This window comes from Nesoenas mayeri, assembly GCF_963082525.1.
Source record: "Nesoenas mayeri genome assembly, chromosome: 13".
NCBI classification, from domain to species: domain Eukaryota; kingdom Metazoa; phylum Chordata; class Aves; order Columbiformes; family Columbidae; genus Nesoenas; species Nesoenas mayeri.
Genome location: NC_137550.1, coordinates 12,055,850 through 12,200,028, shown reverse-complemented (window position 1 = coordinate 12,200,028; position 144,179 = coordinate 12,055,850). Strand labels below are relative to the sequence as shown.

General features: G+C 42.8%; 3 protein-coding genes across 5 annotated transcripts; 1 reads left to right on the top strand and 2 right to left on the bottom strand.

The window, feature by feature from the left end:
- Positions 1-38,913: 38,913 nt before the first annotated feature.
- On the bottom strand, positions 38,914-76,093 carry ABCB7 (ATP binding cassette subfamily B member 7). Its single transcript, XM_080352502.1, has 16 exons — positions 75,919-76,093; positions 69,247-69,324; positions 67,515-67,601; positions 61,555-61,674; positions 53,819-53,951; positions 53,123-53,391; positions 51,829-51,917; positions 51,659-51,746; positions 50,520-50,694; positions 48,932-49,089; positions 48,255-48,418; positions 47,957-48,086; positions 47,295-47,466; positions 44,316-44,419; positions 42,692-42,799; positions 38,914-39,966 (listed from the first exon to the last, which is right to left on the bottom strand). Exons 1-16 carry the CDS (start codon positions 76,084-76,086, stop codon positions 39,748-39,750), a joined length of 2,262 nt encoding a protein of 753 aa, XP_080208628.1. The 5' UTR covers positions 76,087-76,093; the 3' UTR covers positions 38,914-39,747.
- A 5,235-nt stretch (positions 76,094-81,328) lies between these two features.
- Positions 81,329-94,709, top strand: UPRT (uracil phosphoribosyltransferase homolog). Of its 3 annotated transcripts, none has more exons than XM_080352447.1 (7): positions 81,329-81,617; positions 86,487-86,529; positions 89,529-89,598; positions 91,715-91,777; positions 92,520-92,681; positions 93,447-93,545; positions 94,415-94,709. In XM_080352447.1, exons 1-7 carry the CDS (start codon positions 81,337-81,339, stop codon positions 94,519-94,521), a joined length of 825 nt encoding a protein of 274 aa, XP_080208573.1. In that variant the 5' UTR covers positions 81,329-81,336; the 3' UTR covers positions 94,522-94,709. The 3 variants fall into 3 exon arrangements, with proteins under 3 accessions (XP_080208573.1, XP_080208575.1, XP_080208574.1); XM_080352449.1 differs by lacking the exon at positions 86,487-86,529 and adding an exon at positions 83,075-83,194 and having other exon boundaries at positions 81,565-81,617; XM_080352448.1 differs by lacking the exon at positions 81,329-81,617 and adding an exon at positions 83,072-83,194.
- A 7,646-nt stretch (positions 94,710-102,355) lies between these two features.
- ZDHHC15 (zDHHC palmitoyltransferase 15) lies at positions 102,356-123,011 on the bottom strand (the record flags this gene model as incomplete). The annotated part of the gene is made up of 11 exons (XM_080352800.1): positions 102,356-102,368; positions 103,445-103,527; positions 109,663-109,772; positions 111,140-111,266; positions 112,377-112,509; positions 113,384-113,504; positions 114,509-114,541; positions 115,134-115,203; positions 116,025-116,145; positions 117,260-117,354; positions 122,894-123,011. The coding sequence occupies 10 exons, from the start codon at positions 123,009-123,011 to the stop codon at positions 103,484-103,486; spliced, it is 972 nt and encodes a 323-aa protein (XP_080208926.1). The 3' UTR covers positions 102,356-102,368; positions 103,445-103,483.
- Positions 123,012-144,179: the final 21,168 nt, after the last annotated feature.

Here is a 144,179-nt window from a genome sequence, read left to right as displayed (position 1 = left end):
TCAAATACAGTCTATTCTTGGGTGACGGATACCCCTGTAACCAAACTGCACTGCTTGCTGCACCTAGAAGGCAGTGGAGGAGGAGCCACCCTTCATCACAATACCTACCATGATACTTGCATAGAAAGTCAGCTACAGAAAAGATAACTGACATCTGAGCTACAAAAAAATAATCACCATGTCTCCTTAATGTCTCACATTGTTACCCCGCAGAGCTGGTATTTTTAAGCAGGAGAAACGAAGAGTCACCCACCCCTTGGAGCACTGCTGGAGATAAGAGGGGGGTGAAGAAGGGAACTGGCTCCAGCAGGGCTCTCCCAGCTTTGCCAGCACATCTACAATTGAGGTCTGGATGACCATGAGCCAGCACTGGGCCCTTGTGGCCAGGAAGGCCAATGGTACCTGGGGTGGATTAGAAGGGGGTGGTCAGTAGGTCAGAGAGGTTCTCCTGCCCCTCTGCTCTGCCCTGGGGAGACCACACCTGGAATATTGTGTTCAATTGTGGCCCCTCAGTTCCAGCAGGACAGGGAACTGCTGGAGAGAGTCCAGCGCAGCCACCAAGATGCTGAAGGGAGTGAAGCATTTCCCGTGTGAGGAAACACTGAGGGAGCTGGGGCTCTGGAGCTGGACAAGAGGACACTGAGGGGTTACCTCATTAATATTTACAGATATCTAAAGGGTGAGTGTCAGGAGGATGGAGCCAGGCTCTTCTCAGTGACAACCAATGATAGGACAAGGGACAATGGGTACATACTGGAACACAGGAGGTTCCACTTAAATATGAGAAGAAACTTGTTCATGGTGAGGGTGGCAGAGCCTGGCCCAGGCTGCCCAGGGAGGTTGTGGAGTCTCCTTCTGTGCAGACATTCCAACCCGCCTGGACACCTTCCTGTGTAACCTCATCTGGGTGTTCCTGCTCCATGGGGGGATTGCACTGGATGAGCTTTCCAGGGACCTTCCAGTCCCTGACATTCTGTGAGGTCTCTGAAGTTTCTGTAATATATACTGTTTACACACACACCTGCAGAAAACTCACCGGTAAGAGCTCATCTCCACAATTACTAATTGAGGTAGGTGGAAACTAGAGACCAGAGCGAGGTTTCATCAGCTTAGCTCAGTCAAAGGTGTTCTCAGTAAAGCCATCGCACCTTCCACGTGCCACGTGCCACCATGCTCTGCAAAGCAGCTGCCACGGGAGAGAGGGAGCACTTTGTGGTTTGGCACTTGCACTTTGTTCTCTGTCTGCACACGGATAAAACATCCACTTGTGGGAATTAGTAAAAGTCTACATTTTAACTCAGAACCTGTGCTTTAAATTTTGACTTAGTAAAAGCCAAATGTAGAACCTCTTAGATAAGAAACAAGTACAACCGCTAGGAACAACAGCTTAAAAAAAACAAAAAGAAAACAAATGACAATTTATTAGATGATCTAATTACACTATTTAATACCCTGCATGTGCATTTCCCAGTCACGGGATTGCTGATCTCTCCCCACGTGTGCAGCCAGCCTGCCCACGGGTGTCCTGCCACCCACCGCCCACCCGAGGAAGCTGAACGATTTCGAAGGAGCTGAACTATGGATTTTGTGAAATAACAAAAGTCAAGATAGAAGAAATCTTTTCAAAGAAATGTTTTAGTGTGCAGTGTAGCTTTCCCTGCCAGCTGTTGGTCATTCCTGTAAGTGTACACTGCAGACAAATCACACAAATAATGTGTATTCCTACCCTGCACTCATCCTCAATTTCTGCATTTCTTCTGACACTATACATTTCCTTTGTATTTATAAAGTAGGGTTGAAATGGAAAGAAAATCAAAATATTACACTATAAAGTACCAACTTTACTAATTTAAGATGGACTAATAATGAGGTGGAAACATTCATTTTATTCCTCTCAAAATACAGAGCATAAGTGAGTTCAACTTAATATTAAATTCTGTCACTGGCTTGTCATCTGCCTGCCCTTTTTCCCCAGAATTACAAGATGGTCAACCACGTACTGTGGAGCTTTAAATAAGCCAAGCTCGCTTCCAAAAGTGCTGTTCTGGTTTCATCAGGCCGTACTTCACCAGCAGTCACTCCTGCGATAGCTCCAGACCCACCAAGACCTTCCATTCCAGTCTGAAGGACCCAGACTCCTCAAGATGGGCGGATGCTCATATTCCTGAATCATCTGTCTGAAAAATGCTGATTTTAATGGTATTATTTACTACTAACAAAGCTATAATCCATAGAATCATGAGTTGATGGGTGTCTTTTCTGCAGAAATGTTTATCTGACAATAATTATGTGAACCACAGGTCTATGGAGCAGGGAAACCTGGTCACCAGTTTATACTGAACTCCTATCAAGCGGCAGGCAAATCTCCTCCCCTTCATTTACCTTTATGTGTTATTTTACTAATGTGACTTAAACTATGGTCATCTTGTATGGATTTATCTAAAATCCCTTTCCATTGGGTACCCACAAAACTGTCTCTATAACCTCACTGTTCTCTTAATTATGACTTATTTAAGTTTATACCAGTTACTCTAATCCTGCGAAAAAAAAGCCTGGAAAACTTAAACTGAACATCCTCAGTCTCTGTTCAATTCCAATAAGAAGCCTGTTTTCCATCCTTGCAAAACAGAAACTAATATTGGATATTTCTGGATATCTAAGGCTATTGTGTTCTCTAGGTAAAGTAAAAACCAATTAAATCCAGGGGTTTCAAAGGACACCCAGAACTGAATGGGAGATTTTGTTAACCTTGAATGAAAATCCTGAATAGGGGCACTGGAAACACAGAAATAACAGAATAAGAAATCATGTATCTAGCAAACTTGGAAAACAAAGTTACCTTTGTTAAAATGAACCTGTTGCATCATTGTTACACCAAGCCACAGCTGGGCATACAAACACCACAACACCTCCAGCTTTTTTATTCTTTGTAACCAAAGCCCTGCCCAAAAACAACCAACTCAGAAGGAATCTGCATGAACTACCAAAACTCAAATCTTTTTGTTCCACACAACTTATTCTGGGCACAGCAAATAAAAATCTGTACCAAAAACAATGGTGACCAATATGGATACTTTATCCCGCCCCCTAATGTGTGTGAATTCAAGACCGCCTATTAAACAGAATTACCCCAACCAGTCAAATGCTTTTTTTGGACCATGAATAAGACAAAGTCTTGTTCCTGTTGCTTCACCAAAATCAATCCAGTTCTGTGGACCTAAAGATCACATGAAGGCGACTCTCACATAATCGAGGCTGATGGACACTTGTGTTTTCACTCACAGATCTCACACTATTACTTTAGTACCTACTGTAATACATTTAAAAGATACACAGGACCACAGGCATCTGGATTTGCTTTTTGATATATTTACTAGCAAGCTGACAGTTTTGATGCATGCTTTGCAGAGGCATATTTTTTAAATTACAGGAATTACACCCTGTTCTTACTTAAAAGTTTCTAAAATATTTGGCTAGACATACCGAATTCCAGACTTCACGCTGCTTGATAGACCTTGACAACAAGGTTGCCTTTTATGCATCACCCTGTAATGCAATAAATTCTGCTCCAAACTTCTTCACCTGTGCACAAGATGGGTTATGTTGCAATACAGAAAATCCGACATGAAAATTAAAAATTAATTTATTACATTTACTTTTTAAAAAATTAGTTAGAGCACCACTGTTTTCTGACCTGGAAAATGCACTTCCTGTGGGAGACTCAATAATCCTATTCCAGTTTATTAAAAGGTAATTTACATTAGGAATAACTATGAAGTACAACTATACAAGCAGCACATAGATCTAAGGCCAGAAACAAAGGTATAAGAGCTCATAGCCACAGTCCTCCAATTTCAAACTGGAAATGCAGTTAATAGAAAGCTGAGATTCTAACCTGAAGTTAATATTCTACCTTGAACAACGGTGCGGGAAGCTTGGAAGGTATAACCTGAGCATCTAATAACCAGAAAACAAACAGAAGAACCTAACATTTCTCACTAAAAAATGCAACATGGTTTTTAAGGGCTTGTGTTTTTGAATTCACATGGAGATTTGCTCCTTACAGAAAACTCTCTTCTTTTTTTTTAAGCTAACATCGTTTGCCAACCTTCCTTTTCATTGTTTAGCATCATAATTCTCCCCCTTTCATTTACCCGCTCTCTGCCGACAGTACTTGTGAAAATCCTCTGAATTCTTACCCTCCTCCTCCCTTTCCACCCCTCGCCACAGAGACATTTCTTCTTAACATACGAACATATGAATCAACCCAACGATTTGGCTCCTTCCCATCAGAGAACCTCACCAGCATCCAGAATACATTTCAGAATGCATTTGTAATTTGTGACTCCCACTCGGCGCTTCCCTCATTCACTCTCCCCGGCAGACGGACAGGTGCCCACACCTGGGACCGCGATCTGACACACGCAGAGCTGCCAATACCCACTCCACACGCTGTCCGCAGATGCTACAGCTTACTGGTGCACGCTCTGTTCTTGGGAAAGAAACCCAATGGTTTCAATAGAACACAGTCTCTCCTCTGCAGGACACAGCTCTCTGCGTATATCTGCTAACAGCATCTTAGTATTTCTCCACCCCCTCCCCATGTTTCTCCTTTTAGTCAAGCTCTCCAGCATTTGTTCTGGGATCTAATTAAGGTCCCTTATCACCATGGCAAGAGGGGAGCAAGGTCTAACAAAATAGCATTAATGAACTGATTGTTTTCACTGGGCACATACAGAGTTATAATCCCCAAGACTGGCACATATCTACATTTGGGAGGAAAAAAAAAATATCTAAAGAAGTCTGTGTTATTTACATTTTTACAAGAGTTTAACTAGAAGTCCATGTAAAACTGGCATAATCTGAGAGCACCTTAGAGCTTATTTTCAGTGGGATATTTACTCCGATTAGGACAGGCAGCTTCATTTTGTTTTCTCTTCTGAGCATATGCAGAAGTCTTGTGCCTACGACCCAATTCTTCTACAAAGAGATGAGCTTCCCGTAAACTTCATTAGTTAGATGCCATTTTACAGGTAATTCAGAACCCCTGGCCACCTTTCTGGGTTATTAAATCTATTAACATCCCAGGATATTGTTATGTAAGTACTGCTCATCCCCGTTATGCAGCGCAATTGGAAGAGAGCTGTTAGAACCAGGTTTGCCTTGTTTCATCTCATTCTCCATGTGAACTCAGATTGCAGGAGCAAGATAACCTTCAGGGGATGCGGCTTTTGATGCTGAAAAGACAGGTACAGCAGAATGGAAAACATCCACAAGGGGAAAGTAACACAGGCATTTGAGGCGAGTGTTGTAAGGGAGAAGGTATGGTGTTTTCTTGCCCCACAAGAGTAAATTATTCACTCCTCCCAATATTTATCTCCTTGTTGTCTCCCTTCATCTTCAATCCAACTTCCAGTCACATCCAAGGGTTCCAATACCATCTACACTCAACCTAGATCAACACTCAGAAGGATCCCCTCCAAGAAATGTCTAGTTTAAACGCTATAGAAAGTGTTCTTCTTATCTCTACCCCCTTAGGTTCAACTGGCTCCCCAGATGCTTTTTGAAGAAACTGCTAAAGGAGGTCATTTTTTGACAAGCAATCAGTCCTGGCCAACAGTAATCTGCAGAAAGATCTCTCCACCTTTTACTGAAATAGAAATCTTCAAAAGGATATCGTGAACTTTTTAATTAAGCATGATAGCTTCTCTATGTCATACAAAAGGAAAGAAAGTTTCACAGGCCAATCTTTGAAAGGTTGCCTTATTTTTTCAGCACTTAAAGAGTATGCAATTTGAAACACGGAGGGTCTGTTCCACTTGAGATAGTCTAACAGTTGGCTGGTCCAAAAAGGCTTCAACTGCAGTTGCATGGGAGCTATTTGTCCTCAAAGAACATGCCTGCGGTCACCACCTTGTGTCAGTACTGGAGACAAGGGCAGGATTTCTGTCTCAAGATCTCACCTCCCATCTCCAGGTCCATCCTCCTGTACTCCTGTGAGCCTCAGCTTTCTCTAAAGAGGCAGCTCACGTTGTAAAAACTGCAAGGATCCCTCCCGGTCTAAACACCTTCTTTAAATAGATGCGATGGAGTAAATATGTGTCAATGCATCCACGATGCACAGACATTGCTGGGTCGGGAAAGCAGCAACCATGAAGTTTCCTCAGCATAAGGCTTTTTGCTTCCTATTCACATTTTGTGTAATAACACACAGACTGAAAATCTGACTCTCAAATACAGGATAAAATATGTTTTACAAAAAAGGTATATCCGCTGAAAGAGCCTAAGGATACTGCATACAGGCAACATAAAAAACTTGAGGAGTAAACTCCAGCAGAAGACTAAACATTTTTGCTAAGAGAAATAGAAAAGTGTTTTTAAAGCAGTAGTTGTAATAATGATGAGCACTGGGAGACTTCTTCAACTCACTTTTCAAACCTTAGCTAGTTTTCACAACACTCCTGGGAAGCCAACACATCCATATGAATAATCCCATTGAAAAGTGGGGTGAGCAGGACAGAAAAGCGATGGCCCTGATGTCCAGAGAGGAGTCGGCCTTGTGCTTGGGCTGCACTTCAGTGTGTTGGCTCATGTGCTCAGACCACTAAGTGATACCTCCTGTGCATTTTAATGGTAAACCTACTTCCTTTTTCAACTGTTCTACTACCATAACTCATTTTGGAAAATAAAAGCTAACGCCAGAGAGAGAGAGAGAGACCGTAACTTAAGCCCGCCGCTTCAGCACATGGGTTAAAATCCCATCTACTTGTTAAATACCCGCCTGGCCAGCTCAGCCGGCTTGGCCATCTTCCCTTCTAGACAATGAAGTATCTTCTAGTGTAAATGAGTTGTTCTGCTCAGAAGAGCATTAAACAATGCAAATAACGCTCGTCATATGTTGTTTGTTCTCTCATCCTCTCTGCAGGAGAGAAGCACGTGCAACGGTTGTGATGTTCTTTAATAAATATGTGTTTGCAGTCAGTGTGGCACAACAAGAATAAAACGTATGACTGATAAGAATACAAATACAAGCATACATGTTGCTACATGTTTATGTTAGATGGAAAAGGCAAAGAAACACCCTTTATGTCCCAAATCAGCATTTGTTTCGTAGCTGCCCTTTGTTCCGATGGTCACGGTCCTACTGTCCTGAGCAAGCACTTGTTCCAAGACAGAGCTTTTTTCAACAGAGCGGATTAAGACTAGAAAGTTTCACTGTGCCAAGGAAGCGATGCTGCCAGTTACAGTCTTGATCTTGAAGACTGGTTAGGTCTTTTAGCTACCATATGTACAAGGCACTCGCTTCCCTGAAGATAAAGACATTGAACTCCATTTGAAATGAGGCAAGAGGCTGTCAAAAAATAAATAAATAAAGATAAAACCTCGGCCAGGTTGCAGTGGGGCACAGCACGGCGGGGTGCACCCCATCTTTCCCACCCCAGTCCTGCCCGAACACCGAGGACTTCATGACCTGGTGCTACCACACTGTGGTTGTATGGCCTCAAAAACTGATCTGAGGTCACTGTTCAGCACCAAGTGACATTCCCAACGCCCAGCAACAGCAGAAATCACTCGGATGCGCTGAACTGCTCGGCATCGCTTCCTGAGCACCGAGTGCTCCTCAGCTACGGACCAAACAGACCAGGAGGGCACAGGCCTCACCGCACGCAAAATGCTTCCAGGGCTTTCCTACCCCATCACCAACGCCTACGTGTGCAGCTTGGTTTGAGTTCAAATCTCGGAGGCTGACTCTAATAATGTTTCTTGTAGGAGAGCGTTCAACCTAATTTTACTTCAGGCACAACCGTAATACAACTACTTATTACAACACATAATTGGTGGCTAACTTTCCAAAATAAAAACAGCCATGAAATTCAGAATAAGGCTATTCATCTACAAAACAGTGATCTTTTTTGGCTCAAGCTCTACCTGAATGTAAACCCACTTACGCTGACAAATGCCGCACAATTGCAACTCTGGCCTATTGACTTTGTTTAGCCACTGTGATTCAAATTCCAGCAGTCCTATGCTTACAGAGACACCCTACTACACACATACATTCAAAAAGAAATATAATATATAGATGTAGTAAACAGATTTGTAAGAAGTGTCGCTTATGCTTGTCAACCGTGCTGATGAATAATGCTCTTAACATGGATCAGATCGCCCACCAACTCCGATCAGAGCCTTCCCATGTCCAAAAGCCACGTGCTGCTCCAATTAATTGCTCAAAACTAATTGTCAGATGTAATTTTCAGTCAGCAGTTTCTTCTTCCTTCCTCCTCCTTAATATATTCCTTTCGCACGCACTCCCCACAGCACCTGACTTGCTCAGCAATCTTTCCTGCCTTCCTTACACACTCATGCATTATGTCTTAGACCTAATCTCTCCTCACAGCTTTTGAGCAGAGCTCTTCCAGGCAGCTGACATTTAAATAAGCTCTGTATTGACTTTTCTCCACTGTACCTCTAGTCCTCCTTGTTCTCCTTATGTTCATATTCCGATTCAACTTCTGTGCAGCTCCTTCTGAGGGTAATGGAAGCGGAGCTCAACTAATAATCAAATAAATACCTTTAGCCTGCAATCCCTCAGCTGCAAAGCCCAGGAGGAGATTCCCCTCTCTCCACATGCATATTCACTATTTTGGATAAACTTAAAAAGGCAGAAAAAGGTTTTTCCCAAATCTGAGACATGTTTCAGACAACACTAAGCCTGTGAACTTTCCTTTAACTCATATTAAACCGATACAACTTTTAATTAAAAAAGTAATTTTGAAAATTGCTTGTGCGGTGCGTAAGGTGATGTTCAGACAGCATCACTGATCCCTTGAGTTCTGCAGCCTTGAGTTTAATAAACTGAATTTTCAAAAGTAAACACAGCTTGCATCAGCATGAACCTTCTATTTTAGACTAATATTTTTCATGCATTTCTTTTTTAGCCAGAAGTGGATACTTTGGAAGCACCACACACTAAATGTTGCACAGGTGGCACTGGAAAGGGAGAAAATTCCCAGGTGCTGGAGGAACTCTGTCCACCTGGCAGAGAAGAAAACACCAGGCACAAGGACCACCATCAAATTTACACCTGAGCCCGTGCTGCACAGCAGCTCCTCTAATACATGTTACTGTATACATCCTGCCATTGTCATTTAGGGTTTATTTTGCCTAATTCATTATTTCCTGTAGCAGGCAAGCCAGCAGCGGGGAAGGGCAAAGGAGAGAAGAAAAGCAAAATCAAAATCAAACCAAAGTATTTTGCCCTAGGCAGAACCAAGTAAAAAACCACTCAGGTTTCCTTCTGTTTGTTTTTATAACTGTTCACCTGTTCTTTTTGCAGGTTCTTTTAAACGAATCATTTGAATTATCTTTAATCCAAGACTTCAAAAAGACACTCAAAGACATTAGGTGTCGTTTCCCTCTTTTCCCTCCTCCTTCCCCCTTATCAGTTTATCACAAACAATTATCTTCTTACTCCGAACATGTATGCAAATGAGGGCTGGGAAGCCAAGATTCTGGGGTTCATGTCATGACTGCACTTCTAACGGGTCATTAATTTCTCTGTGAGCCAGTCAGCTCCTCTATATGGTAGGGACAGGTGAGTTGTGCAGCTTCATCCAGTGTTTATAAAGCAAATACTTTGTGAACCAAGGCACACTGTGCTGATCTGGAGCACCAAGCATTTTGTTATCATACTTAGATAAATATAAATAGAGCATCATCTAAGTGTTCCTGCTCCAGCGCGGGGATTGGACTGGATGATTTTTTGAGGTCCCTTCCAACCCCTGACATTCTGTGATTCTGTGATTTACCATTTTCATCTCCACTTATTCGCATTTCTACTATTTTAAATCTTCTAATATTGTTATAAATGCTAAAAGGAGACGACTTTATGTTCTCACGCCTGTTCCACCAGGAAACAGTAGGCCTGCATGTCATTTTTGATGTATTTCATCTTCCCATCCCTCATCTCTAAGCACCATTGCTGGTTATCCTGCAAAACCTAACTTTGGACAACACCTCATTTTATTGAATATATGCTCAGATTTGGTCTCAGTTCCACAAAGTATTTAAGCTTGTGCCTAAACACTAAGTGTGCAAGTACTCCGCCAAGTTCTGAGTTTGGCTATCTGGTAATACACACAACAAGCTCTAGAAGATACAACACTCATGCTCTATCTGAAGAGCTCCACTCCACAGATCAGCCTTGCAGAGACGCGCCAGCTTCGGCTCTAACAAGCTCTTCACACTTTTTAAAGACTAATAGGCTCCCTATATTCACCTCTAAAGAGTATAAATTCTATTCCTTCTTTTCTCTTTCAAATATGTCAGGCAACATTACAAAATAATAACACCTGTGCCACAGTTATGCAATAAGCAGAATGATAACCGTCAAACTGGACTCTTCGTAAAGAGCAGGTTGAATTGATTAAAAGAATGCAAGAAAAAAAGTTCACCTTTAAACCCTGAGATCAGGAATGTTTTCAGCACAACCTCTCTTCAATGCTTATTCTAAACTCCCTTTTCTGCTGCTCCTCTTCATTGATGCTTCATGGTTATTAATGAGAAATCCGAATATTCATGCTATGAACAGCACAAACGGATCGAATCTGGCTGGAAAAGGCTGAAACATTCAGGAGAAGGATGAAGAATCCCAAAAGTGTTTTTAGTACATGTATACATTTCATTAGAGTATACAAACAGCACTATATATTTTCTTGCATCACTTAGCAAGCCTTCTCTTCTCATAAATATAGGTCAACAGAGCTAAATTCTGTTTTTGCCTCAACTCCCACTTTAAATGCATAAAGAATTAGATTTTTAGGGAGCAGAATGAAAGAAATGGTGTATTTCATGCTATTATATACCCAGCCAAGAATCCCAAAGGGTTTGTTTGGAATTGAAAAACAAAACAAAAACCCTTGGCATTTGTCAGACTAAAACCATTTTTCTCTGGTCTTTGCACAACCATCCTTTCCGCATTTCACTAAATAACATCAAACAAATTCTTTTGACTTCTATTGCCATGCAAAGCACAGAAGTCCTTCAAGGAGAGACGGAGCAGTGTGTGAAAGCATTTGATAGCAAAGGCCTATGAGGAGCACCCTGCAAAACCACTATCGGACCTGGAAACGCACGTTCCAAACCCTCTGCTACCCTTTTGTTGTTTAAACAGCCTATGACACACAAGAAAAATATTCAGTCACGAAGATCAAGTTTAGGAGTGAACGCCATAGGGCATTGCCTTACCCATAAACATATGGGGGGATACTAAAGGTATTAACAAAATAAGAAAAATACTGACTAAACAGTGAGCTACACATCGAACTTTCACCTTGACTCTTCATTTACTGACACTTTTGAATTTAGGTGTGATTTAACATGGTCCCTTCAGCAAATGCCCAGGTCCAAACGAACAGCAGAATATAATATTGTGTATCCTCCTTTTGTTTCAACATCGGCCCAGAGAACACAGGGCGAGAACTCACAGATGATATTGTCAGCTGCAGACTTCATATATGTGATGTTTATTACAGGCTGTAATGAGGAAAATAACCCCGAGGCGTTCACGTGAAGTTTAAGGCACCACGCAATCATTAAGCATTTTGGACTCCACCACGCATAAACTTACTGATCGCAACGCAGGTGAAGACTTTTCCACACTACACTGGACAAACAGCTTCAAAGCACAATGTAAGCAGCATTTTCTTCTTCTCTCCATCACTGACACTGAAATGTCACTCTTTATGTCACTCGGCATCACCACCTATCCCTTCCTAGGGGCCGTTCTCCCTCCGTTCCTGCTCTTGGCACTTCTGTTGGGTAAATCCAAGGCGAAACCTGCACTCAAGCTGCTTGTGTTGCAGAACTTCCCCTGCAGACCACCAGCAGCAGTTGGAAAGTTAATCCAAGATGTTCTGAGTCCATCCTGAACTAACCTTTAAGAAGCCTTAAACTGTTTGCAGTGAGGGAATCCAGTAGACATGCTGGCAGATTGTCCATATAGAGGAAAACATCATAAAAAAGGGAGGAAAGGAGGATACAGTAAAATAACAGCTGAGAGAGGGACAGGGATATCAGGGTTTGTTTAACACATGAATTGGAATCAGTAATTCCATACACCAGTAACCACATAACAGCCAACGCATCAGTCGCAAACTAACTCTGCGTTCAGCTCTGTGTCATAACCAATACTCATCTTACCTCCAGAAACAGAAATGCTTCAGAGGGGGAAAATCAGCACTAAATCCTGTTGATCATTAAGCACCAGGTCTCAAACAACTCTCTGTAGAAGAAGGGAGAACCGTCTTAGCCTGACACTCTGTACAGACATAAGCTACGACCTGAAGGTAAACCCAAAACATAACTTTGCGCTGCCAAATACACCAATAAATTCCAAGACTGAATGATCAAGCCGATCAAAAAAATTCACCCTTTCAAACCAGAGGCTTCTTGGAAATGCAGTGGATTTCCCAGTCTCCCATTCAGGTTCAGAAAAGCCAGCATTTGTAACGGCTGAGAGGAGCACAGGCCCAGCTCAAACCCAGAAAGAAGCACACAAGGAATTAGCAGAAATCAAAGAGAGAAACAGGCGCAATAAACAAATAATAAATAATAAACTGGTTTTACTGCAGTACAAACTCTCCACCAAATGAGAAGGTAAGCAGACAAATAAGACAATTAAGTAAATGAAGGTTACTGGGTTAGGATGAATGATTTTTTCTGCGGGAGGCTCCAGCTGATGGTTTCTCTGCATTTGCCATGCCTGGCTGGGTTAACAACACGTGGCTCCTCTGCCTCAGGTAAACTTGGAGGCACCGTGGGCTAGTCCTGGTCCTAAATTCCAGTATTCGACATTAGCCATGCTGCTTGCATCACAATCTGCTGTATTTCTGCTCAAGGCGGCAAGGTCTGATCAATGTACTTCAAAATTAATACATCACACACACAAAGAATCTAAGACAAGCCACCACATGGACAGGTGATTTTGATATAGTGGATTTCCTTAGATATGGACATAAACCATGGGAAATTATTGTGTGTTGCTCCCTACAGAGCCAGCGGTGTCAGGAAGATACGAGTTTGCTTGTTTGCTTTAATATGAGCTGAAAAATTGTGGTCAGGAGCAGACTTTCCCTTCTGATCTTCCTGAAGACTCTAACTATCCCTCCACATTAAAGGCACAGCTATTGACCAAGTAAACCTGTTCAAGTAAAATAAGCAAAACACTTAAAAAAACCCAACACATCAACTTTTTGTAGCTAAAAGAATCCCCCTCCTCTACAGTTTTCGTCACACAAATGGGAACAGTGACCATCTGAAAAAAGGCAGTTTTCATCTGTACTCTTGAGGTCCAGAGAGGATCAGAAGTACTAATTGCTCCATTCCCTGAAGCAATATGAAATAATACCAAGCATCCATCTGTACGGCCACCAAATACCAGCATGAACCTTAAATTCATATTCAGAGTATTAAAACATCACCTTGCAGGCTCCAGGGAAAAAGTGCTCCTAGCTGGCCAAGCAGACACCAGATTCACTTCGTGCTTGTTAAAATCCCACCCACAACCCTCGTTTCTGTGAAGCAGTTAAGTGTTTCTCTGAAGTTATTCAACAACTGTGAAGGTCACATATTGTCCTACCTGGCCGGTTGCAAACAAGTGCACCTTTCACGTCGCTGTGTGCTTCAGCCTGTTACCAGCCACAATAAAACCATAGTCTGAAGGGAAAAATGGCAGTAAGTGGGTAGCAAGGGGTACACACCTGGTCTGCAGAGCACAGTCAGTGCTTGCAGAGGATCCAGCTGACCCAGTGAGAGACCTGAAAATCGGAGCCAAGGCAATGGATGGGAAAGAACTTTTTTTTTTGATGTATAAAACTTATAGTTTCAGCTAAAACACGAAAAATTAAAAAAAGAGCTTCAGTGGCACTTCTGAAGAATAAAAAAAAAAGGCTTTGGAAGCTTTAGATTTGAAGCTTCACAAGCTTCTTATGAAAAATGCAAGCTTTGAAAAACTTCTGAAGATTTAATATTCTTACTTTGGGCTCTTCTACTGCCAACGGACTAAGGATGCTGTAACTAATAAAACATAATTAATGCCAATAAACAGGCCCTTCATAAGGCTTCAGCTTCTCTTCCCCATCAAAGACTCAAATCATTCATTGGGGCATTGTACAGGAAACAAAATCCATCCACAGAGCTTGTCCATTCTACATTGGGTTCTTCTGTGCTATAACTCACAATTGAAAACCTTCCAGGTGTGAGGAAAGGAACTGGATTTTGTCCTAAGTATGGAGCTCCAAAGGCAACTCTGGAGCACGGCACAGACCTCACCTAGAACGGGACTGAGAATGAGCTGGGAGTTTGTGCGCTAGCCCTGCAGATCTCACGTTGGCAATGAAACCACCAGGCAGCTTCTCAGGAGCGCTCCACGCCGAGGTGGACCCTACAGTCCACCGAGCCACGTCCCGCCACTCCTGAAACTCCGACCACATCCTGCAAGATTCACGAGAGCTGATTTTTCTCATAACCTCCACCTGGGAGTCTGAACGCCCTCAAAAATACAACAGTTTCATAGCACCTTCCCACCGGTTTGGCACACACAGTGACAACGCTTGGGTTTTAGTGCATGGGAAGCTCCTCACCCCAGGAAGGGGAGCTGTAGAAATTGCCTCAACTATTATGCTCCTTTTTAGCAATCGTAACACTCCCCATTCAAACTGACCAAGGTGGAGGAGCACCTAACAGCTTCTGCCAACAGCAGAGAGCACCACAAAGCAGTAATGATGACCTTCGCGACGTGAACCACCAACCCATGCATGAGGAGCCATTCTGTGTAACAGAGGCTCTGCGTAAGCAAGGTGAGAAAGCTGATAGATTGGCAAAAAGCCTAACCAGTGTCCAGAGCAAGCATATAGCCACTGCTGTTCCTGATGGCTTCAGTGACACGCTGAAGACTGACGTTGCAATGCTGTGCAAGGTGATGTCCAGAAGTCTGAGCTCAGCTCTCCCAGACTTTTAAGACAGAGACACTCTTGGTCTCAGGCCTAGGGTTTAACAGCAGCTATTTGCAGAGACAACGATCACAGCGATGATAACAGCAATCCAGAAAGGTGTTAAAACTGATTTGGTAAATGAATCGACTCTAGCCTAAGCAGAAGCAATGCCTTTTGGTCCAGCACCCTATGGTCCTACCCTCGCAAGGGGCAACAGCGGTAAATCTGGACAAGAAGATCCATCAGAATCTTCTAGTGGCACATCCACCCATATTCTGAAGGTACAGCACAAACAAATCAAAACAAAACAAAAGAAATATGGCATCGCTGAAAGGAAACAACTAGGCAGCAGAATTTCCTATCATGGGAAACTATCGAGACAAGAGCTTGGATAAATGAAGCAAATCAGGCACTTTGTAGTAAATCATTAATGTTTATAAATATGTAAAGGGGGAGTGTCAGGAGGATGGAGCCAGGCTCTTCTCGGTGACAACCAGTGACAGGACAAGGGACAATGGGTACATACTGGAACACAGGAGGTTCCACTTAAATATGAGAAGAAACTTGTTCCCAGTGAGAGTGGCAGAGCCTGGCCCAGGCTGCCCAGGGAGGTTGTGGAGTCTCCTTCTCTGCAGACATTCCAACCCGCCTGGACACCTTCCTGTGTAACCTCATCTGGGTGTTCCTGCTCCATGGGGGGATTGCACTGGATGAGCTTTCCAGGGCCCTTCCAACCCCTCACATTCTGGGATTCTGTGAAAGTGTTTCCAGAGCTTTGTTTTAAAACCAAACAAGGCTGCAAATATGAGCTCACAACACTGGGCGTAAATCACCTTCTGAATACTTGGGGGTCAGAAGGAAATTTTGCCAGGGACAACCCCCCCCTCGCCACCCGCTGCCAGCCCTCCCACAGCCACCACCGACCCTCCTGCGACACGGGGCTCTGGGTCACAGCCCCGGGTTATTGGCAGGGCTGACGTGGCAATGCAGACACAGATCCAGCTCATACACATCGCTGTGGGGAGACGGCATAATCATCCAGCTCAGCCCATGCAAAAGCAATATGAGAACACCTTCTGTACACAAGAAATTCTCGAGATTTAAAGTTTTAACACAAGCTAACAAACGCCAAGGATGAAAGAAATCCTGGGATGAAAGATCTCCATGACACCTGCTTTGAATAAAAAGACATTGCTACAAAAATATCAGAGACCTGCTGGTCTAGAGCCTTTGCTACATGTCATTCCCCAGACATCAATTTGCAATAGAAGCACACAAAAGCAGTATTACACAGATTACGTGCTACTCCCCTGAACCGCAAACAAAATCCACCCAGCACCACTGTCCAAAGCCCTACTGAACTAAAGCCACCCTCTCTCGCTGTTCCTAAGACGCCTTTGCTGAGGATAAAGGTTCAACGCTGATTTGCACAACTGACAGCTCCTCCCGCAAACTTTGCTCCAGCTCAGCTTTACCAAACGCTCCCGATTTTTTCTCACGTCCACAGGTACCCGGCGGTACTAACACTCCAGCAGACAGCAGGACAGTTTATCCTCAGTTCCTGTGTCCTTCAGGCAAAACCCACACCCAGACATTTCAACACAACCACCCACCTCCAGCACTTACAACTTTCTATGCAACAATGTAACACGTGGGAATTATTTAATATTTCCTTGTAATGGCACCCAGGAGCCCTCAAATTAAAGGGCTGAGACCCTCCCCAAGCTTCCCACACCACACACAGGTTAGAAATCAGGCAGGTCCCTGTGCTAGAACAGCCCGGAGCCCTGCACAGGTGACACCATGGGCGCGTACGACCAACTCGAAGGAACGAGGGAAGAAATAGGAACCAGCAAAATATGGTTCACTCGGTTTTATGCCACATGGCTCATTTACTCACTGCTGGCAGCTTCCACAAAATCAGGCTCGTCAAGCACCTGACTGGATACAAAGGTAATGATTATAAAGCTAACTCAAGCGAGGCTAAAAGTACACAAAAATCTAGCATAAGAATAAAAAAGTGCAATCCTCTCCCAGGTGAAAATACAGGACTTGGAATGTAACAGGTGGATTATATAAAAATTATTTTGTGTCCAATTCTCAAAATATTGATTTTTAAATTCCCTCACACACCAAAAATTGTCATTACTGAGAAGCAATAGCAATGTTACTGCGTTCAACACGCAAGGCTACCCACCTCTCCCAGGGCCCAACACAAACCCAACTATGGCAGCGTCCACACAGCCCCCACACAAGGACCAGGGTGAGCTGTGCAGCACCCAGGACTCTCCTTCCCGCATTCTGTCCAAGCAAAAGACTATTTCCTAGCGGTGCTTTTTGTTTGTGACAGGGCATAAACTTTACGGGCACGGTTCGCTGTTGTGCCCGGGGAAATCAGCACAGTCGGTTTGTTATTACTCTGTCTGTTACATGAGAAGTGCTGCTGCACCTTGTACCGATGGTTGCATCCTACACCCGGGACGCCAACCGGTGTCAGGCCCCTTTGTTTGGGAACACCTTCTCCCCAAGCCTCACCTGCGTCCTTCTCGGCCCTGCAGGCACAGTTAGGTCTTTTTGTACACTTCTTTTCATAGACAGGAAAAAGATACACACATCATCAATCATAATAACATCCACGAGGCATCACCATCTTAAAAGAGAAGGACACCAAACCACTGCCCTACACAGACATACACTGTCTTACACATACACTGTCACACACAGACATACTCCCTGTCCCTGCACCAGCCACAGAAGTTAAAACCCACTGGCCACAATTTTATTTTAGTTTTTTTTTTTTAAATCTAAAAGAGATTCCTCACCATTCCGAACTCAGTGTTCAAGCGGGCTGCCGGAGCCTTGCCTCCAAAGGGTAACAGCACACACAAAAAAGGAAAAACAAAGCCACAAAAACGCCCCCCTCCCCGCCCCCCAAAGCAAAGCACCAGGTGAGGTGCAGAGGGAAAGGGGGATGAGGCGCATGGCGAAGCCGGCCAGTTGCTCCCCCTTTTCTGCCTCCCTTTTATTTCTGCTGAGTGTAGTAACACTTGAACTGGCTCTCTTTATTTGCGGCCGGATACGCGCTTTCAAAGATACTGTACTACTGTGTAGGCCAAGCAGGGACTCTCTTTCTTCCCTCAGTTAGGGCTTTTGGGAAAATAATTATTCACCAGAACTGCCATCATGAACAGAGAGAGCTAAATCAATGTAGCTTTGTATGGGCCATTGCCACTGCAAAGCAAATACTCCATCAAGACATGGATCAGTGAGAATTTTATCACTCGGAATCCTTATGCACATCTCTGCGTATTTTTAATATCCACCTCATGATCTGGCGTGCCCCCTCCCTCCCCGTGCTCCCGCACCCCGTCCTCCCCACGGATTGCTCTGTGTCGCTGGCAGCTACGGGGCTCGGCAGTAAGATTCACATACTCGGGAGAAACAGCTGAAATATACAGCCAGGTTTATTCTCTCTCAAAAAAAATAAATAAAGCATTGGTGCATGGGAGACTTATTCACTGAACAGGTTGATTTATTTAACAGACTTGACATACATCAAAACCTACTATGGGCTTACATAATTGTTACCCATTTAGCAGGTCTGGCTCTTTTGTCAAGTATTTGTTTTTAAAAAGTGATTCGCTAAAGACTGCTGCCTTATGGACAGTTCACATACCGTACAAAGATGTAGCCTTGCATGGGGTATTAGCTGAAGTGACTTTAAATTGCATCCTACCTGCCTGAGCACTGCCATTATTATTTTAGTTCCTCTGTTCTTCCCTTACCTAAACTGAAAAAAACCCCAACCGACAAGCACGAGCGTGTGTACAGGCTCACAGACGATGCACTTTCCCGCAGACTCTTTGCTGTGGGCACAGTGGTTACCGCATTACCACGCTGCTCCAGCGATAACAGCAGGTACCTCCAACCCTGAGAACACACGCCGCAAGACCAGGATGTCGATGGTTACCCGGAGGTTTCGGAGGCGCTGGCGCGGGGCAGAGGGGACAAGCAAACCGCCCAGCAAGGGGAAAACCTCAGGGAAGGCTGAAGAAACAAAACCCGTTTTGTTTTCACGCAAGAGGCTCATTCAGGCCCTGGCTCGCACAGGCGCATCGCTCCCCTCCGGCCACACGCATCCACCCACGACACCCGGCCACCAATTCCCCAAATATGCACCCACCCTGCGCTCGCTCCGAGCGGGAGGTGAAACGCCGGAGAGCATCGCCCAGGGAAAACGCATCACCTCTGCCTTCATGGCCGGTCCCGCTACAGCTTGTTTGGGTTAATACATCACAAACCGTATTGCTCGCGAGCAGCACAGTTCATTTCGGAGATGAAGATTTCATTATCCACCCCCCGATTTGAGCATCATCCACGCACACACACACACAGGTCACATCTTACACTTAGTAAGCAAAACACATTACCGCTGCCACCGCCGCACGGACGCACCAGCGGCTCAGAAATTAAAGAGACCGGAATAAAAACCGCACGAACCCAATTCTCCGCCGCTCGCTAGACAGATGGTTAATTATATTCACAGCCGCATTTTTCGCTGGGATAGAGTTTCAGACAATGAGCCAGTTTTATTTGATTAGCCAGTTTTCTAGTTTAATACGCGGAATGACAGTTACTTCCATGGTTCGGGCTTTTTTTTTTTTAATAAAAAAATCCCATCCCCCTCTCCTTTATTATTTTTTTGTTCTGGCCGAGGCTGAACTAAGTGCAGCCCCCGCGGCCGCCGCCGCTGTAAATAAACCCCGGCGGGGCGTGGGGGGGCGGCGGGACCGGCCGGGGGGGGACGCGCTCCCCCCGGGGCCCTGCGGGGCGGCGCCCCCGCCCAGCGCGGCACCTGCGCGGGGGGGACGCGGATCCCCGCGCGGGCCGCCCCCCCGGCCCCGCACACACACACACGCACACCGGCCGCCCCGCTCCTTCCGCCGCCACCGCGCAACTTCCCCGCAGGCCTCCGCGCTCCGCACCGCCGCGCAGGCCGGCGCTGCCAGCAGCATCAGCATCCCCCCCCCCCCGCCCCGGCCTCCCCCGCTCGCCTCACGCCGCCTCCCCCGCGGTGTGTGTGGGGGCCCGGGCGGGAAGCGCCGCCGCGGCGGGACTCACCTCAGCGCCGGGCCCGCGGAGGCGGCGGCGGCGCGGGGCCAGCGGGTCCCCCCGCCCGCCAGGCGGTGTCGGTGTCGGCGGCTGCGGCGCTCAGCGCTGCTCCATGCGCCCGGGGCCCCGGCGCGCGCAGGTGGACGCGCCCGCCCCGCGCGCGCCGGCCCCCGCCCCTCCTCCCGCGCGCCGGCCCCCGCCCCTCCCCCGTCGCCGCCGCCGCCGCCGCCGCCGCAGGGCCCGCGGCGGATCCAGCGCTCCCGGATCCAGCGGAGCCAGCGGATCCAGCGCTCCCGGCCCCCGCGCCCGCCGCCGCCCGGCCGGGCCCCCCGCCGCGCGCAGCCCGCCCCGCTGAGGGAGGCAGGGGGGGCGGCTCCCGCCTCGCCCCGCCGCGGCCGCTCCCTCCTCGCCGCCGCCTCCCCCACCCCGGCCGCCCGTGCCCATTCAGGAGGTGCCGGGGAGCGCCGCCGCTGCCATTGTTCCCTCAGCCGCGGGACCGGCGCCCGTTTCCACACACACCCCCCCCCCCCCAACCGGCCCCGCCGCTCGGCGGGAGCGCGCGCCGCCACCGGGCATAAAGGGCGCGCGGCCGCGGCCCCGGAGCCCCGCGAGGCGGAGCGGGGCGGGGCGGCCTCACCTGCCGCTGGGCCCGGGGCAGGTGCCGCCCGCCCCGCCCGGGGAGCGCGGCCTCGGGCCGGGGGATGCCGGCAGCGCGGCCCGGCCCGCACCGGCAGCATCACCGGGGGGCGGGCAGCGCGCCGGCCGTGCGGGGATCGCGGCGCTCCTGGGCAGGGCTGCGGAGGGAAGACGGGCGGAAAGGAAGGCAAGGCCGAGGGCTGCCCGCGCCCCGCTCGGGGCCGGGAGGGAAGGGACGGCCAGGCCGTGCCGCGGGGTTATAACGGGGCTGCGCTGCTGCCGGGTGCCCGAACCCCGGCCCAGAAGGGACACCCGCTCCCGAGCCCTGTCTCAATCCGGTTTAGTTCCCTAAAGCGTAAGAGAGGCCACGAGTGAAAATATTTCTTCCCGGGCAGGGCGATCGGACATCGGAACAGGCTGCCCAGGGCAGTGCCGGAGTCACCAGCCCCGGAGGGGTTTAAAAGACACGGAGATGGGGCTCTTAGGGACATGGGTCGGTGCCAGAGTTCGGGTTTGGTTAGACTCGGTGACCCTGAGGGTCTCTTCCAATCAAAATGATTCTATGGGAAACCAGGTCAGAGGTTGCAACAGCGCTTCCGATTTATTTTCATTATCACATTATTAATAAGTAACAGCTTCTAAATCCACGCTTTAAATTCAGATATCCGTTAAAAGGAAGAGTGTGCCTGCTCTCAAGAGCGCTCAGGACTTGCTGCGATGCCAGGGACATGCCAGACACTGCCTCTGCAGAACAGGAGGGTGAGAGAAGGCAGCAAGACAGGCCTGGATCTACAGAGCCTGCGAGCTTACAAAATACATCCGTTCTCGCAGGACCCCCACAATAGCTTCTAGTATTGCAGCCCTGTTTCTCCGTGACAGCTGCAGCACTGCAATACCCACACATGCACCATGTCCAGAGGAAAGTTTTGTTATTGTGTCCTCTGAATCAACAGAATTGTTCTGCAAACAGAAAGCAAACTAGGCACAAGTATTTTAACTGTAATTGAAGAAATGCAAGAGGAGTATTAGCCTTTCGGTTTAATTAAATTCAGTGTGATATTTAACAGAGGTTCCTGTGCTTAAGTTATCACTTGGTCGTACATGAAATTCTGCTCCCTTTTCATCCTAGACAACACATACAGTCTAAAAAGTTGATAACACCGTGACTAAAATTTTAAAACACTGAGCACTTTAGTCCTTGTTCTCACAGCATCAGAGAGCCCCGTGTATATGCAATAATAAACCAGGAGAGCATACAGCAACATATGCAATGCTCTCTGAATTTGGAACACACTACTCATCAACTTTCAGTACTGCAACATAAGCAACTAATCTCATTTGTTCTTCGTTAGCTGTGGTACCCAGGATATGCCATACATCACACGCAAATAAATGATTCATTCCCACTGCACCAGGACACACAGTTGAAGTGTTACACCCTGATGTAGACACCAAGGCGAGCAATAAGCGATTTGACTGAGGCCACAGAGCGAGTCATCAGCATCGCAGTAGCACCTCCCAGTTCTATCCTCCGTTATGATTTTCCTCTCCAGCATCAACATGTTGCTGTGGAAATCGCACAGTTGCCTCCCTATAGCTTTGCACACAAATGCTGCGTTTTATTTCACCCTCCCCATTACTTTCTTGACAGGAAGAATCAAGTAATATAAATGAGTAATTAATCAGGGTCAGGTTAGACAGCAACAGTACACCTGGCAGCGCTCAGTGAAATAAACATACATTTGGATGGCGTTCATTAACTGCTTTCAAAATTTCAGAAGTGTGTGAGTAGAAGCACCGAGACACCAAGTTTGTCAGGCCTGCCCAGCTCCCCCGATGTCTCCGGAGAGGAGAGGGCAGCATCGGCAGAATGGAATCAGGGACTTGAGACGTAAGCACGGGGAGAGCCGTCGTGGAGATGCAAAGATCGTCCAATTAAATAAGCATGGCACCTGGGTCTAGTTTAGGAGACAACAACACAGGTATTTATTTAAATGCTGTCTCTTAGAGAGAATGCAAACACAAAGCTCAAAGATTATCCTTGTAGCTGTGATACGATGTAACGCCTTTACTTACCCACACACAACTCATTTAAGGTACTTCAGTTACAGAACTACCACAATACTAATCGATCAGCAGCATAAAATTCTGCACAGCATCTCGGGCAATCTTAAAAACTAACAGCCTATGCACTGTGATCTTTTTATGTACTGCCACAAACAGATGTAAAAAGTGCGCTGACATGATGGAAGTGCACTATGCACCTTGGCTGGGTATTAATTTTCCAGACTGTCAAATAAAGAGACTCGCAGGTGCAAGAACAAGGTGCTAAGAAAACTCCCTTTGGCAGGAAGAGATCAACAAAACCCTGCGCGAGGAGCGATAGCGACGGCAGCTCTGCCCCGCCGCACGCCCTCGCTGCTCTCCCGACCTCCCCGCCGCCGTGCAGCTGCAACGCGCATCCTCATCATTCGCTACAACCTGTAAGACGGAGCAGATCAGACATTTACATCTGTCCCATCCTCCCAGCTGTCTTCACACAGCATCCGTGTGCCCAGACACATATCTATGCTGGGAGCCTACGCTTGCTTGTCTGTCTAGGAAGCAAGAGTCAGAGTCTAAAATAGCAGAATCTGGATGATGGCAAAGCCATGGTGGTTTCCAGTTCTCCAGCCGCCTGTTTTCTGATTATTCCTTCTTTTCCGGATGCCTGGGAACCTCACTGAGGCAGACCCAGTAAGGGTTAAATCCTTCATGCACGGCCCTATTTGTTTCTGCCATATGCAGCCCCTCTGCTGAACAGTATTGGAGAGAAAGGTTCACAGGAGGATTCTGGTTTGCCTGTGGCACAACTACAACACAAATGTGATTTTTTCAATGATCTCAAATCCTCCACTCTTGGGTAAGTGTGCAACCTTAAAAACCCAGAGCAAAAGGCAGAAGGATAAGAGGAGACATCACCCTGCTATGCCACCCTGCCACAAAGAGCTGGAAAGGATTTCTTCCCCCACTGTGCTGGGCTTTCAGGACCAACTTCTGAACAAGAGGGTGGCAGAAGAGGAGGCACTCCGTCTGGGTGGGTCTTTGATTCGGGTGGGTGAGGGACTCACCCCATCTCCTCCTCCTTTCCTTCCTTCCCAAGTCCTGATCTGTGACTCAAAGCTGCCTGTGTGCTGTGGGAAATAATGCTGAGCCTGCAAACAGTGACTCATTCTTACTGAGGCTGAAGCAATTCCTATAGAAGGAACAAAGCTGGGATCAGGAACTGCCACATACTGAATTTCTCCTTTCCTGCCTGTCACACCTGGCAAGGCTTAGAGCTCTGTCAAAAAAACATCAAAACCCCACCCCAAACAGCTGTTCATTATGAACCCCACTGGCTGCAGAAAGACTCCCCTCAACACGCATGTGTTTGTGCATCCCCTTCCCAGAGTGCTGTGGAAGAGGAGCTGGAGAAACAGTGCTGCTATTTCATCCGTTCCTTCTCATTGCCCCAACAGGTGATGTTTCAGAAATGCTCAGAAGAAACTTAAGGCTGTTGGTGAACTTTCTGGGCAAGGCAAATTTCCAGTGTGCCTGACAGAGCTACAGAAGGAAAGAAGGTGAGGAGGGTCCCAGGTTAATTTTCCAGTCTTCTGCGTTCCTTGATACGCTACTTGTTCTACTGATCAACTCTCTCCACCCAAAACAAACAAAAAACCCAACAACCCTCCCTTGCAACTCCCTCACAATGCAAAAACCCCTTATTCAAGTCAGGAAGTTCCCATCGGTTACAGCCTCTCAGGCTCCCATGGCCCAATACAACATTAAAACTGTGCTAATAGGCTCCGATCCCCCAAATTAGTCCATATATATTTCTCCATTTATCCCCACCTTTCTCCTAACATTTCAAATTGTAAATCCTTATTTAAATTGTGCATTTGTCTTACCATGTTTCCATGGCCAAACACCTCATTATTGGTGGCTTCTGAGCAGGAGGAAATAAAAGCTTACATTTGTGCTTTGGCCAAGATGAATGCTCTGCGGACAGAAGGCTCTGTGTTCTCTCATTTCCTTGGCAGGACTAACAAGCTTGGCCACTTTAGGGGAGGCTACTGTATTAATGGTGAGGGGGGGAAGAAAAAAAAGAGAGAAAAACAAAACCAACCAGCAACAACAAAAAAGGCTCCAGAATGCTCTGGTGGGATTTGCAGCGAGCCAGGGGACAGGTTAGAACAAAACCTGGAGAAGGCAAAAGGATCAGGATATGTTAAAGTAGAAAGCTGAGAAGTAGGAAAGAGGGACCGATATGCTGAACGACAGCTCCTGAGACATGGAACTACTACATTTATACAGTCCTAAAATTACATTCAGCCCTTTGGAGGCAATGGCAAGGCCGACGTGGCCCCTGGTGAACGTGAGTTGGACACCCCTGGGATGGATGATGACGACTCCCTCTGTTGAAGGCTCCTCCCTTTCCGCCCAGCATTTTGGGGCGTGCAGTGAGCCCCCTGCACCCTGGGCACACCTCACCTACTGCTCAGGTCTTGGTCCAGCACACGCCTGGAAAAAAAACGAGACCTGTTGTGGATGGATTAGAGATTTGATCTGCTCATAGGAGGTACGTGCCGTGACCCAGACGAGGTGGGACACCCCTGCTATGTGCACTAATGACCCGCACAGACACAGCAGAAGCTTCTGGATGTCCTGTAGTCCAATTCTAGCTGCTGCTTTGGCCAAGCTGGCTGCCACCTACAACTCCTGAATGAAGATGGCAGGGTCAAAAGAGCTGGTGAGGATTCTTTGTTAACAGCTGTAAACTCAAATTTTCTTTAGCACTGCCATCTTTCATATTATGCTGTTGTCTCTGTTTGGGCCAGGTTACATGAAAACGGAACAAAGTCCTGTTTATTGCTGAGACAGTTGTTATTTGTAGTGTTCTAAGAAATTATTTCAGTTCTTTAAGAAACATTAAGCTTCTTGTGCCTGGAGGCACCTTGTGATTTATGCTCTTGCTTCCAAGTATAGAATCATAGAATCATTTTGGTTAGAAACGACCTTTAAGATCATCAAGCCCAACCCTTAATGTGGCCCTGCCAAAGCCACACTAAACCATGTCCCTAAGAACCTCATCTCCTTGTCTTTTAAACCCCTCCAGGGCTGGTGACTCCAGCACTGCCCTGGGCAGCCTGTTCCAATGGCAAGTCTTCAAAAATAAATCCAACCTCTGAGAAATAGATATAGGTAAATTCATCTTCCCAGCAAAAGCATTCTCTAAAATGAATGTTCATGAACATGCTTGCTTTCTTTGAACCTAAACATCCTTAAACTGTTTTCCTGGAGCACTGAAAGCTTGACACGTCCTGTGAGGTACCTTGCAATTCACATCAGCCTACAGAATCACTGAGGTTTAGCTCTCACCTCATTTAAGCCCCATCTAATTATGCAACTTAACCACAGCGAGAACAGTTTTGCTGAATATGCAACGGTCTTGATGTGGAGAGACCGAGGGAAAAAGCTATTTTGTTTAGCTCAAGTGTTTCTATGGGCCTTGACCAACATGGAAAAGACAGAGCCCTCTCCGGTATATCTGAAGCCAAACACCTTTTCCTCTGTGTCTTGGATGTGCCACAGCTACCTGAACACAAAGGTATAAATCTTGGAGATTTTCTTACCCATTGTCCTTCAGGGCTGTAGTTCATTAAGTACAAGAAATGCAGTTTCGTTAACATGTGTTAACCAATGACTTTCCTGTTCCCACTGCTGTCTCCAATCGAAGACTCATCTACGGAAAACAAGGGCAGAAGGAACAACAGGCTTTGGCAGCTTTACGATTATACGCCCAAAGCTTTATAACCTCTGTCTTATATTTTTACGTTAAAGTATCACAAGATATTACCATATTTTTCATTATTATTTGTGGCACTAAATACTGCAGCACACAGTGCCAGATGGCTAATATTCAGAATAAAAATAATGCAAGGCCAATCTTAGAAAGACTCAATGAGAATGTAACAGCATGTATTCATCCTACTTTCCCAATGTACATAGTTAAAATATTAGCAGACTTAAAGTCTGATTTTCCAATTTAGAAGAACAGCATATTATAGAATTATATGCATGAATATATGCATAAAGATGTATGTATAAAAAAAATTCTTTCCATTTTATTTGCATGTTTCAAGGGTCTTAACATAATACACGGGCACATCGTCTTTCAGTCTTTAGAAGGTTATTTTCACCAGTAAAGAAAAATCAAATAGTTTCAAAATGCATTAGGAACATAAGCAAAAACCTTTTTCCAGAAACTGTTATTGGTACAAAATACTTTTTTTTAATTTATAAACAGCTTGAGTCCTAAACTTAACCAGATGGAAACGTGCCTACAAAGAGCTGGATCTCATTCAGAAGAGACTGACAGCCAACAGATGAGCCAATTTAGACCATGCTATGCCAAAAATGGTCAATCATGTTATCTTATGTGTGACTCTACTCTGGCAGATGCCAACTCCATCCAAACAATTTCAAGCATCTTTTTGGAAGACAGGATTATTTTACACACACTTAAAAAAATCAAAATAATGCTTGATTTTTCTGGAAACATTCCACTTAATTTCAGCATTTTCACAAGGGACTTTTATTAATTTAAGGATAAATCTTGTATTTTTTTATAGCCTCCTAACAAAATAAATGTTTTCCAGTCCAATAAAGACTGATTAAAAAAATACTTAATTGCGGTTTAGTGATAGTCCCCTATTTATTGAAATATTAATAAAAGGAAAGCTCTACACCTGTGCGAGCCAATTTAGCTTTTTTCTTAAGGCAAAACGATTACTTTCAAAAAACCACAATGAAACACGACAGTAAGTACAGATTAAATGTACCTCCTGCCCTTCATCATCTTCTCCAAAATTAAGATGAAAGTTAAAATTAAAGGACAGGTTTGTGGTGATTATAACCAAGGCTTTAAAATTCATAATCTCACTGTGATTTTTTTGACCTTCCAGAAGACACATTGACAGATATGCTGTTAATTTGGCTCAGACTGCCCCATGACCAGACCTCCCACTCCATCTCCACTGTAACCTATACATTCCCACCCAGGGAATATAGCTCTGGTAATGCTTATTTATTTTTCCCTTCTCGCCCCTATTTTGAGTAAGAATTGTCAAAAATGAGGAAAACATTTCTTCAGTTCTTAGTCCATCCTAATAGCACAGGCCTATTCAGTTCGTTCCCCAATGCACCACATCACCTGGATTTGAGCCCCGTATCTGCTGGCAGCTTGGTCTCTGTTTAAACTCAGTCTGAATTTAAGCTTCACACGAAAGCCCTGGGAGGTCTCAGGTGAGGAGATTTCTCTGTCTGTTAGGCTGAAAGCTGCAGAAACCCGAGTAAACACTTTGATCATCATCTTTCACAGGACACCTTGAAAGGCTACATTTAAAAAGCTGAACCTCTTCAGATCCATTGTTTCCAGGGAGAACAATGCAAGCTTTGCTTCCAAAGCCGAGGGCAGCAGTTCTGCTGTCACCTGTAGTTTGGGTGTCTTCTTGACAACCGCACACAAAGTTGCAATTTCATTTTCCATTTGTATGGAAGTTAATTGCCGCACAGGGCACAAGGGAGCCAGGCAATTATCGACAGGACGCATGGCAAGGTCTCCATTTCCAACCTTTTTATAGCGGCTCTTGTGATGACAGTCCCAAGATTCTGAGATCCACAGACACGAAGCTAGACTGAAATCTAGATTTGGAAAGTTTTACAGATCTTCTTTATAGGATAAATCTATATTTTCAGTTGTGTGATCATTTTCTTATATTGTTCCTGCTTCTCCTGAAAAAAAAAACTGGTGTCAAGACATGTATGACTGGAGAGCCTGACTGCAGATGTTGATGTTGGCTTGAGGCAGCTCTCACAGAAAGGTTTGGTCACGTCGAAACAATTCAGATATGCACTTCCTGGTCATACAATGTGGTTTTCGGCTGACGAAAACACCAGGGTTTAGGTAACCACACCCTGCTCACATCACACTTCTCCCTAACTAGTTTGTAGATTATATTATTGTACCTTGGCAACATATCAGGCTCCACTCTAGAACCACTCTAAGAAGTTTCAGCTTATCCTTACAGAGCCGTAGGATTTTTGACACTTTCATAAACAGATCACCCCATCAAATGGTACAATATGCTGCAGACTGGTCCCCAAAGATCACTGCCCAGTGTGCACTGGGGAGTAGCTTCCAGGTGACTCACTGGTAGGACCAGAGATGCTCTGTCCCAGTCTGCCCCAAGGCTGGGGAGAAGGTGTGGAGCCCTTGGGAAGACCCACAGACTGCTGGAGAAGCTTTTGCAAAGAGTGGAAAGTCAAATTTTATCACCTAGGCAATTTAAGGTTTGTAAATAATTAGTTTGTTTCTTCTGTTTATGGATAGCTACTCAATGGGTGAAGAAACGGCGATCAGCCCCAGCCAGACCGATTGCAGCTGTTCTGCAGTTCTAGGTAAACATCTGGCTGAACAGCAAGAGGTGGCTTAGTGCCAAGAGCTTCCACCCCTGTCATACGATCTATGATTCAAATACTGTGTTGGCAACAGTTGGGTGATTCGGCAAGTACATTTTTTTTCCCCATTATCATGTTCTTTTTCACGCCTATTTTGAAGAGTGGCACTGGCAGAATTTAGTCGGCTACAGAATTTAGTCGCACTACCTGATAAACCGATGTTTTCTTCATGTTCTGTACAGGCATTCCAAGCAGGTTCAGTGACAAGGGCTTCAGGACAGTGTATGTATAAAACAAATAGATGCTGCCTACAAAATATATCACAGAGGAAACTAATCTAGCAAGGAACTTTTTCCTGTAGACAGACAGAGCTCTGAGCTCTTCTGCTTGATTGGTCACACTTACACATCTGGCACATTCAAGGCCTTCTACACTTAGATGACACAGGTGCATCTGTGAGTTTACATCTCTTCCAACACTGCCCATTTCGTTTTAAATTGTCACTGGGTTGCTTTGAACCATAAAGCCATTAGTCTGTGTTCACTCCCCAAGTAAACAGCACTGGGCATGTCAAAGCACTCAACAGCAAGGACTTCATGAGGCTCCTCTCACCTACTCTTCTATTCTTGCAAAGTTCAGAGGCTAACTATTTTCGCTTCATTATCCCCTGCAGTCAGAGGGAAATAATCTGTTGAGTAACTTCTTTTTAATCTGGCTCAAGCGTTAAGAATGTGTCATAGTCAGTTATACAGAAATTCACCAAATGACAACATGGGTCCTTGAAAAGGACTTTTGGCTCCCACTTTGGAACACAACCACTCCATTTCCATGAAATACCACCCGCGTCTCGCTAGTCAATAGGAATAAAAACAAGTGTGTTTAACAGATGTCGCAAACAGTTTCCAGATTGTCACAGCTTTCCAGCATTTTCTAGTTGGTTGTTATTACAAGATTCCTGTAAGTCCCCGGCAAGCGACGCAGCCTCTTACTCTGCTCGTCGTGTTCCGACTGATGACGTGAGCTGTCAGACTGTAAACTCTAAGTTGTCAAATAGCTGTAATTTGCAGATTTAGTAAAAGAGCTTAAAATTCCTCTGAGCAAAGTACTTAAGAGATGCATTCAGTGGAATTTAAGGCCTGTGAAAGTCTGAATGGTTTTTTAGTTAGGACAAGATCTCCCTAGGACAGCTCAAACGTCACAAAAGCAGCTTTGGTCGCCGCTAGACATAAGCTTATATTCCCACTCAACGAATTTCCACAGAGACTTTAATATCTGTGTGTAAAACCAGCCATTTGGAGAATTTGCTTTTCTAGACACTTATTAGAATCACCTGCACATTTATTTGCTAGAACTTGACTGCTTTCCGGTAGACTAAATAACAGCTACAAAGTTTCGGGCCTTAAATTAAAAACAAAAAACTAACAAACAAAAAAACTTCAAAAAATAATCAATAGAAAATACTTTTTGCCAGCTTCTGGAGCTAATCATACACTGAAAAGCAGTTGTTTTGTATCTCCCTTTTGTTTTCACAGGTGTTATTTGCATTTGACTTGCTGTCAATTACTCCTATGCTATTTAGATCAGGTAATCGTTCCAATATTGCAGCCACCTTCAGTTGTTTCCTGGTCCTCATTTTAGTAACGGTGGTCTCTGTGTTTGTATTTAGCACATATATATGTGCAGTGTACAGGGCTTGTTGGTGTGGCATGATGGCTTCATCCATATCAATTAGGAGCTGAGAGTGTTATTCACTTGTGAATCACATGCACGTCTCCTACGAGAAGATGTGAAGTGTTTGGGTGCACACTGCACACAAGGCATGCGTTACAGGCTGCTAAGCAGATAAATATTAACAAATAAATACTTCCCAGGTTGTGGCTGAGAGCTGTTGCATTGGGGAAGTATCGAGCTAAGCCTGACAGAATTACGGTAACTAATGTACAAATCTATGACATAAAATGCTCAAAGGCTTAGAAATCTTTAAGCAACTTACAGCCACCTTTTGGTACAAAATGGCTTTTGACTTAAGAATCTAGTACGTGAAGGAAATTCCAACCAGCAGTTTTGCTGGGAGGTCACAAACAGCAAATGTTTTAATAAGAACCCATCCTCATGTTCCAGTAGTTCGTAGAGGAAACTCTTGTTTAGCAACAGCCGAATCTTGTCCACACTGAGATTCAGGAGGTAAACTCTTCACCCTGGAGTTCTGCATTTGGTGAAGGAAGGTTTCTGTGGTCAGCTGGAGATTTCTAACATCAAATCTTCCAGGGGACTGATAAGAAAGCATGAGGCTAATGGGGACTGGATTCCATTGCCTTCACGTATGACAGCAACACAGCACCCCAACACGCGAGGGGAAAAAGCCCAGCCCTAAGACAGCAGCTGTTCATTTTTCCTCTACTTTATACACAGGAAATATTTTAGGGAGAATTACAGGAGGATTACAGCTCAGATATGGGAAGGGAGGAGGAAGAAGAGGCAACGGAGCAAAGTAAGGTAATGGTTAAGAAGTGATCAGCTTGCAGGCAAAGCTGCAAGGAAAACTCCTGCAAGCAAGGGCTGTTACGGGAGATCAGCACACGAGCTTTGCAGTTACTGGATTGAGTTTAGAAAATCTTCCTTCCCCACTAACCCAAATTCACCTCTCCGAATTTCTCCTCCTCTGACATTTATATTTAAAGATATTGTTAAAAAAAAGTCACTGCATTGTACAACTTAAGGTCATCGATTTATTTTTACCCTAGAAACTCAGGAAACACTGCTTGCTCAAGCAAATGACATTTTCAGTTACGTCCATTATATGAATAGTCACTCTATGGCCTACAAACATCACACACCACTAAACATTAATGGATTCCCTCCACACCCTCAAAGATAAACTCCAGTTATTCCATGATACAATTTTTCAGGTTACTTATCTTTTAAAACTCTAGTCTCAGCTTTCAACAACTCTATAATGTGTCCATGCATGTTATATGTGCATAGAAGTCTGGATTCAACCATTAAAAAGTCTAAAGTCTGACAAAAATCCCTCTCTCTTGCTAATGCTACGGGTATTTGTGACATCTACCATGCAACCTGCGGGAGATCCAGCCAAACACATCAGACATCCATATACTCCATATATCAGCTCCCTGCACTAGTGGTAGTATATTACTCCTTGGCATTTTTGTTGTTTTGCTTAACTTGCTAACGTTTAATAAGCTGTTCCTTAGAGCTTCTAGAAACTATAAGACTGTCATAAGACTTGACCTGCTGCTTGTTTTTTCGGTGAGGTCTTGCAATCCCAGATCCAAACACACAAACCCCCATTCCCAGCACAATCCTTGTACAGGCTTTGAAATGAACCGACGTGAAGCCTGTGCAAGGCACAATTAACAACTCCAGCTTCCAATACTTTTGCCTTGTGCTCTTTCCTCTCCCTTGTATCCTGCCAAATGTCCTCGATGGCGTGAATTACATAGTAAGTAACAGTATCAACAAGCCATGCCACTCGTTACCTTTTCCAAATTCTGCAAATGCTGTTTTTCCCAAAAATCTGTCCCTGGTTTTACTAGTAAATAAGCTCAGTCTTCTATATGTGTTCTTCAAAAGCCAGGAAGTTTTTCAAGCCACTGAAGAAATGAAGATTCGTACACCCCCAGATGAAAGTGCATGAACCCATATTTCTATTTTTTCCAAAGCTGCATAGCCCATTTTATAATTAATGCATCAACAGTACTTGAAACGTTCATTCAAAATTACAGACTGACCTTCACATTCCATTTTCTCTAACTAGCGTAAAATGGAAACTTTTCATCTCTTCATTCTCCATTTTTCTCAATATTTCTTGGTGTATGCACAAGGTCGGTAAAATCTTCAGATGATGCTTGCAGAGCACTTCACAATGTATTCAAAGGACACACCACGAGCTCATGTATCACGTTGCAGCCTGTTTCTTCCTCTCCACAATGGAGGGGAAAAACTTCTCTTCCCTCTCTCCTCTCCATGATAAGGTTCACAGCTTTATAAGACGCATTTTAAGTTAAGGTGACACAAACGCTTTACTTGACAATTTTATAAAGGGCTACAAAGCACTGAAAACTGGAAATGAAATGTGGGGAAGCAGAGATGTTACATTAGTCTTCCAAATTCAGAGATGCCCTAAGACACTAGTCAAAATGCATTTTTCCTTTTTATTTTCCAAATTAATAACCCCACTGCGCACCAATCAACACTTTTCAGCTGAGAGAGATCCTGCACTGAAACACTAAAGCATAGAATTCATAGATTTATGAATTCATAGATTTAACCATGCGTATTTCAGCAGCCCGACTTCCACAAGTGCCCAGTGACTCCTAAGAAAGTTAATCATCATTTACTCTCATGGGACTCACTTTAATTTGGAAGCTACCCTTAGCTAGAACGCGGCTTGCTGCCGTAACGAGGAATATTCATGTAAAGAGGATCTTAACAGGGCTGGCCAAATGTCCACCTACATGAGTGCCCTGTGATCAATACTGTACACCTGGTTTTCAGGCTCTTCTCTTCAGCATCCCCAGGACCATACACGGCAATATTTCCCTTGTATACATCCAACAAGCAGCAATGCTCCCAGCATTTGGTCAGGGCTTTAGCCAGGCCTGGATAGAAAAACATTTCTTACTTTAAGGCTGTGGAAGCGTCTTGGTGGGCAAGAAGAGGGAGCTGGGGGCTGGAACCACCTGCAGACCTTCCTCTGGAGAACTCAGCTCTCAAGGGTCCTGCTGGCTTTCCAGGCTGCATAAAGGGCAGGTCTGTTCCCTGAGTTTAGTCACGACATCTGCAGAAAACTGATCAAAAGTCACATAAACAGGAATTTAAAAGAGATTTTTCAGGGATTAGCCATTTAAGGATTTTCTTAAAAAGAATTCAAATTTATATCCTAAGGTCAAGAAGTAGCTGAATTCTAGAATATCCACACTACAGGATGCTTGGATATCTACAATTTAATTCCCTCACCATCTCAGCAATGACACTGCCATTTCATTAATAAGACGACTATCACAGTAACGCCACATCGTTTTACAACACTTTTTAAGAAATAGAATTATTGTAGGAAAATAATGGTGTCTTCCAAAAACCATGACCAACTCTTCAGCATGCACTCAATCAAGCACCCAGCTGCCATCAAACCTCCCATCCTGTGCACAGGTCGAAACTAAATTTCCAGCAGATGTCAAGACTAAAGGTCAGGAAGACTGTTTAGATGTTCAACTCACCAAAATAAACATAATTGGAGATTTTTCACTGGGAAATAGCAGATAATCGATAGAATACTAGATTGTCACTTCTGCAACCATTGTTAGAACACAGATGGGATGTTAAATGAGCGTGGTAACCTCAAAATTATTCCTAATTTATGTGAAGATTATAAAATGCTGGATTTGTAATTATTGGTTTCCTTGATGCATATATGCAACTCAAATTAGCACTAATAGAAGTTATATGTATACATGAAGACAAAACCCAACATACTCCCACTATAGCTCTTCTCAAATATTAATGCCTTTTATTTTGTCAGTACCATTACAAGACTGAAAGATTCACCCGTTTTGCCCACGGTGTGAGTGCACTTGGAGACCTATCAAAATTACGCGTAAATAAATAAAGTAATTTCCTGTTTTTTCGTTTGATAATAAGAAATTAGTTACACCTGCACAGAACAAGAAATCCAGTCAGTAACTAGACACAGTGTCACGTTGAGGGCTCAAGCAAATTCTTAAAACGCATCTACTTCTATGGTTCAAAAGTTAACATTTACATTTATAAAAATTCAGTATTTTAAAGTAAGAAATAATCAAGCTTTTAACAAGAATTTGCAGTTTCATCAGCATGATGCATGATGTGTTTGCAGCTCCATACACTGAAACAAAGGGGATATAAAAGCTGTGTGGGACCAAATTCAGATGCACTGTATGAACTTACCTTTCCGATGGAGCATCTGGAATTTGGTTGCCTTGTGCTAACACACCCCCCCCAGAATTTGTTACCATCTTCACCATCATCATCGAGCACCGCAAACAATCGTTTTACTGAAAAAGCTGATTCAAACTTCCCTTTGAGTGAAAGAGCCATAGTCCCATAGTTATAAAAATCACTGCTATTCACATTCCATCCCAGTGACTTGACTGTTTCCTCTGGAAATCGCTGCAAAGCTGGAAGAGCCATTTTGACAGGATACCCATTTCTATTCACAAAGATAAATCCTTTATTTAGTAATAGTTATCTACACACAGACGAACAATGGGAATCAGGGGAAGAAGCCTTCCAGCAGAATGTTTACACCACTATCTTGTTATTGTTCCTCTTGAACACCCATCACCTCACTGTACAGTGTATATTTTACATTTCCATTCTGAAAACTTGAATATAATTTAAAGTCTCAGTGTTAAGAGATGTAGGTAACTACTAATCCATGTAACTGCTGCGAGTAAACCTGCGGATCATCTGCCAGTAGCAAGTTACTAATTTCCGTTTGTAAAAAGCAAAACAACCTTCCCACCGACCACTAATGAAGTTTTCGAACTTGTAGGTTAGAACAGCTAAAATTTTGTGTGTTGTGTCTTCAAATCCTGTGCCTGATAAGTTTTTTACACTGGAATTAAATTCTGTAAGTTCATAGTTAAGAGATGACTAAGCACTGTAAGACGCAGCCCATCTTTAATGTCCATTTCTCACAAGCATATTTCCTTTAAAAACAGAGAATGAAAGGGGAAAAAAAAATAAATACCTTTTTCCACTCTAAAACTGCAGATAAAGATTTTGTAATGGTAGATAACTTGAATTTTGAAACAACACCAGCTAAGAGGCCAGACTATGAAAAACTCCTGTTCAGAAAAGTGATGGTCCAGATTGCGGAAGAGTAGAACTACTGAGATTCACAGAGACTTAAAGCGTTCCAAAAGAAATCCGTTTTCTGTAAGAAACTGTAGGGCTTTTTAAAGAGATGCCATATATATTGTCTCAAGAGTCAGCACACGACAAAGTCTCTCCAAAGCCATGGCTCTCCCATTCAGCGTTTCAAACATCTGCCTCAAATGGTGACACTTTGGAGTCATAGTATATAAATAAAAAAGAAAATAATAAAAAAGAAACAAGAGAGCACTGGTTTTAATTTCTAGCAGACAAGAGAATCACCAAGCATTGCTACTGCTTCTCTGCGATACCTGCTCACGTGCAAAACCCAATGTTTGGTGTGTCCTTCTGGGATCTGTTTGCTCGAGCTGCACGAGGCTGGGGCAGGAGGATCCTGCTCCTCATAGCCCTTCAGCTCCGCGGTCACTTGTTCTGCTTTGATAGCAAGTTCTTCCCATTGAACTTGGGATAGCAATGGGGGGAGATAAACCTTTTTTGCTCTCATTAGTATGGAAGCCTTTTTTTAAAATTTTCTCCATTTCATGTGTGTACCTGCTAAATTTCCAATAGTAAAGTAAATTTTTGTAACCTGTAAGAAGTATGGAGAGCATTCCTTCCAATAAAGCCACGGACAAGTCCAGAACGTTTATCCAGCAACTCCATGACACAGAAGTTTTCAGTCACCTCCACTGCAGTTCTTTAGAACAAATATTCTACTGTACGACTGGCCTCTTTTAGGAAATGCCTGTCAAAAGAGTTACCTCCCGTCATTCAATTGGCTTAAAATTGGATGACGCTGCAGCACGATAATTGGCATTTAAAATGATGGCCTTATAGCTATATCAAACCCTTCCTAGATTAAAACAACCATTGATCATTTCTGGTATTTCCCATCTGAAAATAGACTCACAGAGTACTTGCAAATCCATCCCCAGTGATAAAACCCATCAGCTTTGTATAACCACTTGTTCTGACAACTTCCTTTCACAAACACAATAAAACTGGCATTAGAACGGTTTCTGGTTTTAGACATTTAAAAGACAATATGTGTGCTCTGTAGACAATTTCCAGCATGTCTAAGCTCTGCAATATGGAAAACTGTTCATGGAGAAAAACCACTTTTCTTCCAACTTTCAGACCAGTGTTTTTAACACTTGCACCAAAGAAAAGAAAATCTTCAGGACTGAAATGTTGCTCTTTACAGCCTTTGCACACTACCTGCTGCATGCAAGAGTAGAGAAATTATTTGACTCCAAAATCTAGCTTGGGTGGGGTGGGGAGGGATGACACATTGTTTGGGTTTTTCATTAGCGACGACACTGGAAATGGAGATGCCTCACAAAAAGACTTTTTAGTTAACCTTTGCTAACTGTTTCTGGCAGTTCAAATATAACTGTACCTCTATAGTCAACCTCACTGCTGTCAGAGACTAAAAATGGAGACAATTAGTGAAAATAAAAGGAAGACTGTAAGCTAGAAGAATTCTGAACTGCCGCTACATTAACAAGGCTTCACTTTGCTGCTGCACTCCAAGGATGAAAATGAAAGTCCTTGCATTTGATACACTTTTAAACTTATTTTTAACTGGAGATGGATGCCAGGTTGGGTTTTTTGATCTATCATTTTAGTAGAAAATGAGTAACTAGCAGAAAAGATAGCAAGTTACTGCTCCTTATGCGCAGTTGCAGGGAAGGGCCTAACACAAAAAAGAACTCTTGGCAACTAAATCTCCGGAAGAACCAAACTCAGTGCTTTGCTAGTGCCCACCCTGAGAAATCTTGCATCTGATTTACGAATGTAATTATATCAGTGTAATTATACCGGTATAATTCCCCAGGAAAAAAATGTTATTTTTCAACATCCAAAAGAATTTTTTTTCTTTTAAAATTCAACACGAAGAACGATGCCAGAATAACTAGTGAGAAATAGATGCAGTCAATCTCCCTGAAGAGATAAGGCCTGAAATACAATCCTGCTGCGGTGGGTTGGCCCTGGCTGGTCACCAGGTGCCCACCAAAGCTGCTCCATCACTCCCCACCTCAGCTGGATGGGGAGAAAATACAAGATGCTCACGGGCTGAGATAAGGACAGGGAAATCTCTCAGCACTTATCATCATGGGCAAAACAGACTTGACTTGGGGAAATTAATTTATTGCCAGTCAAATCAGAGTAGGGTAATAAGAAATAAAAGCAAATTTTAAACCACCTTTCTCTCCACCCCTCCCTTCTCCCCAGGCTCAACTTCACTCCCAATTTCTTCATCACCTCCCCCTGAGCAGTGCAGGGGTTGGGGAATGGAGATGTGGTTGGTTCATCACGTTGTCTCTGCTGCTCCTTCCTCCTCACACTTTCCCCCTGCTCCAATATGGGTCCTCCATGGGGTCACAAGTCTCCTGCCCTCCTTCTGCACTGACCGTGGTGTCTGCAGAGTTGTTCCTCTCACATATTCTCACTCCTCTCTCAGTAGTTGCTGTTGTGCAGGTTTTTCCCCCCTTCTTAACTATGTTACCCCAGAGGCATTGCCACTGTTGCTGAGGGGCTCAGCCTTGGCCAGCAGTGGGGCCACCTTGGAACCAAGTGCCATTGGCTCTGTTGGACTTGGGGGAAGCTTCTGGCAGCTTCTCAGAAGCCACCTCTGCACCACCCCGTGCTACCAGAGCCTGGCCACACAAACCCAATGCACCTACAGTGTGCTGCAAATCACAAACACCGAGGTTTCTTGACACTGAAGAAGTTTTGACTACTGAAATGAGGTTATTACAGCCACGCTTTCAACGTTATCCAGGTCATTTTCTCATACACTAATGACATAATAGAAATTTATGGAAGTCTTTATTGAATCTTAATTGCTCCCTAAGACCAGGACTGAAATAGAAAAAGTGTCGGCGTTCTGCTTTGGCTGCTACAGCGGATGCTGACGATACAGAATCCTGAACTCAAGTTTTTTTTTCATTTATATGAAACTTCCGATTCTTTATATTGACATACAAAATGTATGTTTTCTGTAAAGTCACACAATATTTGTTCAACTACAAGACTTCTGACAGCTCTTAAAAATACTGATAGTTTTCTTTTCGAATAATACCAATACATTTCCTGATACTCCAGTATGAAAGGTGTTTTTCAAGGGCAAGATGGCTAATTCTAATGTTTTGTTGAGGCTTTTCTTCTTCTTTACAAGGATGAACATTTTAAACCAGAACACCACTGCATAATTTAAATTGCATCTTCCTTGCAGATGAGTTCAAATTAGCCCAATTACAATTAAAACATGACATATTTATCAACCATTAATGATGAGAAATAATGTAAGCCAGGGACAAATCTGTCTACAATTTAATAATCCACCTCAAGCAACTACCAGGAGAATTTACCAGTGCCTAAAAATTGCCATAAATTACACTCTTAGTTGAGAAGTTTAAAGTTCCTGAAAAAGCTCAGCTCTTGCAGATGCCACTGAATATTAGAGATTTCTAAAGATGTAAAAATAGAACTCCTTTGGTTGAAATTAAGTCCCTCTGAGAAACTGTAAAACCCAAAAACTGCAAAACGCAGGAAGTTTTTGAACACTGACTTAGAAAGAAGGGCTGGGCTTGATTGTAATATTGTGCATCTTTAACCTGTTATAGAAGATCATCCAGGCTCATACTTAGCATGAACAGTTCCCACAGCCTTTCACACTATTGCTAATTTCTTCTTCAAGTTTCTTCCTTTCCTCCTCTTTGGACATTCGATTATTTCTCTCTTCCCAGTTTTGGTGGTTGTGACTATTTAGTACTTTGCTGCTCTGTGTATGCCACATTTCATAATAGAGATTGTTCGGATTTGCAAGGAGGTCTGCATGCCGGCCACGTTCCACCACTTTACCCTGTAAAAGAAGAGGAGTAAATTGGTAATCAATATGACCAGATCTTTAGGAGTATTTATTTAGGAATATAAATTCTGCCAAGATACAGGCCACAGTTTTGCACTATTGACTACAACAACTATTGAGAAGGAGCTCGACACGGCAATGAAAGACAGACAGTGTGGTGCACTGAATCATGCGTTACGCTGCAAGCCGAAAATGAGGAGCTTCTCAAACTTATATCAACAGGAATGCATATGCCTTTTGTCCATCTGGACAAAATTTCAAGTCCAGCAACATGGAAAGTTTTATAATCTAAACTGGAAGAACTATTTAAAGTCAATGTAGACCTCTGTATGAGGAGGCAAGGTGTTAAACCACTAGTGCAAAAGTCATACGAATGTTTGGTTTTAAATCTGTATTTGTCTTTGCTTGCTAACAAACACACACTAAGAAGCTAAAAGAAAAGGGCATACAGAGAGAGATTTGTACCAGAGACGCAAAACACATTTACAAATAAAATCCTAAAAACAATTAGTCTAAATTGTGCTTTTCAGATGGGTGCTCAGTATTGTGATTGATGCCACGAAAATCAAGTCAGCAGTTCAGTTCATCTGTGCTGTTCTCAAGAGCAAAGATGATTTACTGACCATTGTTGTGGAAATGGGAAGGAAGAGTTGGGAAGAACTCAAATCCTATGGACAGTGCGACAACACATCTCTTCAAAAAAAACAGACTCATCTTTTTACTTTTACACATTTACATCCACTGACTTCAAATTAAAATAATGTATTCGTTCTCCAGCTATCGCTTTTTTTGGGAAGAGACAGCATTATATGGACAACTACACGGATTTTATATTAGTTCTAAGTTCTGATCTACAATTAAATCTACCTCCTTGTGACAGCTGCTGATGAACATGCTGGGAAAAAAATTGGGTCTTGTCACTTCTATTACTAGTCATGCTGGTGGAATCTGAACAAAGACACACTTGACCGACATAACTGCAGAATTTATTTAAAAACTTCAAGTGGTTAATTTAGAGAGTTAATTGTAGTAGAGATGAGTCTTTGGAATTATGGCCTTTCTTTTCCTGACTCTTGAACAACCATCAGAAACGTAACTTCTCCGTTCAGCTTCACGGCATTAAGATCAACATCATGAATACAATGTTTGTTTACTCCCTCAAGGATGATTCTGATTTTACCTGGGCAAAGGTGCTGCAATTGTGCTGCCAGATTTCCACAGCTAAGCAAACCCAGCCACAGCCACCTCGTCTCGTCTCTCCTACGGAGCCCTGTTTATCTGGCTGTTAACGCAGCGCTCGTCAATCAAAATGGGATGACAAGAGGCAACTCTCTGCTGAGCACGAAGCAGCCGAGCACTAGAAGTGATGCACCACGCTGCCTCGCTCATTCACAATCTTTGTTACACTAACAACATTCAGGAAAGCGAGCACCCTAGCTGTTTTACAGCTTTAGGTTGTGCTTTTATTTTCAATTTAACAGTTACACTATAACACAAAACACACTCTTAGTAAGCTGTGAAAGCTTGCGTCGAAAACAAAAAGTCGCAGACTGCCTCATAACATGTTAAAAAACATTTGCAAGATGTTTTAACATGCACTTACATAAAGGATACACCTTAGGAAATGATTTTTCAGCAGAACTTGAAAATACAAGATCAAAACCAAACAAAAACTCCAGAGAGCAGGAGTGATTCATTTTGGGATTCCTATGGAGCTGTGATTTGTATAGCAAAGATAGTCATGAATGTCACTATTTCGTAAGATTTTGTTTTAATTCCCCATGAAATCATTTAATGTACTGTAGAAATAATTTATTTTCCTTTAGATATGCTTATTTTAGTCACTAAATGCACCTATAATCACAAGCATATAAATAGCAACTGAAAAAAACGAATGCAGAGATAAATTTAACATTTATGATCAGATTAGAGCACTGTATTTCCAGCATGATCAGTTAAAAGAGTAACTATTAAGTTCTAATAAGAACAGCTGTTTATTTTAAATCTACAGCCAGGTGTGGGTAATCGAGAAGAAAACGGATTTAGAACAGACTGAATATCAGGTAACAGATGAATAGAGATATTAGTAAATCAAATGTTGAAACTTCTTTTTTTCTTATAGGAGAAGCACACGGAAAGGGAACAATCACTTTTCTACAGGTACAATAGATGATTGTTCAGATTTATAACATAATGAATTGAACAATCCTACAACAATTTTATCTGCATGGAAAGAGAACATGCTGTTCTCTCTCTTTCTGCTCTAAGAAAAAACACAACTATGGATGTACGTGAAAAACAGACACTCAGTAATGAGAATGAAGCATAAATTGGGGGAACATAGTAGGAAACCTAACCTGACAGAAATATGTAATAAGTTAGATTAAAAACATGCAACATTAACCCAGTCCCAGAGCATCACATGAAATCTGTCATAATCCATATAAAGAACATGTAAATAAGTGAACTATGCAAATGAAGTAAAAATACAGCGTATAAGAGAGTGACACATGCAAGTTTTGGCAACCGATAAACTCTCAGTTGCAAAGAATATAGAAAAAGCAAAGCTTGGGCTAGAATTATCTGACACGGCTCACTTCAATTAAAAAAAAGAACTTTCCGTAGCTTGGTAGGAGCATAATATTTCAAAATTGATACACAGATTCCCTAAAACAACACTGACACGTGAAAATTACACACCACAGGGTGATCGCCTCACCTGATCCAGCACGAGGATTTCGTCTGCATCAACTACTGTTGACAACCTGTGCGCAATGAAAACCGATGTTTGGTGTTTCACCATGTCCCTCATGGCGCTGAGGATATTCTGCAAGATTAAAATAGAGACAAACTCTCACACACTCCTAGGTAGTATGAAGAGGAATCAAATGCTGTTTGGAAATATGCAAATGACTGTAAATGAGCTTTGAAAAACATCTCCAGTAGGGCTATAGCTTCCCAGTAAGAACCAGCTACGAGCATCTACAGAAGAAACAGAAGAATCCCAAGCGTTAAATATCTGTGGCTCTGATGAAGTCCTCAAACTGCAAAAAAAGCTTGTATTCACAGAAAAATGGAGATACCCCAAGGGACAATGGAAGAGAAGCGTCACTTGATTTCAGGAAAAAGTTCCTTGTGTAGCCATGCTACAAAATCAACATGAACTGCAGTGAAGGCACATGAAAATAGTAGATCATCATCACCATACTTTCCAATCAGTGACAGTTAAAGAAAGCATCCCTCTCTCTATCATGCCAATGTGGAACATAAAGCAGTCCTGGGAATTACCCATCTATCTGCTGCTTCTTTTGTGGGCAGACTTCCACCTTCCCAAACCGCATTCAAATGCAAGCAGCACTAATCGGGAAGTGAAGCATCCACTTTATCTTCCCGTAAAACTTCCTGTTTGCCTTTGACAGAAAACATTTCAATTACCAGACATACAGTCTTTAAAGTGCAGTTCTGCTGTGAAACCTTCAGCTTTGCTTATGATTCTTGCAAATAAATACAGCAAAAGAGTGAAGGAAACCAAGTAGTGTTCTGTAGAACTGTGTGTTATGAACATTTCTGTACTATATTTGAACGCTGTACTATACAGAGGTACAGTTTGTGCTCTGATTTCTTTGTATCTGGAAAATTAAAGTAATTTAGTGATTACAGGTCAATAAACTCACTCAATAATCTGCATAAGTGAACACAAACCTAGCTCTAGATGACACTAGTTTGTGAAATGACGGCTGGTGCTGAGAGTTCTGTGTTTAAGCAAAGATGTAGCGGTGAAGCCTGACGCAGTTACTGTGGCAGTGTCACGATGTCCATGTCACAACGCTCTGATGTTTCCCAGCCCTTCCTGAGGAGTGAATGCAAATTAATACCAACACTGCAGGCTACACCTACCCGGTTTGCATCTCAGAATGACGCTGCACCGCAAACAGGAGATTTTCTGTTCTGCATTACGTCACAACTCCTGATGAGACATTTTTAGTGAATGCTAGGTGTCATCTAAACACCTTTCAAAGTGGATTGGAAAGCTTCATTTGCAACAACTTCAAGAGATGAAAGCTCAACAGTGAATGGGACATCAAGAGTGTAAAACAGTGAAGGATATCAGCTCTGGATATATTTTATATGTCTCAAGGGAGACAGAGACTCAGTATCACTGCTCTGGCCTTCAGGAAAAGGCCTTAACCATCTCCTAATAATAATAATACCAGGAAGACACATGATAGCAATCTGGCAAAAAGAACAGAATATTTTCTGAGAAGAAAAGAACAAGGAAAAAGCATCAGAATCAGACACCATTACACCACTTAAGATTTATACTTTTTTAAATTCCAATTTACCTCTTCTGTGATTGAATCTAAAGATGATGTGGCTTCATCATAGAGAAAAATATGTGGCTCCTTTAACATTGCTCTAGCAATTGCAACTCTTTGCTTTTCTCCTCCTGAAGGCAGCGCAGGGGGTGGAGGACAGGAGAGGAAAAAAAAGATGAAGTTACAATTGACATATTCTAAATCCAACAGTAGACATGACTGTTTTGGGCAGTGGTTATTTCCCTCCCTTCTCCTTTTTTTTTTCTTTTAATATACATCATAGTTGTAAGTCCGTGCATGCTGTATAAGACATCACACAAGTGCCTGCTCCTTGGTAAATCCAAAACAATTCAAGATTGCTTATCGTTTTAGAAAACGACAGAACTATTTTGTACATGCTACAAGGAAAGACCAGGTAACTATCAGCAATACACAGTAACTCACTCCATACACCAAGGAGTATGAGCTCATTTACTTGGTCTAAGCTCTGCCCCATCTGCCAATTTGCACACAAAGATCTGTCTTCTCTCACAAATGAACAGTGCTCTGTCCATACCTAACAGCTTTAACCAGTACATTTAATTAAAGAACACAATTAATATGGTGCTGAAAACCACCTTTGTTATGCAATCTACTGCCTGTTGGTTTCTGATACGACCAAGTTTCAGACTATAGTTTCCTTTCTTCACAATCCTTGCTGCCAACATCTACCCAAGAAAAACCTTTACAGACAGTAAAACAGGTAAATTTGAGAGCTTAAAATCTGTTACACATTTGGTATGCAATGAAAACATTTCACATTTGTGCTCTTGTCCCCCCTTTGTTTTATTCACAGCTTCAAAACATTCCATTTATTATCATTTTATTCTTGTTAATGTTCCATTCCTATCAGGAGAGAACACGCTTTAATAAACCATTTAAAAGGCTGATAATAATGCTGCAGTTCAAATTTTAACTGTCTTTGGCAGAACTCTGTAGCAATTAGAACTGTAGAATTTACTTAGTCTATTTTAATATACTGTCTCTATCCTCTAAAGCATGTTCAAAAACTCACAGCTTGACAATATCCATGTTTGAAAGACATACTACAATAACAAAATCCAAGGTCTTTCATTACATTTGTAGCATATCGACTTGTTTCATGTTCTTCTCCATTCATATTCAGGACAGCAGCACAGCGACTGTTTTGTTCACAAAGCCAGGGGTTGGGGCTGTAACAGCTCTGTCTATCACACACATCTATTAGAAAACACTGAAATGGATTCTACTTGAAAAAAGCCAAAACAGCTTGTTTTTCATGATTTACTCTCTCTGAGTCAATCATTGAGATCAGTAAGAACTGCATTAAATGCTTATTTCACCATTCCAATTGATAAAGTTCTCGTTGGAATTAAGATTTCCTTATGCCTATTTTGATAGCACACAAGTAAGGACAAAAATCATCACACTAGGGGAGAGCAACTCATACTCAGGCTACTGCCCAGTCATCAGGGACTCTCCTTTGTACTAAGGTTCTTGCCAAATATATATAAAAAAATCAGTTTTGAAGTATCAAGCCAGCACTTCTGACATACAGTTTTCTAACATCAGTCCACAAGGAAGTAAACTGTTCATTTACTTGAAGAAAGGAACCCATAATGTATTAAATTTTTGCATACAGGGAGAATTTAATTTAGTCGTTATTTTTTAAACTAATTATTTGCTGCGATGAATAGATTTAACTGTTCACAGGGTCCCAAATTAAGATCATGGCCTTTATTGGCCCCACACGCCGCTGCCGCTGTTCACAGCTCGGTGATTCCTGTTAATGGCCATTGTGCCTTCCACTGAGACACCCACCACACCGGTGCTGCCCAAAACCTCCATTTTTCATCCAACATATAAAACGGCCGGATTTCAAAGAAGACACTTAAATTCACAGAGCTCTCACTCACCCAATTTCTCCCACAAAATATTTTTTTAAAAAGACAAAACAAGTCAGGACTTAGTGTTTTTCTTGGACTAGACGGAAACTCCAACGTGCCTGCACATGCTTCTCCAGATTTGGAATGGGACATCAAAACACTTATGGCTGAAAAGAACTTTACGATCACTAAGTCCAACCGCTAACCTGGCACTGCCAAGTCCACCACTAAACCATGTCCCTAAGAGCCTCATCTCTGCATCTTTCAAACCCTTCCAGGGATGGTGACTCCAGCACTGCCCTGGGCAGCCTGTTCCAATGCCTGACAACCCTCTTGGTGAAGACCTTTTTCAGCTGTAGAGAAGAACTAGCAAAGTGAATTCTGTGTACGAGTGGCCCCGAAAGGCTAGCATGCCTAGCAAAGCCCGGCTAATGCCATGATATGGTCTTTCTGGTCTAGAACAGTTACGCTATTGTGTAGAGTGCATACCCAAATATGGAGGAACCTTGAGAGCCTAAACTTGTGGGTTTTTTGTTTCACTACCAAGGTTGTATAAGTCCATAGATTGCAGATATGCAGACACCATTTTCATGTTGTTCCTTACACAATTCACAGGTAAGAAACACACAAGGCACAAAGGCCCCTTCATTACCAACAGGGTCCAAAATGACCATGCTGCAGCAACATATCCCATTGCCTTACTTACTATCAACAGTAAAACCAAAACACCACCTAACTTGCAGTTGTTAACGAGCTTAGATTTAAGAATTCTAATTTGGAAGGTCTATGGAGGTATATAAGCCTATGACATCCTACATGCAAAGCACACACATGAAGTTCCCGGTTCTATTCACACACATTCCTCTACCCAAACAGATTATGAGAAAGATCACTTTTACTTAGATGCATTACACACAACTCATTTAACACTATCCCCTGAAAATACATTCCTTTAAATATCTTGTAGACTACTTAATATTTAGCCTTACAATTATGTTATAATGTAAATAAGCTAAAAGCAAGTCTGACCGAGGAATAAACTGCATGTTGAAGTAGGTGGTAGCAAGAGCAACACAAAGAACGTATGCACTTAAGAACCTACCTGAGAGTTTGAGTCCTCGTTCACCAACCTGAGTGTTGTAACCATTTGGCATTCGAAGAATAGCATCGTGGATTCCTGCCAGTTTTGCTACTGCGTACACCTCTTCTGGTGTGGCATCGATATTGCCATAAAGCAGATTGTAGTAGATAGTATTGTGGAAGAGAACAGCATCCTACATTTATGGAAAAAATATTTTAAACAAGAAATCATGAACAGTAGTTTAAAAACTGTCCCTACTGCATGAAAAAAAAATCAATCCAGAATATCTCATATTTTTCTACAAAGCCTGAAGGTAGAAGTATTTGGGAAAATTTGTGTTCCCAAAAATGGGATTCATACATTTTGTGTCCTAAATATATGTACGTCATGCATACTTCTACTACTTTACTGAATTGTTATGGGTGGTAATCAACTCTAAAGCTAAATTACTTTAAGCTGGAGGCAGTTTCTCATGAAGAGGCTTAAACACGTTTCAGAAATTGGATCTATAGGATGATGCACATAAATACATAATATTTCCCAAAGGAAAAAAAATAAAAGCGGCATGGTGACTTTCACCAGAACTAGACATGCGTTAGGATTGGCCTTCACTGAACCAGTGTCAGAATACCCAGATTTACTACTACAGTGGACTAACTTGGGGAGAACGAAACATCATATACCTGAGGTACAACTCCTATTGCCTTTCTCAGACTTTCCAAACTGATATCTTGGATGTTCTGTCCAGCAATATAAATATTTCCTTTCTGAGGTTCATAGAAACGAAATAATAATCTTACAATTGTGCTTTTCCTGAAATTGAAAAGAATTGAAGCTAATGTTACATTTCTGGTTTGCTATTTACAGTCTCCCAACAGAACTGATGTCACAAACACAAACAATAAAAAGCAAAACACAAAAATAAATGCATTGAAGAAACAAAATTCTGCATCGATTGGCGTATTTAGTCCATTTACCCACCCTGACCCACTACCTCCTACAATGGCCACTTTCTTTCCTGCGGGAACTTCAAAAGACACTCCAGCAAGGACTTTCTGCCCCTCAAGGTATTCAAAATGCACATTATCGAAGGCGATGGAAGCAGTCTGCGGTGTGATCTGCAGGGGTGGAGCCAGCTCTTTGTCCTATTAAAGAAGAGTGCCATTTTATACGCTGCCCAGAAAGTATCTCAAGCAGTTCAACAAGCTCAGAAAAAGACAAATAGACACTCCAGCTTGGATACGTTGAAAGTAATTATAATCCAACACACAAGTTAAATTGTTTTGTTCCTCTTTTTCCCCAAAGAAAGTAAAATCTGCTGTAAACACTCTGCTTCACAACTTCTTTTGGAGTAACAAATTCTGCATCATTAATTACAAATAAAAATTCAAGCATAAGGCATGAATACTTAAAAGAAATTCAGTACAAACATAGCTTCCATGAAGCAACTTTTGCTGTCATTGAAAGCTTCTGCAAGAAAAAAGCAGCTGCTATTGCACTAACTGCACTTAAACAAGGCAGAACAAGATCCTTAGACAAAATCTCTTCCTTGAACAGAAATTAAACTTGGAAGGTAACAAACAGGGTGAAATGACGGCATTGCCAGAAACCAGCCCTATTAAATACAAGATACTTTAGGAAAATAAGCTACTACTTACTTTAATTCTGGTATCTACACTGAGAAGCGTAAACAAGGTATTCATATCTATAAGTGCTTGTCTTGTCTCTCTGTACACTGTTCCCAGGAAGTTTAGGGGAAGAGAAAGCTGGAACAACAATCCATTCACCATTACTAGATCTCCAACAGAAAGGCTGCCTTAAGACAAAACGGATGTGAGAGAATAAGGAGACTTGAAGGGTTGTCTTGTTAGGAAGCACCACAAGATTTTTTAAAAAATAAAGTCAATCAATTCTAGTTTCTTTTATCCCATTTCTAAAACAAGGTGTTTAAATAGTAAACAACAACGAATTCCCAGAAGATCAGATTTTACATAGGAAAGTGCCTGAAATGAATGGCAAGGTTTGTGTGGATTTCACTGAAGGAAAAAACCAACCATGACATAATAGCACTTGGAAAATAAGAGAAGCAGCATATCAGGAAATTCACAGAAAACATGAGGTTGTAAATTCCAGAGAGAAACATAAAGGGACCTAAATAAGTTAGAAGGGGAGGAACTGAGATCTGAAAGCAAGAATCAGATTGTACAATTACAGACAAATCCAAATGGTAGAATTTGTCGTGATCAAGAGAGAGGACTTTCATAGAATACACAACAGAGCTGCTAAAACACACAGTGAGAACCTCTGGGCAGCTTAATATCAAATATGTCGATCACGGAAAAACTCAGGATGACACACTAGCTAAACGTATGTGCCAGGTCAGTTCAGCTGAAACAGGTCAAGAAAAATGATTTAAATTAGTATTTCTGCCATCCGGCTTAAAGGTTATTCTGAATTTTCTTAAGGACAGCCAGAAACTGCACCTACTGACTTATTCATTCACACTGTAACTCTTCCCTGTCCTGGTATCTCTGAAAAAGAGCAAAACAGAGGCAAGAAAGACAGCGCAATAGAAAGGCCTACCCTTCAAACACATCTGGAGACTAACAGTGTTTAAAGCATCATTATTTTTACTCTAAAACCACCTTCCTTTAGCTGAGCCTCATCTACCATATTTGAAGCCTGTCCCATGTCTTCCTAGACAAGCAGGCTTTACTTTGTGTAGTAAACCAAATAAATATAGATGAAAAGCTCTAACATATGGAAACAATTATTTTAATAATGTGCCCTTATTAATGTAAGGAAAGTGAAGGACACTGGTAATAAAACTACTGGACACAAAGCACATGGGTATATACACACTGGGGAAAAGTTTAGAATCTTGCCAACATGGGGAGAGAGGAGAGCAAGAAGAAAGGACCTTTGTAGAAGGTCCACAGAAGCATTTGTATTTATATGTATCTTTCACAATTCTTCAACAGAACCTTCCAAAGTTACATTTTCTTAGGATCTTTCACTAGCTGCTAAACTTTTAAAATGTTTCTAATAAAATCATATTAGATACTGATAAATATATACATATAAAAAATTGAATTAATAATACTCCAAGAAGCAAAAATGCCCAAAACTCTAAAGCAAAAACTCTCAAAATGAACCATGACATCAACCGTAAGTTAACTAACACCTCTGTTATGAGTGAATTAAGGTAAAGGAGGGTCATTTTTAGCTTATAGAGAGATCAGTTACCTGCAACAATGCCCTGGCTAGCAAGCACCATGATGGCCGTTAAGCCAATGCTAAATATAGCGCTCTGTCCGAAGTTGAGGAGAGCCAACGTAGAGGTAGTCTTCAGGGAGGCGTTTTCATATGTCTTCAAGAATCCATCATACCGCTGGGCTTCGTATTTCTCATTATTGAAATACTGCGACATACACAGCAATAAGAAATGTCACATTCCCAAACATACCATGCTAGACATTTCACTAAAGTTCAGTGTAAACATACTACATGCACAGACAGACACACAACCCCTCTTCAGCACTCCTAATGACTACAAAGAAAAGATCATAAAAGATTAGTGTGTGAAAACAAAACCCAGGAGCAAACCGCAGCACATCCTGCACTGGGAAAGGAGACATTATGGAAATCCCTTCCACACTCAGTTCTACTAAAACTGGGTGCCTGTCTTGCAGAACTTCTACCCAATTAACATCAGCTGCCACTAGATACTAATGAGAATAAAAAGTTACTGTCCTCTGTGTACTAGAACATCCTTGTCAGTGTGATGATGGCAGATTCTCCAGAGCAGCACTTCTCACCCAATGTCTGCTCCTGGGTCCTGCTTCACAGCTCACTCCGCTGCTTATCTTTCCAGTTCTAGCTCTCCAGTTAAAAGAAGCATAAAATAGGCCTGAGCCTGGGCAATCTCCAAGCTGGCCACAGGATATTTTACCAGTAGCAATTGAAGAAATAAGAGACATGCTCTTTCATGGAAACATTGCACTGCAGTGCTACAAACTGCAACAGATTAAGAAAACACTACACATGGTCACTTGGGAATACAGTGTGTCACATTCAGAAGACAATTTTGCAAACAAGTGAAGACAAGCTCCTTCCAGGCTCTCAGTTTACATTTTGGAGAAACTGATGGTCAAGGCAATTCAGTCCTAAAAGAAACTTCTCACTCTTTGTCAGCAAATTTTTTTCCAAGCCCCACTAACAACTTTCAAGCTGCTCTGTCAATATCATGTAGGACTCTTCAAATTAATAATGTTTTAAAATATGCTATTGCTCCAAATACATAGCCCTGTCAAAGATGAATCTCGTGACTCACATTGCTTAGGCTGACAGAAGACAAAGAGCCAAGTAGTAAAGACTGGTCTTACCTTCACAGTCTCATAATTTAGGAGCGAGTCAATGGCAGCGTTACCGGCATCGTTATCTGCTTTGTTCATTTCTATACGAAACTTGGTCCTGTCAAACGAAGGATTAATGCAGTCAAGAGCTCAGGCTTAGCAACACCAGGTCTGCAGATCAACCTGAGGGCACATCTTACCTCCACTGGGTAATTCCTATCGTGAAGGCTGCATAGGCTCCCAGTGTCCCCAGGGTTACTAAAGCAAACTCTGCACCACATTTGTAATACTAGAATATTTAAAATAAAAGAAAAATATCATAATCATTGTAAAAATGTCATTGTTGTCTCAAAACGATGATAGCTTAGCCTGAGAGAAGAACTCTGAAGGTCTCTCCCAACACACTCTGTGCTCTGAACAGCTGAAGACTAAATACAGGCACAAACTCCAAAGGAGCAAAGAGAAGAGTATGGATAACAAGGCAGAAGGAGATAACCAAGAGCCAGGGTATAGCATAATACCAGCAAGGTTTTTTGCCATTATATACCATAAATATTGCTGTTCGCACAAATAAGTAGGTGTTTACACAGGTTTGGGTAGATTTTGAGAAAGGCTGAATGCTGCAGAAGAAATAAATGGCCTTGCAAACCAATTTATGATGCGATTTCTCTACTTTAGGGTATACCAGGAGACAAAAGCCGTAAGAAGACAAATGAAAGCATCACGGCGGGTTGGCTGACAGCCAGCTTGATTTGCAACTGCCAAAGATTATAAAATTCTACCCAAGAACAATAGCGTTTTGAACTCGTATTATTACATTCAAATTTGATTAAGTGCTTTGAAAAAGGAGGAGAATAAACAAAACAAGATTCTTCATTTGAATTCAGTCCAAGCAACATAATTGAGATTTAGATTTTAGCATATAAATATCCGAAGATCCTGATTTCAAAGATAGTAAGTGTGGTTTATAAAAGTGAAGTTTAAACTGGAGCTTATTAAGCTTAAAACCTGCAAGAAGGACAAGTCTTTTTCCAAAAGATAATTTTAATTGCCAAGTTCACTTCTAAGTAAAGACCAGTACTGAGAACAGACCCAGGAATCATCCCCCTCCATCCTCAACACACTAAGACAACATTCCTGCACATTTAAATTCTGCTTCCTCAGTCTTTACCCAGATATATTTGACGCTTGTGTGCACAGTTTACTCTTCTGATTTCATTTTTAAAACAATTTGAAAGAAAAACATTAAAAATTATCCACATAAATACTACTTGCTGAAGACAGGAGTCAAATGTGAAAATAATTTCAAATTAGCCAATTTAAAGTAACTAATATTTGAAAATTATGGATTGCTCTCCTTTACAGTAGCTGCTTTCAAAATTACCTTGTAAATTCAATTAGTATTATTATTAATACTCAGTAGACTTTAGTAAAAGAAAACTAATGTATCGTTCCTAATGAGACAATTCCAACTCAGGAATGAACACCACTTACCAGAATTCCACTGACTAGTGCCACTTCAAACATGGTAGGTCCCAGGTTAAATACTAAAGCGCTAAGAACGAAACTGATGCCTCTTGTTCCTCTGTCGATGGTTTTTGACAGAGCTCCGGTTTGCCTACTCAGATGGAACGCCAAGTCCAGGTTATGCAGGTGCAGAAAAACATTCTTTGCTATCCTTCTGATTGAATTTTGAGCTACTTTCCCAAATACTGCATTTCTAGCTTCATTAAATAATGCTGCGCCGGCTCTTGAGATACCATCTAAAAAAAGATGAAGAAGTTTACAAAATGAAAATGATTATGTTTTTAACTTCCTTTCATGCATGAAATTACATTAGACTCATTCTTCATATATATTCAACATTTCTAGTTCAAAAGTAATTTATACTTAATTGCTCCAAAACTTGATGCTATTTTTCATTTACAAACTATTGTACGCACATTTTAAATCCATTTCTTTCGCAGTTGCTTATAAGAAAGGGTAGGATTTCCAATCAAGAATAATTTCTATAAGCATTATTTCATTTCTTAATTGGAATACCAGAAGCAAGGTCCCAGACCATTGCAAACAGACATAACACAGTAGTGACTATGTAATAATGAGCAGCACAACGGGCAGCATCTTCACTACCCCCTGCCTTACCGAGCAACGTTCACACTTGCCAAGAGATTTGGGAACGCCACTTACAGCCAATGAGAACAGCGGTTGCCACAGTTGCCACTGTATTTGGTGCATCACTGAGGTTCAGTACGTTTCCAGAGAGCTGGTTGAGGCTGTCTACTGCATATTTGAACATGAAGGGAACCAATATATTCATGGCCTAAAAGCATAAGAACACCAATTAGTCCATATGCATTAAAATATCTATGTAGCATGACTGTTCTGCCTGAAATCCCTCTACTGTTACTTTTTGTTCTTAACCACCCAGTGTGGGTGAGATGGCTCTCTTGATTCCAAGCACAGGATTCTCCATATCGTCAAGTCTTTACTCCTGGTTCCTTTTAAATATCAACTGCTATCCTAAACAAACTGTGCACTGCAAAGGCACTGAAACTGAAGCTGAGCACGCAACACAGCAACAGCAAGACTTGGAAATGAATCAAGTAGCAGACACATGCTAACAATGCTGCTAAACAACGTTGTCATTACAGGTGATTTGCTCTTTGTGATACGGGCAAAGGTCAGTACAAAGAACTGCTGCTGCAAAAGAAGCACCTCACCCACATATTGCTAACACTGGGTCAGTCGAGGTGTATTAAACCAAAACTCTAGCGAAGTCAAAGAAAAGAAGTTAACCTGTGCTCTGTCTCTTCTGACTCTTAACACTACCTTAATATTTAAATAACCCTTTCCATTTGCAACATGACCATACACACTGACTGCACCTCTACACGAGCCCTAGAGTCTGGCACAGCAGCACAAAAGATTTTCCATTAAAAATACTTTAATAATATGAGCTTTCCAACAAAATACTGGAGCCATATCCACCACTGAACGCTTATTTTTCAAGAGCGCCAAGACCCAAAGGTATATGGTGTCTCCTCGGCATCTGAGAAGGAAGACAGCTAGGTATGGAAACAGACCAACTTTAGCATCTTCTATTTGCACAACTGTAGCATGACAAAATACTGAAAATCTTAAACAAAACATGAAACTTTTAAGTCTCCTTAATGTTCCATTGTTACATCACTCATTTGTACCAAGCAGAAACACAAATTACTGTCAGCCTTCAACGGAATTCATAAACTCAAACTGCTTCTAAGTGAAGATTTGAAAATACGCTAAAAGTTTTTTAGCAGTGGAACAACTATGTTAAGATCTACAACCTTGTAATCGCAGTGGAGGTTAAAATGGTTTACAGTGACCTGGCTTTGCTTAAAGTTGGAGGGGTTTTTTTCCAATATTTGGAAAAAAAATGTGGGTATATGACAAGTTATTTCAAATGAGAAGGAACAAAAAGCAAAACAGATTGACAAAGATATTTTGGCTCTCTCCACCAAATGTTTTGTGTACCCACTTAGATCTAAATTGTATTCAGTCTGTCAGCTGAAAGCCCAGTGAAAAAACTGTAAATTAAATGGATACAACTAGGTTTTGAGTGAAAAGAGTGGTAAAGTCTTTCATAACTTCAGTCCAAATTGAAGCTGGAAGGCTTTTAGTAATTCTAATAACTATCCCAGTATCAGATATTCCCAGTGTTATGAATTACTGGAAGTAGCGGAAGACAGGTACTTCACCAAGATGGGAAATTGGGGTTTTGAAAAGACTTCTTTTAACTACAGGATTAAAAAAACATTCCTAAGTTAATTCTTTTTTAAAAATTGGTTCTGTTTCATTGTTTTAAACACTCTTTTACGCAAAAGTTTTAAATGCACATGAGGAAGGAATCCATTTTCTCCTTGTCCCTAAAAAAAAAGACTACCAAATTCTCAATACAGCATCATCTAAATAACTCCTGAGAGGAAACAGGCGGGATCTGAGAGCATCTGGGTGACATCATTACTGGTTAGTTTATGGCTGAAAAAAAGAAAATGGCTGGAAAGATCAGGTCCTACTTCAAATACGCCCTTCTGAAATATATCCAGTGCAAGCCTGAGAGCTGTTCAGCAACAGCTCGTATTTAAATAGATTGGAATTGGGGAAACCTCCATTTAAAAAAAAAGCCCAGAGGTTAGCATTATCTGTGGAAAGGCAACAAACACTCAAAGCAGCAGTATACAATAAGGTGTGGGAACTTCAGTTATACGCCACAAACAAGTAACTGCCATAACAAGCTTAAACCTTAAGCATGAAGTCCCACAAAGAACTGAGGATGCATTAACAGAGATTTTGAATCTTTACAACACTGAAATTCAAATCCCCCCCTGCCTTCTCCAGGATAATCAAAAAACTCTTCTATTCCCTTCAGAGAAACTCAATTTTTGGGTGGCATTTTGTTCTTAATAAAGATGAATATACTACTGTGTGTGTTACAGTAATGACCAACATGACAAAGTGCAGGTTTTCCTGGGAGAGACCGCTCAGTAGAAAATAAGACTATTGTAATGCAGATTGTCTTGCTTTGTGCAGATTCTCACAAATTCCTCTGCAGGGATTTTCCTCTTCAAGAGACCACGCTACACTACAGGTAGTTTAGAAATAGAACTACAGATATTTCTTAAAGTCCACTTAAAGAGAAAACATGTATTCTTTGAACAGCAGTTCTCAATTCGCAATTAATTTAACCGGTAACAGCCTACAATTTTGCAGAAATGTCGTCTTTTACATCAACGTAATTCTGCCCAATAGAGTTTTAAATGAAATGTAACGCCTGGTCTCAGGTTATAGTTTTCTAACTCCTGGAAGGTAAAGCTTGAACAAGAATAAGGCAACGTGGTATCGCCTTCCATTAGCAATCAAGACAGTCTGCTTTCTAGTAATAAAAAAACAAGTTAATCTTACAAAGTTCATAGCAAGAGAGATGAGAGGCCGTTATTAGAAACAGGCTTTTCCTCCTCGCTTTGTTAGATCAACAAGATCACGTTCACATTAATGAAAACAAAATTTCCGTCTCCCACATAAACTCACAGCTATCTCTTTACCAGCCAAAATTTGCTGGCATAGAACAAAAAGCTTTAAGCACACTTAGCTGCACCATGAAAAGCCACCTTGCAAAATAACTGTTTTAGACAACAGACCTAGATAGGTTTCCCTCCTCTTCCTAATGCCTGAAAGCTTAATAACAATTCCCATTAAAAAGACCCTTTTAATATAGATTTGTATATTTTCTATTGGTAATTTTGAATTAATAGTTTAGCCCTGCCTGAATTTATCGGAAAGCAAAGACGGCACCCATGAAGTCATCCCAACTCAATTGCCCGCATTTAACAGCACATTATACTGCAATGCATCATGCTTAAATGAGTTTGAGCATTTTTTTAAATGACTGCACTGTTTTAAGCTGACAATGCACCATCATCTTTATTCCCTTGTGGGATTACAGTACTTTTAAGGCAAACAGTCTTATCTCTCATTTTGCTCTTCCCAGTATTTCTTGTTTAATAAAGAAGATGAATTAGTGACAGGCTGAGCCCCAACACGATAAAACTGCTCTACAGTGAACTCTTCTTTTGCCAATAATTCAATGAGAAACGTTGACATGAAGATGACTGAATTTATCTCTGGACCAAGATAAACGTACACATCCAACAACTCCATTTGTGGAAATAAAACCAGAAAACTCCATCCCTTACAAAGGAAAGGCAGCTAAAGCAGCTCCAAAACGTAGTCCAAAAGAGGGACGAAGCTGCTGGTTTCACACCTTCCTCGAATTTGGTGATGACCTAAAACGTACTTTTGCAAGTAAGAGGAAAAAGAAATAACTAAAAAATTTTAAAATACCTGTCACCTGAAACTTCTCATAAAGCTAACGGTTTCTAAAGGTCATTATCTAACTGCATCTGAGCACACAAAAAGGACTCAAACACCAAGATCATACATACATACTTAACTGCTTGGATAGATATCATTATCTCTGCACGCAGACAAAATTTAGAGTACAATGCTCGTGTCTTGCCTCCTTAAGCCAAACAGTTTCTTCTGCTGAAGCTTAGGGAATTAGCAGTCTGGAGAAATACAGATAGTCTGAAAGATTTCTCTGGCTCATGAAGAACACGTGTTTGGCCTGTGACCAACAGGCCAAAAACTGCTACAGGCTGACAGAGGTGACAAGTGATTTTGTCATATTCATGTGTTTAACTCAGCTGTTCAGAAGCCAAAGCATTTCTTCTTGGGTCACAGAAGAAGGAAAGAAACAGAAAAGTAAAGAAGCATTTATGATACACACCCCACTAAATAAGACAAGAAATGGGTGGGGGAATGTGGAGAAAACCCCCAGAAATGCAGAACTCGAGCAGGCTAATCTACGTGTCTGAAGACATAGATAATGCCTGTGTGCTCCTCTCACCTGTCTTCCCGTTGCATCTTTCAGATCACACATGTCTAGATAGGCTATAAATATTTAAGATTAAAATGTAAAGTGTGTCATAATACAACAAATCTTCCAAGGAAGACAAGACCTTACTAGCCCTAGAGCAGACTCCATCCTGTCAGCCCCCAGTCATAAAAAGCCATACAAAGAGCTCACTTTGAAGGCTAACAACGCTACTAGCAGTTTTGTGTAGACAAAAAGGAACCAAAAATCACAATAATTTGTTCAATGACAGGCAGCTGGGCCCCACAGAAGGAGTCAAGACAGATTGTAACTGTGGGCTTTTCTGTAGCTGCACACAAACTGGTATTTCTTTTGAAATTAAACTTTCCTGAGCTGGAAGATTTAAAGAACCAAAACATTTCTCAAATAATAGGACAAGTAGATATGATTTCCAGCGGTTTTGTGGGTAAGTTAAATCAAACTGGGTCAGAACTCTTAATTTTTTCCTGAAGATTTCATAACCTACCTCTCCTTTGTGACTTCTCTGCAGTTTTCTTAGAATAAAACTAAAGCCACCCTACAGCCTCTTGTCTCAGAGTCACCATTTTGAGCTGTTCTTCTAATTCGAAATTTAACTTTAGAAATAGAGACGTATAAAACCTCAAGGCCTTCTGTCAAACTCCGAAAAAATTGGCCAAAAGGCTTACCAACTATTTCTTATGGAGGAAGGTGACCAGCAGCAGGCATCATGAGCACCTAGTTCTCTATGCAAAACCCCCGAGAACAAGCAGCCTTTAGACAAAACCCATAATAAGGCTGTAACATCCTTCAGATGCAGACAGGTTCACAGTGAACAAAGAAACCGGGCCAGACTGCAGCAAGGAGAAAGATATGCTGACATTCCTGGCCTGACACATCTGTACAGCAGAGAACCTTTAACAAGCTGCTTGTGTGGTCTGTCAATACATTGTAATTAACCTCACAGGCAATCAGAACAAAGGGCTCCCAAATGGGATAATGAAGAAACTGCATGGGATTATACAAGGTCCAGGCAAGCTACAGGTAAACTGATTTGTATTTCATTTTCTTTAGGACAAAGTGACCCTTAGTTTGCTCTGGAAGAAAAGCAGATGTTCAAGGCTCAAAGAGATGACAGATTTACTATAGCTCTGTAATGTGCTGTTGCAAGTCAGTTAAGCCACAGTAACTACACACATACTTACCATAAGTAAGAAGCAATTCAAGAAAATTTACTTTGCAAAGGAGGAGTGGACATAGCTCAGGTGGTGAGGGGCAACGTGTTAAATTGCAGTTATTTGATAATGTCCAAGTTCTAATGCAGCTTTGTTATGACATAATATATATTCTGTAGAGAGCTGGTTGTGTGTTTTCCCCATGAAATCCTTGGTTGCCAAAACAAGCATTCTCACAAAAACTTCTCCTTCAACAGGCATCTCCTAAAGCCTGGGCAATGCTCTACAGGTTTTCTGCTCTGTCCTTCTGGGAATCTGCTCTGGACACCAGGGCTTCCAGGCAGCCTTGTACAGAATCTGAAGTAGGAAATTAAAGAGAGCACTTAAGAGAGATCCAAACATCCAGTTACTTCTCCAAAGAGCCATTAAGTGTCTGATTTTTCTGACAGGGGGAAACATCTCTCTCCCTCCCAGTGTAATAGCTCTGTTATTATACCAAATACTGAGCTATTTGCAAGAGTGAGGCATCCTGGCCACCAATTTTGTTCCCATTACAGCCCAGAAAGCTGCTTGAAACATTAACAGATTTCCTAAAAGCGAGGTACGATGCTGCCACATGCAAGATTAGATTCTGGATTCACATTCTCCATCATATTCCTACAGCCCTACAAATTAGGAAGTGTGAGGAAGAGAAAAAGGAAAATACATCAAACTTCTTTCAAAGCTTCCTTCAGATTATTATCCACATTACAAATAAGAGGCTTTTAAAAGAAACTGAGTTAGACATGAGAATTTTCATATCCATCTGGTAAATGGGGTATTCCTAAATATACATCACAAAGCCACAAAGAACCAAGCATACCATAAGTTAAATATTATTGTGAGGACAACTGCACAGTATACAAGGTAAAAATACTCCTAGCGTCTGCATTTGGAGCAGCTTCCCAGGTAGTTTTCAAGTGTAATCGAAAGCATTGCTGCATATTTTGCCCAGGCATACATAAAGGGTGGAAGTTTACTTGTAGAGACTTGCTGCATTGTACATGTTGTCACCTGTGTTATCAGAAACTTCCTGACCAGCAGCACAACCCAAAATATCTGTTGCAGACAGGACCAGCAAGCACCTGATAGACTGCTCATGGGAGCAAGCTGAGACCAAATGATCAGCCTTTCCTCTTCAGCTCAAACAAATGAGCACGTTTCTCTCTCAAGTACTCTTCTTCTATCACCTACATAGCTGAAACTTGTTTCTTCTCTCTTTTCTTGACGTGGCAATGTTGCTGAATGGTAAGAAACTGCCAGTGCAACTAGCTTAAGTGCTAAAACTCATTACTAAGCAGGTACCTACTTCAGCATATCTCAGCAAGATACTAATATCAGCATTATGTTTGGTTAAAATTGCCATACTTAGAAGCAACCCAGTTGAGCCATGTCTCAATGATCCTTACAAAATTCACTCCCAATATTTTGCAGTCAAATATCTTTTTTTTTTCAAAAGGAAAATATTTTTCGCACAAAGTTAACATCTGATCTTCTGAACTATTTCTACAAGGTTTACACAACATTTGAATTATATCCTACATTCATCTGTGGAAAGCTTTTGTATGCCTATTTCTTTCTAAGAATGAATAAACACTAATTTTGTTGAAGGCAAGAGTGTAAGAGATCCTTTCACACAATGAACTAAAGGTAAGAGCAACCCTCCACTTCCTAATGAAAAGACTACAAGAAAAGTGATTTGAATGAAAGCATGGTTCAATATAAAAAATGTTAGATGGCTTCTTTCACATTAGGGCACCAGAGGAGTCCCTGAAACAACAGAAATTCCACTCTCATCTCACAGATGAATATCAAGAAGAGACTGGAGGTCAAATCCTCTTTCCCACATCACAGCCAGAGTTGTGAGTAGACACCACCACACCGCTCAAGTTCAGAGCTGGAAATGGGCACAGAGCCTTGAAGAAATCCTGTTTGACAGACACAGCACCACACGACGAGAGAACATCCATAAGCAACCTTTAACTCGCACTTCCCTTAAAATATGCCGTAAATTACTAATTTGCAATGGAAAATCCTGGAATAAACTAATGTGAGCAACAGAAATAAAAATTCTGGTCATCATCTTCATGATCTCCCCAACCACACACATGCAGATGACATGCATACCCCGTTAAAAAATTCAAGATAATATTTTTAATACTGTATGCTCCTGATAAAGGAGGAATAAAAGCTCTTAAAGGATAAAAAAGATAATTATGCCTTCTATGAACTCCAGGAGAATAGTAACTATCCCAGCACAACAAAGCATCTGTACTTACCTTTGCACTGGCTAAAAACCCCAGAGATATGGCTACTCTGGCTCGCAGGTCTGGTCTGTCTTTGGGCCACACATACGACAACATTGCTCTAATAATCTTCTTGGCATCTATCTCTTTCAGCTGTTGGAAAGAACAAACAAAGGTATTACATTATAGAGACTTCCAGAAGCAAAATAATAGAATAAATAAGAACGAATTTTATACATTTTGATTTCTTCTGTATTTTATTTGATACGCAACTGATCCTTCCCAATGTTTGAGACTAAAATTTCAAGTTGTAAATTTTTAGGTTTATATCCATGACATGCTGTTAAAACAGATAAATTGTTCTTAATTCACACGTCCTCAAGAGTGCAAGTATAGAGAGCTGGAAATGGAATACAGAGAAAGCCACAATTCACCACAGCTAAAAGAATTCACAAAATAAACTGATCCTTCTCCTTTTCCTTCTCAAGATTTCTGTACAAAATGCAAGGGCTTGGTATTTCTTCTTTGGAAGCTGTTTTATAACAGCATAAAATCAACCAGACAGAAAAGTAAAAAACAAAAACAAAAAGCCAAAACAATTACAATGAAGTAACAAAAACTAAGGCAAGAAGGAAGCCTGAAAGGTTTACAATAAGCGTAAGTAGTTTGGAAAACATTCAGCAAGTCACAATAAAGCAAAGTCACAGTATTTTATTTTTTTAAGTCACTAGCATTATAGCAACTCAAATCTCTGAAACTGAACATTTATGCTGATATATAAACTGAACTGTATATACATTTCAGCTCCAACTATTTGGTTGCATTACAACAAATTTAAGCATTTCCAACAATCACTTCGACAGTTTTTTTTGGTCATCTTATCACCTTTGCAGAGAAGTGAGAAACCTTATTCTGCCCATGTGTTTTAGGACATGTTTCCAGGAACACAAAGGACAGACCTTCAACGGGTGTCCCATGAAATTATGGCTACTATTCCAGTGGCCTTAGCTCAGCTTCTCCTGTCACCACTTTGTTCCACAATGACCCCAAACGTTGGGTCATGGGGTTTCATGAGACTGCTGAGATGTACACGGCCGTACATGAGCCTAACTGATTACATCCATTTTTAATGAGTCCTTCAGATAGGTTCTCCTCTACAAACCTCAAATTTCACTCTAAACAAGACCACAATTCAGTTAACAAGCCCTCTTGAGAAATATCAAGTTTTTTTGGTTTAGGGTTTTGGAGGTTTGGGGGTCAGGTTGTTTTGGTTTGAGGTTGTTTGGGTTTTTTTTTTTTAACAGAACCATAGGTTATTTTCTAGGTGGATAGATGTCTGTATCACTAACACTTGAAATACATTCAGCTCTGGAGTTCAGTAGAATATATTAGCTGAAGCCTCAGCCCTGCTACCAAACTGAGAGTAACAGCACATGCAATAACACACAATCCAAGTATCAACAACTTCTCTGTCTTGGCTACCCTGGGGTTAACTTGAAAGACAGGCAGGTTATCTAAAGCTGAAGGGAGGGCAGCAAGTAGCAGCTAATCTTGCCATTTCAGGCAGTATTTTGTAATCAGGGAGGAGTGCGGAAAGAAAAAATTAGTCTACACCTTTTAAAGAGAACTTTTCATTACAGTAGAAAGGGGAAGTTTTACAATATCTTTTATTGCTTCCCCCCCACCCCGGTTTATATCTTTTAAATGCTCCCTCCTCGACTTTCTCTGTTAAGGTCCAGTGTGAATGAGCAACAAAAGAGAGTTCTGTTAAGAGTTAAGATTGCTGAGGCAACCAGGGAAGCCAATTCTATAAATATAAGCTTTTAAAAGCACCAGAAAATTCATCTCTGTGTTCCTAGTCATAGCTTCAAAGAAAACCAAACGGGAAGAGAGATCGTGTTTTGTCAACAATTGCAAATGTATTGGAGCATTACACAGTATAAGCATATTTCAAAGGACTTCTAAAAAATGAATATATGGAAGGTTTGTAAGTGAAGAGAGGATGCAAAGCTCTTTCTGTTGTGTCCTACCCACTCAGGAGACGGAGGTACCTGCTGCAGTGTATACACGAATCCATCCATTTGAGCCAAGGATGTGCATAAATAGCAGGTCAAACATTTGGAAAATACCTTTGATCATCACTTACAGGTTAAAAGGAAGTAAAAAAAATAGTATCACGCTAACACAAAAGTGCAACCAGAGTAGTTCTAATTATATGTTGCTATTGGCTAGTCAGACTTTGCACAGAAAAGCTATTAAAAAGAAGAAAAGACATTGGCTGCAAACAAGGAATCTATTTCCGTTTCTTCATGGCTGTGAATGGTAACAGAAGTAAATCCATTCAGAAGAGAAGTCAGAAGGCAGACAGTCATTTGCCAAAGGCCTTGCAAAGGAACAAGAAGAAATATCAAAGGAGATGCAAAATGCACACACATTACATCAAAGTTTACCATGAAATAAATGTTACTGTTGTACAAAAACACAAGTTGAAAACGGTTTAAATGCACAAGTGGCAACATTAAGAATTAAAATGAGCAATCTGCTCAGTGGACTCCAGCCCTTTTTTGATTTGCTGCACTCTATAAAAAGGTTTAGAGAAGCATTTACTTTACCTCCTTTTAAGTGATAATAATGTTTTATATTTTCTTCCAGGGCCTATTTCTACAGAAACGAAAGGAATGGATGATAAATCAGGGAGCAAAGGAGAAAAGCCTTTTCTTCTCTTTGAATGTGGTATGTTTTAAAAAACACACTACCAAATGCTGAAGACTATTTGCAAAGGAAAGAACATTGACCATCTTCCTGCCCCCATCACCCACCCATCCAGGTTCTGAACCTTTTAAAATACCTAAAGAGGGGAAAAAAGAAAGCCATCTTCCCACCCCTTCACAATCTCCAAGATTACTCAATCTTTCAAAGCATTCACTGGGCTGACCCTGTGACTTTGTGGATGCAGCCTGTGCCAGGATGACGAGCTATCAGAAGCATGATGGAAGAAAATGGTAGTTTAACTTGCATTTAAGCTGTCACTGCTGACGAAGAAAAGAAGACCCATTCTGGCTCCCTGTGTACTCACTCACAAAGCCATATCATCCTCGTTATTGTACGAGCACAAGCTGTCTTGCATCCGCATGAGGTTATTCCGCAAACACCTTGCTTCCTCCCCTGCTTCCTCCTCTTTTTCCAGCACTCAAGTGCACAGTCTCAGCCCCTTTCTCATGACAGCTCATGAAATACCCCACTGAATCGTCCACCTCATGAAACCATCAGAAAACTCTTCAGTGTTTGTTGCAGAGTTTTGTCCCAGACTCAGATAAACCTACGCATTCAGTAGCAGGATAACAAGCATGGCTGAGAACGTAACTTTTTCTTTTTTAATCTAAATGCCTCCTGCTATTTAAGTTGTTTCAGGCTTGCTGCAAGTGAAGCAGCAGAGGTAGTTTGGGGAGGGAGTGGGTATCCCTAGCATTTGAACATGGAATTTTTCAGCTAGATTACTTCCTACTAGCTCACCATTTGACCATACAGTGACTTATGTAGCAAAACACCAAGGTGAGGAAGGAGGTAGGATTCTTTGTTTCATTACCTTATCAACTTAAATAAATGTAAACTAGGGCTTGAATTTTCCTTATAAACTTTGGGAAAAAAGTACTTACCCTTTTTCCCTGAAAATAAGACCCACACCAAGAATAAGCCCTAGAACGATTTTTCAGAATTTCTGAGGATGCTCGAAATAAGCCCTAGTTACAGTTCATTTAAAAAGTCAACTTAAATAGCGTCCAGGCAGCTATACATGTAAAAAAGTAGAATTAATTGGCAATGGAATGCAGCAGGACAGACAGACCCTACCCCAAGAAAAGCAGACACCCTCAAAAGATTCGCACTCAGAAGACCCCAAAAAACCCAAAACAATAGATAATGACATGACTGTATTTGAATAAATGTCGATTTTTTTTCACAAATATCAGTAAATATAGATTACTGTACATGGAAAAAGGAAATAGAGTCACAAGAAATTCATGATGGAATTCAGGGTTTGGAGAGTTATGATGATGTACCAGAATGTGATGACATGACTATATTTGAATAAATGTTGATTTTTTTTGTTCAAGAATAAATGTAGACTGTTGTTTACGGAAAAATAACACATCCCCTGAAAACAAGCCCTAACGCATCTTTTGGAGCAAAAATTAATATAAGACCCTGTCTTATTTTCGGGGAAACAGGGTAGTCCTCTATTTTCGCACTATCCATCTCTCCACAGAAGGCAAGCAATGACAAGCAAACTAAATAGCAACTGAGTGAAACAGTGGTAGGGAAGGCTAATTATCAGGGCTCCATCGTGACCACTGGTCTTTCCACAAGTAATATATGTCTGCTTAGCAACAAGTCAGGAGCTGCAGCATTTATTCCTGTCTGTTCTGTGTATGAAAGATCAACACACACAAAAAAAACCACCCAAAGGTGGTAAAGAACAATACTGTTCTCATATCAGCCACTGCAGCAAGTAAAAGTTATATTGTAAGAAACCAGATGTGTAAGCTTCTCTCTCAGTTGCTTGTGAGACAAAGGTATCAATGCCCTTCACACTCTGTGTTTATCCTTAGTATTCAGTTTTGTATTGCCTGAAGCTGCTACAAAAGGGGCAATTTAAAACATCAGTCCCAAAGTCAGTTTCCAGAATGAACAGGCTGGTTTGTCAAAAACCTTTGCAAGAGAGAAAGGTGTAATAGAGCTGACATGTATATCACCTACAGTTTTCCTAAAAGCATAATCCTAGGGGAAAAAATACTCATGTGGTATATTGGGTGCCAGTATTTTACGCACTGAACACAAGTGCAGGAACTGCACTTGTAACATCAGACTTCCTACTCTATTTTTGCTGAGAACCTCTTGGCTTTTGCATCCAGTGTTACTCTGTTTTTTCCACTCTCCACACGTTTCACCTCACCTAGAGCCAGCTCTTGCTGCTTTCTCCTGGGCAATGCTGAACAGCTGACAGTTGTTTATTTAGACAACAGCCTTAACTGACAATGTCCTACATTAACTACATTACAGCTCCACTTATTGGAATAAAAAAGTCAGGGGATTGGCTTATATGGGAGCAACTGCAAGTAATGGGTGAATAGGTAATGCCACTGGAATATTTACACTGCCTACCAGACTAAAAAAATATCAGCTGCCAACAAAATTTCTGGCTAGCATAGTCCTAGTCAGTTTTAATTTTAAGGAATATCCAGTGTTCCTTAGTGTTACTGGTGTTCTGGTAAACAGAAGCTTCCACTTCCTTTCTGGCCAGAGAAAACCCTGAAATTTAAATTGCTGAATGATGCCAAACTGTAGACCTTTGAAAAGTAGTAATTCCAAAGAATATACACTATGATTACATATGCAATACCTATAACAATTAAATAGATTTCTCCTGGAAGTTGCCAATCACATGCAAAGGGTTTCAGTTGAAAGAGGTCTGTATTTCAGGAAATATAAATACAGTCAGAATAGATATAATGTTAACGCATATGATGTAAGTATAAATACATGCAGTTTAATTACTTCTCTCTCTACCCCGCTTCAACTGCAATTTTACCAAGTGATGCACTAACTTGTATCCAGAACCTGATTTGTACTATCCCGAATGTCAAGTCACAGGGAAATATCAGTCACAAACAAGAAAACAAACCACAATAAATTACAATGGAACACACTTTCTGTGAAAAGAAAAAAAATAACATAACACAGGACAATTTCAAAGGAGTGTATGACAGTAAAATTACATTTTTTAATAAAACAACTGAAGCACTTCAACACAGTTATTATAAACACCTGGTGATTTAAGAGCTAGAAAGCCTACATCAGCAATAAACAGTATCTAATCTGCTATAGTACTCAACAAATTGTTGTTTGGGGTTTTCATTTTTGGGGGTGGGGGGGAGAGGGGGGCAAACTGATCACAATTTTATTTAAAAAGCAATACTAATTAAGCCATTTTTTACCCCTTCCTTTGGATCTGTGTGAAGTCCTCCACCTGCATGACCATGCCAACACATTCTCTTCTCTATCAGTCGCCACCTCGGTAGGATCTGTGTAAAAATGAGAATTCAATTTGCAAGAACCTCAGGAAACATTCAAGTAAAAGCCAAGAGAAAAAAACACTGGTTTGGTTTCCCTCCCTCATCCTCCAAATATGTCAGCTTGCTTCAATACAAGATATCACCTCTCTAAAAATCTTGCCTTACTTAAGGAAACAATACTAAGAAAGGGACTATAATCTGGCAGTAAAGTAAAAAGCATGTTCCAAGCAGTCAGGAGGTAAAGATAATAGAGCTTTAAATATTTCAGTTAAAAGGGCACTTAAAAACTAGAAAGTGGACCAAAAAACATAAAAAAGAAATCAAAGTTCTGGAGGATAACTGTGCTTAGGCACATTAATATATAAAATGGAACACAATAATTCCCCTTCCATGTACATAAAGAGTAACTTGGGTGCAAAATAAGTAGATAAATCCACTTTACACTTTTCTTTCCCATCAGGATGAGAACAGCCTACTGGTGCCCTATGAAAGGTCCCAGTGAACCCAGCGCCGAAGCCCCGCTGCAATCCATGTACAGCATGTGCAGGTGCAGTGAGGAAAACAACCTGCTTTTAAAAACTAATGCTCATTCCTCTTAGCATGTGGTCAAAATTGCCTGTTAAACAAATACAGAGAAAAATTCTGAATTTATGAATGCACATATATGTACTAAAGCATAATAACTCGATACCGCTAGGCATTTATCCAAGTTCAATGTCAAAGTGCCTGCCACAAACAATTGACGCGTTAAAGCTTTTTGAAAAGACTCTGCATTTTGTTTAAAAGATTTGCTACATGTTGACAATTTCTGGGTCCAGGTTACACAAAAGCTCTTTAGTAATCTCATTTTATGTACATGGTTTGAAAGCAGACCTCAGGGTTTTCCAAAACAAAATTTCACTTTTCATATTTTAAAGAAAAACATTATAATAACAATCTAAGCAGATTCCATGTTGTGAAGTCCCAATGACCTTCAAACGATTTTAGGTGCTTAAGTTAGTTCTATGAATGGTTATTTTTTTAATAATTAAAAACAAACAAAAACACGAAACACAAAAACCCAAGACAAATACATCACCTAACTTCACTCAAGCGAAGTGTGTTACTTAAAACTCTATCATAATTATTCCATGAACAGTAAAAAAAATAATAAAAATCACATCTTCCTTATGTTTAAATGAGGGTAAAGGCAAGTACACTTCTTAGGAATAATAGCCTGACATCCTGGCACTCAGAATGATGAGAATAAACTTCCAACGTTTCTTGATATTCTACAACCTAGGCAGAAATTTGAAGTAATAAAGCCCTATATATTCAATGAAAACTCACAGCTTTCTATGCATTGATATTTTCTATGCCTGACACCATGAATCTAAGTATCAACCCACAAAACTTCCATTTTTAAGAACTCTTCTTTATAAATTACTGTATTATCATTAGTCTGTAGAGACTCAAAAAGACTTCTTGAGGAGAGTGCAAAAGTCTGACGCTTCTAAGCAAAGTTACCTCATTCTCTAGAAGCAGAAACATAAGTTGCTGTTTAACTCGCTCTGTGTTAAAACTGTAAATAGTGGAATTAAAACAAAACAGCAGACTAAACTGAAAGGTGCTGGAAGGGCACAAGTAAGTAGGAAGAAAAACAATTTATACCTACCTCTGAAGCCTCTAATAATGGTCTTGAAAATTCTGCCCCCAGACTTTGCCATGATCTTTGTTTGCAGATTGGTGGAATCTACAAAATAAAGAAGGGGGCGAGGGGGATGGAAGTGAAAATGGAGTCATGCAGAACATGCACGTCACATTCAGAGAATATTAATCTGGTTTATGTAAACAAGCATAAGATGAAAATAGGGCAGATGGCTTTGTTTGTTAACAACTGACCACAGAAAAAGAAAACTGGTGGGGAGCAGCTGTAAAATAAATTACATTCAACCATTAAAAATGCTAAGTGACAATGAACCTTTCTCTTCCCTGAATCCCCACTCTCATCAGACTTCATTTCTTTTGTACCATGAAAGCCCAAAGTTTTCCCTTTCCTCTCATTTAAATTTTCTCCCAGGTTGTCTTCTGTCTCCTTTGAAATATTCTTTTGTTCTGTTTTTCATTACAAACTGTTATTCTTATGCTTATAGGTTCATTTCCAACTCACCTTGGCTCAGCTCATGCCATGTTTGTCTCACAGACCATCAGGCAAATCAAAGCTACAGCTCTGGACTGGGAAGCACAGGGACTACCAGAAATTAGAGCGTGGCTGACTACAAGTTTTAGGTAGGTAGGACATAAAATACCCAATATTCACATATCCATCAATGCATCTTTAATAGATGTACTGCCTAGCACTAACTGTAGCACACTTTACATGTTACACTGAGACCCGTTCATTTTCCATAAGAGTTTCAAAGGACTGTTTATTTTCCTTAGATCGACTGGCTGGCAGCACTTCCCCAGTGGCAAAACAGGGACCTCTGTTTGGTGGGCAACGATGCTGCCACATCATCTTTGACACATTCAATATTAAATCTTCTACTGCTCTGTCACAATACACCATACACCTCACACTATATAAAAATCACTACCACAGAGCAAAACAGCGAAAAAACTGCTCAAGGCACAGGGCAAATGTCAAAAACGAAAAATAATAATTTGATCATAAAAAGGGTATTTTTAACCTTGACAAACAGCAGCAACATCATATATTTTATACCTTGCCTTAAGCATTCCTTTGCTCCTGTCCTAAGACACATACCATAAGTTATCATTTAGGTTTTTTTAAGAAAATTAAGATCATTCCCCTTCATGTCACCACATTGGACCTACTTACTTCAAACATTTCCATTACGTGACATCACGTACAAAGACTAAATATTACAACTATACATTTTGCCCTTAGTAGAACTAAGTGACCTGGGTAAACAGCCCTGATGCTTCCAGGACCTGGGTTAAATGAAGGAGCTTTATTTACAAGGCACTTAATTGCAGATACAGCCCTAACTTTACAGTTTCATGACACCACAGAGGTCTCAATCTAAACTAATAGGCTCTGCATACGGACAGTGACCGTTTCACAAACAGAAAATATAATGGAAAAAGAAGAGGACTTCGAGATGCTTCAGTATATACCAAATTAATGTAATCACTACAAAGGCAAGGTTATTTTGGATAAAAGGTCCCACCAACATGCAAGAGGAGGAGTACGCACCCTTAGCAGTATCCTCTACCTGACATACGGAAAAACCAAGACCAAATGAAGTTGTACAACCAGTACAGAAGGCAGCAGCATTCTCTAATTCAGCAAAGACAGTTACACCGATACAACTCCACCTGCTCCACCAGAGGCCATTCAGAAGGACAGATTAAACCATGACAATTCACGATTTATAGTGGAGACATGATCCACGGTGGAAGCCTTAATACCAAGGAGTCCTACATTCACAGCAATGAGATTGAGTTCTTGTCCCCTACAGCTGGAACCTCTCCTGAGCAGAACCATCCTGTCCTGCTTGGAAAAAAGAAAATCTTTAGTATCATAAGAACTGAAATTCAGGTATTTAACTCTGAATTCATTTTGTTGTTGTTGTTTATTCCTAGTACATGGGAGTAGACAACTCATGCTCCAACAAGTATCGGGAAGAAGCTAATTACTGTTCTTCTAGAGTGTACTCATAGGACATCATAAAAATATATTACTAATAATTCATATACTTTGAACCCAATGTTCAAAAAGCTCTTTTCTGAGTGACATATGAGACACACAATGTCACAGAAACAACTCCTACTGAGATCAGTCTGGTCTCAGTTACTGCACTGGATAGCCTACTTACTTGACTGAAGCTGTTAACTCTCATGGGGTTAAGAGACTAATACAGCAAAAAGATGAAAAGATTTGCACAAGGTACAAGGAAAAACTTGTTCTGATTTTCAGTCTTGAGCCTGGAAGACTGGAGGTTTCAACTTTCTCCCAAGCTACTGCTAAACCCCAAGTTTCAGCAAAGAAATAAAGAATTAAACAAGGTGAATAACTGCTAAGTCCTCTGGCCATCACAGTATTATTAGAAAACTGCCCAAGTGAGCGGGACAGCAGCTCATCCTGTCACTCTGCACATCCCGCGGGCAGGCCTGGGACTCCACTTGCCCTCACTACAACTCTTTCCCGACAGATTTAAGACTACAAAGGAAAGGCATACTTGAACCTTATTGCAACACATCAAAGTAACAGTTATTGCTTTAAAGGAGCAGGTGCAAGTCCTGCTTATTTCTGAATTTAAGAAATTATGCGGGGAACATTAATTCTGGCATTTCCTAACTTTAGAATGCCTGACTCTGCACCATTATGTTATTTTAATGTGTTTTTGATATGATTCTATAAACTGTAAAGGATGAAACAGATGTCTAGCACTGATTGCACATAAAAGTCATATTGCTAAAGTGTCATGACTGCTGGTAGTAATTTAAATACTATAAATACAAACAAACAACAGGGATTAAACACACTTGCACAAGGTCAAATCCACACTTAGAAGCTTCTCTCTGGAGTATGTTACGTGCTGTTCCAGATGTAATGGGAATGGCTTTTTTTAAACTAACTGTAACAGAAAAGATAGCCAAAGGTAGGATTCAAGTACCTGGGCAATATTCAAGTCCCATTGTTAATTTTTCTTGGTTTGCAAACTCTGCAAAGATGTATAGCAGAAAGCAGAAGAAGATGAGAGAAAGGTGAAAATATTCAGGTATAAATATAGACTCAACTGTCGCCAATATGAACAATATAACTTAAGTGGAGTTAACATTTAACAACAGCCAACACGCAATTGCTCTGTACACACACCCAGAGCAGATGACACCAAGAAGATTAACAAAAATACACCTTGAAGAGATTTCCCTGTAACATCTCACTAATACTCTCACATTTGGCTTATTTTGGTAAAACACAACCCAATGGCAGAACGGAAAAGCCACATAGCATCAACAGCGGGTACCTCAACGTACACCACAGCACCCCTGCTCCAGGGACTGCTGTTCACTCTGTGCACCCCTGTATTTCCCAAATGACTTTAAGAGCAAGTCCTAATATGTCCATCTGTTCTACTTCATTATACACCCTTCCTCACAAAAATTTTCAGTATTATTAGATGTCCATTTTTACAGACATATGGGATTGCTGCTCTGCTCCGCAGCAATACTTTCTCTCTAAAGGGATTTTGAAAATTCAAGGAATTTCATATACTCCCTTACAAAGCACATATCTGTCAATAAAGACTGTTGACTAACGGAGACTGTTGATTTATAGCTCCCATGCATCAAGCTGTTCAACCACACCAAAGTCCAGAGAGGGGAATTTAGTAATGCACAGTGACATGTGAAATGACGTCTGGACAATAAACCTAAGTATAATTTTACAGAACAGACCAGGCTTCAGGGAAAAAAAAAAGGCAAAATATAAATACATTTAATGAAAGCACCTGAAACTTCTCTTATGACCACTTCCAGAGCAAGGGGTAATATTAAATTATGCAGAAGAATGTGCTCTTTATCATGTCAAATGGCAGCTGGAAGTGCAAGATAATATGAGGGAAAAGTAAGTCTATTTTTTACCGTTACACTTACACTAATTTACAAAGCCCTGCTTTCTACAACTGCCAAAGCCATCTCTGAAACAAACCTCTCAGCATATTTCTTGACTTATATAGGCACCTAGTAAAATAATTATCCTTAAGTTAAAGGCTGTTGGACCTTTTCGGTCAAATGCTATTTTCCTTCCATTTCAGTTTTGGATTGAATAGAATTTCTCACTGTTTTTATGTTCGATGCAGGCAAACTGTTCCACAAAAAAAAAATCCTAAGCTTTCTAGAAATAAACTACAGTCTCTGGTTACTTTTCTAAGTTCACCAAGCAGGCCACATCCAACATGCCCATTCTCTCTATTACTCCTCAGCAGAGATCCTCACTTCAAAGCACGAGTTTTGACACATTGAGCTACAGTTATGGAAATTTAAAAAATCATCTTAACATCAAGAAACAGAGTCTGATCACAGTTTCACAATACTGATGCTACCCGTTTTTCCCCTCCAGAAATTTAGCTATTTTCCTCTCCAGGATACAAATGTTACATTACTCAGAAAAGCAAAACTCTCATCAAAACTGCTGAAAAATGCAAGTGTGCGGGAAGAACAACAAGGGTCTGTAATGCAACAGCACCCAAACAACTCTACTTCATTTGAATCTCCCCATACTAAGTGCCATTGAACATATATAGATTGTATTATTGTAATACAATTACACTTACAACTAATTGTAAGCTAAGAAAAAAGCTTAGAACCGGCATGAAACAATGAAGACAGGCTGATAAAGTAGTGCACAGATGCGAAGTAGAGTAGAAGGGTGGCAGACAAGTGCTTGAACTCATCTTCTTCAAAAACAATGGTTCATTTTGCTTTTATGGTCACACTTCAGAGCTTCTTCCTTCCTTCGATCGTATTTTTGCTCGCAAGTTAAGCTGTGGCTATAGTGTTTACCAGTCTGAGCTGTAAAAGGTACGACTCTTGACTGACACCGCTCTGCTGTCACAATCCTCTGTTATTTGCATAGTCACATCAATAGAAGCATAACTGTGCTTGTGCAGTTGATTTTACTCACAAAAGCCATTTTATTACAGCAGTAAGAAGCACCGTGTCGCTGGGGATAACCATGTCACACCAGGTGCGCCCTTGTGGGAAGGCCCTTGCTATTTCGGAATGCTTTGGGGACGATATGCCGTCAAAGCCAGCTGGCTGGATTTCACATGCAGTTGGGTCCTGCCAGCTGAAGAGGCTGGATCATGAGCATTTATTTCACATTTACTACCCTTGTTTATGTTCAACAAGCTACCGCAAAATCTAACCCATATCTGACACCTTGAATACAGCAATACAGGTAAAAGAAGAGCTTCCCCACATGCTACTGAGTCATCACATAGTAGCCCAGAGGCTTCCACGAGAACACATGCTAAAAAACATTATTTTCATTAAACTTTATTCCTAGTCGACTGTGAAGCATGCAGCTTAGGACCATGGCAAACAAGTTTATGTTGTTTTAAATGTAAAACCAGGCGTGTTTCTTCATTTTTTTAATATATAGAAAAGCTTTCAGAAGAAACACATTAAAAAAGAGTTTTCAAAACGGTTTTCATTAGTGTACAAACATAACAAAATAATTAAATAACTCAAAGAGGATTCACATACTTGATCCCAGATGATTTTTTTAAATGCTGAATTACCTAATTCATAAAAATCAATGACCACTCTGAAATACAACCTGCTGAAGTGCCCAGCCAGCTTTTGACAGTCACTTCTGTCAGTGCAAACACAATGTTTCTTGAACTAGCTGAAAAATGGGAAGAAGAAAAGGAAATTGAAATCACAGGACACTGCATGTTCACAGGACACAGCAGATTCAATTAAACATCGAAAAAAATTATGTGAACTAGTCCCAAAATTTTAAAGGACGTTAAAACAAAAAATTCCAGAACACTAAGTTTGAGCCTCCTACTAAATAACAATCACAAAAAATGCACAATACACTTGGGGGAAGTAAGACGGAGGAAAGAAAAAGGTTATTACCACACACAAATAACGGCCAAGAGTTTACAGAAAGTTCATTCACTCAATCTTTGGAATATGCTTCCTTCCTTCACTTTGAAAAACACATATGAATTACTGAAAGCTGGACTCCTTCACTTTGAGATATGTACTTGATTCTGTACTTGTAACAAAACAAAAATTCACCAGAACGTGTTACAGAAACAATTCCAATTTCCTTTCCCTATATAACGGCAAAATTAGCTGTCAGGATAAGTTATTCTCTAAAGTTTAGCATCAGTTCAAAGGCATTGCTTTTATAATGCTTGCCCACAAAAAAAAAGATGGTTTTGTCCACAAAATGCCGATGGAACGCACCACAAACAGGCAGGACGATACCCGAGCACCAGAGCGGAGGGAGGTCCAGCCTGGAGCCGGCCGGGCCCAAACGCGCCCACGACTTTATCGCTCACGCCCAAACCGCCCTCCCCGCAGGCTGCACAGCGAGCACCGCCGCGGCCCCCCCGGCCCTTCCCGCCCCCGGGGCGGCCTCCGGGAGCCAAGCGGCGGTACCTGACCCACCCCGGCCCCGGCAGGTGCCGAGCGCTGACCACCGGGCACGGCAAGGACGGAACAGGCCGCCCTCGCAGAGCCCGCGGGGACAGCACCGCGGGACGCGGGGCCCGGCGCCTCTCCTCAGCGCCTCTCCTCAGCGCCTCTCCTCAGCGCCTCTCCTCAGCGCCTCACCGCTCGCCTCCGGCGCCCCACGTACCTGACCGCTCCTCGGAGCCGCGCGGGCCCGGGGCCGCCCGCTTCCCGCCAGCCAGCCGTGCGCGCAGGCGGCGGCGGCCGCCGGAGGCCGCAGCAGAGCGAGGGCGAGCAGCCGCCGCTTGCGGGACGCGGCTGCCGCCAGGCTCCGCGCAGCCCCCAGCAGCGCCATGTCGGGAGGGCCGGGGAGCAGAGGATTGTGGGACGCCGGCGGCCTCGCTGGGCGGAGCGGCGGGGCGGAGCGCGGCTCCCGGCCCGGGCGCGGGGCGGAGCAGGCGGGGCAGGTCGCTATGGCAGCGCCGGGACCGCGCTCCCGCCCTGGGGAGCCCTCGCCCGGCCGCCGCTCCCTGCGGTGTGTCCGCCCGCTGGGTCTGCTAAGAGGCGGGAGGGTGCACAGGCTGCCCTCAGCCCTGCCATGGCGCCCTGAGGGGGATGGACCCTTCCCTGCCAAGCTGGGGAGCGGCCAAGCCCTTCCCGAGCTGTCACCTCCTCAGGAGGATTTTTATTCTGACTGTCCAGCCTGTTTGTGAAAATGGACTGTTGAAACACGAGGGTCCTCAAGCCCATACCACACACCATCAAGCACCGCTCATATTGGCCAGCAGCTCCATTAACATGGCAACGCTCTGAAAAGTCTCTCCTGTTCCATGGGGTGCTTCTTCCAAACCACCCATCAGCATTCTCATGCTGTCCCCATGCACGGCCGGACACCGCTGTCACGGTCACAGAAGAGGGGCCCACTCTGGCACACGTCCCTCTCGGCACATTTCAGGGACCCCACAGAGCAGCCGCCCCAGCGTTTTCCTGGGCTTGGGCCTGCAGAGCCGTGAGGGGAGCGCGGCCAGCGGGGATGGGGTCACCCAGCTGACACACGGCCTGGCACCTCCCTGCACAGACCCAGCTGCACCCCACACCTTTCCCTGCGTTAAAGCCTTGAGATACCTTAGAGAATTCCTTTAGCTAACGCAGCTCACAGCTCAGCCTTTGAGAGCAGAATAACGCAGCAATAGCATGGTTCCTAATTAAACACCGATTTAGGAAGATAAAGCCATGCCGTGGATTAAATTCACAATGGCTGGTACACTCTCATCTGATTGGCATGCAGAGCCGTGAGGAAGCTGTAACTCTGTGTGGCATTTTTAATCACATAAAGATTTCTTCAAAGCTACCAGAGCTTGACTACTGATGCTCTTGCCTTGAGGGAGGGTTGTAAGCTCATTTGCAGAGCAGAAAGACAGACAGACGGAAGGGGACAATTGGCTTAAAGCTGATTTTTAATGAGGCAGGCTTTCTCTAGTCTGTGCTTTGATACGCAACTTTGCTTCTGACTGAGATTCGCTTTAAACGACAGAGGCGACATTTCTCTGTCACTAATTTAATTCTTCATCATAATTGCATCTGGCAGAGCTTGGTCTGAACAGTGCCGCCCAGTGGCACCATCATTCAGTAAGAGAAACAAATTCTAGCCTTATGGCTTCCATATGCCTGCTTCCTTCTGTGTGCCCTTTTCAACGTGGAAGTTTGACCAGGCAAAATGGGAAATTTGTGACTCTGTCTGGGACTGCCCAGACCGACAGGTTGACCAATATTACAACATCTTTTGAGGGATTTCAAATGCTTCTGCAATGTTTCCATGTGCACTGCCAAGACAGCCTTCATAGACACAGTGCACGTATGCAGATACAGCGCATTCAGGATCCACCTGACCACAGGCTCCCAGCCATATGAGACATGTACAGTATTTCCAACATATGAAGCTCTTTGGACATGCGCCACACAGAATACCTTGTATGTACACAAAAGAACCCTGAGCTGTGGTATCACAATATTTGACATAGCTTTAATGCTTTTCTAATGGAGATTTACAAAATCCCGCAATAAATGTATTGTTAAGCCTCACCATACTATTCTGGGACAACTGTATCATGACAGCCTTGTCTTCATTAAATACAGAGAGAAGAGCGTGTTCCATATACCTGTACACTGTGTCATACTGATTAGTGCTAACAGCAGAAACAACAGCAACATTTATGGTTTATAATGCAAAAATAACTTGCTAGTATTATGCTATATACTAGCACTTGTTTATCTCCTCCTGTATGTTTATCTGTACCGTTCTCCTTGTTCCTTTGAGTTTACACCTGTATTTAGTCTTAAGCTGGGTCCTGCATCTTCCCCTCTCCAGGCTTTCTTTACCAAGGTCCTTCCAGAGGGGCTGAGGTTTCCCTGAACCCTTGTGTGCTCTTTGCCACCAGAAATCCATTCTGTGGATGGGCTCCCCGGACAGTGAGGATGCAAGTGAGATGCCACCAAAGGAGATCTGGTTCTTGGGGGACCACTTGTTCAACCATGCCTGCCAGCACGTGAGGCAGTGGGCCTCTGCCATGCTGGGAAGCTCTGGAGAGCCTGGTGACCTGGTTCATCACGAGACCAATTCCAGTTTGGTATTTTTATGGCAGAGCTTTTCCCCTGTGCTCGAGGAACTGGCTGGGAGTATCGGCTTTCACTCTGCTGTCACTATATGCCTCAGCCTTTGTGAGGAAGGTGACTTTGTCCATCCCTGGGCTGTCTTTGGCAGCAGGAACTGTTCCAGGCCCCAGAAAGATGTGTGTTGTTACTTTGTAAACTTATTTACTAACTGTCTAGTGAAGTCTTTTTTCCCTTTACCTGATACCAGATTATTTATACTTCCCCATGGCAGTGCTTAATACCATCAAAGTAATTTTCCTTTGGAAATGCCTACTTGTGTGTTCAGGAAATATTACAGCTGCCTTTCTACTTTTCCAGATTACTTCCATTTGCAATATAACTGAGCCTTCTTTTCGAATCAAATCTGCAACGAAACCCCCACCCCATTAGCCACAGGCGTGGGGGTGGGTTCTAAAGCTCCAGAGCTCATTAGGGTGTTCTCTGTGCTCCAGCCCAGCAGAAGTGAAGACGACAGCGGAAAAAGTGAGGAGCTGAACCAAGCAGTGTGCAAGGACAATTACCGGTCCCTAGATAACCTCTTGTGCCAAGCACCCTGCTATGCCTGGCCACCTCCAAGGGCCATGCTAAGAGCGTGGAGGTCCTCCTGACCCAGGGGACAGACCCAGGTGGATAACCTGGATGTGAAGGCTCAAACCCCACTCTTCATGGCGGTCAGGATTGGCCACTGGCAATTCATGAACATCTTGGACATGTGAGCCAGTCCTGCCAGCAGCATCTGCAAAAAACTGCTCGCCACTGCTTATCACTGCAAGAGATGGAGACATGGACATCCTGCGGCAACGTCTGGACCATGGCATGGAAACCATGATCAAGTGAGGCTGCCCGAGTGGGCTGCCAACTCAGTGGCCTGTTCCTGTCCAATCTACCTCGTATTTACATGATACCAGATTATTGATACCTGCACAAGGCACTGCACAAACCTCAAGAGAGACATAGGAAGAAAAAGAGGCCATATACCTACAGTGGCCAGAAACACGACAACCGCTTCTCTCAAAGTCACCTAACCAAGAGAACAAAGCTCATGCTATAGATACAGAAAGCGAACAGGAGAGTTTTATAAACTTGCATTGCTAAAGCAACTTGCCACAAAAAAAATAATTAAAAAAAATCTGTTTCTCTGCAGATTTAGTGTAGAAGCAGAGGGTCTGCTTGGAGGCAGACAGAAATCAGTGTATACCAGACTCATTGTTCTCAACAGCCTGAGGAAAACAGTCATCCTGACAGAGCTTGAGCTGATCCACTGTGACTTGGAACGCATTCCTCATTCTATCTTTAGCCTCATCATTCTGCAGGAGACAGACCTGAAGGGCAATAACCTAAAGATCATTGAGGAAATCATCAGCTTCCAGCACTTGCATCGTCCCACTTGCCTGAAGCTGCGGTACAACCACACTGCAAACAGGCAACCTAGACAATTTAGCACGCTTTTACCTGCTGTCAGAGGTAAGTGAGAAGAAACTGTGGCAGCTGAACCTCAACAATGAGTGTACCTTGAAGAAGCTGCATCAACGGGATGACCAAGAACTTTCAGGATAAGCTGGAACTGCATCAGTTCATGTTGAGTGGCATTCCTGACACAGTCTTTGACCTCATTGAGCTGGAAGTCTTGAAGCTGGAGCATCTGTGCAGATGTATGCTTATGAGGATCTCTGGCATGTGTCATCTACAGCAGAAGGAAATGCGTGTTTCTTCTGCTTGTAAGATCTCACTTGGCTTTTAAAGTTTTCCAAACCTTCTATACCCAGTTCTGATGCTACTCGATTGCTACAGGTATGCAGGCCAGGTTTTCTTGGCATGCCTTATACTGACAGAGGTGCAGAATTTTACACATGTGCAGAGGAAGCTCAGTGGAATGCAAGCTGGGCTTCAAGAGCTGGTGCCTCCTCATGTCCATGTGGGCACCGGCACGTTTCGGTGCCGAGGTGTGAAGCTGTGACTGCTGGCTGTTACACACCAACCTGCAAACCTGACTCCTTGTGCCTTGGTTACAGGAGGGGAAACAAGCCTGATCTTCTCTTTGTCTTTTCTTCCTTTTTATATTATGGTAAGGTGTGACTTTTGTGTAGACAAGTTTTGAGAACTCCAAATAAGAGTTTTAGAGGATATCTTCCTTCTCTCTAGAAACAAAGACTTCCCAGCTCTTATTTGTTCTTAGCACTTGCACTGTGTTGCTTTTCTTTCCAGTGTGAACGGACTAATGGACCGCCCAAACTTCACATTCTTTTCCTTCTCTTTGTGGCCGTCATGTTCTCTGCAACATGGCGGCCGGGGGCGCGCCCCGGGGCACGGCAGCCGTGCTGCCGGAGCCAGCGGCTCTGCCCGCGGCAGCAGCACCGCAGCCGGCGGCGGCTGCCGGCGGATCTGCTCCGGAGCGCGGTGAGGAGAGTAGCGGCCGCCCCAGCCCGGCCCGCAGCTGCGGCACCGCCGATCCCCGCGGGGGTGGGCGGCGAGTCGGCGATCGGACCGCAGCTGCTGCCCATGAACGACCAGCTCCGGGAGCTCCGGACCATCGTCAGGGACAAGACGGAGCCCGGCGGGCACGGGGCGGCGTTGAGCCCCTCGCCGCGGGCGCCCTGCGGCTGACAGGGAGCCCCCGGGAATAACCTGCCGGAAAGCGGGAGGAAGCAAAGAGCGAGGCTCCTGCCGCAGACCGCTGGCTGGCGGCGGACCCCGACACGCCGTTCTCGCCCACCGGCTCCGAGGTGCCCGAGAGCGCGGAGGAGCTGCGGGGCGAGGCCGGGAGCGGCACTGAGGGACAGAACGCCCCGCCCCCCGTGCCCGCGCTCCCGCCGCGCCCTTGAGCGGCGGCGCCGGCAGCCAATGGAGCGCGGGCGGGCCGGCGCGCTGCCTCCCGCCCCCCGCGCGGCGGCGCAGGCGGGGTCGGCGCGGCGCGTGGCGGCCGGGGCCGCGCGGGGGCGGGGCGCCCCGGCGCATGGAGGCGATGCCCTGCCAGAACCCGCGGCTCGGGCCAGCGCCGCAGGACGAGCCGCCGGCCGCAGCGGGCGGCGCCTCCCGGCTGATCCGCTTCGCGGAGCCCGGCCAGGACAGCGGCTGCCCCAGCCCGGACAGCAGCAGTAGCAGCAACGGGGGGGTGGCGGCGGATGCACCGCCGATCCCCGCCGGGGAGGGCGGCGCGTCGGCGATCGGGCCGCAGCTGAAGCTGCTGCCCATGAACGACCAGCTCCGGGAGCTCCAGACCATCATCAGGGACAAGTGAGCGCCCGGCGGGCCGGGGCGGGCGGGGAGGCCGCGCGGCGGTGGGAAGCGCGACCTGAGGAGGAGCCGGGGCGGGGCGGGGCGGCTGAGGGGCGATCGCCGCCCGCCGGCCCTTCCTCAGGGAGCCGCGGTCCCGCCGAACCCGCTCTCGGCGGCCTGCAGCGCCGGCTCCCGCGCAGCCTTCTGAGGGATGTGGCGGCCGGCGCTGCCCGCGGGCTCCCGGCGCTGCTGTCAGGCGGCTCCGCCAGGGCCCCTGTGGAGCCGTGCTGCCGTGCCGCTCAGCGCGCTGCCCGCGGCGCGGCCATGTCTGGTGACGTACCCGGGAGGGAGGGGAAGGGCCGAGCCCGCCCGCCCCTCGGGCAGCGCCACCGGGGCGTCGGTCGCCAGCTCCGCCCCGGGGCCGCCGGCAACAAAGACATTAATTCGGCGGCTTTTACAGCCCCATACAGGTTTTTCTGTCCCTGATGGGAGGGTTTTGCGGACCTCCGCAGCGCGGGCGGCTCGGAGCTTGCTCGCCACAGCATCATCAGCCTACAAACGAGTGTGAAGCCCTTGAGAAAGGAAACTGTGGCTTATTGTCGCATCGTGGTGTCCCGGCAGGAGCTGGGGCTCGTTACTGCTGTCTGCGTGTCGTGTCAGGCTCGTCTCGGTGACAACCAGTGATAGGACAAGGGGCAGTGGGTTCAAACTGGAACACAGGAAGTTCCACCTATATATGAGAAGAAACTTGTTCCTGGTGAGGGTGGCAGAGCCTGGCCCAGGCTGCCCAGGGAGGTTGTGGAGTCTCCTTCTCTGCAGACATTCCAACCCGCCTGGACACCTTCCTGTGTAACCTCATCTGGGTGTTCCTGCTCCATGGGGGGATTGCACTGGATGAGCTTTCCAGGTCCCTTCAACCCCTGACATTCTGGGATTCTGTGATACTGCACGCAGGATGGGGTGGACTAAGACAAGGCGGATACAGGAGCACAGACTGGATTTAAAGGTTGGAGAAGGACACGTGCTAGGTTTGGGAATAAATGGCAGGGAAATGACATGAGTTTGCTGAAAGATTTGGGCTACTATGTTAAGGAAAATGTAAGGGTGAAGTCTTTACAGCCTGTAGTAGTGTGTGTGGAGGGTGTTAAGGATTTTGGGACAAGGATGGCCAGAAAAAAAAGGATCACAAGGACAGCCTGAGAGAGTTAGAAATAAGAAAGATTGGAGAAAAATGGGACTAGCTGAAATGAATGTGAACTGGGATCAGATGTTTGAGGAGCAGGGACTGGAACAAGTTAGACAAAAAGTAGGGGATAGCATAGAGACTAGATGATGGTGAGCTGGGGGAATGGGAGAGAGACAGTATTAAAGAGGCAGACAAAGAGAGAACAGTTTGTTTATTTAGGACACATTACCTGAAAGGAGCCATTTTTTAAGACATTCTTTTCCATTGTTGTCATTTTGTGTTCACCAAGAGTCCTTGCTGCCACCATGCCTTGTGAGACAGAAAAGTGTTTTTCCAGTTTTACAAACCTTAAGCTGAAGTGCTGAAATCCATGCAAAATTGCGCCCCACTGCTGAACATCCAATATGAGGTACTTAACACCTAATGTTTTATTATGCCTTATATAGCATCTCAGATGTTGAAAACATACCCCCCACTGATCACATTTGTAGCTTTGATTGTTCAGCAGTTGAAAGGTGATATTGTAAAGTATTAAGGTATTTAGCATGCGACATATGACAAAGATAAGTAGCAGCCATCTCTATTAAAAGTACAATTTGCGTATTGTGATGCGAGAACCACCAGCAGACACGGAGGTGTGAAATCGAGTTTATTGATGGAGTGATCAGGTTCTGAATAAAACCTTCTCCTCTGGCGCATTGGCTTTCTAACATCTGCAATAACTAACACATGGCACAGACATGGTTCTGCCCCTTCTTTCATATCTGTCCATCTTCTGCGTAGTGCACATTTTGGTACTTCCTAGTTCTTGAGTGCTTAACTTTGTAGCTAATACTACTACTAATAATACTAATAGGCGAAATACTAATAGTGAGAAGAAAATAGCATATAGTTTTGATACCTAGGCAAATAGTGACAATGTGGTTGCTGTAGCCAGATAGGTTTTTCTGTTATTATTTTGTTGTAAGTAGGTTTTGGACTCTTGCAAATACATTTAATAAGTTTCTGGTTATAGTGAGCTTATTTAGAAACCAGCAGCTGATATTTTAACTTTGAAGAGATTTTTTTTTTTTCAGAGTTGCGTCAACGTAATCGTGCAAGATTTGTTAAGGGGAGGTATAGAATAAGATGTGTAAATAATGCATTACTCTTATAGCTGCAGTAATAGCAAACTGTGCTTTATTCTGAGTGTGATGCTGCCCTGGCAGTGGAGGTGTGACTGTCACTTCAAGCTCCCTTCCCAACCCATGAGGAAAGCTGGACAACAGCCTACTCAGAAAGGCAGGTGGAGGCTTTGTATGTAAGAACAGTAGAGAAACAGTATTTTTTGTTCTGTCCCAGAAAGTGAGCTGCCTCTCTGTAAATGAGTGACCTCAGAGTGGCCTATTTCAGTGTCTGTGATTCAAAAAGATGCTAAAATGTGCTCAGCAGGCTGGGCATGCTTACGTGGAGCTAAGGGTCGTCCGGCCGGATGCAGATGACCTCAGGGACTCTGTGTTGTCCGTGGTGTGAGCTGCTCAGACAAGTGGAAAGCTCTTTCCTTGTTCCTGAGAGAATTCGGAGAAAGAAATCACAGCCTTTCCATTGAAATAACTGTGTCCACTTTATAAAAGAAAAACCCACCTTCATGTGACTGATTGTCATGTCCTGCGGTGGGTTCAGAGACCGCTGAGTCCATAATGGTCATCTGATAGACTAAAATGACCAGGTATTTATTTTGTTTCATTAAATTAACAAGAACTAGGTCTGGGTGCCAGAGTCAGGGAGACGGATAGATCACCTCACCTGGAGCGTGCGTGGGTTTGCTCATCATCCTCAGCCTTGTTCGCTTTCCGTCTACTGAATGCTTGATGGGTGGGCAGATGCCTTTTACACTGTGAATTTTGAGTCCGCTAATGGGATGTGAACTGACGCGTTTAAGTATTGGACATTTGGGAACAAACAGTTACAGCCTCTTTCTAAGGACGGTACGATCTCAAAGTCATTTCTAGCCCGCACAGACTAGAACCAGGGATCTGGAGGCTGAAATTAGTAGTGCAGCAATTTGTAACGTAGGGCTCTGGTTTTTGTTAGAAGCTAATTCTTTAGCTCAGACTAGTAGCATCATTTTAAATCCTGATTTAACAATAAACATTATTTAAATATAGGTATATAAAGGTTATTGTGTCTGTTATGTGAGATGATTCTGTCGTGTTCTGCTAAGGCTTCTAGTTCCTTAGGGAACTGTGAACAATATAGAAATGAATCTAGAAGCAAGGAGAAACCCTGCAGTTAGCTTGTATTAGGGTACGTTCCCCAAAAACATTTATTCTCACCTCTTAAGACACGCATGTGACTTTAATTGTACATCAGCCATGCTTCCATACCTTCAGGAACAAAATGAGAATAATTTTTATTGTTTAACACAATGGTGGTGGTGTTAGCCATGTGTTGTTATACAACAGTGAGGTGGTAATGCCTCACATTTTTAGGTGTTGTCTTGTTACTTGATTAAGGAGCTGAAAAGGTTTGGAAGAACCTACACACTTTACCACTTCCTTTAAAATAAAAATTATACACACCACAAATAGAAATACAAATCCCTTCAAAAATCTTAATAAAATCACTTTGTATGATTGTAGGGTTTTTGGGGGTGTGTTTTGCCCATTTGAGATTGGAGTTTCTTTTGAGTATTGCCTTTCTGGTTAATGTCAAAGTACCAGAAAGTTACGAATATCCTGTTATTACCAGAAAGAGTGGAAAAAACAAAAAAAATAAACAGCATTTTTACTAATGTGTTATTAGCACAAGGGAAGAAATAAGATTAGGCTGACACTTTTTAAAATACATCCAGAGCATAATGGTTTGAAAATGAGGGACAGGAATGCCTGCTGTGATAAACTGCTAAAAAGTACCTGCTTTTGGTGTTGATGCTTTGTCTGAGTGTTTTTAAGGCCAGTATACTGTAAATGTTGGCCCCTTAGTTGGAAATTTGTCCTATACTTGTGTAGCGAGAGTTGTTGGTCTGGACTTGGGAAGCAAGGTGTTAAAATCTGCTTTTAGAATTCAGGCTTTTAACAGAGCGCACTTACACAGTACATAGGAGGAGGAACTGAGCTTATTCTGTGTCCTGAATGGGCCCAAAGCCATCCCGGCACACGTGCAGAGAGTTGCAGCCAAGCTAATAAAATGGCAGAGAGGCATTTTCGTGGGAATATTCCTTAATCCCTGCTTGTTTTAGTCTCAAGTTCACTAAGCTAGTCACACTGAATGAATTTTAGATAAGATACGATACATATCCTGCTTATCAGGTGTCTTCACTCGGTCTCAGGATCTGTGGTATCATTGTCCTGTGGTTTATGGTCGACTTAAGAACGGGTGGAGCTCAGCTTTCGCTCCGAGCTGGAGGGAACAGCCCAGGCTGGTGCACATCTGAGTGGGTGAGGTGTTTTGGAACCAAGCTTGCACAGCAGTACAGTGGATAACCTACACAATAGGTTATTGCATTGCCAGCAGTCAGAGGCAAACCCTGCGTTACCTCACTGCAGCTCGTTCGCCAGGAAACCCATGAAGCAGAGTCTCTGTGGGATAGATTTAATACATGGTAGGAGACGTTTCTCTGAACTGCCTTTAGAATACATTGCCCTTGAGCTAGTATTATATTTAAGCAACGTTCTTAAAATTATTCCACAATTTAAAATACAAATTATTACCTTTTTCAGGAAATCCAGTAGAGGAGACTTCGTATTTTCTGCTGATCGTCTGGTAGGTGAAGAGTTTCTTCTTCTTGGTATTGTACTCTCCTGTAAAATGGGTCTTTCAGGATAGAAAAATGCTGGTTTGAGAGCAACTTTTCTACACAAAGGAAATTGCTGCTTGACAGCAACTTTCTGTACAGGGACTTCTGTTTTCTGTTATGGACTGCTTTCATCTCAAAGGGTTCCAGAAACCATGTTATTTTAAGACACGACTACTTCAGGACAGGGAGCAGTAGTAATAAGAGAATACTGTTTAAAAACAGATGCACAGAGGCTAGAGATAATTCAGTTTTACTTTGAAACAGTACTTCTGATCTTGTGAACAGAGCTGTACAATTTCTTACAGGCTAGATGTTAGCAATTGCTTGCATGCAGAAGTGCCTCCTGGCACTTGTTGTGTATTAGATTAGTAGCTCTGGGTGCATCCAGACTGGGAATTTGTTTTTAGCCATATGGTAGTTATGAGCAGGGACAAAGCAATTTGAAGTTTTCACACATTTCAGTAAGTCAGAACAAAGACTGTTGGGAATGCAACATTTATCTCATTTAAATTACTTAAAGAAAACCGCAATACTCACGCCCACACATATACTCCCTTGTATTCATGAGGGTGTTTGCTGTTGGCAAATCCGCATTCGTTAACAAGGAGAGTTTTGTCTTTCCTCCTCTGGCAAAGCTGAGTCGAGAGACCATTTAGTTACAGGGAGACAGGCTTCCTGAGATGACCCCAGTTTTAATCGGTGTCTGATCCAGGCTTGCTCAGAGCTTAGATATGACCACAACCTAAGATTGTGACTGCAGTGCTTTTTACCTCTGCAGCTTTTCCAGTTTCCCCCTGCTTTTCCCTTCTTGAGGATATTTCTTGCATTCCCATTCACCAAGAAACCATAAAGGCCCAAGCCAACAAATCCCACCACTTGTAACTCATAGATCAAGTGAATGACTACTAATAGACTTTATTTTTGTTATTGATAACTTTAATGATTTTAATTTGTGGTCAAGCTCTTCTACCTTGGACCACAACGTTGCTTGCCCGCTTCGTGGGACCAAAATAATCCCTGTTCTTTCTTCCAAGCAATGGCAACCACCTCTCTGGGGTAGGAACAGGGCTGCTGGTTCTCAGGTCCAGAGAGAAAAGAGGTGGAAATTATAATCTCTGAGCATGGGAGCAGCAGAAAGTGTAGTGCAAAAATAAACGTTTTATCAACACTGACAGGTTTACAACAGAATCCTTCCCAGTCTCTGTGTAAAGCATTGATACCTGTAGTAAAACCAATGAGGTTATTTGTCTATAGACCTCGATTGGTTTACTCTAAACTTTTGGCAAATAACGTGGAGCAATGCTAACCCTGTCAATGTGACAGCAGTATGAAAAGCAGCATTTCTTGCAAACCTGGCTCATAGGTTGGCTTTCTTTGGTGAAATAACTTTTGAAAAATAAAACAAAATTGTGTACAGATGTCCCAGAAACCTAAAATTAAAGAAAGGATTTCTCGGCTTGTTTATGTTAGAAGATGTCTTTTTGTAGAAGAACACTGGTGCCATCAGTCTGAGGCTTAAAGTGATTGAGTCAAAAACCCTACTTGCAGAGAGACAGGAGGAAGAAGAGGAGGAAGGCAGTAGAGCTGGCAGTAGAGCATCTACAGATGCTTCCTGGAGCCATCAAACATGCCATGAGTCAAACTCAAAGAGGACTGACAATTCAAAAGGACCCATTTCCCATACGCAGTTTTGCTACAGTGGAAATACCGCCCCGTGAATTCCTTTTTCAGTTTTTGCTCCCTTTCTATGCTGATTGCACCCTTTGACCCCCTCACTGATTTAGTCTGACTGCTGCCTCTGAATACGGCTGCCACAAACCCCAATCTAGGAAAAGATTCTCATACCAAAATGCCTAAAAATATCTTCAAAGAGGGACTATAAATTTAAGGGATGGTTTCTGATTCCTACTAGTGGCAGCCTGTGTGCAAGAAAGTAGGGCAGAACAGAAGAACAGAAAAAAATCTTCTGGTCTGCCCTGTTTTTGGAATAAGAAATGTCTGAAGTGAGCAGTATACTTTCTCAGTCCCAGGAGCAATCACCTCATTTCTGCCATCACACGCTGCCTTTTGCTTAACAGTTTCATCTTTGCCTTGGCAGTAGCTTTGCTTGAGCAGTTCTGGCCTGTGAATCTTTGGCTCACAAGCAGAGAGAATTGTTACGTCTCTAATACCCAGAGCATCTCTCACATGATCGTTCTGGGTGCAGATGAAGACGTTTCGGTAACTTAGCTGGGGGCACAGCTGCAGGTCCAGCACCAGGGGAGGGCTGGAGGTTTTCTGGACACTGGAGGGGTGTATGTGGCTTGTAAGCTGCACCTTTGGTGATGTCCCTGCTGAGCTGGGCCATCTGCACCCTGTGACAGCGCAGGTGCTCGGCAGAGCATCCCCCAGTAACCACAGCTGGCAGGTGCCAGAAGAGGGAGGCGACAAAGAAATTTCTAGATCTACTGACTCATCTTTGGGCACTTGCAAGTGCGTTTCCATTGCTGCAGCTCCCGTCGATGTTCTAGCAGCCACAGCTGCAGTTTAGTCACAGAAGTACGGATGTGAAAACAGACCTCAGAGACTCACTGATGGGCACTAAGAGAGGGTAGATATTTCCATTTCACTAGTTTTTTCTGTCAACAAAATTAAGTTACATTCGTGCTTCACTCATTTGTTGAGAGAAATTTGGCTGTGATGCCTCTGCCTGCCACATATAAATAAAGTCAGTTTTATGTTTGCTGACAAAGCCCCTTCCACCTGGTTTTCTTTTGTAATGTTTTCATTTGATTTGTGGACAAAACATAGGCATCACCCCCAGAAGGTCTCTAAAGTCAGTCCCTAACTAGTATTAAAGAGACCCTTCTAGACCCTCCAGGCTGTTAGGTGTTCACCTAGTCCTTGTGAAAACTACTCAGATTTAGTATTTTATCTCCACAGATAACAAATCCCTTTAGGCTGACTGATCTCTTTGGTTCTACAGATCAGACTTGTGGTTGAAGAGGGACTGAATCAACTGCCATACACAGAATGTACTGTGACCACTCCAACAGGTACGTGAGAAATAAGCCCTCCCCAAGTAGGGATGGAAGCGGAAGCTTAACTAATACAAAAAAAATATGGAACTGTTACATGAATCATAGAAGATATTGAGTTGGAAGGGACCCATAAGGATCGTTGAATCCCACTCCCTGCTCCTTGCAGGACTGCCTAAAACTGAACCGTATGACTAAGAGCATTGTCCAGATGCTCCTTGACCTCTGACAGGCTCGCTGCCCTGACCACTTCCTGGGGCACCTGAGGCTGGAATAGTTTGACATTCAGGGTAGAGCACAGAGTTAAGGTCCCTTCTGACATTTAAAAAGCTAAAAGGTGTGCAACAAGGCTACTGAGCAAAACTTAAAGTTGTCATTTTACTAAGGTTTTAAACTGGTCTTGCAAAACCATGATGAAAATTTACGGGTTTACGTGCAAGATCAGTTTACTTGCTCACATTGCAATGCTGAATTAAAACTGATGACAAGTCACAAAAAGTACTTTGCGCAAGCAGTTTTGCCATGCCAGCCTAAATCACTCACTGTTTGCAACTGGGGCCCAGCTGGGAGCGATGAGAAGCAGGAAATAAAACGTGGCTGTGTTGACACTAGAGGAAACGCATTGCAGTAGTTTTGGTTAGCTCCTTTTAGCTGTAAAGGTAGTTAAACTGCAAGTATTACCCAGAGATAGCTGCTTAGTGCATCAGGAACTTCTTGGGAAGTGCTCAGGTACCACTGTGAGCCCACAGCACACCCGTGTGACACACCAGGTGAGTCCTCTCCTCTCTGACAATAGCATTTGCATTTCTGCAGGATGAGAGCAGCTCTGCACATTCACACATTCTCCTCTGCAGTAAATAATTTCCATGTCTTCAGTTTTAGTTAGAGAGAAGATGGACTGAAAACACTTAATTCTGAAACTAGACAGATTTTAGGGAGGCACAATCACCTCCTTTGTACCTTTTTAAATAAAACAGCAGCTGCTTTACTTCTTGAGTACTGGCATCACATCTGTTCCCGGTCAGTTGACAACAGATGGATTGGTGACCATCTCTGCATTATGGAGTCTGGCTGACAGGTCCCCGCAAGTAACATCCCTAGGAAGCTCTGTGGGTCTTTTTGAATGGCCATTGCCCTGGCCATGGGCACAGAGTCTCAGACCTTTCCCTCTGAGCACACGTCACCTCAGTCAAAAGACCTCGTGTCCTGCCCTTCCTCCCAGTCCCACTGCAGAGTTTTACTGCCTGGAACTCCATTAGCTCTGCAGCCAGCGTTTGCCCTTTCACTGCAACAGCTGCTCTGAGTGAGGGAGCTAAACTGGTCTCAGCTGGGCTCTTCTGGGAGGAACTGTCCCTTGAGAACTCAGATGCTCCTGCATGAATTCCTGGCTGCTCCTCCGAGCACTTCAAAGATGCCATAACCTCAGGTGATTTCTGCTCTTCTGGGCTCAGAAGCACAGCACCCCTCAAGGACACCACTGAAACATCCTGTTCTTTCTCCTTCAATGGAGCCTTTGGGTTTTTTCAGGCAGGCCAGGGAGCATGCAACACCTGTAGGAACATCACACGTTCTTCTAGCAGTGGTGCTGGGCAGGCTTGCTACCAGCTTCTGGTAGCAAGATCTGAAGAACCATGACTGGGACAATCTCATTCTTTGAATTAATAAGAGACCTGAGCTCACAGCACTGACGATCGTACCTCTCCACTGCACATTTTCCTCTTTTTTTCTGTCAGCGATCAACAACACAATGACAGTAGCACTGTAGTGTTATGTCAGGTAACTCCTCCACCTGCAGCTCTGGACTGCACTTACCTGGCTTAAGGGATGTACTGTTCACCTTTATTTTGTATAGTGCTCTTCACTTAACTCAGGTACTCTGTGATTATTTTATAAATCATATACTTGGAAAGGATCATTTCTGTGACGCTTTTCTAACACGACTTTTAAAGTAAAATAAAAAAATCCTTTACCACTTCTGTTTTTGGCTCTGTTCCCATGGCTTGTTTAAGGGCTGCAGGGTACGGTGTGCAGATGGGTTCGTGGTGCCTGGTGACAGACGTGGAGCTCACTGTTGTCCTCTGGGAATTTGGGGGATCTTGGTTCCAGTTACACTGACGTCTGCTTTTTTTCACAGGACACAAGTATGAAGGAGTCAGATTTGAAAAGGGAAACTGCGGTGTCAGCATCATGAGAAGTGGTAGGCAGCTTCTGGTTGTTGATTGAGGACAAATGAAATGTTTTTGAAACCTGTGATCAACTTCCTTTTAAAAATGGGCAACAACGTTTCTCCACAGCAAAGTTACACCCAAACCTGCCAGTTATTATTCTTTCTTAAGTATCCTTGATAACAAAATGTCAAGTAATACATTTCATTAACTTTTTAGGAGACAAACAGCTGCACTAGATTTTACCTGGCCTCTTCTGTAGCAGCTGTTAATGGTGAGAGGCCAGGACAACTGCCCTTGTTTGCCACAGACTCCTCCTGCTCAGAGACAGGTGTCCAAATAAACCATGTTCAGGGGTGGTAGAGTCTCTGTTCATTTTGCCCAATTCTGTGGAAACCTTTGTGTCTGTGATGTAAAATCAGCAGCTCCACAGCTTCCCGCGCTGTGTTTTGTACCAAGGTGTCTCTGGGCAGAGCTCAGAGATGTTCCCCAAGCCCCACAAGTTCGTTTGTTGTCTCCAGTTCTCACCTTTGAGAGCTCAGCACTGGTGTGTGGGAACAATAACCTGTTATACCAGGCAGACTCATTTTTCTGTCTAAACAGATGAAAAAGGAAAACAGCTTCAAGTGTTTTTAACACTTAGAACTGAGAAAAAAAAAATATCTCCATTTCAGAACTCCTCACCAACACAGTGACTGGGGACTGTCTATTTGATTGTGCCATTTCTTAGCGTGTAACACTTTGTCATTGGCTTCTTTTGCTGCTCATTTTGAGGAGAGGCAATGGAACAAGGTTTACGAGACTGCTGCCGGTCCATCCGCATAGGAAAAATCCTGATCCAGAGTGACGAGGAAACTCAAAGAGCGAAAGTCTACTATGCCAAGTTTCCTCCAGACATTTACAGGAGAAAAGTTCTTCTTATGTACCCAATACTCAGTAAGTGTCTTTCATTTTATGTACCATTCAACCCATCTGAACAGGGAGTGCACTGAATTTAAAGGAAAATTTCCAAATTTCAGGGGCTTTGATTAGATTTTTTTCCTTGATTTAGGTGACACAGGGCATTTATCAGGCTGTGCCAGAACACGTCTTAGTCAGCCTGCACCAGCACAAATGCAGAGCAATTCATTTGGGCAGCCTGCGGCTGTGAGAAAGGTTGAAGCATTAAGACTTGATATAAATTTAATTTTTAAAATTTTGCCCCGAGAAAAGACTCAAACAGTATTTTTTGCATGCTCTTAAAATACATTTTTGGATATCATAATCGTAGAAGTAAATTACTTTGAAATTAAATACCACTAAAAGAGTAATCTGTTAAGCGTGGTAAGGAGTTTGTCAGGATGAAGTAACTTTTCCAGTGTAAGGTTTAATTCTGGTTCTACACATGCGGCTCTTAATTGCCATTTTACTATTTGAGATGAGCTTTCTTGCCTCAGGGCTTTAATAAAATGCACCGACTTCAGTGCTTTACAACCCGGCAGCGCTGGCTGTTTCAGAGTAGAGATGAAATTCCTTCATCGGGAGACCAAAGTTTTCTACAATTAATACCCACAGAGATGATCGTTCCCCGGTGGGAAAGGACCGGACCACCATTCAGTCACACACCAACGTTAACACGGGTATTCTCGGGTGGCCCAGGACAGGTTCTTCAACCAAGGGAGTGAAAAAAAACAGTTAAAATCTCAGATTTACCTCTTTTAGGTACTGGTAACACTGTCATTGAGGCTGTCAAAGTTCTTGTAGAACACGGCGTCCAACCCAGCGTCATCATCCTGCTGAGCCTGTTCTCCACACCTCACGGTGAGTCGAGGGGCTGTCAAGGGACACAAGAGCCAGCATGGGTGTGTTTACTGGGGAAGAGTGACACAAGTTATGCGCTTCGGACAGTGCAAGGGACCTGTTCCTTTGCTAATAATGATAATATTGACAATAACCTCAGGAGAGAGGGGCGTTTTTGTTTCTGAATTATAAAACTGAGAGTGAACAGCAAGGGGTTTGGTGCGGGCCAGCAGGAAGGAGAAGGCCTCTTAACACCTAATGGCAAAACTGCAAATGGTCAAGCGTACCTAAAAGCAGGGATTTGCAGCGCTGCCAGGTACACAAAACGCTTCGTGCAGCGACGCACAAATGGAGGCCGGTGCTGCCATTGCTCTGGACCATCACAGCCCGTGGCTGGTGCGGAGTTGTTCCGCCACCACAAGATCACCAGTTCTGTAGGGAACATGAGATCAATGAAGCTACAGAACCGCCCTGTCTGCATGTTACAGAGCTGAACTTGTGCAGGGCAATCCAAGAAAGGAACCTCTGTTTCTGTGAAGTAGGAAAACGGATCTTGTGTATTGTTTTTAAAAACTGGCTGTGGCAGAAATCACTATCAAAAAAGTCAGCTGAACTGCAGAGAGTTATTCCTGGCTGGTTCTAACCACTTTGGTGGTTAGATCAGGAGTATATGTGTACGGTAAAGAAAAATCCAAATAAGGAAACCCAGAAAAGCAGCCCCCTAAACTCAGGAAGTTTCTCCTCATAGACAGTCAGCTAAGGCAGAAACATGGAGGTGGAAGAACAGAGCCTGACTTACCTGTGGAGCGCTGCTGATTGTGATTTAACGTATGGTGCTGAGACACAGCCACGGGGCTGTAGTGATTATTGCCTTTGCCCTCTCTCCAAAGGTGCCAAATCGATCATCCAGGAGTTCCCCGAAATCACCATTTTAACCACAGAAGTTCATCCTGTTGCACCAACACACTTTGGACAGAAGTACTTTGGAACAGACTGACACTTGGAACAAACGCATATGACTATTTGACATTACACAGGGTTTTTTTTTCTACGTTTTGTTACTGTTGAGTTGATCAAGGGCATGTTTAAAAATCTTTTTGGCCAAAGGGGCAAATACTTGACTTAGATTAGCTCTGGTTCGTTACTGCCTGACCACTGAATCGGGTACAGAAACAAAGCTGTCAGCTCACGGTCAAGCATCTCAGCGTTGGGGTGGTGTAAATTGCTACACTCTCTGCTTTAATTTATTTATTCTTCTATAGCCTGTCTTGTGGCTGCTTGCAAGAGCAAAATAAAACAACTGAATCCAAAAGGTGTGTATTTAATTTGTAGTCATGATGTTACATCACTCCAGGTCAGCAGGTACAGCCACTATTAATGCTTCCAAAACGACAGGTGCACTTGGAACTTGGTGAATTTCTCAGCAGCCACACTCAATTTTTGGCAGAATTTGCAGTCTTTGGATGGTGGCCAAGAACTAAAGACACGACTCTGAATTTTGTTCTGTAGAGATGATTTGCAAATAGTGAAATATCCACAGTTCTCCTGCTCAGTGGCACCAAGTGAAGCAGGTTCCTGCAAACTGGGTGAGAACCGAACTGTCTACAGGAATTCTACACATACTGTACCTCGGGTTTGCTTCTTTAGCTTTTGTGGTTGAAGTGGTCATTAATCCTTTTAAATAAAGGAAAGCTGTGGCAGAAAGTTGAACCCAATTTCAACTGGAGCCCTCATGGCTCAGCACAGTAATTGGATCGATTGGATTAAACATAAATCTACAGACAAATACTTTCTTTAGCTTTCAGTACCCTGGCACCAAGTACCCAATATCCAACGCTCAAACTAGCCTGTATCTTACCTTACTAAGACTTTGGGAAAACTTGTATATAAACAGAGTCCATACTTTCTAAATATATCTATATTCCTAAGTGTGCAGGATTAGAGAGTGCGGTCACCAGGAGATGCTTCACACCTCTCCTCAGCTGAGAAGGCAAAGGCCTGGGCTGCCTGTGAATCCTTTTTCTGACACAGATAAAGAACCTTCCCCACTACAAGCAGTAATTTCAATCAATTAAAAACTGTGTAAAGCTTCCAGAGAGAGAATGTTTAGCCTGAACATGAGCTAAGTCATAGGAAATAACCATTCACAAGTATAACGAATGAGCCCAAAATGGTTTTAATGCAGTCCTGGCCTGCAGTGCAGTATACACTGTGCAGGCTTTCTAGTATAAACCATAATACAAAACGACAAAGCAGAAACTTCAGGATATTCAGCTGTAGAAACCATACAAACACTTGGAAAATGCCAGTGGAACGTACACAAAGCATTCATCGGAAAAGTCAGAATGTTTGGCGGACAGTAAAAATGAGTATCCAAAGCTTTTGTAAAAACCCATTTGATATCAAAAGTCGCAATGCTGGCAGCAGCATTAAACTCCTGAACCTGACCAAACATCCCACATGTTGTCAGCAGATGGTGACATTCATGAGAAAACATTTGCTTCCTATTAAATTAAGGGGTGAGAAATCGGTATTAAGCAACACAGCTCCGAGTGGCAGGTCCTCAGCTGAAGAGAACAGTGGTGATTTTACACAAGATACTTATAAATACCAACACCAGCCCATGCTGGTGATCTAAAAAGCAGCTGAATGGAAAAAAAATCAAACCAATACAATGACATTTATGTTTCTAATTCTAACGATTCAGCAGTTTTTGGCAGAGTTCCCTATGCCGGTCTCCCTGGGTACGACACGGGTGTCGCACTATGGTGGCTGACAGCGAAGGGGGCTCTAGCCCAGGCTAAGAGGTAGTAAATAGAACATCGGTTCCCAAACGGAGCTTTCTGACCCCAGAATGGCTCCTGCAGTTCATGTCCCGCTCAGTGCAAGGTTTCCTGCTTAATCGTAACAGCAGCGAGTGAAACCCGTTCACTTTATTGAAACAGGCAAAAACCAAAAGCTGAATTCCAATATACAGACAGGTCTGTGCTTACCTGCTCCTGAGATTTAATTTTTATTGTCACAACAATAAAGAGTCGCTTTCAGATGAAAACCAGATAATTGATAACAGAATGTGACCTTTTCTATTTGATACGTGGCTGGGAAAAGCACCAGCCCCGGTGGTTCACTGTGCCATCAGGACACCAGATGCTGATTCCTTGGTCCTTTTTGGTTTGGTTTTTGGGTTTTTTTGGTCAGGGTTTTTTTTCTCCTTAACAAAACTCTCTTTTAAACAGTGGTTATTATGCACTAAAGTGTTACAAATGCTGCCGTAAATCTTAAAACCTCATAAAGAAGACAAAAATATTTCAAGCACCATGAAAGCATAACCCACTTACAGGCTGATGTCTGAAATGTAAACTTACATTTTATTTCAGAAGGTTGACATTCCAAATTGAAGCTAGAAAATGAAGAAACAGGATTTTTAGGAAAGAGAGAAAAGCAACGCGGGAAGTTGGATCCCACTGCTCCGAGCAAAGCAGGCTCGGCCCGAATAATGAGATCCACAAACCGATACCTGACAAACATTAAGATCAGTTACAAACAAAATACGTGGCACAATTGCTTAAAATGACACCTGCTCACCTTCGCAGTACCCAAAAAAGCTGAAAAGCTGGTAATATTGTAACTGGCTATTCAGGAGGAAGAGGAAAGACTTTCTCAAAGGGAGATGGAAGAAAGAATAAAACTGCATAACAGCAGGTGTAATCTCAACATTAATCACCAGGGAAAGAAATAAGTGTCAAGCACAAGGTACTGGCACAGCCAAGGGGTTCGACAGCCCGTTCTGTGAGCGAGCAGCGCTGCTCGGCCACACAAACCCCTTAACCCATCATTTCAGGGCGACTTTATTTGTGCAAGTGCCTTGTAACAAAACAGAAGCTGACAGAATTGGAAAAATATCCATAAAATGAAGGTATTTTCAAGTACCATGGATCAATTTCAAAAATTTGTACCGCAGGAGGCATCGAAATGAAAGTGACCCTTTGAGTTAATTAATTCTGGCTTAATAAACAAGGTCAGCAGCACCTCCTTAGCCTAATTCAGCACATCTGTGGGTGAGCCAGCCAGGCAAACAGCAAATCTGCTCCGCTGGCAAAATGACTGCGTGGGAGGTGGCGGGTCCTGAATGCCCCTGAGCACGTTGCTCTTTGTGTCCAACTGGGGGGAAGAAAAGGTTATTTTTTCTTTCCCATGACACTTTACATTCATATTACGTTACAGACTTTATGCAGCAGATCTGGTAGCCAAGACCAAGTTGTGCTTTCAGTCCACACCAGCATACACAACTCAAAAACTACAGCTAGTACTGATTCTGCTGAACACATGGCTGGTTTGTTCCAGGAAGGAAACATTCATTGCTCTGAGGAAGCTTCCCTGCTCTTGTCAGTGACAGGTCACTACCTGCACTAGGTACAGCTATTAAAAACATACACTATTGCTTCCCGTTTAAAGGAAAACAATCTTATTCTACTCCAAAAACATCCTGTACCAATTCAGCAAGAGACAAAATTGCAGTGCAGTGAGGCTTGCACAGTCCTAATTCCTTGGACAGGACTCAGGGGCCAAGGAGGGGACTTACCACAAATACTACTCATAGAAACATCAATATGATGTTTTCTCTTTTTTTAAGAGTACAGAGTACCTGAAGGTAAATGAGAGAGAATGGGGAGAGGTGAGGAGGTGGTTGGTTGTGATCCGTTATTTTGGAGCACTGATCTAGGAGTACAGGGATGAAACAGTAGCACGTACCACGGTAAAACCCAGCAAGAACATTTGTTCTTTCACATGACGACATTCACTTGGAAAAGTTGCTTATAGCAGAGAAAGTCCTCACTCACGTGAAGAATGTGAAAACCGTTTGTAAAACGCTGAAATAGAAAGAAAGAAGGGGCCAAGGCAAGGCAGGACACACTGTACCCAGGCTGAACTCTCACATTTCTGTGCCTCAAGTCCAGGTGGCAAACCCAGGGTTGTGCTGAACACTTGCAGAGCCGCTCCCAGCCAGTCCGACTCATGTCACATCCACTACCACCTGGTGACTATTGGTAGAATTACAGACGGCATCTGGTGCTCCCAGTTCCCGCTTCCATGGTCTCATCAAAATGACCTTGGCAGTCACATCCACCTCCTGGGATACGTTACATGAAGGGAATAAAGTCATTATTCTCTAAATACAGGTGCTTCTACACCTCAGGCTCCACTGGCAGTGTGAGCCACCAAGAGCTGTTTCTGACCCTGAGCTGAAAACCACTTTTCTGCTTTATTCTGTAGTGTAGATCTGACGCTAAACCAGAGCGAACAGCCCCTGGATGGGGCTGAGAGAGTTGTGTTCTGCTCCCCCAGCGTGCCAGGCTGCAGGGAGCACTGCAGTCCCACGGCTGCCATCAGAACTGAGATTCAAACTTCAGGAGTTGAATGTTTTTTTGGGGGAGTGCGACTGGATTTACAGCACCTAACTAGGCAGAGGCTGGCAGTAAACATCATGAGAGAAACCCTATGGGCCTTTTCCACAATGCACCATACAGATCCATCCTGCACCAGCGAAAGTGGAAATGGATTTTACCCCTTAAGGAACTATTTGCACATTAAAACAATGACCCCGCACTTGTCTGAAAACTTTATCTCTTTTGGTACCTTCAGCAGTGGCCACAGCCAGCCTGAGGAATTGCTGTTTTCCAGTGCATTTCCCCAGCATGTTCGACAGAATTATGTGCATCCTCCATTTATCACATGCCTTGTATGCAACTTTCTTTCAGAAGCTAAGGAAAAAAGTCAATTTAAATAGTAAATAGCAGCTCAGGCTTAAACCAACAAATTTTAAAGTTTAATTACCACTGCCTAGATCTCTAGTTTTTGCCTTTTTAAAGGCAAAAAATACTAATTGGGAAAAGCGTATTCTCCTCGGTAGCCCAGCAGTTGTGTTTGCAGCACCAGCTGCAATAATGCACTGATTAAAAAGCTCTCAGCAGTTGTATTTTGGGAACCACCAAGTTTCCCTACAGAGCAACCTCCCGACAGGACAAGTGCCGGTGCAGTGCAGGGAAACCTCTTCTAAATAACCAGACGGGAACAAAATGGAGCTTTTTCAGGCATCAGACACACATTTTGTCCACGTTTTGTTCTGCCTCGTTTTTACACAACTTTTGTATTTGTTTCATTCCGAAGCTCTCAAAAACCTGACGTGTGAACATCGATTTGAAGTGGTTCGGAAGCGCTCAAACTATGTATTGCTTCTACCTGGGCAAGAGTTTGGTGTAACCAAGTGAGGCTGAGCTGCTTCAAGAAAAGAAAACATCAGCCATAATTAATCACACGAGAAGTTACTGAGTAAGTTACTTGGAAACGTTTAAAGCTGGTTCTAAATCTGAGCTGGAGAGCTGTGTTATCATAAAAACGTGTTTTAACAATCATTAGAAGACAAAGCCTGGTTTTCCGTGCCACCCCAGGCGCGGCGCTGCAGCCGGCAGGACGCTGCCTGCACATCTGCTCGGCAGCTCTGCTGCTGCTGCCGCTCGGCAGAGAAACGGCACCGAGAGACCCACCGGGCTGGGAACAACCAAATCCAGCACAGAGCCAAGAGCCTGCTCAGAAAACTCCTGTAAACCCCCACGGCTCAGACACAGCTCTGCCGCCCCTGGCTCAGACACACAGCTCAGCGGGCAGAGCCACACGGAGTCACCAAATCAGCTCCCTGGCTTCACAGACAAGCAACTCAGAGTTTTCAAAGGCACCAACAGCACCTCTGTTGGTGCTGAATTCCTGTACATCTCCTGCTGTGTTTTGCTGCCACCGTCCAGATCCCCCTCTGGAACACATTTTGCCAGAAATGAGGTGATTCGTTCTAGTGCCACCTGTCATCAAACACGGCTTAAGAGCCACCACAAGATTTCCAGCAGAAATGCAGGTTTCCATTGACAGGAAAAATAGTTTCAGCACTCAAGAGCTGTTTGCTGCCAGAACCACTCAGAGATGTGATTAAAGTGGTCGGAGCAGGAACATGCAGGTGGTTAAACATCTACTCTTACAGGCAGAAAGTCTCTGCCAGAATCTCTTCTGTCTCACCAACGTATTTCCACTGGTAGCAACCGCAGAGTAAAAGGAGGAGAAAGGATTTAGTCTGTAGGCCAGGCCTTTGTCACCAAACAGATCCTTATCAAGTAGTTTCTCACGACACACACAGCTGCTTCTGTGGTCACTGTCAACACAAATGGGCTGATAAACACAAAAACGGGATAGAAAATGATTACAAATGATCCTAAAGGCAGTAAACTAATACTTCAAGCATGCACATAATTCAAACATGAGTGATGGAGATGCCAGGTCTGAATCATGCAGATAAAAAAAGACTCAGGTCTAGAAAAATGCATATAATCCTGCCAGCAAATTCTCAGTTCCATTTCACAGAATAAAAACAGTGATACATTCCTTTGACTGCAAATGGAGCAAAACGAAGAAAAAAATCTCATCACCTCTTAGTGCTGAAAAACCTCTGAACCACCATTAGATACATTTACTTATTAAAAAATTAGAAAAATTTAAATAAATCAGTTGTTTCTTCAGCATTATGGGAGTGAATCCATCTTTATACCTCATTAAGGGTTATAAATACAGAAAGGGTGAGTGTCAGGAGGATGGAGCCAGGCTCTTCTGGTGACAACCAGTGACAGGACAAGGGGCAATGGGTGCAAACTGGAACACAGGAGGTTCCACTTAAATATGAGAGGAAACTTCTTCCCGGTGAGGGTGGCAGAGCCTGGCCCAGGCTGCCCAGGGAGGCTGTGGAGTCTCCTTCTGTGCAGACATTCCAACCCGCCTGGACACCTTCCTGTGTAACCTCATCTGGGTGTTCCTGCTCCATGGGGGGATTGCACTGGATGAGCTTTCCAGGTCCCTTCCAACCCCTGACATTCTGGGATTCTGTGATTTGTGGAGCGTAAACTCCAAACACCACTGTTGGAGCTAAATCTTCAGTGCACATTTCCAACTCATGTGTTTTGAATTTACGTCTTCCTTTCTGACTCCATAAACACACACATTTCCATCAAACACCGATCCAGGAACGAGTTGATATTTTAGCCCTAGGAATTAATGCAAACTGCACAGTCTTAAGTTCCCGTTGCATTTGAGGTGCCTGCAAGCAGCATTGGCCTTAAAGGGCACTATAACTAAGACAATTTACACCCTCCTAGAAAAAATGTAAAAAAACCTATGGCCACAATATTCTTGAATCTTGATACTGGCAATGTGAATATTCTATTTTCATACACAGCTGCACATGCATTTATGCATGTTCAGCGCTTTCTCTTTCAACACACTTACATCCAACTCTCAATTTAGTGCCAAATTTAAGTGGGTCTGTCTCTCATCAGTTGAACTGACTCAGACAGAACTTCAAACATGTTAGAAAATGCCACTTGTCAGAGAAGGCTGGAGAATCAGTCTCAAAATAAATACCATCCCCAAGAATATTATGGCTTGGAAGAATTTCAAGAACTTGAGTCCCTGATGTTTGCAAAATGAAAAGGCCTTTGGAAGTGCCCTCGCATCAATACTCTTTACCTATTTTGAATAAAAAATATATATTATTTATAAAATAAAGAGAGCAGGCCAAAGAACACTGGCCGGAATCACTCTATAAAACTGTTCTGTTCACTCTGTAACTTAAACTTATAAAGCCTTGAAACATCTGGGTAGCAGGATTTCTGGAGAAGCACTCTAGAATGCAGATTCCAATCAGACGATGCTTCATGATGTTTTCTCATCTTGAAGATCCACTTGTTTTCTGCCCCTCGAAACCGAAGTCCATGCCAAGAGAAGGGATGTTGGCTCCTGAGAGGGAAGCTGAAATTTAAATGAAGAAAAATGTGCAACGATAAGCACTGATCTGATGAGCAACAGAGGGCTGTCTAATCCTGACTTGGAGCACTGTTTTAAAGCCATGCAGAACAACAGGAAAAACATGTGTCTTTCGCTCTGTCAGCAGAATAGCAGCATGCAGTCCTCACTGACTTACTGACAGAAAAATACTTTGGGGTTTTTCTTCTCAGTGGAAAAGAATGGAATAGTATCTGCAATATGCAAGAAGCCCGTTTGTAAAAATCCCAAGTTTTGCCCTGTTTGTGCGCAGAACTGGGCAGTGCACTGCAGTGCTCTGCTGTACAATACGGTTACTCAACACCCACAGAAAACAGGGGCGAATTCTATCTGACTATTCTGCCTCCGGCAAGTGGGACAGCAGAGGACACTCCCGGAATCTTCCTCTGCTACACTCTGCTGTGAAAATGTTCTATGGAGAATGAAGAGGGCACAGCCTGCAGCTCACTGCCACGGTACGTTTGGGGGATCTCCCCACCGATAGGAAACTCAGAATGGACCACAGACCAGTGAGCATCCCGGTAGCAGCATCTTCCCCAAACTCTCTCATCTGTTGTTGTAACCAACTTTCTCCAGGGTGAAACAAAAATAAAAATAGTAGCTGATGTGGGCATTACTTCCATTTATTCCTAACTGCAACTCAGCCGTTCTCCACTTTGGTTTAAAACTGTAGCTGCACCTTCCCACACCTTTCATGAGTCACCGAACAGAGTCCCAATCCTGTCATTGCACAAGTCAGTGGCAAGAGTTGTTCCTGCCACATTTCCCAAAGGAGCTGCAGGGTCTGTGTCCTCCTCTACACCCGGGGCTCTCGGCTCCCGTGTTAACTGTGGCAACATCCAGCCCAGGGCTGCTGGAGAGCCACCGATTGCTTTTAGGCTCTCTTAATGTATTTTCTGGAGAAATATTGGTGAAATACTACCAGGCACAGATGCAGCACCACACCACTCTGGTGAGGGGCTCAGAGCTCTGCCAGCGTTGCACTCAAACCCGTTTCCCTGCAGAGCGGCTGTTTGGAAGGCAATGAACAAAGAAATACTGACCTTTCTGCACAAGCTTTATACTGCTGCATTTTCAAGCTGCTACGTCTCCTTTTCTATGGCAAGGGATGAAGCTTCACCAGAATCTGTACAATGAAAAACAAAGTAGAGGTAAGTAAATCTGGTTTTCTCACTGAAAATATATTTTTGACTAAGTATGGGAGAGTGTTTTTAAGAGTCAGTCCAAATAAAAATAGACAACCACTTGTCAGAGATAAGTGAACAGCAGTTTTTAAACTGAGATTATTATTGGCTTTATCTATTTCATAACTGTGTCACAAGTTTTTAAGCCACAAAGGCAAATAAAGATCTTTCAGTTTTAACGGAACATGTCAGGCTTTTCTGGTTAGAAAAATTATATGCAATGGAAGTAATACTGTGTCAGATGGAACCTGAAAACTCAGAGTTCAGAGCACTTCATCGGCTCGTGCCTTACAAAGAAAGAAAAACAGTGGTGAGAACATAAGCAAGAGTAAAAACATCATTTGTGGCTACAGCAGTTTCCTAGAACCCCTAGAACCCTTCTGTCGGGTGGGAGCGAGGGAACCAAAGCTTAACGCACCAGGAAATCACATTCCCTGCCTGCCTTTGGGTTAATACAGCTGTGGGAGAAATACACGGGAATACACTTCATGCACTCACGGCAAGTTTATTCCTGCACATTTTCACTTGCAAAACAAAACCCGTCATTTTTCTATGCAGACACACAGTTTCAGCCCCAGTCTTGGGGAACTGAAAGCTGTGCAGGTCAGGCTTAAGCCATATATAAGCAGCACAGAAATTTCTACTTCAAACTTCTGTAGAGAGGTTGAGGCAGCTGGGCTCGTTCCGTCTGATGAAGAGGAAGCTCAGGGTGACTCTACCAGAACCTACAGCCACAGGGAGACTGTTGAAAATGACAACCAGCCTGAAAGTAGCTCATACTAAATGGAAACAGCATCCTGCTGATTGTAGGCAACAGTGGTGTTTTGCTGTACTGTAGAACTGTATTAGTACAGTAACTAACAGCCAAGAAACTCAATGCATAAATGTATCTTCACAGCCTGCCTAAGAGCTGGGAGGGTTATCATGCCGGATTTCTCCCCACCGGCAAAACATGGTTCAGTGAAACACACGGTCCTATTAAAAAAAAAACACCAACAAACTGTGGCAGCTACAGGAGTAAGATCCAGCTCCCAGATTCACACTTCTGAAGTTGTTCCCATGCCTGCCAAAACCAGATTTCCAAACTGATCTTGTGCTGCTCAGCTTTAAAATCCAGAGCTCACTGCAATACGCGATGGTCACCAACCAGTGTCAAATATCAATTTGCCACAGAACTTTCTTCTATTTTCTCTAAATGAATTTTCTCTTTGAAGGTAAAGAAAGAAAAATAAAAAGCAAATACTTCCTCCCCCTTACTACTCAGTGATACATACCCAATAAATAATTTGCCTAGACCTCTTGTTTCCTTATTATATACAAAAAGAATCAGCGCTATTTCCATTATCAGGTTATTTTCATATTTATGAGCATAGGCATCTATTTTACCACGCAAAATCTAATACATTTATTCAGATGGGAAGTTCCAGAGAACAGCCCTTTATTCTGCACACCTTTAGGAAAGCAAACAATCTTAATGTCAAAGGGAAGTGATAAAAGGATATAGAAGACCTGCTGCCTCTGAGACATTAGTCTCACTGAAATTTCACTACCAGCTTCTCATGGAATAGCTTTATTCACCTAATTGATTTAGCAGCTGTAGGTCTGACCCATATTGGTTTTACTAAATATGTTCACTAATTGATTGAGTCAAGCTGACGCAGATTCCTGCACAGGTACCTCTCCATCATTTCAAAACTGATTACAAGGCAGTCATTGATACAGGGCTTAGCACTGCTGTAACTTCATCTTTTTCTGTCAGACACAATTTAACCATTTATATCACGCCTAAAATCCAGCGATGCAACCTAATCTTTTGTCTCCAGTAACTGCCTTGACCATTCGTTGCGCTGTCTGAGCAATCACCACTCACTTCTGACATCAAAGGCGCTTCTTTAACTTCTTGATGGATAGAAATCCAATCCTACACTCACAACACACGACTTCACTCCTCGAAGGCCTGCTATGCCAAATTAGCTGGTATCACACGACATGAAGCTCCTTTAATTAGACTCCTAGTGATTTGAATTTAAATTGAAATCGCATGCCATCAGACACCTGAAGCTTCATCATGCCAATAGAGACATCAACTTCCACCTCTTACTTGGGATACGCTGGTTTCTGCTGGAAAGATGTTACTTAGTACAGATGACAAATTTTTGAAGATGAGAACAATTTGGGAAAGATTTGATTCACACTGAAGCCTTCTGGACAAGTTTAAATGAAACACGATTAGATTAATAAATCAAAGAGAGGAGATGTTGCTATAAATGTACAGGAATGGCTCTCCTGTCCTGTCCTGTGCTGACACACCACGACCAACATGTCACACACGTTCTAGGTGAGTTCTTTGAAGAAACTGATAACCTTCTAAGGGCCAACACATGATTCGGGGTAGCTCTTCAGCTACACAAATTAAAAAGATGCCCATGAATAAGGAATAAGCGTAAATAACCATGAATTTGGAAGCAAGTGTTTTTAGTCTCTGGCTAAGAAATGAAACAAAAAGGTTCCCCACAATATTTTTCTCCCTACATGAAACAATAAAAGCCTTAGCAAGGTGAGGATTAAGCGGGGGGGCGGAAATCCAAGTAGGAAGGGCACATTTAAACATCCATATTGCAGGAAGGACAACCCTGTGGGTAAGATGATTTGGTGTGTGCGCTCCTGGGACCTAGATGAAGCTTTCTCACCTTGTGCGTTCAGCTGGGCTTGTTCTCACCTCATAAATCTCTCCGTCTCCTTAATGCTCATCTCCCCCACACGTGAGCTGTTTTGCAGTTGTGGGGGCTTCCAAATGCCCTGCTTTGTGCCAGCGTCATATTATCAGCAGGGAAGCAAGACACTGCAATAACATGGGTCTGGAGCACCTTCCTTATGAGGAGAGGCTGAGGGAACTGGGGCTGTTCAGCCTGGAGAAGATGAGGCTGAGAGGGGACCTTATTTATACTGAGAAATATCTACAGGGTGGGTGTCAAGAGGATGGACCAGACTCTGTTCAGTGGTGCCAACAACAGGATGAGGGGAAACTGGGACAGACTGAAACACAGGAGGTTCCATTTGAACATGAGGAGAAACTTCTTTACTTTGAGGTGCCAGAGCCTGGCCCAGGCTGCCCAGGGCTGTGGAGTCCTTCTCTGAGACATTCAAACCCACCTGGATGTGACCCTGTGTGATCTGCTCTGGTGATCCTGCATTAGCAGGGGTTGGACTGGATGATTCCAGAGGTCCCTTCAACCCCAACCACTCTATGAGTTAGGCACAACAACATCAGTGAAAGAAACATTTCATCAAGCTCCTTTTTTCATTATTTCCGTGGCGTTTCTTGTGCACAAGCCTGGAAGGGGGGACTGGGGGGCTGAGGAGACCCCTCATTACTCCTGCTGCGTAACACAAGTGCACAAGCAACTACTGGTGAAACGCCAGGCGGAGAGAGACCCCACTCAGCTACAGGAGGGCAGCTGTCATTCTGATCTTGGTGCAGCTGACAGTGACACCTCCTAAAACCGCAGGCTTGAGAAACCAGAACTTTTCATATTTCCTCAACTTCTGCTTTGCTTAATGTCCAGGCAGTAGGAAAAAGAGCACATCTGGTACCTATTCTTATAGAACTCCCTCTTCCCCAACATCTTTTATACTAATCAAAACGATACAGACATTTGTTATCTGTGCTAGCAGAATGGTACAGTCACGAGCTTAGAGAAAAATACTCCACAAGGTGGATTTATGCTGTATCACAAAACTACTCGCTCAGAAACATTGTACATGTGCCATACGGTTGGACTCGATGATCTTAAAGTTCTTTTCCAATCTAAATGATTCTGTGATTACTGAATCAATCATGACCCCGCCTGCTGGGCAGGGAGAACCACAGAACTTGTAGGTTCAGGCAACCCTGCCTGTTGTGGAGCTGTTTGATGGGAGTTCTGCGCTTCGCGGCTCAGAAAGAGAAATAAAGGGGATTTTCCCCAACATTTGCTCTACCAGCTGAACCCCAGCTCCACATCACTGATCTGCAGACACACAAAAGACACAGTCCTGGCCATTCTTTTATTTGTAGCTCCCACCTTTACCTCACAGCACTGCCAAAAAATTGAACTTTGCCAATGACGGACCAAGATCCCCACACCAACAGCTGACTATGTACTCACAGCGCTCGTCTTCTCACTTCTGTTTGTAACTTTGTATAGGCTCAGTTTGGCTTTTACATTACACTAAAAGGTTCTAATTATACCTATATTACAGTTCTACAGCTTCTTGGAATAAGATTGCAAATCGCTTTTTCACTGAGAAAAACTAGTACCTCAGCTGGAAGGGACGTACAACGATGATCTAGCCCAACTGCCTGTAAATGTCATTTATTGTATAAGCATTATCAATTGTGGAACTTTATATAAGCTCCAGACTCAGATTCCGGGGTCTGCTTGGGCCTCAATTATCTCACTGTCAGATGTTTTCATAATTAAGAATTTATTTTTTATTGAGAGAATTGATTACTTTGGTAAAGTTGGAAGAAGCTCTGACTCATTCCTAAAGGAGTTATTTTAAGCATCATAAACAATACACAGAGATGCCATATTTTGTTCTTTTTAAAGCCAATTTGTTTTACCTTACAACGGCCAAAATGTACAGTATGAAACGACGAGCAAGTAATTTTCTAACACACAAATATGAACTAATTAAAGGAGTTAATTTGGAGAAAAGCTGAGATGAGCCTCTTCAGTCCTACTGATGTGACGTGTGCCTTGGAAAAAACACAGACTGTTTATTTTGTGGTGGAATAACTTGAACAAACAGCCGCAGGTGAGACCCAACCAGAGCAAACAGCGAACACTGTGCTGCGCGGGTTGAAGAGCTCATTGCACTCTACATTGCACACGTATTAAAATGTCTGCGTGAAAAGTTTCTCTCACTGCCTTTAACCAAGACCACGGTCTTCCTCACAGGTCCCCAAACATACGTTTGAGCACATATGACTAAAATGTATATTCTGAAAGGGAAAGTTATCAGTAAATTTTGTGAAAACTATTCTGAGGCAACAACGAGTGTGACTATGGAAATCGTGTCTCTGAACAATAAGGCAGTGATATTAATATTTGGTTGTCCAAGTATAATTGCTTGATCCACTAATTATAGTAACCTGAGAATCAATCAACACTATTACCTTCCTTAAAGGGAAAAAAAGAGTGAGATTATCACCTTTCTTTTAAAGGGAGCCAGTGGATGGCATCCTTGCTCCACAGGAGTAAATACAAGCCCATGTATAACTTACTGACTGAATTACTGAAGCCTCAAACATGGTAACTGGGGCCTCTGACATGAACCCTGATATTCAGGTGTTCTCCCAAGACAAAGCTTGGAGGTAAATATGCAAGGAAAGAAAATCAAGTTCAAACAGAGGAATGTAACAGTAAAGAATCATTAAACTAATTCTGGATTCATCTAACAAAAATAATCAAAGAATGGATATACATATAAAGTTTTCCTAACAGGACATCCATAGCATAAAGGGCATGTTTACATTTCAGAAACAGGTCACGTCTATTGTACAAGCACCTTCACCCAGAATTGCTCTCGAATTGCACACATATTTATTCTATGGAGGTTTGCACACAGTGAGGCAAGCACCAAAACAACTGCTGCACTCTTGTCATAAACCCGAACAAACAACGTATATTCCTAAACGTATCACTGCATTCAGGTGTTTGCACGCACTTTCACAAACTCTTAGAAGATAAATGCACTAAAAAAAAATACAGTCTTTTCACTTTTACAGGCACAACCTTATGTCTCAAATAACTGCTGCATGAAGCAGCATTTACATATAAATGCACTCGGTGGAAATTTCAATTTCTCTCTGCAGCTTGTAACAACCTCTCAGTTCATTTACTTGCAAGTAGAAAGCTACTAAAAAAAGAGCTGACTCCAAAGTAGGGCTTATTTTCAGTCTGTGCCCATCAGTCAAATCAGAGCTGCCCAGTGACTCGGCCAACACCATTTTTTATTTGATCAGCTCTTATAATTGATCTTTTAGTCACCGTAGGTCAAGACACAAGTAATTTCCTTTAGCGTTACCTTACCGTGAGGCTCTTCGTCTATTCCATCGTCTTCCCACTGCTCCTCATTTGCCAGGAGAGGATTCTGAGCTTCACACAGAGCTCTCATGGGGAAAAAGTGTCCATCGCCCTGGCTGCGTGGGAGGAGGCAGAGAAAGACACTGTAAAAAGCAGCAGGGGATTCCGAAGGATGACCATTTCTACACATTTTATCTGCAGCTCAGATACCAAGTGTGGTGGTGGGTAGTTCTGGTCCTCAATTCCTTCCAGCTCTCTGGAGAATAAAAGTTCAAACCTACAGCCTGGAATGAAATAATTTTTAGCAGAACTTAAATGTGCCTGACTTGATCAAGTCATTTGGATACAGGAAAAAACCAAACAAACCAAAAGAAAAAAACCCCTTATGGACAGCTAGAATTAATGGGGGAACTAAGAAAAATATTTCTGTAGAAGGAGCAATTTATACCATATGTATAAATTTTATCAATTTATACCATAGATGCTTCAGGGCAGAAATTACACTTCTGTCTTTGAATGACACTCCATAGAAAATGGCCCAAATCTTAATTAGATGTTACTGGAAGACAAATAAAAGACCCACTTTCCTGTGACCTAAACCTGAACACAGAATGGAAAAAAACGAAATAAATACATTCTGCAAAGATCTGAAGTAGCAAAAGCTTTTTTTGCTTTACTACCGCCCAAAAGAAATGCGAATGTGGACATCAAACGAGCTCAAGAGTGTTCAAACTCACGTGATGGACGCTAACGAAGCTGAAAGGTGGATGTGGCAGCTGGGTGTGCAGCAGCACGGACAGCAGCTGTGAACTGGCTCAAGCGCCCTTTTGCTCTGATGATTTTGCTTCACGCAAGGAAAGTGACCCGAGTGTGCTCCCTGCACTGACAACACACAGCGGAAACGCCTGACCGGCACTTCAGCGCTGCCTCTGCTTACCAAAAAGCCTTTCTGTGCTCACCCTTCCCCTTCAGCTAAACAAGGGTGGGAAACAGATGGCAGTGGGGATGCAACTGGGCCTTAGACTTAGATGCTGCTACCTGGAAACACTCTGAATTGCTGTGCCAGGGAGTTATTTGCAGTTGTGCCCAATTACTAAAGAAATTAAATTCCAGTATACTTTACTACTGGTCTACTAAGTGCCAAAAGCGCCTTTTCCCCTACACTGAGAAACAAACTGCTGCAGGCAGAGGAGCGTGACGGATGAAGAAAACGGCCCCCTGAAGTGCACACCCATGGACACACGAGCCCCAGGAAGCGTCCAACACCCCACAGCACATCGACCCCCAAGCCCCTTCCCTTCCAGCCTCCTGGTGAACAGGATTCACACAAATGATGTTCATTGGCGCACTTATAATGATGAACAACAGCAGCCGGCCAAGCCACACAATCACAGGCGTAACTTGTGAGGCTGTGCCAGACATTTAAAGCCAGTCTCTTCAGTTAATTGCATCAGCTTTTAGCACTGACTTGATTATGACTTACCTAGAGGCAATAGGTAGTAACCACAGCTTTTTTTCTTCTCCAAACACTTGCTGAAGGTTCTTTACAAAGCCAAGATTGAATCCGTTTTTATCTGGGCCATTTTGAAACACGGGAGCTGAGAAAGCCTCTAAACACAGATGGGATTTCAGCGAAAAAAGTGAAAATTAATGGCAAATACATGCACAGGCCTTTGCAGATTTGTAGCCAGCTAAAGACAACATGACTTTTTTTTCTCATTTTGCAAGCCTGTAAAGACTTTCAAAGTGAAGGTAAGAACCTGGTGTTGCAACTGAGCCACACAGAACAGTCAAATCTTAGTACAAACAGTTTGTTTAATCGAGAGAATAGAGTTAAAAGATCTTTGCGTGAGACTCGTTGAAATTCAGTAGGTAGAAGTTTCTAAGTAAAAGATCTGCAGAATTAAGGAGGTTGGTCTTCAATGCATATTTCAGAAGTGGCACTGGAGATTTAAATTGCTTCATTCATTAATGATATAATGAACAAACATTAGGAACCAACACATACAAACAGACCCCCTGTTATGCTGAGATGTAAAATTAAGAAAAGAAAGGGGAGGGGAACCTAGAGTGCACTAGAAACAAGTTTATCTACCTTGTAAGCTGCTGCAGAGGGGACAGATGAGCTTCAGTGCCCCTTGAAATTAGTTCTGAAGTTAACAAGTATACAAAATCTGACTATTTTCAAACTCTCGATAGTGTGTGTATTTTATTATAAAACTTTATCCAAAAAGCTTTAAAGATTGAACAGAATTTATCTGAGAACAAACAAATAAATCACTTGACAAAATCATTCTATTTCAGATTTTCATTTCCTTGGTTTTACAGGCCCAACTCTTTTGCCTTTGTCAATGACGATGGACAATTCGTCTCAACCTTACTCAGCTGGTTTAGGGTGCACTCCAGCATTTGAGCATAAAGAACCATTATTCCTGAAAAGCTGCATTCATTTCACAACAAATGTAGTTATACATATGCATAACATTTGTATAATTGGACTTTTACGCTTTAAGGCTCTGATTTCCCTAACAAAACTTTTGTCACACCAGCTAATAAATGCAGCTCATTTGAAGTAACAAATTTCTGCAGCATTGTGCCAAGATCTTCAATCTTCCTCCCCTCATAAGGCAGCGGGAACGTATAGAACACAAAAGCCTGGTTTTATTCCTTCTTACAGAACTTTTGGTGTGTCTTACTTAAAGCAGACACAAGAGCCTTACCTAAAGTAGATCTGTTTCTACTCACGAGCCAACAATGGTAGCCGAACAGAAAGAGAAGGCTTACAAAGAACATGACGGCGATGAAGAGAAGGAAAAGGACATGAAACTTGGACCGTCCATTAGTCAGTTCACCCTGGAAAGAAAAGAAATACAGAACAAGTAGTAAGAACAAAGAAAAGCTGGAAATTCTTTGTTTCTAGAGAGAAGAAACATTTCCTTCTGTAGTAGAAGAGTCAAGTGCCAGAGATGCTCGCACACATACAACTGCACAGAGGCTGTGGGGACCTCGAAGTACAAAAATGACTTCCCAGCCTCTGCACATCCCACATCTGCAGCCACAGAGCTCAAGCCTCTGCCCTTCTTACCATTAGAAACAATTCCTGCTAGTGTCCCAAGAGCATCTCAGAAGGCATTTTGTGTAAGTGATTAGTCATTAAAACAACAAAAATTCAATACATGAATGCACAGCAAAGTTACTTAAAGTCATACAGAGTTATTAGCAGGGGGGAGATGAAAAAGCTAGAAACAAAAAGCCTTACTGGAACTGTCAGCTGGCATTGCTTGCAGGTGAATGACAACTGACAACTGAGTAACAAGCATACTTTATTTCAGTCAACTTTGCAATTGAGAAAGGTGTCATAGGGGATTAGAAAATGAACAAGTTATTTTGACGTTGTTCAATAACTACGTACAGATCGATGTCAGGATGTTATACTTTGAAACTAACGCTTCTGAGATACGCACGCATGCAAACAGAAGAACAGGAAAAGGATGTGACTTTTCTGCCAGAAGCTAACTCTACAGTTCAGAATTCCTGAAGTCTATTTGCTTCTCGTCTTGTGCATTTCAGACATATGATGGGAGTTATACTGAAAAGACAGGCTGGGGAAAATACTTTATGGAAGAAATGCAGACCCTCCATTGACTGAAAGCAAAAAAGCAACGCGAGTGACTAAACCCCACCAGACTCACAGGGTGTGATAAAGTAACCAGATTTCATTACTTACGGTCCAATACTTAATGAAATACTTGAAGACTGTTGCAGAGATATACAGGCAATATAGCAAAGAATATGCTAAGAAGAGCAGAAAGAATTTGTAGTTAGAAAATCCAACGCAGTTATTCACCCTAGAGAACAAAAGCAAAGTTGAAATCAGGATGTGTACAGCACGCAGTTGTAACACATCGAATCCTTATCAAGCCTCTTGATCGTATACAATTTCCTCATTAAACAGCTCCCCTTAGTGGTCAAAATGAAATAGAACTAAAGTCTTTTTGTTTTTCACTTGAAGACTTGCTACACCAAGTAAAAGAACGGTTCATGTTTTTGGAATCTGTTCTGACGTTGGTACCGCTGGTCAGTCTGTCACAGGGGCAGGCTGGAATGACCTGTGTCTGTTCCTTGTCTGCAAAGGTAATCAGATCTGGGATTTCTGAGCTGTGTTACTCACTTGCAAATCTCAGGAACAAGATTAAGCACTGCTTGTTTGTTGACACACAAAACAAATCAACCCAAATTTGATTATGATGCGCCATGCACAGGAGCATTAAAAGGAACAGGGGAACGCACTAAAAAATAGTACGTGTTTGTCTCAAAACTCAGGTTTGAAAAATCCTCCAGAATTTAGGATTACCAGGGAGGTTCAGGTGGGGAAATGTGTTGCTTCTGAGTTCTGAAATCTAATGGCAAAAGCTTAATTCATCCACGCACTATTCTACACAAACTGTCTACACAGGTGGCAAGAATCATTGCAGAAACAACCTGCGTGCAAATACTATGACTGAAACAAGCACCGACTGCTTGCTGAAACCATTATACACCCCAAATTAAAGGCTACGTTGAAGTCTCCTTAAAATGTGAATAACAGTCCAAGAGTGAATTAGCAGTTGGGGTTTAAACTATATCGATACAACAGCTTCTTTACACACAGTTCGTGGAACAAACATGAATAATGTGTCTTTCAAAATATCAAACATTTCAGGCAATTTCGAAGTGTAATTATTTTATAAATTTCCCAACATAAGGACTCATGGGCTAAACCAAGAGAGGCATACAGATGCTATGCTGTGGAAGAAATGTATTCAAACAGGCTCTCTTTTCACACAAGTGCAAACCCATATCTAGGACGTACCACGGACAGTGATGATCCATTTTTAGCACACATCTGCAAAACGACAAAAAAGAAAAATGGAAGATCTTTATTTGGTACTTAATTGCCAACTGCAGATAAATAGCAAAAGCCTCTGATTTTTTATGAGATTTCTACACGACAAACTCGAGATTGTACCGTCTCTATGAAATTTTTAAGGCAGTTATCATTTTAAGATGGAACATTTATTCGTTTTTCAATATCAACCCATGTCCTTGGTACCGTGCAAGACAAAATGAAATGATTTCTGCCCTCAAGGGCTTAAAACTTTTGCCAAACACCACAGGTAAAGGCCTGGAATATTTAAAAAAATCATTTTAAAAGTCAAAAGAATATGTTATTTTCACCTGCTTAGGTTAATCAGTTCATTTTCACTAGATGACAAGTTCTATAGCAACTTCACACTGGCAGGGGTGGGAACCGCAAACACTTCAGGGCCTTAAAGAGCAGAAAGGCAAATGCTAACGCTGCTACACACACCAGTGGCTGCGGCTGGACACACGGACCTGGAGCCTTCATGTGTAAAAGGCCACGTGAAGGACCAGCCCGTTCACATAACTCAGTGCTGACGATATTCACTTCTGTGAAAAACAACCCAGTAACTTACATAGCGCAAACGGAGCAATGGTGACAACGATCAGGTTTTATGAGCTGGCACCTGTCACAGAATCGAATACCTGAAATTAAAGACACATTAATAGAAAAGTGTTATTTTTTCCACGTGGTAGTGAATATTCCTAACTGTTCATATTCTTTCCTCCAGCATTGCAAAAGAGGGGTGCGTTTGCAGCTGATTTTCGCTGCCAGGTCATAATCAGATAAGGAAAGCTTGTAATTCTTCTGGAGACTTGCAAATGCAATGAACAACCCCCACTGCAAAGCTTACAACCAGCTTAAAAGCGATAAAACAAAATTGTACATGTCCCTCTGGCTTCCACGTTTACTCAGACTTTACAAATGTTCCGTTTTGATAATTGCCTATATAGCTGTTCTTTACTTCAGAATTCTTTGGCTCGTCTCACAGGAACAGGTCAGAGTCTCCAACACGAACACTGATTTCTTTTATGCTTTGCAAGGAGCGCAGTACGCATTTAATCACAGAACAAGGTCACAATTCACAGAATTATGTTCTGCATGTCTGCCCAGTCTCCATTTGAAGTTAAAACGACCAGAGATTTTGTCGTTACATTACTATTATTAAATGCAGACGACATAAGTATGCTTTTGAACTGCAAATACAAAGGGTAACGTATCGCTTCCCAAAGGCAGCACCTGGTACTCCACTAAAGACGAACAGAAGTGCTCAAAGCTCTTTTAGTTTTCCCAAACATAAAAGCTGGGAGAAAAGGCGTTACGATTATTCACGGGAGAGCTCCGCGCTGCACGCAGCGGCACCAGGACGGCCCTGCCGGCTGGCGGGATCAGCCGCATCGCCAGCGTGTGCTGCTGCAGCGCGCCTGATCGGCTTTAGAGACACAGAGCCCCGTGCTGTGCTGACCTCCGCTCCCCGTCCTTGTGTACACCGGCAGCTTCCTTGCGATTTCGGCGAGGATTTGCCTCTGCACCTCTGGTCTGTCTTCGTTCTCATAACGCTCTTGGTCAGCAAGGGACATATGGTACTAGAAGCAGAAGTCACGAGAGGAGCAGTTACCCGTGGGTAGCAGAGATAATACTTCAAACACAGGCAAGTTTGGAAATGTTTTTACCCCCCCACTCCTAATGAGATGAATCTAATGTGAAAACGTGTTTGTTAAGAAGACAAAGAGAGTAAGTGCTGGACAGCCAGAATAATACACAATACATCAATAAGAAATGCAAAAGTGGCATTAAGGTCACAAACCAACATATTAGAATTGCTACTACTGCTGCCTTAGATTACTATTTTTCATGAATTAACATTACTAACCATGATAAGGACACTGTAAGCAAGAATCTGTCCTCAGCCACAGTTTTATATTCTAAAACTGGGATTAGCTGTTATTTATAAATCGACATTCTTGTAATTAGGATCCAATTATGGTCATGTATATTTGGAGTGCTAAACAAACGTTGCCCTCATTATGTTGCTCCAAACCTAGTGTTGCATTAGTATTTCATAAAGAACTAAAACAAATGCAAAAAATCAAAAAATCCACCAATCTGAGCAACATTAAAAAGTAAATATTTAGAGAGAATTGAAACTAATACCTGCCTCTGACTGTCCTGTGCTCAAACCACTTAAGCACACTCAACCTACGTTCAAAAACCAATACCAAACCAATAACTAAAAGTATCATTCATGAAACAATCTACTTCTGTCACAGTGAACCCCAGTTTCTCTTTACCATAGTATAACGTTAAATTTGTTCCTCTTACATTTTTGAGCTGCTGACCATGGAAGTACAAGGACTGGAGCTATGGGAATACCTAGCACTACATTAAAAGTGCAACGTACAGAGCCACAGTCCTCATTGCATGAATCCCAGTGTGTTTTAAAGGACAACGGTTCTCCTGTCCCTCACTATCACTGCTGGAGCACCTGAGAAAGCAGCTTTAAAAGTCAACACCATCTCCACTTTAAGTCGTGTTCTTTGGGGAGTTAAAGGATTCTCAGATTAGTCCGTTTTTAGGGACAACTCTAGGTCATTTCCCATCCAATCCGTTGTCCAGCTCAACTAGGCTGAAGGGTTTATGAGTTCTCGTTAGCATCCCTGCTTTTGTTCTGCAATGAATGAGAAGGGCTTGGGCTCTTACCTTTTTGCCTGGCTGCTCTGGGAGGGTAAAAATAGACTTCCAATATGTCCACACAAAGAGCACAAAGAGAATATGGAATATTATAAGATAGGCCACTAAAATAAAAAAAAAAAAAAAAAAAAGAAATAAACAAACAAAACGAAAACCAGAAGCAGAACAAAGACTTCTTAGGTTAAAGTTTCATTCATGAGGGGCATAATTTCAATGTTTCATAACAATGACCAAAAAAAAGGAAAAAAGAAAGATTTACAGTATTAGAAGACAGCAAAACCTTATGGTCTGAGGGCCAGTAAAATGTCAGCGATCTGTGGCTGCAGTTGGGCATTACCCGTCTCACAGCCTCCCCTTCTGCACCTGCTCTGATTATGTGTCAGATGTAAGAGATGCCACCCACAGGGCAGGTGACAACCCTGCACCCCCGGGAACGACAGGAATCCTGGCCCCATGTCCCAGGCACAGGCAAAGCAGAACTGGCTGGTGCTGAGCAGCATCAATGTTCACCCTGCAATACTCCAGCGTCTCCAAATTTGGGGTTCAGTTGCGACTAAACGCAGTTAGAATCACAGTACCATAACATCAGCAACGCGTTTTCCACTCTTGCGAGAGTTGAGAGGAATAATGTGCTCTGGCAGAGATTTACATCGCCAAAAAGAAATCCAGTCTCCTGGTCAACATTTTAGATTTGCCACAGTTGATGCAACAAAACAGACCAGGAAAACACCCCTCAAATTGAGCAAAACAGGTCTTGTGATTACTGAGAAGGAATTGCAATCCACTAGACACATTAGCACATGACACCCAGCATGCGTCAGAGGGATCTTAGTTCAATATTCAAACTTTATTTTGAAGCTTTGGGGCATACTGAGGTTCAGAAAGCCAGAGCACAGCTACCCTTCCGCTGCACAAACTATCTGATTGTTATTTCTTCAATACTCAACTCACTAAGTCATTGTCAGTTACAAGACAGTTGTATTTAAACCATAATAACCTCATTTCCCCTGATCCATTTAAGCTTCACATTCTAAAACCAAGATTTAAAGTAACTAGTGCTAGTAGAAAGAGAAGTCCAGAACCCAAACGCTTCCTAACTTCTCCGGCAAGACTGTGTGAAAACGTCATTGGTAAAAAGGCCAAACGCAGTGTTGAGACTTTCTAATGAGATGGCAAACGATCTGATACGTCTCACAGGAACGTGCTGGATTGTGTGACTGGTCTGTGGATCAATGATAATTCCTTATTATGCTCTCAAGTTTGTTTGAGATGTTATCCATATACTACATGCAGGTGGAGCTCAGTCATTTTTAAATTAATATGTAAGGAGATAAACCTTGCAACAGGTTTAATTCTGTTGATAAAGCAACACAGCAGCATGTTAGAGGAAGCTGACCTGGAGATGCACCAGTAGATTAGGCACCGAATAACCTTCTCCTGCTGAATCATCATGAACATTATGCTTTCTATAGTTCCTCTGAAACAGTTTCAAATATCAGGACAGAAACCTTTGCTCCAACTCATCTGTGGCAGCAACTGAAAGCTGCTGTGTATACGGTTATATACCCGTTGCTGTATATATGTGATTAGTGGCCAACAGAAACTAGCAAAAGATCTTCTGCAAAATCCTCCCTACAAAAACCACCGAAAATAGCTTTCACTGAGAGAGAAATCAAACAGGGAAAAAATCAATAGGCAGGGCACAGAACAAATCCAGTCTTTTCTGTTTAGCCGGTAAAATCGGATCTGAAAATGTAGAATACAAAGGCAAAAGGTGTGGGGGTGTACAGACATTAATCATTTTTTCTGAAAGCATAAAAGGGATCAAAGCCTTTTCATGTTCTTCTGCTTATGCTGGGGCTAAACGGGGCTATTTCCCAATACATCCAAAGTTATAGCGTGTGTAACAACGCATGAATGTGGAATCACAGCAAGGAAACACTGCAAGAGCATGCATGTTAAAGAAATGGATGGAAAGTATCTCTGATATTTTAACTAAAACATCTGTGACCAAAAGTCAAATACTAAATGCAACGCACATACCTTTTTCCACAGGGTTGCTCAGAGTCACTGAAAAAGAAAAATAAATATAAAAATGTCTATGGGGCAAACAGGATTCCCAGCAAATTTGCGACAAATAATGTTTCTATTTGAAACGCGGCCAGTTGAGGGAAAAATGTTCAAACTCAACCGACAAAGAGAGAGCCCACAGTTTAGCACCAAATCAGCAGCGTCCTTAACAACTCCTTGTTTACTCACGCAAATGACACCCACAACAAGATGTTCGATAACTGTTACTTACGCTGTATTTTCCCTTGTTATAAAATATATTTTGTATATTTGTACACTAGAAATATGGCAAAAATAACTCACTAGTGACTTGTACCCTGCTTTGCGCCAGTCCCTCAGTGGTCTGGACCCTCCACACTAAGCCATGACCCGATGCATTTCTGCATCAGCATAAATAAAACATTGCAAATTGTCTCAGCTTTGGCCTCGTCAGCAAGAAAGGACACACTGGAATGACTCTATTTTTACACTTGCTATTAGCAGAGTTTTTACAAGCGCTCCTTACTTGACCATAACCATAGATCAGTCCCTAATGACAGAACCACTTAGAGCAACGAGCAAAGGGGACATCGCTCAATATCTACTTCTCCTGATTATTTCAAAATCCGTCCGTTATTTTAAAAGCCATCATTCAAGTTTAACAGAAAAGATAAAGACATCTTTCTTTAACTGAAAATGCCGCAGTTCTGTGATAACTTGCCAGAATACTGCTTGGAAGACAAAGATCGTTCATGGGATGGGAGCCCCATATTTTGAGACCATAGTCTTGCATCTAATGGCTGCAACTGCAATGTGTTGCTCCTTGGAGGAGCAGAGGGACCAAGGGACACTAGTGGCCACAGATCATCACCCAGAGGCACAGCAACGTTATAAAAATCAGATCATATTGTTGGAAGACTCAAAGGATTTGGGAGATGTCAGTGATGAGCCCTTCAGTCACTGTCAGACTGCACAGAAATGGCAGCGATGGAGGGATCGGAGTCTTTTAGTTCCAGCCTAGAGCCAGTGCCTGCAAAGAGACCCTGTTCTTCAGACTCACTCTATCATCCAACTTGGAAAATGTACATCAGAGCAGCAACCGAGAGCTCCTGCCTTTAGTATGAACACAGGCTTTCTTAAACCCATGCCAACAGAGAATTTTCATCCACAAGCTCTATGACACAGAACAACATACATGAAAAAAAGAGACCAAATATTTGCTGTCTCTCTGCACACTCAATTTCAGACGAACAGGACTTGTTAGGAAACCTCTAGTTTTTCCTTTGGTTGCTGCAAATCAGGCTATGAATACATCGCCTTCTCACAAATCCTGCTTGTGTCCCTCCTGGAGCACATGCCGCACCTGCAGCCTGGCCCTTCTAGGGATTTTACTTGAGAAAAGAGCAAACTCCTCAATAAAAATCACATCAAAGGTTTTATGGCAGGACACTGGGTCATTGTTCTCACTCTGGCAACAACCACTAACCAGAAATGAAACCAAGGCCTCCCCTGGAGTATGACTTGTTGGCCATACCAGTCATTGGAAGTTTAAAACCCAGCATCAGGAGATACCTCCAGGACACCACCCCACACTACTGTCAAACCTCAGCAGTCTACAGACTGAAGATGAAAAGACTCCAAACAGAGCCTTCACTATTTATACATTTGCAACAGCTGAAATGGCAGGACACAGTGGAAACCTGAAAATAAAAGAAGCCACACGTAAAGCCTCGCTATGTCAGAAACCTGGAAAACAGAGAACGTCCTGAGAGCTGGTTTTCAAGTACCTGCATATACCAACAGCTGATGTCCAAATCCTAACATAATTAGTCGTTTCAATTTCAGTATAGATAACCTCCTCCACACATAAATAAAATGCAGGAGAGAGAAAGATGGAGTGTGGGCAAAGGAGTGATTTCAAGCAGCGATTCCAGGCAGCAAGATGAGCTCCTGCAGAACAACGCAGGCCCAGCCAAAACCTTACTTAAACCAGCAGAGTCTTCTCTAATACCTGCATTGAAACTTGGAATTAACCAGTGTTAAACATCACTGAATTTGCACAGAACTGCAAATGAAGCATATTTCAAAAGACTGACAGCATTTCTGAAAAATCCTCTGATTTTTTGGGCACATTCTCTAACTGACAGTTACGTACACCTCAGAGATATCGTTCTATGTGAATTTTTGGAACAGCCCACAATCTGAGAGATGGAATAAAATGTCATGAAGAATTTGGGGCTTTTGCCTAGCTGCCAATTAGATTGGAGCAGCTGCTTTTCATCTGAGTCTGCACTGAGGAAAAAACAATAGGTCTTGCTGCATTAGGCACCCTAACAAAAATCTGATTGAAATCTGCGGTGCAGTACCAGCAGGCAGATCTTTCCACAGCAAGGTCTCAAACTTCTGTCCTGAGAACTCTGGCTTCATTTACCTGGCTTTCCCTGTCCTGAGGAGAAAGAGCCACATGTTCCTCCTCACCATGTCCAAAGTCCAGGCTCCCAGCTCCTCCCTCCACCAGACCCAGCAATCCTTTCCTCTAGTAACAGGTCTTTGCACACACACCAAACCAGAATAAAATAAACGCGAGGAAGTTTGCAACTTATTCCACAGTTAAATCGCCACATTAAGCCACACAAGCACTAAACATTTTATTTCTAAAATGCACTGTTTTTCATGCTGCTGGAACAAGTTGAGTCATGAGCGTGATTTCACATAACCCATGTTTTTCCTTATCGGATATTTAAAAAAATCACAGAATCTCAGAATGTCAGGGGCTGGAAGGGGCCTGGAAAGCTCATCCAGTGCAATCCCTCCATGGAGCAGGAATACCCAGATGAGGTTACACAGGAAGGTGTCCAGGCGGGTTGGAATGTCTGCACAGAAGGAGACTCCACAACCTCCCTGGGCAGCCTGGGCCAGGCTCTGCCACCCTCACCCCCAACAAGTTTCTCCTCAAATTTAAGTGGAACCTCCTATGTTCCCATTTGCACCCATTGCCCCTTATCCTGTCACTGGCTGTCACCAAGAAGAGCCTGGCTCCATCCTCCTGACACTCACCCTTTACGTATCTATAAACATGATTACAGTGCAGGGCATATATTGATTTTTGTCACTCTTTAAACCAGAAATCACGTCTGAACATCATCTTACAGCAACAACAGGGACTTTCACCGTGGCTATAACCCTCCCAGTCTCCAGCATCACACAACAGACTCCTGACTAAATAGAAGAGCCCACAACACGCACCCGGCCCAGCCAGGGTACCGGTCCTACGGCAGAGCTGGGCAGCACACCATAACCCGCACTAATTAACCCCACAATGGCCCTGACCAGCGGTTCCGTGTTTCCTGGTCACCGGATGCGCCGCACGGTGGGAGCAGGTGGCACCGCCGACCCGCCCCGGCACCTCCCGCTCACACGCGGAGGAGAAAGGAGACTAAGCCAACTCCCCATCCCGGAGCCGTGTGCCGTGACCCGCGGGCACCGCCCGGGACCCCGACCCGGGCGCACAGGCCGAGCCGGGGCAGCGCCGGGCGGGTCCCCGCGGGGCGGGACAGGACAGGGCCCCCTCCCCCCGCCCCGCCGGGCGCTCACCCAGGCACAGCTCGAACACGTAGGCGTAGTAGGACCAGAGCACGACGAGGGCGATGATGAGGACGGGCAGCCAGGCGAACGCCCGCTGGCAGCGCCGCAGCCCCCGCGACACAGCCATGTTCGCTCGGGCCGCACCGGCAGCGGCTGCGCGCCGGGAGGGCGGAGGCGATCGGCGATCGGCTGAGCGGCCTGGGCGGGGCGGGGCTGGGCGCGGCGCCCCCTGGCGGAGCGGGAAAGGGCCTGATCTGCTGCACGTGGTTCCCGCTCGCGGTTCGTCACCCGCGGTGTCACCCGCGGGTTCCCGTCCCCGCACGGACGCGCGGTCCATACAGTCACTGTTCTTCAGGCTACTGAAGCACAGAATCCCTGAGTGTCAGGGGTTGAAGGGCCCTGGAAAGCTCATCCAGTGCAAAATCCCCCTGGAGCAGGAACACCCAGATGAGGTTACACAGGAAGGTGTCCAGGCAGGTTGGAATGTCTGCACAGAAGGAGACTCCACAACCCCCCTGGGCAGCCTGGGCCAGGCTCTGACACCCCCACAGGGAACTAGTTTCTTCTCATATTTAAGTGGAACCTCCTGTGTTCCAGTTTGCACCCATTGCCCCTTGTCCTGTCACTGGTTGTCACCCAGAAGAGCCTGGCTCCATCCTCCTGACACTCCCCCTTTCCATATTGATCCCCAGGAATGAGTCCCCCCTAAGTCTCCTCTTGTCCAGCTCCAGAGCCCCAGCTCCCTCAGCCTTTCCTCACACGGGAGATGCTCCACTCCCTTCAGCATCTTGGTGGCTGCGCTGGACTCTCTCCAGCAGTTCCCTGTCCTTTGGAACTGAGGGGCCACAACTGGACACAAGATTCCAGGTGAACTAGTACAAAACCTGAACATTTTGGCACTTGTTTTAATTTTCTCCATGTGGTCCAGCTTAACCAAGTCCCTGCTGTAGCAAAAGTGCTTTGCAGGTACCATAACACACACTAGCCTGAGCATCTTCTTGGACTGATAAATATTTACCCTGAAAGCTCTTTTTGTTGTTAATCATGCAGTTTGGTACCTTGTTCTATTAAGCTTATGTTGGTTTTCTTTGTATTGCTCTCGAATTTCCTCAGCACAAACCTGGGCCACTGGTGAGCATACAGGGGAAGATCAGATTCAAGACAACCTGTGGGACAGAATGAGTGTGCCCTCCAACAGCCTGGGAATGGGGCATTTAATATAAAAAAAGGAAGAAAAAACCCCAAAGAACAAACAAAGAAAATTTTAAGAACAAGCAATCCACAAATGACAATGACAAAATTTAAACAAACAAACAATCAAACAAAAAACCTTAACCAACCAACCAACCAAAATCAACAACAAAGAGCACCCCCCCGCCTCCAGTCTGCTCCACAACCCCCTCTGAATTCCTGGAGGAATCCCCTTCACTCCCACATGCAGTAATGCCTTTTCAGTTAAGGCTGCAGTTAATTAAATCTACTATATTGGCCCCATTAGGGAAATTAGTTTTCTCATCAAGAGAACGATTTATCTAACAGAAAGTACTTCTGATAAAACCCTGCTGTGATTTACCACACTTTCCAGTCACCTCTTTGTTCTTCATTTTCTTTTCCCCTCAGAATTTGTTGTCAGACTTTCCCAGCTGTTGGTGTCAAACCTGCAGGTCTGTGTTAGTGTTTTTCTGAGTACAGGTACCACATTCTCCTGCCCAAATCCCTGAACATTTAGACATCAGCTACAAATCCTTAGACTGCACTTGTAATTCCGTATTTAGTTCTTTCAGTATTGTAGGATGGGGATAACGACGTACAACCTCTGATTTTCTCAAATAGTTTGTTCAGTGAGGAGGTAACAGCTGTCTTGACCTCTTTACCCGCTCACAGTCACTGTTTTCTTCTTCTTCAGGCTACTGAACTAGTACAAAACCTGAACTTTTTGGCACTTGGTTTAATTTTCTCCATGCGGTTCAGCTTAACCAAGTTCCTGCTGTAGCAAAAGTGCTTTGCAGGTACCATAACACACATTGGCCTGAGCTGCACATAACCCTAAACGTGGAATCACAGACATCTGACTTAGATTGTGAAATCTATCTATCTATCTATCTATCTATCTATCTATCTATCTATCTATCATCTATCCATCTCTATGTATATATCTGATGGAAAGAGACATGTCAGCACATCCATGATCCATTTTTCCTGCGTGTGTGTATATAAAGCGGGAAGGCAACCTCTCCGACACCAACGCAACGCTGTAAAAGTGAGCAGATGCTTTCAGATAATGCCTCTGTAAATAAAGTTAAGACTATTTTTTTTGTTCAACAGCCAGTTTTTCTATGTGTTCTAAGATCCACATGGATTATCTTCAAAATTCTTTCGTTTCATGGGCTTCCAGGGGAGACTTAGTCATATAAACATGAGCTCATCTGAGGTAAGAGATTCCCAAATACAGCTCTTTAAAACAAAAATAATCATGCGACCTTGAAATCTTGTGATTCGGACAATGTATTTTTTGCACTTGTGGTTCAAACGGTGGCTCCCCATTCGAAATCACCAGCTGGAGTTAGACACAACCAATATGAGGTACCTTGTGCCCTTTTCAGAAAGCAACACTCCAGGTGTTGTTCAAAATAAATGTTGAATCTAAAGTTGAGCTTCAGTCAATTTTGACCAGAAAAGTCCTCTCTGGGTGTGCAGCCTCACCGGACTGCACAGCAACTACAACACTTGCACAAAGCCCGACTTAAGGGAGTGGCTTAGGAAGATGTGGCGTTATGCTAAGGAATATCTGAGTCTTTAAGTTTCATTCTGACCACAAGCGGTTTCCTGCGAACACTCACCACACACCACTCTCGAAACCAAGCAGCAAACCTCTGCAGAGTTCAGAAAGCTGTGATTTCATCCACACGTGTAACCAGGCTTGTTAAAACTACCATTAAAGACCGCAGCACTAAGGAAGGCGGATAAGAAAAACCAAGTTCTACAGCTTTAGGGTAAAAGTTAAATAAGGGTCATCCTCATCACCGGCTTATTCTCCAAAAGCATTATTTGGTGCTCAAAGGAAGGAAGGTGGTGAAACTCTGGGCACCAGGAAACATGTCATTACAAAGAGCTGTAGTCTGAAGACTAGAGTTAAGACTGGCACCAGCTAAGATGGCATCGGTTTTGTCATTAGTCCAAAAAGCATCAGGAAACAATATGAACTCAGGAAACAAATGCCAGTGTTTACAACAGCTTACCTATTGCAGAAAAACCCAAAGCACCACGTGTACCAATTTCACCGAAATGCTGTCTTTCATATGAGAAAATGCTCTTAAAAATTATAAATGGTAGAAAGTGCTTAATACTGTTGTCCCATTAAAAAAAACATGACTGAAAAATGCAGTTTGTATTTCCAGTGCTGACTGTGAAACTGTGCACAGATTACAGTGCGCATTTCAAAATTGTATTCTAAGCCAGAAAATCAAAGTTGCACAAGTTCATTTCCCCACTGTTCATTTCCAAATCTTGCTTAAGCTTGTAGTACATGCAAGCCCTGAAGGTATACAGAAAGACAGCTACGGAGCACTCAGACAGTAATGAGACAAACCCTGTGCACATCTAAGTTTTCCAACTACTTTTAACCTTGTGTGTGTAAAATAAAGGTGTAACCTTTTTTTTAAACTATCAGACATTTTTATATCTGGGTAGGTTATAGATGATTTTGCTTATTAGTGACAGAGATATCCAAGATGTGATGACCCATGGCCTAAAAGGGAACCCAAACCAACCCCAAGTGGCAGCTGAGACCCCTGGCTTCTGACATCCCTTGCTGCTCTGAAAAAGGCTTGTGGGCATCAAGGCTGGCCCATTTTGTCATTTTTTGGAGGAAAACACGGCACCGCTCCCTACCTTGAGCGTATCGTGGACGATTACGTACTGTACTTGTAGGTATGCAGATAAATCTGACAACACGTGCTAAATCTAATCGTATCAGATTTGGGCTCTGTATCAAAAATGCTGCACCCCAGCTCACGCAGAGGAGCGAGACTGAGCTGGTGCAGAAAAATGGAAATTAAATAGCTGATTGCAGAGGGAAACAAGAGAGCTGGTCCAAAGACTGGCCATGCAGGGCTCCGTAATTACTGATTAGTATCGTGGCTGTCATCCAGATTGCTGTGTGTAGTTATTGCAGCAATAACCGCAGCTGTCAACGCCGCGGCAGTTTTTGCCGTGGCTGGAGTTTTTCAGCACCCCTCACGGCTAGTTTCAAACAGGCCACAATTCAGCAATATCTTTTTGATCGCTGTTGTATCAGAAAGTTCAAAGGACTAATGGGCCAAAGAATCAGGACAAGAGAATACTTTTAAAAAGTAGATGCAACTGGTCATCTTCAGACTTCATGAGAGATCCTATTCCACTTACTGGTGACTTCTCAGGGTTATCTTTTATAAAAGTTTTCCCTCCTCTTCCTCATTCTTCCGGCCAAGTACTGGGAAATGGTGGAAGTGTAATGAGGATGGACTGGTACTAACCTGTGAGTAAGCTGTATTTTTGTTACATTCAGCCAGAACTCTCCACTACATGTGATAACCTTCCGCACTGACACATTAATGCCTTCCTCGAAACCCCAGGTAAACCTATTTTTATTACTTTTGGCACGACTTTGCACCGCTGCACTGGGACTCCTGCATTTTACATGAGCTTGTGCACACATATAATGGTCCTATCACACATTTATCCACATCATCTGTATACAACATCATGATATTATTTTGCAGTGAATAGAGTAAGTTAAGGAAACCGCCAGAACAGACGCACTTGATGTAAATCAGCAGAGCTTTAACGAAGCGATTAGAGCTGTGTTTGTAACTTCTAGTTTTAAGATCTCCCTACGCAGCTCTGGGACAGAAGTTAGATTTAGACAATCATCCTACCACTGGTATTGAAACTGAAGTGGATTGACTTTTCCCCCCACAGGTTTCCCAGCTTTCTTTGTCCTAGACAGCAGAACCTGCCTCGCCTGTGACCATAAGGTGCACCTGGTGTCCTTGCTCTTAGTCACCGCTCAGATTTCTCTGTTGTCCCATCCCCCACTTCTAAATTTTAATCACAATTTAATGTGGAAATGTGGGCAGGGTACATGGAGTATGTAGCGAGGTCTGTCAGCACAGATGGCAATAAAGCTGTTTAAAATATTACAAAACTTTTAACTGCCACCGAGTGAAAAAGTGGCCAAAATTTGTCAGCAAAATTTGTCTCGTTATTACAAATGTTTGCAAGGATTATGTATAGGAACACATGGTTGAGTGAGAGCTTGCACCATTAGAGGGTGCTGGAGCCCACACAATGCTCCACTGCATCCCCGGCCATCCAGCTCCAGAGCTGCTCCTTCTCCGTGGGGACAGCACAGGGACCTGCATGAGCCTCAGTGCTGGCAGCTACACCAAGCTCATCATCTGCTTTTGTCACATTTGTAGCCTTTTCAAGTATTGGTTGAAATATTTCCCCACAATTATTGTCCTTATACACTCCAGAGAGACTGGAAAGCTGATCAAATGCACCTACAGCACAGATTTAGGTAAAAGTCACGTGAAACACCATAAATGTGACATTTTCTGTTTACTGAGTTGTTTACTTTGCAGCCTAAATTACACAACTGGTGTGCATCTCCCCATATCTTTTAAAGGAAGAACACTAAAAAAATTTCATTCTGTATACCTACAGCAAGCCTGTCATCCCCATCCCTCCTCCTCTCCCGCAATTATCAAGTGGATCCCGAAATTTTGTCACCGACATTTGCTATGTAACACTGGACCAACCACCCCATTTGGCAGTAATTAACTCTACTAACCCAATGCATGCACCTTTTTCTCTTGCCTCTGCAAAGCAGAGCGGGGCCTTCCTCATACAGCGCCCTTAAAGAACAGACAGGGAGACGCTTCCATGACAACTTCAATATCTGTGTCTTGTCCACAAATGGAGTCCCTGTCCCCGCGGGGAGAGGGGATGGGATGCTGGGGAAAGAAGAAGAAGAAGCGGGAACAACGTCAGACCTCTGATAGGAGCGCGGCCTTTTCCATCCCTGGCCCTGGTGTGGATCCGGTTCTCACACTTACCAGAGCACTGTAGCAGGATACACAGTTTCTGGTTTCTGAAATAGCTGAATTCTGTGATAACTATTTAAAAATCGATGTCTTTTTCAATCAACCTCTAGTATCGTTTTCCCCCCACGCTACTGACCTCTGAAATCAGATAAACACACTTCTAGCCAATTCATTCTTCCCTTATCTTTTAAAACAACATATTGTAGAGATCTAAGTCCTCTGACCATGGCGAAGCTTCATCAACACTCCGCTTTTTAAACTTTAAATCTATGCCATCTTTCATGAATGAGATGTACACAATCACGTGATTCTTTAGAGTTCTGGTTTGAACAGATACGTAGTCTGAGAGATGCACAGAAGACAATGACATTTTTGTAATCTCACCAGCTTTTGCAAATTGATTCTTTGCAAATCAACTTACTTGATTTTCGTTGTGCCTGGTGGACAGGATTTCAGAGCTGAGCAGCGGTGCTGAGTGTGGGCGGGCAGCATACGCCATGTGCAATTGTTTAATTTCCTGGGAGCAGCGATTCTTACAGGCACAATAGCAGGTTTGTTTATTTTTTGTTCTTCATCAGACCTTTTATTAACATTGTTAGATCTCTCGACTGCACCTGGCTTCTTAGTGACTGAGTATAATGGCATCTTTGCCCTGGGCTCTTGGAGAGGGTGCATATGGATGGGGAAGGCAACAGATAATATGGATGCAAATTTCAAATTACTGGTTTCATCCCCGAGGCACTTAAAGAGGATAAATCTCAAGGAAATGGGGAGAACAGCATGATTGTGCTTTTAGTTCCTGCTGAAGGTATAGACCTGAAAACACTGTTTGTGGCCCTTGCGGTGTTTTCTTCTGCAAAATAATGGGACATACGTTTATTTCAGTCAGGAGGACCTGTGCTCTCTTGATGAAAGTTCAGATCGTCAGGAACACTCTATTTTCCAGCCAGTGCTTGAAGAAGAGCCTGTCACTTGCACAGGATCAAGAGACCAGAAACCCAGCCTTTCTGATGAGCACCCGTTAGCGATCACTGGGGCAGAATACACGCTGATCTGGGCTGATCACTGCAAGAAGCAGGCTTGGATGAGCTGAGAGGGAGGCATTTTCAACATCCAAGCCTACAAAACCACTCATATGGAAAAAGCAACTGTCTTTTTCTATTTAGGTCATTTTGCCTGTCTTACTGGACTGGAGTTTGGTTGGTTTTCCCTCTCTTTTTTTTTTCTTTAATGGTTTCATACTGACAAACCCCTACACCTCCCACAGAGCGGATCTGGTGTGACCCCGGCCGTGCACCAGCATTCAACCTCTGAAAGTAAAACACAAACCGAACCTCCTGAGCTGGAAAGATTTCTCAGGTTGTGCACTCGCTAAGCCAGAGAGCCGTCTTAAGCAGTGATGTCCGTACTGGCACAGCTAACTGCCTCAATCACCCGCTACATTCAAATCCATGGTAAATACCAGCGCTGGAGGAGTCTCTCAAATGTACGGCTGCCTCCTCCACAAACTGCCAAGAGAGGCTTTGTAAGAAAAATAAGCTTCATTTTTAGGTATTTTTTAAAATCAGTGCAATAATTACTGGCTTGATGCATTTTCTTTTTTCTCCACCGATGCCATACCCATCTCCTGGAGGATGCTCCACTCTCATTTATATCTCACGTTCCTTCCAAACTTCAGAGCCTATGTCAGACCAGTAATTAGTTCGAAGGCAGAATTAATTAAATTGGATTGCTAGAATGAATTCCATAATACCCTGGGAAGTTTGATATCTGTAATCAGCTATGTAACTGTTGCTAGGATACTGGAATTGTTTATTTTTTTTGAAAAAATATCTACTAAAATATTTGCCTTTCTAAAGCTACAGATCCAAGATATACAAAAGTTCAGTTGGTCCTATCAACATTTTTTTGCCGCTTTCGTATATAAGTAATATATTAACTCCTGACTCAGAAAATGTATGGAAAACCCCACAAGGATCTACTAATATGTCCATCAGCTATATTCCTAAAAAGCAGCATGTTGGTAGCTGATGAATGGTTATTTCCATGATCTTTTTCCTCTTTTAGCCTGAGCTGCATATACACAGAAAACACTATGCACACAGAAGACAAAAACCATCTATTAAGTATCTTAGATTTAGTTTGTACGCCTCTACAGCCATTTCTACCCTCAAGTTCTTTTTCTCAGTTTCCTGCCTGTGGCCCCATAGAAGATATGGAATAGTTCTACTCCCCCTCCAGAGCTCAACTTCAATCACTTTTAGAAGGTTTTCTCATCCTTAATTGTCATTTACCCAAGTTATAATTATTTAATTCCTTAATCTCTTTTTCAGAAGTCACTCATGAGCTCTTCCCTACTGTTGGACTTTTCCCAACGTTCAGACTCCCAGCACAGTTGTGATACAGGCAGGGAATCATTTTCGAGTGGGAACCACCTAGAGATGGGGCTTCTCGATTGTCCTTAACAGACTCCAATGGATAAAATTGTTGATTTTATTATGTTTTAGAGAAAATGCCAGTTTTCTTCATTACTATTTTGCCTTCAGGTGCAGTGTACATTTCCATTCCTTTCATTATCTGATAGAGACTTTTGGGAAGAGAAGCTGGGGGTACAGAGAAGTCTGTAATTGATGAGACCTAATTAAAGCAATCGGAAGAAAAGCCTGTTATCCACATGGCTTTATTCCTAGCCTTATTTTCAACTGCCAAAATGTTGCTGCAAGTCTGGTTGCACTGAAATTGATTTCCAGAATTGTGATTTAATTCTTGACCTCTGTTTCTCCGTCAATATTTTGTTTCCTGTTGATATTCCATTAATCAAATAGTAAAGAAAACTTGGTGGGTACTGTGCAATTCAGATTGTTCTCTATTCCTGTTTCTCTCTTCTAATCCGGCACGCAATCTGTTTTAGCTTCAGCTCTGAGTGACAGCAAGTTCTGTTCATTGAGATACGACTGAGCCCATCAGTGGTGAATGTTCTGTTCCCATTGGTACCAGTCTCCAATAAATCCATTTCATATAAAACCAGGACACTTAAAAATACCTGCAATTGTCGCTTTCAGTCTTCAATGTACAAAAAAACCCCCGTGTAGTGGCTGCAGCCTTTGACAGCTCATACAAGCTCCAGCTAGTCTAGATTCTAACTGCTGAGGATGTAATGGTGTTTGTGAATTACAGCTGATGACCCTGAGAAAAATGACATTTATTGTCAATTGCCCATTATGATCTGTGGGAAAAACAAAATACTTTTCTTGAAATGCTGTGTGAAAAACAAGTTTTGGCCCCAAATTTTCAGAACATAATATAACCACTCGATTCGCTTTTCTCTTGTAAAGCCGATGAGCCCCAAGAGTACTCATAAATATTGGCAGACCAAAGTAGGCAGTATTTTGCCAGTTTTTTTCCTGCTAAGTTGTAGTTAGTGTTTTTAACATACTGATACATAACAACGCCCTTAATGCTATTCTCCTTGGAACTTCATCCTGAAATTCTGTTTCAACTCACTTGGGTCCCAGGACATGCAGATCAGCTAGCGATACTGCTGCCAAAAAACAGTTAATGAATTTGCTGATAGACCCCAAGAAGGGGAGGGTCTGCGTTTCCACCAGCTGCATTTCAACTGTAGCAGGAGGAAGAAAACCCATTTTTGTACTTCCAAATTGTTTTCACTTTTGTTCCATGTACGTCAGCGAGACTTCCATTTGAATGTAACGTTCAAGGTATCTTATTTCTAAAATTCTTATTAAATCAGTTTTTGTGTCTGTACCGAGCTCTGTTCACAGTGAGATGTACGTGGCAGGAGCAGCTGAAACACGCTGTAGACACGGCCTCCCAAGACTTCACATGAGCCTGTTGCTTTTCCTTCAATAATTAGTTCATAGCCAGTTCATTATTATGTTGAGATGTAAAATGTCAGTTCAACTCGGTTGGTAATTGCTTCTTTATCTGGACACTCTCTAGATTAACACTGTCACATTATTTCAACAGAAGTCTTGTGAATGAAGAAATTAAAGTGGGGATGTACAGCTCATTTATCACCATGACTGTGTTAGTCACAACTTCTGCTCTGCTGCTTTGCCAGTAATGCCGTTTTATTCAAGGCCGTTCCTGACGTTCATATCAGTGGACAGTTTGCTTCTTCGCAGTTTGTGAGGATACCAACATATTTTGGCACACCTGTAGAGAGGCGCATACAGAGCCAGTGCCTGCATTGCATCAGGGATGACAGATACATTATTAGTGCATTGAGCATAACGAAGTTGGTGAGCTGCGGCACAACGTCGCAGCTGAGCCCTGGGCACCAAACGCTTTCCTGCCTGGATCCTCGGCACGTCGGATCACCAGTTGTATGTTTAAATCATCGGACTTGTCGTGGTTGCTGTTTTATCTGGGCAACAGCCCACATGTGGAACATTCTCCTGTTTTTCAACTTTCTCGTTTGGTTGAAGTTCATCCGTTTTCATCCCAAATTGAAACCACGGCTAGCACGGCCTTCTGAACCGCTAATGAGATGTGGCTGTGGGAATCCTGAAGACCAGTAAGTTTGAGTCTTAAAAGATATTTGTGTTTATGTAGTGGAAATATGAGAAAGCATATTTTGACTAATGGTATCACCCTAGAGAGAAACATACTTGTTATAAATATGTTCCATTGCAATTGCTGGAAATCTAACAAAATTGCCATAAACAGGACTTACATCAATGTTTCTGCTTGACCTTTCTGGGAGAATAAAAGTACCTTCTGGGAATGCAAAACAAATGAATTTTTTGGAAACGAAATGAGTAACACAGCCCTTCCTCTTCATAAAATGGAGCCCCGATATAGCTGCTGCTGCTTAGTAACAGCTCTGCAGAACGATTCAGAGACGCACCAGATGTAAAGGTGTGCACGTGTGTTTCTGAACTCCGGGCTCTGAGGCAAAACTCAGAAACACTCATGCTGTGTGTATAAGAATTAGAGATTGTAGATGAACCACATTTTCAAAATGAAAACCATACCCTTCTAGACACGGATGAGCTCCGCAACGCACTCCCCTGACGTTCTTGTTTCTGCGGGTTGATGTGCTGTTGGAAGCGCGGTGGCTGCTGTGCACCGTGTCCTGGTGTGTCCCGGCAGCAGCGAGCTCTCTGCTACATTTTCCCCTCAGGAGAAAGACATCCTGTCTAGCACTGAAAACCTGCTAGAAATAGTGTGATAAAACCCGTCATTTTTGAGAACTTGGTTAACCTACAAAAATACTATCAGCCCCACTCTAGTTGAGGATGTTTAATAGGACCAGAGGGTACCAAGACACAACTCAAATAGTAGTGTTTCTACTTATAATTAATTATTATGGATAAAATATAAATGCAGAATGGAACTAGCACTAAAAAAAATTGCACTTTTTCCCTTCAAACATTATTTCAAATGACCTGTTAATTTGCATTAATCATCACAATCCACATTAAAACAGGCTGCCCAGGGCCGTGGTGGAGTCACCATCCCTGGAGGGGTTTAAAAGGCATTTAGACAAGGTTCTCAGGGACATGGGTTAGTGCTGGAGTTAGGTTAGATTATGGTTAGACTCAATGATCCTGAGGGTCTCTTCCAACCAAATTGATTCTATGATATCTAATACAAATAGCTAAAAAGACTATTTTGCGCTGCTACTAAACCCCGTTTTTTTATACATTCCTAGTAGCAGAGGCAGAATGTTCACATGAGGAACACTATTAGCCTAAAAGTGAAGTGTAACAAAGCTCCTGGAATCATCCACATCTCCTGCAGCCAGTGACTGCTGAAGCAGTTTGATCCCTTACCCAGCTCCTCATATCGGTGAAGTAAGAAACATGAATCCCTCACTGCAATGTACAGTTCCTTCATACACTTGCTCTTAAAGAGAAGAAATAATTTAAAGCCAACTAGAATTTCTGATGCATTTATTACCCACAATCACAAACCAAACCAAAACAACACCACGTTTATCTTGCAGGGGCCAATGAAGCAAAGTGATTCCCCCACCCACTTGCAAACCCCCCTGCGCTTTGGCAGGGCAGGTTTAGAGCCATCCAGGAGCCTTGCCAGCACAAGAACAGAACCAGCGCGTTTCTCCACTGGCTCTTCTCCTGTGGGCTCTGCCAACTGGCTCCCAGCAGCACGGCAGAGACTGAGCTCTGCCTAACGCTGCTCTACAAGCAGGCAGAGTCCAAAGGCCGACTCTCGCCGTCTTGATACCAAATCTCATCTTTCTTAAAAAGGCGTGGGCTGGAGGGTGTGGGTTGCGCAGCAGCATTTGTACGTTCACTAGCAAACATTAATACATACTGTTGAGATTTTCAAAAGGCATCAGCAGATAGAGCTATTCCTGCTCACCCTGTCCTACAACTCTCTTCTTCTTCCTCTCCCTCCACACGTCCACATGTTAAAATTAAGTGGGTCTTAACAAATCCGTAAGTGGGATGTACCCAAGTGTTTCCAATTTGCCCTCAGTGAACTTGAATGAAAAACATTTGAAAATGAAATTTTGGGTGAAATCTTACAGCATTGCTACAGCATATGGAGCTAATTTCAAATAGCGCTTTGATAATGTCATGATCTGTTAGAAAATGTTCACCTTATACCAAAGATATTATAAACTCAGTTGCCTCACTCAGTATACGTTCATCTCACAATCCATAAGAAAGCTATTTAGTGAGTTGTGAAATAGGAACTTTGGCCAGAGCTAATTTAGAAAGATTGTTATACTATGCATGGTGCAGCTTGTGAGTTCCATATTATTCAACTGTTCACAGCTAGTAAATTCACATCTAAGAAGCAGCAAAAGTTGTCAGATGAAACACAGACCATTGTAATCCCCACATGAAGTAAATAACTGACGAAAAATATGTTCTAGCATGTGTAACAAATATGTTTGCAAACAGCATCTGATAAAGGAATTGGCTTTATTACCAACTAACTTATTCACACAATGGAGAAAATGCAAAAATCTGTTCTATCTCTAAAGGCTGCAGCATTTTTCAAGTGCTTACCAGGAAAGAGAAAGATGTAACTGGAAACAAAAGCATATATAGACCACATCTCCTGGCAAGATGTAACTTGGCACTGGGAACGCATGGTGGAAATATGTTGAAGGGATTTGCAGGATGGAAAACACGGGCGAAAAGGCGCTTGCGGTAATGAAAACCTTGTTGTGGGGCTGCTGTAAGATGCACTGACAACACCGAGGAGGCCGTATTCCCAACTTCAGACAAATTATTCATTGCTCTGCATTTAAGGTCAGAGAAAGTAAATTAACACCCCACTTCTTGGGACAAAACAGAGGCCAGTGACTCCTATTGCAAATCAAACTAACTCCTGGTTCTTCCAAACCCAAATGGGCGATTGTATCAACCAAAGGTCTAGTCCTACACCAGGGCAAGTGTAAATGAAAACATGAATTTGTGCTCATGCCGGGCTGCTTCAAATCTAGAGCACTCTCAGAAATCTCCTCCTTTTCAGGGCAGAAAAATGTTGCTAAATTGGTTTTAGAAGTCAGTTTGCTGTGTAATACTTGAGACATCACGCGAGGTCCCCAATGTAACAGCAAACCTGCTGTGGTTTCCCTTCAGCAAGTTTCCAATAAACAATACACGAGCAAAGAGTAACAACCAGGACCTTACACAATAGTTCTCATATGATGCACCAGAAAGGATGATCAAGAACAGACTTGATAAAAATCAAACTATTGAGAAGAGCAGGAAGCTCAAGAAGTTATTTGGGGTTAAAGGTGTTACAGAAACACCTACCATACGTAGTAATTGCTCCAGGCACTGAGGAGTCCACTGAGTGGTTTAAGTGAAAGGCACCAGGTAGGTGCAGAACCAGGTAAATGTGCTGCCATGGAAATGAGCACTAACCTAAACAAAAATCTCATTTCACCAGGTGCTGAGTCCTGGGAACATCACTTGTATTTTCTTTTGCTTTCACAAACTTCCACTGTTGTTAGAGTCAGCTGGAGTAAGAATGAAGAAAGGTCTTTCAAGATTTGACACGCGGAAAATCAATGTTAAGCCTTGTACTAGGGACAGCCTTTATATACCAGAGGTAGCAGAAATGTTCTTCATTTGTGACAGATTTTCTTCTTTAAGCCAGTCCCTCAGCCTGCAGCAACACTTGTCCCTGCCAGGCCAGAGGGTTCCCAGATACCAGCAGGAACAGCCTTTTCCTTTGCCTCATTTCTCCTTTACTCCAGCAGCAATTCCTCTGCCTCTGGAGTCTGTCATCTTTCCTTGCCAAAGAGAAAGGAACGACAAAAGCATTCAGAGAAAAAACAGAGAAATCCCAAGCCTCGTGTGTGACATAAAGAAAACAATTCACATGATCTTTATTTTTGTAACCCTCGTCCTCCTCTCACCCTCATGCCTGTTGTTATCACTCAGCATGTTATTGTTATTACTTGGAATTTGTTTTTAAAAGTGCCTATCCAGTGCTGGAGGTGCTTGAATACACATTGAAAATATACAAAACATATGTCTAACTTAGACCCTGTGTTCCCTGAGGAAGGGCTGGTATCCTCTGTAGTGCACTCAGCACACTTATGGCATGAACAAATTATAAACAATAATAATAAAGAATAACTTGTGCCTATTTATCTATTTGGTCTATGAAACCGATCCGTCAATGACCCTGAAAACTCTGAGTGACACACACCGTGGTTGAGTTAAAACCAAGCTGCTCTTTCCATTATTTTTTTTCCCCGAATAGCTTGAGTCAAAATCCCAGGGTAGGTGACACAGAGCGACCCTCCTGCTTTTGATGTGAATGGGAAAGGATTTGTCTTTTTATATCAAAGCTCGCTGGGAAGAGGAGGTGGGTGGTCATGAAAGGGAAAAGCCATGAAATTATCTCCACTGGTTTATAAGAAACAGCCATTCGATTGGGATTTTGGGAGGGGGAAACCTTCTGAAAAATGTGCTCGTGTGATTCCTCTGGAGGCCAGCACATCTGAGCCAAGAGCCTGGATGGAGCAAGGGGGGGCAGGAGAAGTTCTTCACTTAATTGAGAACACACTTGTTTGCAGAGTTCAATGTCGGGAACTCCAACGTTGTTTTTAAAAGACAGGCTATTGTGTAGGTGTCGGAATTCAGAAGAGGCAAAACAAAAACGCATGGAAAAAGGCAGCTGCGATGATTTAACTCTCCCAACACCTTTTGCTGTTTCCCTTCCCGTGCCCCACTGACTGGATCTCACTCTCCCCTCTTGGCTGCTGCTAAGAGGAGCCGGCCCGTCTCCTCAGGCCCTCTCCCTGCTCGCCGTCCTTCCTCCTGGGACATACATACCCACATACCCATATACATACCCACATACATACCCACACCCCGTGTGCCAGGCCTGGCCCAAGATACAAGCCCGGGACCGGTGGCACCGAAAGGCCCCGTGCAGAACTGATGCTCAGAAAGGGAGCCGGGTCTCTGGCGGGTGACGTTCAGGACAAGGACGGCACGCTGCACCTCAGTGGGCTGGAGCCGCCTTCCCCGCACAGCCACTGTGAGATACTGAAAGTCTATGTAGTTCTCGTGAGTCAGCTTCACCCAGTCAAACCCAAATGGTGTATTTTTGCTGCACAGAGCCTACATGTCTGATGTTCCACCTCAGGGGTCTTGTACAGAAGTAAAAGGACACACTTCCATTGACTATCTCATCATCCAGTTCTAATAGAATACAAAACCGAAAGAGACATCGCGAAAAAAACACAAAAAATCCTTTACAAATCCTGATCGTTTCTCATCACAAGGGCAAAGTTTTGGTATATTAGTGGGAGTCCTACCAAACACAATCCATAGAAAGAAACCAAAGGCAATTAGCGTCCTCACATCTCAGAATTCAATTCCTCCTGGTCTGATGCAATAACAGTTTTGTATTCCTGCTTTTGAGACTGACAAATGAAGACAAGGCAGTTCTGCATAACTCAAATCAGGTTAAATTTACCTAAATATCACTCTTATCTGCTAGATGATGCCTTGGTCCTTTCAAATGCATTGCAAAACAGAAACAGAGTAAAAGCATTGCAAGGTATGAGTCCTTTTCTCAAAGGTTATAATGTTCCTAGTCCCAAGCAACAAACTAATTGACCCACATCAAGATGATCAACTAGGATTCATTTTAACCAGAAATAATTAATTGTTACTGAAAGCCACTTACAATGGTTTGGTATGGCCACTAGAATGCCTAGGTATCACCAGTTGTATCAACTAGGTATGGTTGAAGCAACTGAACTAGTATAGCAACCACCATATATTTCTGATCAAAATATTCTATAGAATATTTATTTTTCTAAAAGATGTAACTTTGCCTGTTCAACAGCTACTTTCTCTTTGCACAAAACAAGCTGTTTTTCATCACGGTTGACCTGGCAGCAAAACAACGATATGGTACTTCTGACTTAGAAAAGATAAGGAGAGACAAGCAGGTACCAATGTGGTAAAGGAAAATAAATGACGCAAGGCAGAAAGCCACATTCAGGTAGATGTAATGTATTATTCTGTGTGAGTCTTTTTACCTCACCCTTTATATCTTGGTTGCCTTTCTGGTAACAAATGTGGCTCCTACTTCCCATCATCATGTACAGGGTGTTTCAAAAAGCTGGACCCAATTTGAAATCACTATATCTGCGCAACCACAAACTATCAACTATTGTCTTGATGTTGTTCATACAGCAGGTGAAGGGAACATAGCGCATTTATAAAAAGGTTACTAAAACTTGATAACTTATTAAACTGTTTGTAAATTTTTATGTAATTGTTACATATCAGGTCGATTTTTTTTTTTTTAAACAACTTGTAGTTTAAATTGATGAACCACTTCCATTTTATCAGAGGGGTCTTGCTAGGAGAGAAGGAGAACATTCTGAATTTGAAGGTAATTAGCACAGTTTTACATAATAAATTAAATTACTAACTCGTTTGACAGTCTCAGTTAAAAGGTGACCCAGCAGAACATGAAGTGCTCATAGCAGGCAATTTTGCTTACAGTAATACTGAAGAACAAGAATGTATAAATCTCTGTGTTTTAATCACACTACTTAAACCACAGCAGGTAACTGGAGTTGTATCATGAACAAACGCCTCTGGCATAAACACTTTTTCATATATAATGCATATGCTTCTTGCCAACTCAAGACAGGTGGGACACACTGCCACTGAAAACCAGCTTCATTTCATTCTTATGGCAATACTAACATGGATCTTACCATTCGTGGGAAGAATTTCTCTTAAATGTTGATACACATCGAGTGGAAATACTGTGGTACTCCAAAGAGATACATTACAACTTGCTCTCAGCTACTGTCATTGTGACATTCAGAAATAAAAAGCAGTATCGCAAGTTTCAGACATAAATATTAATTGTTATGGAAACCCAAACAGTGCGGATAAAGGGTTGGATTAAACGCAGCTTCTGGTATTATCTTGTGGTTGGCTTGGTTTGGAATCAAAGTAGTTTTTCAAACTAAAAAACCTCTATGTTTCAGTCCAAAAGCTGACGTGTTTGCCCATCTCTTGCAACCAGTAATTGATTTTTTATCAGTTTAAGGGCCAGAGTGGAAGCAAGTTCTCTGATTTTCTTGGGTTTCATTTAAAAACAGGAAACATCTCACAGTGTTTTTGTAGGCAGCTCAGTGGTGTTGAACAGAACTGCCAGTTTCAACCAGTGCATCCAAATTATGGAAAAAATAGGAAGAAATTGCATTTATGTGCGGTCTGATTGCAAATACTATTGTTACGTTCAGGTGTAACCATCAGGTGTAGGTATTGCTCAGATTAACATTTATTAAGAGATTAGCAGTATAACTGGACTATGGAGAGATGGGTTGAAAGAAGAACTTAATCCAAACTTGTGGTATTTCAGTTCTGAATTTTTCATCCCCTTAGGGGTGAGGCTGAAGGATATGGAATCTGGATCCAGTTCTTAATTTTGTGGCTTGGTCTCTTTTCCAGTTCCCGCAGAAACATGTTCATCAGGATCTCCTGACATTTCTCTGCAGTTTTTCATGTATTTCAAAGCTAATTTGAAGCAAGCCATGCCCTTTCCCCCATAACGTTAAGCTTTTTACATGACTGCAGCATGTAAACGCTGCAAAATGCAAGCATAGCAACTCTGTGAAATACACAGAAACAAATGTTAACACAACAGCCTTTTCCACGTTTTTATAGGAGTTGCGCAGACCTGGATTGCACACACAAAGCAAAGCGGTTACACATAAACCAGAGCGCTCCTGTCCTGGTGAACAGACAGACTGTGACTCTAAGGACCAAGATGAAGGAATATGAGATTTCAGTCCTGTCAAGGAATCATTTTGTAACAGTGGGTCAGTGTAATACTAAGTACCGTGATTATAGAAGTCAATGCCTTGGGAATGCAGGTAAAAGCTTCAGAGAAATGGGTAGTTTGACTCTCTTAAAAGATTACCAGTGCTCTAAAAATTGTTCCAATAAATGGAAAATATGGACTAAAAAATAGGCTCACTTCCAAAAGATGAAATCAAAGCCCTGATATCTTTTATCATTGTTTCATTGTAGCTAATAAAATTTCCATAATTATCTGAGGACACTGAAGCCTTTTATCTGCGATGAGTGACAGAGCATTGTGTGTCTTGAGTTAGTGAGGTAAATACAATATGTGTCTGTGGCAGCATCTCAGGCAACAAAAATAAACAGAGATCCAATTACAGATGAATACTAACATAATCCCGAAATTGTAATTATCCCTTCCACGCTATGCACCTTCCCAACCTCCACAATGACTACTTAGCTGCTTGCTTTTTCCCTGTGCTTTAATAGCTGTCTACTTTAGCCCCAGCTTCCGCAGAAATCAGCCCTCAAAATACCTGTTTTTGTTTAATCACTGGAAGTAGCCTCATCATTCAATCAAAAGCCTCTCTGCTCTAATCAGTGATCTCCTTCCAGTCCAGGAACAGAGAGCATTCTTCTCTAACAAGCCTCTGCTCCTGAAAAATGAGGGATTGTGTAGACACTGAAGGCTGAAACTCTCCCAGTTTGCCCCAAGGGATGCCAAGTGGAGCTCAGAGAAGTACAAAGGGAACCTGTTCTCACTGCTTTTCAACTGTGGCCCTACTTAACTTGCCTCGGGGGTTTCACGTTTCATTCTCCTAAGGTTACTGTCTCATGCTTTTCTGTAGAAAACATTAAGGACGTAGGCCTTGCTTTAAACTGGCTTCCCTGGGAATAAGCCTGGGCTCATAATCTTACAGTAACTAAAGACTCACATGTTTGGTATTGTCTGTTTTTCACGCATGAATCAACCAGCCAGATACCTAGAAAGAGTTCCTAATTGAATCTGTTGAGATATATATACACAAAACCACACATGCACATGGAATGGAAAGAAGGTAAAATCAAACAAAACCAGCACTTTATACTTCACATCTGAAAATTTCACATTCTTTTTAGACTTTAGATTAAAATTCTCACTACAATCTTAGAAGGCACAAGCCAGTAATAGATATTATGCGGGAGGATCGCTTGATCTACAGTTGAAATGCTGCCACTTCAGAGCGGAACAGAGCATCTGTTTTACACATTATAACAACTTGGGACGTGGAATGAAGGGTCTTAGAACCACGTGAAGCTGTAAAAGAAAATGTAGGTTAAAGGAATTTTAATTAGATGAATCACCACAGCAAGAGCCCTGGGAATGCCGATGCATAGAGCAGGTAAGATTCTATTGCTAATGTTTTGACTCTTCTGACAAGCCCCGGAATAATGTCATAGTGACTCTAAAAGATGTTCTCGCTCACCTCAGTTTAAATTAAGACCAAGCCTATTGAAGCTGTAGTAGATCAAAACAGAGGCAAATGACATATCTGGCGATGGCAGCATTTACTACAGCCCATTGTTGCATCCCAGACGTGGTTACGGGACGTTGTGGCTGCACCGCGCTCTGATGGCACCGATTCCAAGCAGAAAGACCAGGGGAGCAGCAGGAATGGTCGAGTACGTCTACACAGAGAGACAGACTGTCTTCCTTTCCTCCCTCCTCTGCTTTTGACAGACCTAATCTTTCTCCCCCTGGACACAATGATCCCCATAATGGATCCCATAACTCCAACTGGAAAAGGCTGTTTCCAGCATGCGAGAAGACGAAAAAAAAATCACACCCCAGCTCGCTCTGTCCCAGCGCAATGACAATAAACTGCGGATGGGATGATCTGAGATAGTGATACGGTCTCCAACAAATTCAACTAGATCCCTTGATTCTCATTGGCACTAGCAATGTGCAATAGTCAAATAAACAGAACACTGCCAACACGTCCTCTCACCCAACAGATATGCAGTTCTTGCTGCTAGTGAAGATACAATATAATACATATGCAGAAGATTACGACAATATAATTTACACCAGTTGTAGTATAGAAATCTAAGCCACCACACAGAGCTGAAATCATGGGGATGGTGCCATCTGCATGCAATTGTCAGGGTTACAATTTCCATTACATTTTCTTCTCAAGGAAGGCAAGGATATACAACTGGGTAGCGATCATAACAACCAGGCCTTACAAAATATCAGTCAGAAATCACACTTCCGTTTGCTAAAGGAGTGATTTGCATTTCATTCTGACACAAAAGAATGGTCTATTTCTAAACAATGTCATAGAAAGTACTATGAAATTTAATTTTTATTCCAAATATTGTAAAGCAATAGGCCAAACAGATGGACAGGTATGGCATTACTTCATCTGTGGCATGCTAAGCTTGGCTAAGAGCCTACAGAGTACAAATGTTTCAGCAGTCCTTAGGGGTTAACAGGCATTACATTCAATGAGGCCCAGAAATTAAAAGATCTGGCAATTGTTGCTCTTTGGTTTAACCCTGGAAGAGGCTGCTGGACTGGGAAAATCACTAGCTAGACTAATCAACTTGTCATTTTCAAAGGAAAACTTAAGAAAATTTAATTGCAACAACTGAAAAAACAACCCAAAACGCGCTAAGCTTGAAATTATTTGTTCTGTTGTATATATTTTCTTGGAAAGCAAATACTTAAAACAAGACTGGATACTCCTTATAGATCTCTGAATGTTACGTAAGACTCAATATATGTCTCTGCCAAGTCTTTAACCTGTTTGAAACTTCCTAAAGATTTCACTAGTAGCTTACAACTAGAAACTGAGGGTGCAGCTCCATGAATATTTTCTGTAGCAGCAAAACCACTCAAAAAGCTCTTGATGCCCTTCACAG

What these genes read in the sequence shown, in the direction of transcription:
- ABCB7 (XM_080352502.1), bottom strand. Translation starts at nt 76,086, where the DNA reads ATGGCGCTGCTGGGGGCTGCGCGGAGCCTGGCGGCAGCCGCGTCCCGC. An exon ending in CATTATTAGAGGCTTCAGAG is followed by an intron (nt 67,602 to 69,246) that starts GTAGGTATAAAT and finishes ATTTTTACACAG; the next exon opens with ATCCTACCGAGGTGGCGACT. An exon ending in TAGCCAGGGCATTGTTGCAG is followed by an intron (nt 49,090 to 50,519) that starts GTAACTGATCTC and finishes TTTTGTCTTAAG; the next exon opens with GCAGCCTTTCTGTTGGAGAT.
- UPRT (XM_080352447.1), top strand. Translation starts at nt 81,337, where the DNA reads ATGGAGGCGATGCCCTGCCAGAACCCGCGGCTCGGGCCAGCGCCGCAG. An exon ending in CAGACCATCATCAGGGACAA is followed by an intron (nt 81,618 to 86,486) that starts GTGAGCGCCCGG and finishes TACCTTTTTCAG; the next exon opens with GAAATCCAGTAGAGGAGACT. An exon ending in TCTTATGTACCCAATACTCA is followed by an intron (nt 92,682 to 93,446) that starts GTAAGTGTCTTT and finishes TACCTCTTTTAG; the next exon opens with GTACTGGTAACACTGTCATT.